The sequence below is a fragment of the Atractosteus spatula genome, chromosome 4 (genome assembly GCF_055471065.1).
Source record: "Atractosteus spatula isolate fAtrSpa1 chromosome 4, fAtrSpa1.hap1, whole genome shotgun sequence".
Lineage (NCBI taxonomy): Eukaryota > Metazoa > Chordata > Actinopteri > Semionotiformes > Lepisosteidae > Atractosteus > Atractosteus spatula.
The window spans coordinates 2,777,941-2,881,133 of NC_142709.1; the positions used below are offsets into that span (position 1 = coordinate 2,777,941).

General features: G+C 44.7%; 3 protein-coding genes across 9 annotated transcripts; 1 reads left to right on the forward strand and 2 right to left on the reverse strand.

The window, feature by feature from the left end:
- Positions 1-240: 240 nt before the first annotated feature.
- On the reverse strand, positions 241-30,260 carry zmym2 (zinc finger, MYM-type 2). The gene is made up of 25 exons (XM_088913029.1): positions 30,226-30,260; positions 28,047-28,216; positions 26,710-27,014; positions 21,015-21,837; positions 19,615-19,900; positions 18,363-18,525; positions 17,872-18,084; positions 16,820-16,970; positions 15,782-15,897; positions 15,170-15,289; positions 13,632-13,782; positions 12,919-13,091; positions 12,418-12,583; positions 11,109-11,143; positions 10,475-10,619; positions 10,261-10,376; positions 9,420-9,582; positions 9,005-9,112; positions 7,959-8,059; positions 7,357-7,522; positions 6,950-7,101; positions 4,593-4,707; positions 3,270-3,512; positions 2,308-2,449; positions 241-784 (listed from the first exon to the last, which is right to left on the reverse strand). The coding sequence occupies exons 1-25, from the start codon at positions 30,258-30,260 to the stop codon at positions 589-591; spliced, it is 4,554 nt and encodes a 1,517-aa protein (XP_088769155.1). The 3' UTR covers positions 241-588.
- On the forward strand, positions 30,230-81,991 carry pspc1 (paraspeckle component 1). Of its 5 annotated transcripts, none has more exons than XR_016090917.1 (9): positions 30,230-30,771; positions 37,149-37,450; positions 38,350-38,469; positions 40,018-40,214; positions 40,720-40,804; positions 44,242-44,347; positions 78,129-78,199; positions 78,447-78,686; positions 79,142-81,991. XR_016090917.1 is itself a non-coding variant. In XM_088912647.1 (9 exons), the coding sequence occupies exons 1-9, from the start codon at positions 30,439-30,441 to the stop codon at positions 59,234-59,236; spliced, it is 1,557 nt and encodes a 518-aa protein (XP_088768773.1). In that variant the 5' UTR covers positions 30,230-30,438; the 3' UTR covers positions 59,237-59,935. The 5 variants fall into 5 exon arrangements, 3 of the variants coding, with proteins under 3 accessions (XP_088768773.1, XP_088768774.1, XP_088768776.1); XR_016090918.1 differs by having other exon boundaries at positions 78,447-78,681; positions 79,142-81,458; XM_088912647.1 differs by lacking the exons at positions 78,129-78,199; positions 78,447-78,686; positions 79,142-81,991 and adding exons at positions 53,871-53,928; positions 56,614-56,783; positions 59,051-59,935.
- A 1,251-nt stretch (positions 81,992-83,242) lies between these two features.
- On the reverse strand, positions 83,243-100,763 carry mphosph8 (M-phase phosphoprotein 8). Of its 3 annotated transcripts, none has more exons than XM_088914488.1 (15): positions 100,465-100,717; positions 97,640-97,786; positions 96,501-96,641; positions 92,961-94,103; positions 92,068-92,176; positions 91,360-91,644; positions 91,023-91,145; positions 90,817-90,905; positions 90,356-90,496; positions 89,762-89,848; positions 88,678-88,832; positions 88,005-88,156; positions 87,255-87,385; positions 86,410-86,493; positions 83,243-86,295 (listed from the first exon to the last, which is right to left on the reverse strand). In XM_088914488.1, exons 1-15 carry the CDS (start codon positions 100,576-100,578, stop codon positions 86,254-86,256), a joined length of 2,943 nt encoding a protein of 980 aa, XP_088770614.1. In that variant the 5' UTR covers positions 100,579-100,717; the 3' UTR covers positions 83,243-86,253. The 3 variants fall into 3 exon arrangements, with proteins under 3 accessions (XP_088770614.1, XP_088770612.1, XP_088770613.1); XM_088914486.1 differs by lacking the exon at positions 96,501-96,641 and adding an exon at positions 97,012-97,038 and having other exon boundaries at positions 100,465-100,715; XM_088914487.1 differs by lacking the exon at positions 96,501-96,641 and having other exon boundaries at positions 100,465-100,763.
- Between the last annotated feature and the right edge of the window lie 2,430 nt (positions 100,764-103,193).

A 103,193-nucleotide genomic window follows, 5' to 3' on the forward strand; every position in this document is an offset into this window, starting at 1 on the left:
ACACAAACAACTGACCCCCACAGGTTCTGTATCTTGGTACACATTCACATTATGAAGCAGCTACAATCTCATGACAGTTTCCGATACTCACCAGAACTGCTTAACAAAGAACTCTTTTATCCCCCATAAGTCTTTAATACTGCTAGAGTAAAGACTATCACATTATCCCTCTAGCAGAAACTGTCCAGGGAAAAAAATGAGCCCCATTTTTCAGAGAGAAAGAGGGAGAGACTTTGACGCTGTAGTTGCAGCCATATTTAATGCTTTTAGTTGGGAGGGGAGTGGAGGCAGAAAGAAGCTACACAGGGCACATTCTCATCCAGTAAATGTAAAAAGTTACAAATAAACCTAATTAATAAATACAGTTTTTAAAAGGCTTCAGTAAGGAGAATTAAGTATGCTAAAATCATTACGGATAACACAAAGTTCTCCCTTGCTTAAAAAAATATTTACAGATCTTTACCCAATCTGGGCATAATGCTACATGTGAATGGAGCTGAGATATTGTATAGAATTTCCCTAAGAAAGTAAGCAGCACGTCTTTCTAATGCTGTCAATTCTGGCTGGAGTCACAAGAGTCCTGGGCTTTTAATCGCTGTCGTTGTCCGGTTCCGACGCGTCTTTCTCGTTGTAAATCTCCTTGATGAGCAGAATACGGGCAAGAATGTTCTCCAAGGTGCTTCTTTCCAAAGGTGTAGTGCTGTACCACAATGGGCTCTCCGGACAACTGGAACTTTCAGGTTTCATATAAAACGTGTCTGTTCTCTGTTTAAGACTTCCTGGACTGGAAAAAGAAAAAAAAAGCCGTGACATATATTAATTCATCTTAAAGTAAAATACCTTCACTATGCAGTTATGGCCCTACTTCCATAGCATTTGAAAAGTGTCATGGTGTGAAAAACACCAAACCAGTACCTCTTAAGAAACCTTTAAAACTTGATGTTATCTTTAGTATTATTTTGCATCGTTTGCAAACACACTGTATATGTTATCCTCTTAAAAATACAAAGTTAAGAGCATAAAAATCAAACAGTATCATTCTCTATGATATTCACAGTCCATGTAAGTTTCATTAGCTTTCAGTTCTCCAACTCTAAAAGACTCTTTTAACATTTCTTCCTTATTGTCCAATACAAAAAGGAAGAGACCACTTTCTTTCCGGTTTCTAAACGAAACATCAAGTAGCCACATAAAAGAAAAAAATATTTGGCTTCAAAACCACCATTATTCACAAGTCTAAACTTACAAGGCGGCCTGTACATTGTTGGGATCTAGACTTGGGTTTTTTCCCAGTTCTGTCGGAGCACCGAGCGGTTAAATGGATCCCAAGAGGCACCAGGAGTAAAGGCACAATATTAGACAGCTTGGGTTGGGTCACCTCACTACTGACGATGATGGCACGCGGCCCGAGTTGTCATTTGCTGGCCAGGTTTGTCCTGGAAAACCAGCAAAACCTGTGACTTTCCAGACAGCCGGGTACTTGTGGCACATGAGGCGCGGTGGAGCTTCCAAAGCGTGAATTCCCACAGGCCTCTGCAGCTGGGGCAGCACGTTTCCGCCTCCTGCCCTTCCCAGCAGCACTGCGGTGGCCGCCCGAACAGCCAACGTACGACTTCCGATTGCAAAATAAGATCTGAGCAGGTCTCGTCACTCGATGCTGCCAGAAACACCACACGTGCACCACAGTGGAACACACTCCCAGGACGCTAATGGACGAGTCAAAGCACGATCAAGATACAGCGATGTAAGCTCTGGATGACTCACTATGACGCATCTGTTCCTTTCTGCGGTCAGCAAAACCCAGCTGGCAATGAATATGGTTTCCAGTGTTTCTCGATGCTTGTTTATCCATTTGACAGCAGAAGCAGGAAGGAGAAGCCGGGACTGATCAGCAGCTGACTAGCTGAGAGTGCAGGCCAGCTGTTCCACTCCTGGCCATGGGGGGCTCCAGTGGCCTCTGACTTTTGTGCCAGCCCAGTTTGTGCTTGCAGACCAAACCCATTTCAATTTTCTCTTTATGGCCCATTAAAAAAAAAAAATCGCCTTCAGCTCTCAAAAAGACGGGACGGGATGCATAACTGGGCGTCAACCCTGTCCCGCCCGGCGAGTCTCGGCCCCGTCGTTCTCGTCGGCGACCAACACACTGGGAAGAAAAGACTGCTGGGGGACGGCAGCTGCTCACATAGGAAGAGCCTTCCAGACAGAAAGGTGAGGAGAAACTGCAGCATGGACTGTTTGTGGACACGCCCGGCTATAAGGGGTCCAGGACTGTTCCTCGGGACCAGGGGAAAGAGCGGAGCGACTCACCATTTCAAGAGGTAGAGCTCGTACAGCTGGCGCTCGTGCGTTCTGACCGGGCAGCGCGACCCGCAGCTCGAGCCCTCCCCCGGGTCGCAGCCCGGGTCCCCGTCCTCCTCCCTGCGCTTCCTCTTCCGAGACGCCCCCTTTTCTGCTCCCGCGGCGAGGGGAAAGGAGAAGACAGGTCAGGCTCCGGACCGGCGCTGGCTTTGCTCGCCGACGCGCGGCTCTCTCCTGCAATATCGGCGCCCGCACCGCCAACTGTCTGAGCTTCATACCGCAGCACTCGCTGTCTACGACTGCTGGCGCCGCCAAAGGACAGAGGCCCAGAGGTTGACCAGCGAGCAGTCTGCCATGAATCTGTACAGATTAAACAAGTCTGATGTCTGTGACGCGTTACTGCCACCATACTCTACTCATACTCTACTCCGATTGTCGGCTCCTCCCTACTCTTGAGGGCCGATGCCGAAGTCGCACCCAATCCGTCAGCTGAAGGGCCTAGGGAATGGGCTCGCAAGTCTTAATGAAAAGATGATCCTATCGTATCCCTTAATGTTTGATGGGGTGAGGATGAGGTCTGATCAACCCTTTGAAATGGTGAAAAATTAACTTTCTGGACTTTCTCCAGAAACATCACACAAAAACCCTGAAAATGCAATAAAAATACTCGCGACTGGCATTTCTCAGTGGAAATCTCACATTTGCAAACTTACATTTTCAGTCTAAGGAAATACATCGCCGGTGTTAAAGAGTAGATGGACTAAATGAATTCTTTCTGGCCTTGTACTGTGAGGGTTCCCTCGCCTAGTGTGCAAAAAACGTAAATGTCTAGGCTCAAGAGGTTTCAATATATCAAACCTTAGGTGCAGGTACACTTTTCTAGGATTGCTAAAACACGCCTGGAACGCTTTTGTGCGTTTTCAGTTCTAGTGCTGCAGGTTACGACCCGTCGGTCTTCTGTTCCGGATTACCTAGGTCATCTTCGAAGATGGAAGGTATGTGAACGCAGACAGCGGTTTCTTTCGAGTGAGGGCTTTTCTTCCACTGTCTGTAAACGTTCACAAAGGACAGCCTCAAGTGTTGCTCCACTGTTCTTAAGCCAAAATACTTAGTGTTAAAATAGACCAGAGTGCACAGCAAAACCATGGGCGAATGGTCTCCAAACTGTTTACTACTCCACAAGTACTGCTCCTCAATTCTGCAGAATAAGGAACCTGCAAGATAAGAAACAACTGCTTAGGACGTTCAGTATGGGACAGGTTTGGGGAAGGGGGGTCGGGGGGGGGGGGCACTCTAGCCAGCTTTATCAGGAATAATCTTACACTTCTCTTGACACAACTGCCCTCCACCACAAAGATCTCCAAGAAACTCATAGGTGCTGTCAGACCTGACTGATGTGACACGATCACTCAGAGGAACACAATACCATTGAATTGCTTGCATTTTTGTTAATGGGTAAATCATCAACGGTCTTGTTTTCAAATGTTACCTGGGTACAAAATCTGAAACTTTTGATATAAAAATGACTAAATCGTGCAGGAATAAAAATTACTTCTATACGCTATACAACCATCCCTTGACTTACAAATGGTTTGTGAAACAAAGGAAATCCCCATTACACATTAAAACCTTTTGATTTCCTCTGGAGGTTTAGAAACATGACCAAAAGTTACATTTTACCTTAACAGAGCACTGAATTGTCAAAGCAAGAACATGACCGCTAGTTTTTAATACAGTTAACAAGCTAAATTAGATGTAAAGATTCTAAGAATCGCAGGTGCACTGAGGAACCATTGTGATGCTATAGAAACATGGGGTCTTCCCTTCAGCTACAGTTGCAGTACAAAAATCTCCTTGTACTTGTGAAAAACAGGTATGAAAACACACGCTTCATTCAGAGAAAAATCCTAAACCAGGTGTTCACAAAATCGAGGGATGGGTGTACTGGTACAGGCCGTGGTTGAGTAACAGTAGAATAAAACTGCTTAGGCCAGCAAAACACACATGTAATACTGTCGGCTTTGTCATGAGCTGCTCAAGCTTAAACCAGCGTGAAGTAAAAGGTTTGTTTTTAATACAGAATGAAATCTGCAACTCCGACACAGTATGTAGAACATAAAACAAAATATGCTGACAAGCAAAGAACAGAATGTAGGTCAAAGAGACCTTGGTGACAGAGACCATGCTGAGACCTACACACGGTTATCACAGCACTGCCTTGTAAAAAAATAATGTGAAGACAACGCTGTCGACTCCCAGCACCGGGAGGAACAAAGACACACTAAATACTTTACCATCGGGTAGAACACTTGGCTGCCAGTCTTTAAGGAGTTTGTTTAGCTCCTGTCCAAATAACTGGTAGTAAGGATCAGTGAAGATGCTGTCTGTTCTTCCATTCTCTTGCAGATGCTTGAAGGGGGAGAAAAAAAAGTGATCAGGCTCTTGTATTTGTCTGGAATGGTCAGAGTCAGAAACTGCATCGCTGGAGAGGCAAAACCACGAAGACGGGCCTTTACACAGAAAGAATCCTGACGGCAATTTTACCCCCCGATTAAAATCCTACAACCAGCCCCATAAAGGCTGACACTGGTGACAGACTGCAATGGCAGGCACATGGACACCGACACACTCCATCTCCAATGACTCATACACCATAAGCAGATGGGCTGCCTGGTCAGTCAGTGCCTCACAGCACAGCCACCGAGCAGGTTGAACAATCCTGAAGCTCCTGCCTTATTTCTAGAGTGGTGCCCCTGGCAATAAGAATATACAGTAGGAATGGTTGCACAACAAGTGGAGGCAGGTTGGGGGCATCGAGCACCAGGCACGTATTTTTCCCGACCGGTCCAAGGATCTCGGCCAGCCATTCTGTGGACGAAGCCAGGGAACTGGCTTTAACACCGGGACTCCGACCGGCCCGTGTTTGAAGAAGTGCCTTTGTTCTCAGTTTGAAAAGCACTTCTCCTCAGTCTCCACTTGTGATCCCCTGGGCTGGGTTTCACTGTGCACTCTGAAGGCACTGGGATGGCTTTGTCAAAGCCCCTGAATAACCCGAAAGAAGCCTCCTCAGAGCCTTCTCTGCTCCAGGCTAAAAACTAAAAAAAAGCTTTAGTCTGTTTAGCCTGTCAGAGCAGAACATCCCTCTGAGCTCGGTAACGCGATTTGAGAAACAAAAACTAAATGAATTCAGAGGGTTTTGCTTTGAACAGTGAAAATTACAACGTAAGGGGGACTGTACATTAAAATGAGATTAATTAAATAGAGATGCACATTGAGTCCCAACAAATAATACTTCAGCAAATGTGTCCTCATATTATAAAACCGTAATCACTGCAACTCATGATGTGAACAGCATAAACTTTTAATCATTGGACACAACTCTGAAGCACAGCTTTCCACAGTGAGGAACAGATACTGGAATACAATGAAAAGCTCTTACTCACTATGATGGTACAAATGTAATCACAAACCTCTTGACTCTTCTATAACCAGCTAGAACACTTCTACTAACCCTTTACTAAGAATGTATTCAGAGATCACCGGTGCTTTCTGGTTTTCATCATCTTCAGAGATGCTTCTAAGAAATGGAGTATTGGCTTCCTAAAAATTCCACTTCAGCATTATCTTGGGGAAAACCAGGCTGCTGCCAGAGTGAATTTAATAAAGTGACAGAGCCAATAAAACAATTCACTGTGCTGGAAAACAATGTGGCTTTAGCACGTAGATAGCAGTGCCTCCTACTTGTAACAAAAGGTCTGAAGCAACAGACAAAACAAACATGATATTCAGGCGCACTTGGTGAGCCAGGAGTTCGTCACAACTGCTAATCTGTACCCGAGCACAAAGGCTTCATCAAGTGGGGAACATATTTTTCGCCCTCTAACATTTTGGATTTCAAACATGTTCTTAGGAAAATCTGATTTATGCAATAAACAGGTTTCTGAGAAATGTTACAGTCGTTTAATCTTACATGCTCTTTAAATAGCTTCATTTTAATCGTTACGAAGTCGATAAAAAAATTATACAAATATCGACTTCTGCAGCTAACAGTACCGGCACAAACAGGTTGTGTGGAGCGGTGGCTCTGAGGCTCAGGATCTGCGCCTGTGGCTGGAAGGTTGCCGGTTCAGATCCCGCGGCCGGCAGAGGAATCCTACTCCGTTGGGCCCCTGAGCCCCAGCTGCTCCAGGGGAGCTGTATAAATGGCTGACCCTGCGCTCTGACCCCAAGCTGTGTGTCTCATGGAGAGCAAGCTGGGGTATGCGAAAAGAAATTCCCAAAACAAGAAATTATATATGGCTAATAGTGATCTTATCTTATCAAAAAATACCTATATGAAGCCATTTCCAAATTAAACTTGAATATTCAAATCTTTCCGACCTCAAACAGTAGCCAGTAATTTTTTTTTCCAGAAAGTTCTGAAAGAACAAAACTACACATTTCAGTTTTTTATACCAGCTCTCAGCGCGGATATAAAAGATCAACATTCGTAAATATTGTGCTCAAAACCCGATTTGTTCCACTGAAGTCAACATCAAGCACGGAAGACATCAAGAAACGATACGGTCAAAAAGATTACGCAGCTGGCTAAGTAACAAATGCTCGAGTGCGCTCAAGTTGTTTAAGTACAGCTTCCTCTTAAGTTACTGACCTTCTGGATGCCAAGGCAAAGATAAAAAACACTATCGGGAGCATAACTGTCTCCATTTGGTCTCCGGACCTCACTGACGAAGCGAGAGAGCCCATAGTTCAGTTCGGACGCAGCATGGGACAGGAGATTTCTTTTTAACCTCACTGGCCTCACTGTGGGGGGGGGGGGGACAAAAAAACAACCTTCGTTATGACAGGAGATATAAATTGACAACGGAGACCGGGGAATCGATCTACGGAAACAAACACTGAGCTTTTGTCAAATTCTGCACCAGGCGCTTAAAAGTTCCAGGCAGGTCTTCTCCAGGAAGACCGTCTTTATCATCAGCGCACGCTAAAGACACGACACTCCCTCTGCTTCAGCTCTTTATCAGCGTCATCAGCGCACGCTCAAGACACGACACTCACTCTGCTTCAGCTCCTTTGCTTTTTCATCCTCGGCGCTCTCAGCCGTAGTTGATGCCCAGCGTTTCCAGGCGTTCACCCCGTATGTGGACTTTAAGGCTAATGAGTTGTCTGGGGTATCGGGCCTGACAATGTGGGAATTATCCAAAACTAATCTTCTCTTATGTCCCTGAGAAGGAAAAAAAGTTGAAGACATTAACATCCTACAGATAGTGGATTCTCTTGCACTTAGAAACTGACGATGTCAGTCATTACCTAATCGAATCATGTTCAAAGCACTAACTGGCAGATTTTATCGGTTTTAGTTCAGACATCCTCTCTTCCTGCACATATCCTGAAAACTCTGCAAATGTAACTTCACTCAAAATACAAAATCTGCTGTTGTCTAAAAAGTCTTTATTCAGCACAAGCCACGACCATGAAGTACGCAACAGGTCGGAAGAACTCCTCAAATTAGAATTACATTGCAGGAAACCCCCTCCGGCTTTTAAAGCTCTTCCAAAGGAGCCATCCCCACGCCTGTCTCTCTAATAAAACAGTCGCCCTGGCCCGGCTCCCTTCGGCGCCTCACTGCTTCCCAGTCTCCTTCAGAGCGACAGCCATACCTTCTTCTTAACCTGAGGTTGAGGCTTCTCTTCGCTTTCCTCCCCCAGCACGAGAGGCAACATAAAAGCGCTGTCCAGCTCTTCCACAACCGGGTCAGGAGCTGCACAGAGTGGAGGACAAGGCTTAGAAACCTGCCGCGGCAGAGCTGCCGATCTGACCTCCTGCTCGGGGTCCCGGGAGGAAAGAAGACGAGCTCAGGCGAGCCACAGGTACTGCTGCAGCATGAGTGAAGCCGGAGATGCTTCAGGTGCCTGCTGATAAAAGGAACAGCCCCTTGCCGGCAATGTCCCACATGTCTTGGAAAGCCATGTCTGCACGTTTGTCTTGGTCTTTCATTCGGCCTCGGGCCTTCATAACGAAATTGAACCAATCATTCGAGAGGATAAGAAGTCATAATACTGTAGGTCTTGGCCAGACGTTAACTGAAAGGCAGCCCTGAAACCTGAAGACCCCCGCGCCAAGGTTTAAACACACAAGCTTTTCACATCTCCAGCTCCCCATTTCAGCAACAGCCTTTGCCAAAACTGATCCTGAATGCAGTGGAAGTGTTGCAATACTGCAGTGTTCCGAAACAAGCCACTACAGCTCCATCTATCCACCCATTCTCTGGGCGATCGATCCAATTCAGGGTTGCAGGGGAGCCGAAGCCTATCCCAGCAAGCAATGGGCACAAGGCCAGGTACATCCTGCCCTGGACGGGCACACACTCACACCAGGGCCAGTTTTCCACCTGCCAGCGTGTCGCTGGACTGTGGGAGGAAACCCACACAAACACGGGGAGAACATACAGACTCCATGCAGACAGCAGCCCAAGAATCGAACCCAGGGCAACAGCATTGTGCCACCATACCATCCACTTTTACAGCTGTAACAACCAAATTAGACAAAACGGTAAATATTATTGAAAAATAAAACCTTAGGCACTCGTTAGGACATTCTCACCTACAAAGGGTGTAGCTTACGTAATGCTGCTTATGTCTTGCAGCTTTCGAGCACACACGTGGTTTAGGACTGTGCAAAGCAAAACCACTCCAGTACAACATACCTCTAGGAAAATCATTTTCCAGATCCAGGTCTGGTTCGTAAGAATCATCCGGCTCCTCCTTCTCATCAGAACTGCCCCCTTCACTCATCTCATTCTCACTTTTCACAGCTTGAAATAGATACACAGGAAGGAAGAAAATAACATTCATTCATTCGTTCAACTTTCGTTGTTTAATAAAGCTCAACTGCAAGGTACATTCTCAGCCTCGCATACTCAAACTGACTTAATGTGCTCTACAGCGTGAAAATGTTGAGTATGTTTTCACAAGTGACCCGATGGCGATATATCATTTCCAATGCACTGCAAAAATCCCATTGAACAAAAACTAAGCCCAGACCACATATTCCCAAGGCTCTGAATTTCTCAACCGGTGATATATTAAACTCTTTGATCTTAGTCCTGAGGGAAGAGATACCTGTACAGCCTGGTTTCTCATCTTCTTCGGCGATCATTTCGGCCATGGTTAAAATGTCGGCCTCTCTGGGATCGGGGGGAATTTTGGCCTTGAGCTCGTCGATTGTCTGTACAATCTTCTCTGCGCTGTCCAGGGTAGTAGGCAGGAAGATTGGCACTGGAATCTGGGAGCGAAAAACGCAGCGATCAAGGTCCTGCCCACCTTCTCTGAAAATCCCGAGCATCCCAAAATGTGCAGCAAATGGCAAATCAGCACGGAAAGAAAGGGAAAGAAAACGCGTTCAATCTGTTTCATACCCACGATCAGGAACACACATGGTACAGACAGAACCACATGTTGCACACGGTCTGTAAACCCAAGAAACTGCTGCAGTACAGCGTGGTGAGCGAATAAAGTCACAAAGGGCCAAAAAAGAAAAACAGTTCTGAGAAATTAAAAAAAAATTAATAGCAAGCCTGTATTGGGTTTGTGGCCCACTGAGACCTGTCCTGTCCTGTGAAAGAGGATGAAACAGTCTTTTGTCCAGATCGTTGGTAATTCGTTGTGTTTTTGTCAAAGTATATTTCTAGATATAACCTCCCATCTACACTGGCATAGTGTAAATAGTTCATCAGCTAAAGAACACAACTGAAAAAACGAAAGATGAAAGCAGTAAATTATACGACTTGGGATACGTCGGGATGTGTAAATCTTTTCTTCGTTCAATAATCCTCTTTTTTCCTTTTCTGAATAAAAAGAAAGGCACTGCGGCCTCAGTCAATTTCAGCCCAGCCCACAGCCCACGGGGGCGACGCGGAGCCCCCTGCAGGGCTCCAGTGAGACGAGAGGCCCCCGCGCTTACTGGAACAGGAAGGGTCACGGGGGCAGGCGTGGCCTGGCTGTACATGTTCATGGGCACTGGAATGTACACGGGCACGGGCACGGGCACTGGAACATATTCAGTCTTCACCACCTCCTCTGCAAGAGAGCAAAAGCACCTTGAAGTACGCCGCGCCCCTCGGCGCCCCTCCTCCTCCGGCGGCGGCGGCGGCGGGCCGAGCGGCGCGCTCGAGTACCTGTCTGACAGGACTTGGTCTGCATGTGCGGCTTACAGTAGGTGGCTTTCGTCATTGTCAGGGGTTTGCACAGCACCGCTTTGTTCTTCATCTCCTTCACCACAGAACTGGAGTAAGACGACACCGATGAAACCTGATTCGACACCTCAAGGAAAAATACATTTAGCAATTGAGAAGGGGATTCACTTTGCGACCAGAATGAGGAACACAAAGAGCAGCACTGGAAATCAGGGGCTCTGCGTTTACGAACTCTCTACTGTCAGGTCTACAGAGTGAACCAGCAGAACTGTTGACCTACTGTAAAAGGAAAGACCTGAGCGGATCAGCCCATTAACTGGCAGAAAACTGACAACATCAAGTGCAGAGCGAGACCTCGTAAACAAGGCTGCTCAGCCCCGGAGAGGACAGCGCAATGTCTGGAGGCAAGCTGCTCCTTCCTGGTCAAAGCCTTTCAGTGGCACCAAGTACAAGGGTCCCTTGAGTAAGGAACACTTGTCTACACTGTGCCTGTAGTTCGCCATTATTATGCCATTGCTACTGTTGGAAATGATGAACATGGGTTTGTCACCTATACAGGACAACACAAATTCTACACAAAACCTTTGTTAAAGCTTCAAAGCAAAGGGTCACTTACTGCAGTTTTGCTTGCTTGTGTCTGAGTGCCTTGGCCTGCCAAAAAAAAAAAAGCCTTTGAAAAAAAATTCTCCATTCATCTTTGTCTTCTATAAGAGATATTATTCATACATTTAAATGACACATGCAATTTTCACAAGCTATGGTGCTTTTCTGATTCTCTAACCACAATATAATTGCATCTACAAATGCAGAAGGCAGTTTTTATTCTCACATGAGTGAACAGATTTAAGAAAGCCCTGAAAACCAGGAGAGAAGTAAATGTCCCGGACTCCCATCTGGAGGGAGTATCTGCAGCAGAGCTGTGCCCTCCTTTACTCGTACAAATATATCAGGGTCCTTCCCAAAAATGTTTAAGGCCTTTTAACTCACAATGTGCTACATTAATCAAATTAAGCTGAATGCATAAGCAGAAACCGAGGTTACAAAAGAATAGGAGTGACCATCATTTTGTATGAGGTGGAAACAAAGTCTAAACTTGATGCCACTATAAAAAGCAACCGCAACAATGAAGAATATCAGAAGGTTGCCTTCTTCTCCAAATCAAAACGCTTTTCTCTGGGATAATACACTTCAGTGGCTTGTGGGGAAACACCCGGGTGTGTTTTGCAAAGACAGGTCCTCTCGCCTCTCTTTTGTGGAAACGCTATAAAAAATGATCAGGCCTCACAATAAAAGCAAACGCCACCAAAAACATCAAGACTGGGCCGTCCTTGTCTTATCTGGATGACAGGTTCCAGCTCCAAAAAACATCTTGAAGCAGAGAGCTCCCCTCCCAAGGTGCCTTAACCAGCTTCACCCGACTCTTGGTCCACTCTAACTGGCAGCAGGTGAAACTATGGGACATCATGACGGGTGGGATTCAACACTGTCCACAAATCCCTCCAAGAGCATTTGGGAGGCTTTGCAGGGCACTCTCCACCACCCCAATAGTGCCCCCTTCTGGTATGTGTGTGAACTGTCTCATCTATAGCCCACAGTTAAACTATGAGCTTGTCATATTTCGATATAGGACTGAACCCACTGTGCTGAGCTCTACATGCGAGCGTTTTTCTGTCATTTGTTTTCTTTCCTGTCCTTTTCTTCACTCTTGAGAGTTGCTTTTAAAGCGGCTTTGTTAGAACCTCGTTACACTGGCGCTTTTAGAACCTCAGACAAAACGATGGTGAAATTCGGGCATTCCTCCAAATCCATCTATTACATTTTTGCGTGGCGGACAAAGGATGAAAGAAGAAGTTCAAAAACCTTGCAGGAACCAACAAATTCTATCTTGATCCCTGTCAAGCTGCGGGAGCCTCAGGAGGGCGTACCGAAAGGCAGGTTTTCGGGCCCCTTCTGCGTGGACATGTTGGGCTCGTTCTGCTGGCAGTAGAAGCGCAGCAGGCACTGCTGGTCGCAGAAGTGCTTCATCTCGGCCCTCCACTGCACCGACTCCGTCAGGTTCCCCTGCACCTTGCAGCAGTCGCAGCGGGCAGCCTGCGGGGGGAGACAGCGGCCCGATGGGCAAAGAGCTCCTGCTTGAAATTCCTACACGCATGTAGCCCAAGCAGGTTCGTTTTCTATCCATTCCTACCCCTACGTGGAACAGAGGGTAAATTGTTCACACCCGAAGAAGGCTTTTCTACTCTGTTCAGCCTGGAATAACCTTTGCGTCCTATCCCTGTGCCGAGTGGAGCGTGTGCAATTCACGCGCTTCAAAGGCAAGAGCACTGCAAAACGTGGCGTGCATGCCCAGGAAGAGGAACACGCTCTGATAAATGGGGATATAGTGGCTCGGCGCCCAGCAGGGCAGCAGACATGGGTGTCCTGACCTTGTAATACCAGTCCGTAAATTTCTTGGAGCAGGCCTCACTGCAGAAGTCTCGCACCACTCCGTCGATCTCCTTAGTCGCGCCTCTTTTGCACATCTGGGAGCAGTAGTTGCAGGTTACGCATTTGAGGCCCAGACGCCTCGCGAATTCCTGTTTGAAAAGCAGCTTGCAGCCTGAAAATAAAAAAAAAACCCTGAGGTGGACATCTTTGATTGTGCAAGTGGAGATCAAGAACAGTAAAAAGGGAGAGAGCATTTTGGAAAGTAAACCAGGCACAGACAGGTGAAGGGGCGCCATCTAGTGGCGGAACAGCAGTACCAGCTGACCCCTTGCTTAAAGAACAGCAAGAACTTCCTGCTACTGGCATTGGCATTGGCCAGGCAGCCCTCCACAGCCAGTTAAAAACCCGGTTAGCTCTTTGTGAAATAAATTTATTTTGGTGGAATCATTTTCACTTGTCATTTGACATTTACTTTACAAACTGCCAGCAATAAATCGGGCACAGTTTTGAACATTTCCTTGTGAACAGCTGATGCATCCCGCTAAAAACATAAAAACACAAGATCATGCTTTCAGGATAAACCGTTCTTAAGTTTTATCATGAAATAAAGAACCTTGTTATTCACAAAGATGATCTTCAGGCCTCAAATGTTCCTGCAAAGTCGAGAGAAGGAACTGTGGATCAAATGTCTGTGAGCCCATCTCCAACTCACCTTCACTGCAGAAAGGTCTCTTCACTCCTGAGAATTTTACCGTTTCATGAAGAGTCTTCTCCTCTTGGCAGTATTCACAGTACGTAACAATACAGTGCAGCTTTTTGTAGTCATCACAGCAGGTTTTGCTGCAGAACTGATAGACTTTATTCTGGGAGAATAAGGAGAAGAAATTCAGATGAAAACTTCCCATCTTAATGAAGCTTTGCGCCGCTGAGAAGTTACTTCTTACTTCAGAGACCATGACTTTTTTTCGTTAAAGGTGTAAAACAATCACTCTCAGATTGAAGATCACTTTGCTCACACTCATGGATGATGGCCAACTATGATGCCTAACAGCTGTTCATCACCACAGATGGTCCTTGACCTAAACTGTTTCCAAGTAACTTAAAAGAACATTTAACAGCCAACAAATTGAACTGGTTTCATGAAATGAGTGTGGCTGTGTATTTCTTTTACAGCTTAGCTGTAGGTTAGTGGAAGACAGACTTGGAGTTTACCGTTGATAAGGCCTCATCATTAAAATTCTTAAAACGCTCGAATGGTGAATCAGACATTTCTATCCCAGTGAGTGTCGGTCATGTCTCCGATAGAGCTGGTTTTGGAAATGGAAAGGAGCAGCCATCTCTCGGAGCCGTCTGTGCTGGTTTGAGGTGCAAAGGCGTCGCTAAGGGCAAATCGCTCAGACCGAGGAATGCAGGAAAACTGATCTGTGCGCCGTTTTGGAAACGATCTATTTTTTCATTTTTGCTCGAACTCGCAGTCCCAGGGAATGTTTGAGTCCACAGAGTTATAAGGGCAGGCTGCGTGGGTCCGTCACGTTTGTTTCTTGAGAGAAACCGTCTGGGCAAACTCTCGCACAGCAGGGCGTGCTGCAGTTGTACAGAGGCCAGTCGGCCCGCCTATCCAAAACCCAGGCCAAACACGAGTGAACGCCAGGAAAATGTTCACGAGGAGCCATCCTGACAAACCGTTTGGCAGTAACACAGCAAAGCACGCAAGATCTTCTGCCAGCCAGCGGACAAGCGCAGCTGTTCCTACACTAAAGCGAAAACGTTCAGATTTCTCAAGCGTAGCTCACGGGCGATTTCTGGGCGGGGCCACGGCAGTCGAAAACACACCGCAACAGCACTGTCACTACAGAGAGCCCTCGACCGTACCCACGCAACTCTCGGGGCTCCCTGAACTGGGCCCTCTTTCTCGGCCGGTCTAGGTCAAACGCACGCAGTGAAATAATCAAATAGAACCCATACGGCAGTGAAATGATAAAAATAAAGAAATGCATGTCTGCTTTATTAATATTACAAAAGGTAAGCATAGACCCCACTTAACCACAGAGAGCGTCTCAAAGTGGTTCATGTTCCACTGCTGTCACCGATTAAGGACTTCCTGACAGTCTCGCCTGCAGTTACTAAGACAATGTGAGTGTTTCAGATTTGAGGCACAGTGGTTAAAATCATGCATATGGATTTATAAGGGTTATAAGGCAGTTTATAAAAATATAAACAGATTAAATTGGGGGAAAAAAAAAGGCTTACCTCCCATTCCAGTGTTTCTGGCTTTAAACTGAACGACCCCCTACAATAATTACATTTCAGCTGGATATTGTTCGAGGAGGGAGCTGGCTGTCCGTTTGTCGTGGTCTGAACACTCAGCGTCTGTGCAACAAAAAAGACATTTTTGAGAGCAATACCAAGCTCATTATGAACTGAAAATATTCAGCACCACGGTTCATTTTCTAACACCATGCAAACTGATTTGACTCGAATCCAAGACCAACGGAAAACGAGCACTCATCAGATTTATATACTGATGAAGACTTAAATTTTGATGATTAATTCTATCATGGTGATAAGCAAGTATTCAGCTAACTTTAAATCAGTTGAATACAAGGCATGTTTTTTACATCCACAAAGTCTAACACTCAGGAATGCAAACCTGCAGCTTTATATTAAGAAGGAAATTGCTTATGGTCTTCCACAGTCTTCGTCAAGAAAGAATGCCTGTATCGCACTTGACAGACTGCTTCGAGGTGTAGCAAAGACAACTGACATTTTGCAGCAGGACTTAGAAATGCCGTGGAACTGTAAAGGAGAACTTTGAATTGTATTTAAGACCGTAACGCTTCTGAACAAGAACACGGAAGTTACCTGAAACTTTGCCACACAGTTAGAACTACAGAAGTTGTACAGTTTCCCATCAGGCATTGTGGCTTGAAACTGAGGTAGCGCACTCCTCTTACAGAAATGACACGAAGGTGTGACACCTACAGAAAAGCAAGAACGGATTCCGAGAGTCAAACGGGACGCTTCTAAATCTGCCAACAAAGCAAAAGGGACTTTCACATCAAAAGTGGGGGGAAAAAAAAGAGTATACATTTTAGAGAGGCTGAATCAATATTTTTTAGCAAAAGAAGACAACGTTCCTCAAAATAACTTGCTGCCCTGCTTTCCCAAAAGAAGTTATGCATAGTAATGAGCAGCACGTCCTCTTACAAACTGAAGTTCCGAGCAGCCTAAATCAAGAACGGACTCCAGAGGGGCAACGATCCCAACCTCTACCGGCCACAAAGCTGCCCAAAACGACGGCCTCCAATTTCACCGTCACACACTGGTATCAGACAACCTCCAACTGAACCAGCAAAGAAGAAACTCATACTGGAGTTTCTACTGGGCACTGTCAGCCAGTTTCAACATTTCCAAATCTCCTGAAACCACAATGAAAGCAATACTTCAGAATTTAGTTTTTGTCATGGCTGCAAGAGATTCTTAAGCAGCAAGACGGTGCTTTCAATATAAGAATTCTTGCCTGAACACTCACGGCACCGATCAGCTGTTTCGGACAATGGAGCATGCTGGCAATAGGTTTCAAAGGCAGGCTGGTGACCCAGCAGGTACTTGCTCAATCTCTCTACTGAGAATTTACCCCTTTTGTAATTTTTGTGTGCACTGTAATCAAGTATTTGAAATTATTGCCATACAAGTGTAAAATGTGTCCCGCAGATAGTACAGAAAACGTAAATGAGCACACAGGTGAAACCCCACCCGAGTGCCTGATGAGTAGGCTCGTCTGCTCCCGACGGCCCCCACACACAGACAAAACCAAACAAGAAGAAAGCAAATGGCATCACCCAAGGGACAATGACAGTTTACCCGCTGTACCCCCAAGAGAGAGTGACTTACCCGTACCTGCAGGTCTGGGGTTCTTTGACTTGTGTGAGTTCATGCACGCTGTAGAGCAGTAGGGCTCCATGTTACCACTGGATCCTATGCAATGAGTAATGTCGAAAAATCTACATGGAGTTCTGCATCCTGTACAGCACGTTATTTTGCCATGTGTCTAAAATTGCACATAGGAAAATGTCAATTTTTTATCTGGAATAATGCAGAAAATGAGGTTGTTCACAACACACTCAGGTTAAAAGATTTCATACCGGCGATTTAATATGGCTGGATTTCTCACGTCCTGCCTACCCAGATCCAAGCTTTGCGTTATTTATCCTTTACATTACGGTATCATAATAATCCAGACAGAGCTTGTGTACTGAAGAGCCCACTGTACTTGTTCTTAAAGCGGTACCAAATTGAGCAGAACCAGATTGACATGATTTCATGCATCTATCACAGCTCTGTGTCAACAGTCCATGCAATTGTGCACACGTCTGAGTTTTTAATGCTGGCAACTAAATTTTTTATGAGGCACTGCCAGGAAATGTACAGCAGAGGGAGCCACCTGCATTGAGAATTCATATCGCCCTGCATTCACTTTTCTACACAGAGAAATGCAACCAAATGAAACAAAGCTTTTTTACACAATACAAGTACATATTTACTATGAGAAGAACACATAACTTATATCACAGTGTCAAAATCTATTTTACCATTCTGTGATCCAGCCAACTGGCTGAATAATCTCTTAACATGCTGGAAACAGGTGGAAAAAAAGAGTTACAAATGACCAAATCTGATTTCTCACAAAACTGATCTGACATTTGCTTCTGCTATTAAATGCTTAAAAATGGTCAAAACCAGGTCATCTGGCGGAGCAGTGAGACTTAAGACTGTAAGCTTCAATCAAGGCTGACTAATAAACCCAACTTTTCAAACTGTTCTGTGAGATGCAGGAGAACAACCATACAGAATACTGCAGGTTTTCATACTGTGGGATCAGATCACTCCTCCGCAACCGAATCATTTCACTTAAGACGTCTAAACGTCTAAACAACCAAAATAAAACTCACCTGCTTGTACTCCTTGACACAGTTCTGGCAGCAGAATCTTTTCTGCTGCCCATCAATTATGAGGAAATGGTTTGCCGAAGCCTTATTGGGTAGGTAATCTCCACACTGCTCACAACAGTTCATGATAAGACCGTTCGCCATCCTGTACCGGTTAAAGCAGTGGTCACTGCATATCTTGTGGGTGACATTTTTAAAGCTAACCTCATGGCGAATCTAAAGGAGGGGGGGAAAAAAAACGTTGGGAATTAAGAAGAGGCACAACGGCGATCCCTTAAAACGTGGAAAAACGTCCTCTTCGACCTTAGAGGTGCTGCAGAGCCCAGAAATAAATAACATTCGGTGTTTCTCTGATCGTGCGATTAACAGCACGTCATGCGTTAGAAAATAATCCTATCTTTTAGGAAAACGTTTTCTGGAAATGCGATATGGCAGTAACAAATACATACGGCTTCCAGAAGGTCACATGTCAGGTTTCTCCTCGGAGAGATTACCTCAGTCAGCTTTCCGCAGACAGTGCACCTGGTCTTGACGGTGCTTTTGGGAGGATTCTGCTTATTTTCATACGATGACAGACAGCCCGTGCTGCAGAACTCCTGGAAGGATTCGCTCGAGTCTACCTGCGCCACAATCGTCCCTTTCATGCTGGTGATGTCTCTAAAGCAAACAGGGCAACGTCAGGGAAGAGTGGACGCACAGAGGGGGCTCCCGATTCAGAAAGCCACTCGGCACCAAAAGGAGACTTTGAAGTGAGCGCACACTTTGGAGGAATAAAAAACCCCACAATCTACGATCTTGACGGCGTGCTCGATTTTTGATTAGGATGAACCAAAAACAGGACTGTCAAGTGATTAGATCTTGTCCCGATATCCAGTTTTCCCCACTTTAAACATTCTTATCGGATATAATCGGGTGAAATACTCTGCCCTGTCTTCTGAGAAAATTTGTATTTCACATGCAATTTCAACGTATGACTTCCGATAAGTCTAACGGGTGACGGGACATTAAGTTGAGGAAGCACGAGATTACTAGCTGATGAATAATTCTGCAGCTTTGTATTCTCTTTCGCAGAGGGAACAAAACAGGATTCGATCAAGAGAGAAACCGCAAGAACGGCAAAATGCACATACCAAACACAGCACTGGCTAGCCACCCGAGCCAGCCAGAACCCTACTACAGAACGAGCTCTGAGCATTCTGGGTCGGGGGAGCTTCAGAGAGGGGAGCTTCCGTACAGCGGATTAAAAAACGGGCTCAAAAGAGAAAGGAATGGAATTCACTAAGAAATCCCAGGGAAAGAAATGAGGTAATTAAAGAGAATTTACTACAACAGCTGTGGCCAGGAAGTCAAATTACTTTACCGGCTCCTGAGCCACCTGGAGGAGGAGAGGCTCTTTCGCGCTCGCAGGGCTGTCGCAGGCCATCAGGCACTACCAGAAGGGTCCTGCGGCCGGCCTCGGCTGCAGCCTCAGATGAGCCAGCGGGACTGTCCCAAATGACCCATTCACATGCATGTCCACTTCTACCCCTTCACAGAGCAAGGCACGAGACTGGCAAGATCTACGTGACGTGCCAAGCTCAAACACCACGGCAGCTCTCCTCAACCTCCCGGTGAGGAGTCCAGTTGCCCCGGCATCTCAAACGCCCGCACGCCTCTATAGCGCCCCGAGTCAAACCCCTTAAGACCCGGGGTCTCAATCCGCAAGACCAGCGGCCCCGAGAGGAGAGAGCGGGCTGGGAATCTTACTTCTTGCACATGGTGCAGTTCTTCTTGGGCGCCGGCTTGTGCGAGAAGGCGGACAGGCAGGTGGTGGAGCAGAAGAGGTGGGCCGAGCCCTTGCGCTGGTAGGCGGTCTGCCCCTTTCTCAGGGGCTTTTTACAGTTCGCGCAGGTGACTTTGACGGGCTTAGAGGACTGCTGCACGGCTGGAGGCGGAAAGACGGATTTCGGTAAGGAAGCTGCTGGAGACGGAGAATCGACACCTGGCTGCTTCTGATTTCGTGGGAAAGAAGCAGACTGGGATATCCACGAATCTGTTAAAATAAAAACCTCGGTTAAAAGAGAGGTTAACAACTCCCGACAGGAGGTGAGCTGTGATAACTCGGCTCAAGCTCACCATGGTATTCTAGCGCTAAGCTGCAAGTCCTGCTTAAGAACACGCATCCACACCTAGGATTACAACACTCGACTCCCAGCGTGCACATCTGATCGGCTCTCGTAAGAGAAAGATCTTCGCTGTGTCCAAAGCAAGTGACTGTCCGAGACATTTTTTTGCCGATACCGGCTGACTCATTTTCTTTATCTGCGAACACAGGGGGGTCTCCCCGCTTTTACGCCATTGAATATGATGGACGTGGACACAAAAATTCCCCAGCTTCAGATCAGAACGACAAAAACAGCACGCTAAAAACAAAGCCCAGAGAGTACAAATGGCAAATTTCTACTAAAACTGTGGAAAAATAGCTTTGTTTATATAAAAAAGTATAGATGTGCATTACTGCATTATGCTATAGCCCTTTGAAATGTTTATGTAGTTTTTTTTCTACCTTTTCTATGCTCCACCTTTGTCTTCTGAAAGCAAAACACCCAAACAAAGTTCAGAGAAACATCAAGAACTGCAAGAAGTTGCTAGATAAAGAATTTTCCTCTCTACGGTATTAGATGTCTCTATTTATCCTTTGTAGTGTATTTAATGTAATTATGGAGTATTATACTGTACATAATATTTTAATTTAATAGTTTTTTCCTGCGTCTTGCTTTCATCTTCATGTGTACTGTACGGTATGTGACACACTACTGGTTAACAGTATTACACCTTTACATTTTTGAGTTCAATGTTTAAATGACTATAATGTTTAAAAATGCTGTGCATCATTCACACATGCAGACAACACGTTCCCTCTCAGTTACTGTTAATTTTCAGATTCTAAGTGTTTCTAGAATGTTTCAGACGAGGTTAAATTGCATTCAAGTGCTCAGCTTCATGGGCCAGTACAGTAATCATTCTGCTTACACACACACACACGAAGCATGAACGCTCCGCTCATACGTGACACCACCTGCGAGTCGACCCCATTGCTCTCCTGGCCTCCCCAAACTACCAGAGCACCCTGCGGCAACCGGCGGCCGGCGTGAAGCAAGCATTACCAGGCCTGGGATGGGTCCCTGCCTCTCCGTTCTGAACGGCCTCTTTGGGGTTGCCGATCCTGCCTGGGTTGAACGTGCTGGAGCCGGAGCGGCCGCCCGGCTGGCCGGAGTCCGAGGGGGCGGCCTCCGGGCTCAGGCTGTAGGCGCTGCTGATCTGCAGGCCGTTGCCCACCTCCCCCTGCAGCGAGGTGACGCTGGTGATCCGCAGGGGCATGTCCGTGTCGGCGGGCGCCGGCGCCCCCACGTCGAGCGTGGTCACGCTGGCGATCTGGATCTCGGAGTCCGGCTCGGTGCTGCTGAGGGGCGCCGAGGCTGGCGTGCTCCCGGCCGGCGCCGCGGACTCTGCGCCCGCCTCGGGCTCCCGGGGGGCCCCGGTGCCGGGCAGCGAGCTCGGATCGGCGTCTTCCTCGTCGTCGATGACGATGGTCTCGCCGTGGGCGCTGGCGGTGGGGAGAGGGGGCGTAGCGCCCCGTGTGTGCTGGGCTGCGGCGGGGCCGTCTGTGGCTGGGGGCTCAGGGGTGTGCGGGGGGCTGCTGGAGTTGGGGGCGGGGGTGCTCTCCGGCACCACGGGTGCCGACTCCACCAGCACCACGTCATCGTCCTCCTCCTCCTCCTCCTCCTGCCCCTGCTTCTCCTCCGCGGGCCGGGGGGGGCCGGCCAGCTCATGGGGCCCCTGGCCGGGGTTCTGGCCCTCTGTGGCCCCCAAGCCCGGGGTGTCCGGGGCCGGGGCAGGCCCCTCCTCAGTCTCCATGGCCGCTCCTTCTACGGCGACACTGGGCTCCAGCCTCTCTGCAAAGCCTCCGTCCATTGCTCTGGCAACCACCTGGAACACAGAGGGCACACTGAGGGAGCGCGTTCCACCCCGGGGCAGTCACCTGCGGCCCCGTCTCCCCCCCCCCCCCCCGAAGAGAAGGTTCAAGAAGCCGACTCCACCCATACCACTTCACCTCTCCGTTTAGCCCCCCTTTCAGACAAGCACGTCACTCCAGCCTGGGGAACAGAACCGGCAGAAAGTTCCTCCAGAGTTCTTTTCCCACACAGGCCGATCCGCTCGATCTGCTTCACTCCAGAACACTTCCGGGGCTCATCGGCCTGCGGCACGCAAAGACCAGCGAAGGCTGGGGCTCGGGCTCCCTGCTGGCTTTACCCTGATCCTCACAGGAGCACAACAGCTCCCGCTGGACATCAGACGCGAACAAAAACCTTTTGGATTTATTCTCAGTACAAACACAAAGAACACGACATTAAGTAGCTGACAATGCACTAATAAAGTGATGACCCACCAAAGGTAAAGAAGTATAGCTTTTTTAAAACACAACAAAATAGCTGTGAGGCGTGTCCTGCTTGGTTAATATCAAAACGCAGAGTTTATTTAAATAGACTACACAAAAACCCACCAAACTTCCTTGTACCATAAAAATAAGAGATCCTTTAAACCATTTTAAGATGCACAGGAAATAAATGTTTTCCAATATTCAGCTTCCACGTGCTCTCGTCTCTCAACATGCTCTTCATTCCACAACACGGGGCTCACGGTGTGTAGTTAAACTCCCCCTTCGGACAGGCCTCATGCCCCATACAAACCACCCAAGAGCATTTCTAACGTGTATTAAACCAACTCAACTTGACAAGAAAACGGGATCTCCAGGATTAGTTAAGAACCGCCAAGCACATTTCACATTCACCAATAAATGTCTAGGAGCCATCCACCCTTTACCTAACTGTTTGGGATAGTCGCAGGGTCTATCCCAGCAAGCAACAGGCACGGGGCAGGCTACCACCTGGATGGGACACCAGTCCGACACGGGGCGCACACACAGACACAGACGCGCGCACACGCACTCACACCAGGGCCAATGTTCCTAGAAGCCAATATACCAGCATGTCTCTCGACTGTGGGAGGAAACCAGAGCGCCCGGAGGAAACAAACACGAACACACACAACGCTAACCACTGCGTCACCCTGCGGCACCTAGCTCCACCTTTTACTGCCACTGGGGCAACTTCTCTCTTCAGCTACTGGCCTGGCTACCGGACTGAGGCTACGATGATCTCTGGCAATTTCCAGCACCACAGCACACTACAATAAGGCAATGCAGGAGCAGACAGTGGACCAGGCACCGAGAGCGAAGGAGAAATAGATAAGTTAAAAAATAACTTTAATGAATAAATGCATAAATTCAGTTGGCAATAGTCAGAAGAGCATGATGCAGCAGCAGAAGCCACCAGTATGAAACAAGGACTGTAAAGAAGCAACACGGATGTCAGGTTTGGCTGAACAGATGTTAACCCCAACACAATAACACAGTCTCCAATACATCCGTACGTCTCATCAGGCCAACTTCAGCCCTGGAATCAAACAGCTGAAGGACGCCACAGACACTGAGCCCTTACAAAAGCAAACCGCAGAACCGCAACTGTAAAAAAACTGCTGCAGCACCAGCACTGCTGCCTCGCAGAGCTGGGCCCCCCGGGTTCAATTCCAGGGGTGCTGTCTGTGTGAAGTTTGTATGTTCTCCCCGTGTTCACGTGTTTTTCCTCACATACAGTTCAAACGCATAGCGGTAGGTTAATTGGCTTCTGGGAAAACTGGCCCTGGTCTGTGTGTGGCCTGTGATGGACTGGCGTCCCATCCAGGATGTACCCTGCCTTGTGCCCAGTGCATGCTGGGATAGGCTCTGGGCCACTGCAACTGAACTGGACAAGTGGCTGAAAGTCATGTGATGATGCTACAGCACTATCTAACAGATACTATTATTAGCCGGATAAAAAAAGAACAGCCATATAGGTTCGGGCAAGAACAACGTATCATAATAAATGCAATGGGTGATAAACACCGAGTTGGGATTTAACTGGGTAAACAGGTTGTGAACAGAAGCAGTTTCAACTGGAGTCCATGTTCCGATGCATCAGTTTGATAGTAAAATTTTTACCACAGCAGTTCATGCTGACCCTACGTGAAGCAAGCGGGGATACTGATGATATCTGGGAGGTTTTAAACTAGCTGGCTCTCTGGATGCGATGCAAACTTGGCTGACACAGGAAACCTGTTCAGCCACTTTGCAGACGCAGTCACCGGAACTGCACCTACCGAGCCAGGAGCTAGCTGGCGAGGCATCGACAGAACACACACATCTGACTTTCCACTCGCCTGCCTCAGGGAGGGTTTCTCAGACAGCCGAGCACAGTTTTCAGACCAGCGGCATGTATCCAGTCCCCAGTCTTTCCCATACAGCCCCCAGCACCACATGAAAGGGCCTTTCGTGCTCGACCTGCAGGGGAGCCGCGCGCTCACATCGCTTTTCAAGGTTTCTGCGTCACGGAGGACACTGAAGCACATCGACAGCTTTGGGTGAGCCGTTACAGGCAGGCAGGCAGCCTGCAGGTGGGGAGGGCAGGGTCTCCTGGAATCGCCCCAGCCTGAATCCCAAGGCCGTCCCCTCCAGCAGCTGAGAACTTACAGGCCCGTTTCCTTGAGCAAAACCGCAGAGCGTCAGCGGGCCGGCATTTAACCCTGCAGGGCTGGCGCAGGTGGATCGCACGAAGGGTGCCCGTTATCTGCACCCACGCCTGCTGCTCACAGCCCAGCCAAAGCGAAAGATCCCCTCTGCCGCCTGAAATTCCAAGGACACATCATCTCTCGTCTTGTGCTGCTCTTGCTCCCAACAGCGCCATCTGCGGGGGCGTCCCGGTACTGCAGCTGCCGTGCTGCCGTCTGATCGCAGGCACAGGCGAACAGGACGGGGAACAGTCAGAAACCACCGACACCACACTGTGCTCTGCTACACAGATCGGTACCCCCGGCCCCCGGGGCCCTCGGTGCGCTTCCCACTTACAGCCAATACAATGCGACCACATAACCAGACTCTACTCACGGACTCGACTCTGCCAAGAGCACGGCCACTCCATGCCTCCCCACCAAGCAGGGCAAACGGCACCATGCACGGCTCCCGGCGCAGCAGGGACTATGTGGAGACCTGCACACCTCTCTGATCACCGGGGGGGGGCACCCCTCCCTGTGGGTGAGCTCCGGACACGGGGCACGACTGCTGCCGAGCCTCCTCTGACAAGAGTGGCCCTACTTGTGGGTGGGGGGGGGGGATTCCGCACGATGTTGATTTTGAGGCCTAAAAGCCAAGGGGGGGAAGATACCCCGGCTGCACTTCTCGCGGTGACCGATCCGCAACAAACCCCCACCCCCGCCCTCCAAAGCGCACGGCCCGCCGCCCCCGCGGAGGAGGGAGAGGGGTCCCCCCACCTGCAGGCCGACTGCCCCGGGACAGCCGAGAAGGCAGCAGCGGTGTCACTTGCACGCGGGTTTTAGGAGAACACAAACACACACACACAAACAAACAAAAACCCCACCACATTCAGAAGCACCGACCTCACACACCTTCACAAGCGAAGTGCGGTTCACACGCTTGACCGCAGGCGCAGGCGGTCTGAGACCGTGCCCTCGACACGGGCAGGCAGCTGGGGGGGGGGGGCAGCGCGGCGCTGTCTTACCTAGAAACGGCGAGGGAGCACAAACCAAGGCAGGAGGGAAGCGTGGAGGAAAGCGAACGGGTTTTGCAACACCGCCCCACCACCACCCGTAGCAATTACTGAGCCACTCCAGGCATCGCTCTCAGGCCAGCAGCGCTCCCAGCACGACTAAGGTCATCGGCCAGGGCCGAGCTGCGGCCGCCCCTGGCGTGCAGGCGCCTGCCGAGCGCGCCGCTACTGGATGAGCAGGCAGGGAGACCAGGGGCCGGAGGTCTGCGCCATTGTTATTACAGAGGAATAATCGCAAGTTGTGCGCGACTATTCGCCGAGCCGACGACGCGACCGCGCACGCCAGCCTCCCCCCCCCCCCAACATCAACAGATAGTTTCCACGGGGCACGCCGGAGAGCGGCGACCAGCGGGCGAGGGCTCTGCGACTGCCTGCCTGCCCACGTCCAGCCGCCCCACGCACACGCACACGCACACACGCAGCCCTGTTTCAAGTGTCGGCGCCGCTGAACTTGCGCCCTAAAACAAGTCGGCGACGGAGGCACCTTCCAGCTGATATCGCAGTGAGTTTGTTTGTTTGTTTGTTTGTTTGTTTTTTTTTGAAGTCGCCAAATAACGCGCATGGCGTTCAGACTGCGACCTGCCTCACAGCGAATACCCCAGGCAATCAGAGGGGGGGAAAAAAATACATCTGTTACCCCCAAGGGGCGCTAACGCACGCCTCTCACATCAACTGCTCTGCTCCAGTTGTTTCGGTGCAGGTAGCGTGTGGGGGGGGGGGGGGGGTACTGTGATTAAAAGTACGCATCTGCCCCGTGCAGATGTTATTTACCCTCAGTCGTGGTGGCTGCCTTGCTTCGCCTCGCTTTCTGCCCCGCACCGGGGGGGGGGGGGGGGAGGGGGGTATTATTTGCCCCTTCCAGTCGGCGAGTAGCACTGCCTCACGTCCGCCATTAGAGAGCGAGCGAACAATACGTGAGAGCGCACAGGCAATAGCACCCTGCCACAGCGGAGAGGGGGAGGAAAGGAAAAATCTCAGGCGGGGTAAAATTGAACTGCAAGGTCTCCATTAAACTGCACCGCCGGGCCCCCCGGCCGGCCCTGGGGGGGCGCCCCCGGGCACCCGGGCGCCGCCGCCAGCACTTGGCCAAACTTTGACGGATTCGGCAAGAAAATGCAATAAATAGCGTCTGAATCCTTACCCGGAGTCGAGCTGGATACGATGTAGCGTCACTTTTGTCCCCCCTGCTCTGAGCGCCCCCCCGCGCATGCGCGCCGGGACGTGGGTACGCTCGGCCGCGCGTGGGAGGCGACAGGCAGGCAGCTTCCTCCCCGGGCCGCCAGCGCGCATGCGCGGGAGCAGGCCGGCCGGCCAGGCGGCTGGGGGGGGGTCGATCCGAAGCCTCTCGCCCCTGCACGCTGCGTGTTTTGGAGGAGGAGGAGGGGGGGTGGCAAAGACGAGTGAAGAGCACGGATCCACTGAGTGCGGGAAGTCTGCCTCGCCGCTCTGGTTGTGAGGCTCCTCATGATGAGGGGTTAGACTGACTCTGAGGAGGGGGTGAACCCTGCAGGCGCTGCGTTAGGGATTTAGAAGCGTTCTGCCTCCTTTTCCTCTTCCTCCAATTCGAAGACGAAAACAGAGGGAACGAAGTGCGATTTAAGGGGTGGGGGGGGGGGGTTGTTATGCGGTGGAAACGGCTCTTGGGGTTTTGGGGCACCATGATGGCGGTGCAAAGTTCAGGAGTGGATCCAAGTGCTGTGACTTGATTCTCCCACCCTGTTCAAGGGGGGGGGGGTCGCAGCTGCATTGCCTGTCCCGACCAGACGCGGAGCTAAAGGACGCAAACGGAGCTCCACAATCCTTAATTCGTGTTTTAATCCCACTTTCTCGATTTAAACACGAACAAGATGACTTATTATGTGTATTTTGTAATAATGAGAAGGAATCTTTGTTACTTTTGTTTGTTAACGCACATATACAAAACTGTTTTGGATAGATTCGCAAAATGTTACTGTTCAACATTTAATTAAAGGTAAAGGTTAAATTGAAAGATTTTGATATTTTATTAGATCTGATTTGGATAAAGGCCTTAATACTTTATGCACAAATGTAAATGGTCTAATACTGCTCCCTCTATTCATGCTTTTAAACTTGAATTCCCTTTTTATTTAAATTCTATGAGAAATTTAAAGAATCAAAAGGCAAGACCTACAATGGAAATATGCAGAAAGTATAATTTTTTACTTTTTGCAATTGTGAATTCCTCTGGCTGTGAAGTGTCTATTTCTGTATGTTTTAATATTCAGTCTCCTTTTTTTGTATTTCTGGTGTTTAAAAAAATAATCCCAGGTTTCGTCATCTGTCCGGGCACTGCTTCCGCACTTTCTTTTTCTGACATTAATGCGTTTTATTCGATATAGGTCTCCGCATCTCACTACGCTCATTTGTTCAAAAAGATGTTTTTCTTTTAAATTTCGAACAAGGGAGCAGCAGCAGCAGCAGCGAGGAAGTGCGGCCACGCCCCTCCGACTCAGTCACGTGTCTCCCTAGGCGGGGCGGCCGAGGGCACGCCCCTTCGACCCGGGCGCTGAGCGCTGATTGGAGAAGAGGCGCAGGCGCGCGGGAGGCCGCAGGGGTCGCTGTGTGCGCCCGCCACCTGGGAGCTCGGGCCCAAGGTCCCCGCCCAGCCCAGCCCACTGCGCATGCGCCTGGCGGAGCCGACTGGGCAACGTGACCCGGGGTCAGCGCCTTAACCCTCGCTCCCCCAGATATTCACATGTTCAAAAAACCTTTGAATAGCTAAACGTTTGCCGATGCTCTCAAAACAAGACAGCGGGGGAGAACAGTTTAGGTCCAGAAACAAACAAACAGTGACAGACGAAAGTATAAAAAGCGATAATGTAAGGGTATTATAATGTTACAGATGGGGGTTATATCTAGTAAAATTAAAGCGTTCATCTGGATCAAAACCAAAACCTGCCCGGCGCCTGTACAGCTTCTTCCCCACGGCCATTACCCTGCTTAACCGGAACACGGGATGCGGTGTGTGTAGCCGTGTACGTGTATTACTGATCGTTTCTACGTTTTTGCACCAAGACATCAGATCAAATTCCTTGTACATGTAACGTACCTGGCAAATAAAGCGATTCCGATTCTGTTTTTCTCACCGGGGCAGAGGAGACACCGTGCGCTACCGCTTCTTTCCAGTGGGGGCGGTGTACAGCTCCTTTCCAAGGCGTGAAGGAACAGTGCGTGTGTTCTGCCGACAAGAGTTACATCTCAAAACCCCGATAAAACGACATCACTGACTCGCTTTTCGGGGACGCCCGTTAAAATGTTTTCTTGCATGGTCAGTTTTCGAGCCGGATCGATTTTTTTAGAAATCTGTAAGACGACAGTCCTTCATTCACGGCAGAGAGAACGTCCCATGTCGTTGGACGGATGGAGGCTGCTTTTGCAATGAAGTAAACGATCAAAAAACGCGTTCGTCTTGAATAGGACAGACACGCATAGCTGGCAAGAGCGCAATAACAATGACAAAATAAATTAAAAAAAGTAAAAGAGGGCTGACTAACATAACATCGATGAAGATGTTTAAAGTGATTTTAATTCTGTCTTCGGTAAACACCCATTCAAAGCTTTGTCCTTCCAGACCAGTTTTAGATAACCCCCCCCGGGCTCTAACAGGCTGAGAACGGAACCTTCTTTCTAGTCCTGGATATAGACAGGGGTTCAAGTGTTCAAACTCCTCAAAAACATCGACAAAGTCCACACCGCGCCCTATACACAGGGAAATACGAACTAGGAGGCGTTAGTGGGAATGAGTGCATTTAAAACTGTTAACGAGAACCACGATTTCTATGGGCTTTAAGCCCGTTGGAAGCTGGAACACAAACTCCGGCTTCTTTCAGGAAACCACCGGAATTACTAACTAGGAGCCAGAGGAAGCTACATGGACAGAATGTCTCCCTCCACACTACGTGCTCTTCTTGTTTTGTTCCCGTTTTTACTAACTCGTCATAGGAAAGTTGCATACAACAAACATCACCAACTCTGCGATCACATTTATGGAGAAGGCACCTATGCCAGCGCAACAAAACCATACGCAGACACCCAGCTGAAGATCAAGAACACGCGTTGTATCTTACAAACCCCATCTGTTACACAGGTGCGCGTAAAATGACCAAGAGTCTAACCCCACCACCCAGAGTACTTACTAACAGACGCTCACGCACACGTTGAGAGTACAGGAAGACAACGTGCGTGAAGAACAGCCGCCGGAAAATGCGACAGGGAATTTATTTATATATGTTATCCCTTCATTAGATTATTATTTGCCACTACAGCGCAGTCTCCAGCGTTTGCCCCCAGGCGGCGCTGCTGGACGCTTGCAGTCCGATCCTTCACAAATGCGTCGTCGGCGAACACAAGTCATAGTACCCGTTTCCCTCCCCCCCTATATATACACACACATCTAGTGACGTGTAAAACACAAATACCCAGTTTTAAATGCATTTTCACTACGCTTGAGGTGGATGCAGCGGCCGATGTCACCAGGCCTGTTGGTAAATGCGGGGAGTGTCCCGCAGAAGCCAAGGCAAGAGCCCGTGCATGAATGACACTAATAACACTAATAATAATAATAGGGTAATAATCCGGAGCCCGGGCGGGCAGGCAGGAGGCGTTCTGTGCTAGCGCACGGGCGCGGTGACGTCACAGCTGCCGCAGCGAGAGGGGAGCCTGGGCCGCCATCTTGGAAACCCGCGGATCTTTCCAGAAGAGCCGAGCGCGTCGCTTCGCGTCCATTCATCGAGCCTTTGTGGGAACAGCGCTCTCCGCGCAGGAAGGATCGGCGACCGGGTTTTCGTTGTTGTTGTTGTTCCTCCTTTCACGACACGACACGACACGACGCGTCCGGGGGGGTGGGAAGATGGCCAACCGCAACCTGAAGCAGGTGAAGATCCAGAACAGCTCGGCGTCGCCCGGCGCCCGGGGCCCGAAGCGCGACGCCGAGCCGCCGGCGGAGCAGGGCGCGGCGGCGGCGGCGGCCGAGCTGGGCGCCGGGGACCCGCTGGAGATGACGCTCGACCTGCGCAACTTCAGGAAGCCCGGCGAGAAGACGTTCACGCAGCGCTGCCGGCTCTTCGTGGGCAACCTGCCCACCGACCTCACCGAGGAGGACTTTAAAAAGCTGTTCGCGAAATATGGCGACGCCAACGAGGTGTTCATCAACCGCGACCGGGGCTTCGGCTTCATCCGGCTGGTGAGTGATTCAGCGGCAGCACCGGGACTTTCTTTTGTGCAAACTCCCGAGTCCGCAGTGTGCGGGGTTGTCTTTGTGAGCCACGACCGGGGGAAATAAATTGAGTGCTGAATGGCGCCACAGCCCCCTTTTTATTCACTTAATTCCTCAGACTCTCCTGACGGCGGTTGTGTGGGGGGGGGGGGCATCCGAGATCAGTTTGGGTTCCTTTTTTTAATAAAATAAAATAAATGCATTGCATTTAATGTTGGGTGTGTCATATCTTGCTTGCTTGTGCGTTTTTGCTGTTTTCGGGCGTCCGTGGGGGTCAGGCTGTCATTCACCCGGTCACAGCTGATCTCAAAATAAACCCGGGCAGCGACGGGCCGCCCTCGGGTTTCACGGCCACGGAAAGCACACAGACGTGCTGAGGAGGGGAGGGGAGGTGGGGGGGTTATTTACCTGTAAAATCAGAAGTACCGGACTCTCCCCCCGCAGGAGCGATGCGCCAAGTCATCAAGTTAGATGTTGCGCAGGTTTGAACTTCAGGAAGAGCAGCAGGGCGCCATGGCGGGGGGGGGTCTGCGTGTCCGTGTCCGTGGGTTTGAGTTTTATGCCTTCGGTGTGTTTCCCGCACATGAAGTAGCAGAGAGCTTGTGTGGCTCCGATTCAGAGGCACAGGGCCGGTGTCCAGGGAGCGATGTGCCCTCTGGGTTGTGTAATGGCCCGTGTGCGCACAAAAATCCCAAGTTGTGCAAATGTTGTCCCCCCCCCGTGACAAAAAAAAGGTTGTGCGCACTAACTGGCGCGTATGTGAAATTGTACACCTGAAGTTATTATTTTTATGTTAACTATAGGCGTCCCCATAGGAGCATAGAGATGCAAAAGACCGGGACAGAGCGACTCAGACGAGCTCACGGTGGCCGAGCAGCGATAATCACGCACACGGCCGCTCTCATGAGGGCCATTTAGCATTTTTCAGTTGACGAGTTTGTTTTATTATCCTCCTCCTCCTCCTCATCATCATCATTTTTTTTTTGGGGGGGGGGGGGGTAATGTTTTTGTGCGCAGTTCAGTTTCCTTCCCGTGTGCGCCTGTAGAGGGAACTTTGCCAGTGAGCACGTCGAAAGGTCCGGGAGGAAAAATAAACCCCACAGCCATGATTTCTCACGTAAAACAAACAAAAAAAAACTTCGTGTGTGAAACTGCTCACGGCAGAGGCGTGTGCAGGCCTGTGGGCAAGTGCAGTTAGCGGTTATGTGCAAAGGGAAGGGGTTAGCGCAATTAAAAGGAAGTTAAGCCATGTGTTGGTAACCTCTGTGGATTCCTGTGGGGGCGGTGTGTTTGTGTGTGGGTTGATGTCTCCTGCGTGTTTTATGTTGAGTGTGATGTTTATACGCGCAGGGGCTGTTTTTTTTGTGTGCAAGTCTCTGTGTGCGTAAAACGTCGCTGCTTGGAGGCCAGACCCGTTTCTGAGAAACCGGACACGGTCGGGTGTTGCGCTGTCCTGACGACGTGCCAGTGTTTCGGTCACGGGGGCGCCCCCACGCGTGGACTGTGCCGGGTCCCGTTTTCTCCAGCGCTGTCTTGTGCTCGCCCGGGGTGACCTCCCGCCCCCAGCCGACGTGGGCGACAGCTGGCGGTTTTGTTTTTTCGGAAGTCCAGACGTGCCTCTGTGCTATAAAGGGAATGAAAAAAACGAGCCACCTCCTTTATCAGCGTGCATGCCAGTTAAATCCGAACTGCTGTCGTCCTTTTTGTGTGTTTCATATTAAACCAGTTTGCATGCTCTGGAGTCTCGTTGATTGAAAAATATCCCTTACTAGTGGAGAAGTAGGTGGTTTACAGACCTGAGTGAGGTCTTGCTGGGCTAAGAGTGTGAATGTTGTTGATATTGTAATTTAACATGTTGAAAATGGCAAAAGAGTAATGCCGGTTCACTAGTCTTTACTTTGCATAACTAGTGTTTCACTTAGCTTTAAATAGGCTAATCCAGAGTATGTAAATCAGTGGAAATAGTGCACTGGAGAAGAGTGGCTGTGTAATGTTTTGAAATGATCGATCTTGAATTAGTCCCTTCTGGCCACTTATGTGCTGGTCTAGTAACACTTTCAGTAGGATCTGCGAGTTCATTCACTGTCATGTTTTGCATACAGTGCCAAAGAAAAGTAAGCACGTGATGTGGGTTTTTAGACCATCTGTCATAGGAACGTCTCCACTGATCCGGCTTTTACCAGACTAAGAAAGTGCCTTATTTCAGCCGAAGGGGATGATTGTGTACACACTGCGTGAAAGTCTTAAGATCTTGTGTGTAGACGCAACGTGTTTTGTATTCACAAAACAAGATTAGTCTAAAATGAATGAGTAGGAGTTTGTACTTTGTGCGATTCAGGGTGCTTCTCTTTTGTTTTTGTCATCACAATGAATTGCGTTTATTCAGTGTTCTTCATCGTGGAGGATTCCTGAGTGCCTATATCAATCAATCAAGGTTTATTTATCAGTGCACGAACAGTACAGCATACAGCGGTACTTGATTCTCAAGGTGAACAAAGGGGGAGCCTTAGACAGGCCAGACTGTGAAAGCCTCAAGTAGGATTTAACTGAGACAATGCGGCTAAAACCCTTGTTCGAAACATTGAAGTCTGGCGCCTGTTCTGGCACAGTGTCCCCTGATCCCTGTATTGGGTCATTGGTGTTGGCAGGGAAATGGGTCAGGTGTCAGAGAGAAGAATGTCACTTACTGGTCCACTCGTCTTTGTAGTAACTGCTTGCTTCTGTGTGGAGGCTGATGAATCCAGTAATGTCCAGGTCCAGCCCTGCACAGCCTTTGGAATTTGCTGAGAACGGGCCAGAAGGGGGGTTGTTTTTTGTCCTCTTATATTGTTTGTCCATTTCTTTGCTGGCGTGATGAATGATATTAATCAAATTGCTTCTTGGATGGGGTGTTTGTTCAGATTGTGAAAAGGCAGTTTTCTAATGTACACGATCTGCATCACAGAAGGCTGTTTGGTACTTAATACTGCTTTATGGAAATGACGTGCACCTGATTTAAGACATCAGCTTCAGCAAAAGCATCAATAAAAGCGTAATGTGCTAAGAATTGTGACCTTGCTTTGCAGAAATGTTCAATTAAGATGTATAGTCAGCTCACCAGCACAGACAGAACCAGTGGATCACTCAAGGTGAAGAGTTAGTAATGTGTTGTTATATGTTTCAGACCTTCATTTACCAGGAAATTGACAGCTCTATTTGCAGTCTAGATAAGATCCACGTAGGAAAATGAGTAGTAAGGCTTTGCAGTGTGATGTTTGCAAGGAGTAAGCTTTCAGGTAAGGCTTTGCGCCACACTGCTAAAATGAAATTGAACATCTTCATTTGTGAGCTTATTTAGCCTTCATTGAACATACGGGTGGCTGACAAAAAATGTGAACACTGACGTCATTCAGTAGGCAGGACCACCGTGGTCCCTGTGGTCTAGAAGACCACTATGGTCTCTATGCACTGTAATATAGAGTCTTCCAGTGTCTGGAAGTCTGCAGGAGGGCTCCAGCACCATGTTGCCATGAGAAAGTCCGTCAGCCTAGGTCTGGTTGATGGAGTGTGAAAACGCTGTCACAGGCATCGTTCCATAATGTCCCATACATGCTTGACTGGGATCAGCTCCGGAGACTGAGGAGGCCATGACAGCAGTGTCCTGCTCACCCAACCACCGGGCGCCCGCACGCGCTCCGTGAAAGGAGACGCTGTCACTCCTGAAAACACCCTGCTGGCGGGAAGGACATGGAGCCAGATGGGGTGAAGGTGGTCACTCGGTACCCTTCTGTCACAGTCAGCAGAGCTTGCCTTCTGTAGGAATGGGTGCACCCAGACAATGCCAGGAACAGAGCCCCACAGCATCATGGAGCCACCAGACCCCTCGGCTTTTGGAAACATATTCAGGGGTGTCCGTTTTGTATGGTAAAGGAGAATTCATCTGGCCATCTCGCTTTTCTTCACGGCTCAGTAGTCCGTTGTCTGTGCTCGCTGTGCCACTGGGCTGGCTCACGTGCCTAGCCTAGCGTGTAGTTCATTCACCCCAGCTCAGGTATCGGGTATCCTTTTCTGGAGTTCTCGGCTCACCAGGCCTCTGACGCACCTGACTGCCCGTGCCCCAGGTTGGAGGTCGGAGTCGGTCGATCTGCGGTGGCCTGCCCGTTTTGTCCCGCACGTTGGACTCGCGCGCGGCTATTGCAGTCTGTGTATGTGCTTCCATCTGCTGCCCTTTGCCGGTCCGTCCGAGTTCCTTGCTGACCCGACCTTGTGTCCCGTCGCTGGTGGGACCATCAGCATTGAGCTGTCTGAGTCACCGACTCTCCTGGCAAACACGCCCCAGTCACAGGGGTCTCTTCTTACTGTGTTAGATCTTAAACACGCGCATGAGCTGTGGCACACTGTGGCTGTGTTGTCTGTGTAAAGCTGCTGTTGCACTGCAGTTTCCCTCACGGGATCAATAAAGTATCTATCTATGAGCAACACCTGTGAGGAAGCGCTTGCTTCTTTATCTGCTGTGCCTCCTTTAACCCTAGAGTGTCCTTTTTTTGCCCCCTTTGTTTATATGCAGGTGTAAAGCTAACGCCTTCTGTGGACTAAATTGGAACGTGTGGTGGTTTAGGCTTCTGTGTAATACTGATTGTGTATTGGAACATGCCAGCAGTTGGCTTCCTAGGAAGATTTTAGTTACGCATTGGACACATGTGTCCTTTTTGGACACATGTGTCCCATTAAGAACTTGTATATGGCTAATAAAGTGATCTCATCTTATGAGGGCACTAGGGTTGTGCTGCCCTCTTTCCCTGTCTTTCCATGGATTGCACAGTTACTGTGAAGGGGCGGGTAAATAGACAACCGTTGACCAACAGTTAGAGGTCTTTCCTTGAGGGCTCATGATATATTGGCTAATCACTGCAAAGCTATGGGTATCTTGTGATACAAATCACATGAGATAAGAGATCACTTTATTGGCCATATCCAAGTTCTTGCATTAGGAATTTGTACTCCAGCTTGTTCTCCATGAGACACACAGGCAGGGAGAGAGCCTGGGGTCAGAGCACAGGGTCAGCCATTAATACGGCACCCCTGGAGCAGCTGGGGTTAAGGGCCTTGCTCAGGGGCCCAACGGAGTAGGATTCCTCTGCCGGCCGTGGGATATGAACCGGCAACCTTCCAGCCTCAGGCGCAGATCCTGAGCCTCAGAGCCTCTGCTCCGTCGGAGTAGATGGGATGTTAAGATGATTCCTGATGCTTCTCTAAAGTTCTGGTACCTACTGATGTCTCTCTTGTAAAGGACCTGTGAAAACTGGAATTTGTTGGAAGAAACTGTAATGTGGGAATGCAGGGGTGGGCCTGGTACAGGGATTTCAGTTGGTGACTGACATTGTGCGGAGTGAAAAGTGATGTTTTGCCGACCCCGTGCTCCCTTCAGAGCTGTGGACGCGTGTTTTAATTTTCAGCTAGTGTTTAGAACACTCTTGTACTTGGCAAAAGAGGTCTTTTCGCTTATAGAGCTTAGGCAGCAGCCGGTGGTTGGTGTAGCATTCGTGCAGATCTTGACATTGGATTGACGTTTTTAAGGTACAGGGATGTCTGCCTATCGATCGAGATTCTGCTAGTAATGAAGGAGGTTGAAAGTGTCATTGTTTTTTTTAAAAGAGGTGAAATCCAACTATAGATCAATGTTTTAGAGGCAGGTATTTAAAATGTCAATAGGAACCCAGGTTCAGTTATTCGCTGTGATTTATTGTATATAGTTTTGAAGTTTTGAGTTTTTTTAAAAATGATACTTGATTTTTTTCACGTCCAAATGTTTAGTTTTTCTTTGACATCAGTATTTGGATCAGATACCAGGTGACGAGCTTTACTGCAGGATCAAGGGATAATCTGCGTTCAGTTCTTTTGTGTAGTGCCAGTGAGTGAGTGCCTTTTTGGATGTTAAGTGAAATAAGTATTTGATTTTGACTGTTTTCTTCATGCAGTGGTATTTGCCGTTAACTAGCTGCAGCTTTTTACATAAATGTGTCGGCTCTTCAAACCACAGTCTGCCTCTTCATTAGTCCACTCACAGCTCTCATCACAGGTAGTAGTGTTCTAAAAAGCTTTTCAAACAGTGCTGTGAAGTCAAAGAAAGTATTCTGGGGCTTAAGTCCTATGCCTGAAGACTGGAGACTTCTTAATGAATATTTTCTACTTTAGAGAGAATAATGGACCAAAGTAATCTTTTTAAGTTAATAGGGAACTGACCATACTGCTCTGTCAACTGCGTTAAAGGTGTTAAAATGTTTGGGAACGTTTGTCTTCTGGCTTGTAGAGGTGCGGGATAGTAATGGTGTTACTGGAAGTTTTTTTGTTTGTTGTGTTTTCAGGAAACCAGGACTCTGGCCGAGATTGCGAAAGCTGAGCTAGATGGAATGATCTTGAGGAACAGACCCCTACGCATTCGCTTCGCCACCCACGGCGCTGCTCTGACCGTCCGGAACCTCTCTCCCGTGGTGTCCAACGAGCTGCTGGAACAGGCCTTTGCGCAGTTTGGTCCCGTGGAGAGAGCCATTGTAGTCGTGGATGACCGCGGCCGACCCACTGGCAAGGGTTTCGTGGAGTTCGCTGCAAAACCTGCCGCGCGAAAAGCCTTGGACAGGTGTGCAGAGGGAGCGTTTTTACTGACCACGTAAGTGCGCCCCTGCCATTGGCTGTTAGACCCTCTGAAAGGTATTCAGACCCTTGACCAGTTCTCTCCTTTTACTGAATTACCAATCCTGCATTGAAACTTAGTTCTCTGTGATATTTATATTTCTAAGCACTGACAATTTAAATTATTTTAATGTGGCATTGTTTTGTTAGAAAATGTTCTTAAGAAAAATAACTTCTTAAGAAAGGATGGTGCAAAATATAGAGAAATACTGCAAGAGAACCTGTTTCAGTCTGGTAAAAAAAAAACTGAAGCTTGGGAGAAAGTTAATCTTTCAGTAGGACAATGATCCCAGACACAAGGCCAAGGTAACCCTGGAGTGGCTCAAGAACAAAAAGGTGAATATCCTACAGTGGCCCAGTCAAAGCCCTGATCTCAACCCATTTGAGAATCTGTGGCACTGTTTGAAAATTGCGGTGCACAAGCGTCACCCGACTAACCTGAACCACCTGGAGCACATCTGCCTAGAAGAATGGGCCAAAATCACTCCTGAACAGTGTGAAAAGCTGGTGCATACTTACCTCCAAAGACTTTAAGCTGTTATAGCTTCAAAAGGTGGCTCTACAAAATATTAAGATGTGGGGATTGAATACTTATGCAAACAGCATATTTCAGGTTTTTATTTTTCTCAATAATATTTTCTAACTTAAAACAATGTAACTTTAAATAATTAATTTTGGATTTCAGTGCTTTGAAATAAAAATATCACAGAGAACAAGCTTTCAGTGTAGAATTTGTAATTCAGTAAATTGAGAGAACCGGTCAAGGGGCTGAGTACTTCTGCAAAGCACTGTATATGATATGTAATACATAATGGAATATATTACAATGTTGAACGACAATCCTTCATCCTATTGATTTTTTCTATGAATCTTAAGGCAATGTGCCTACTCTGTCTCCAGGTCTCCACGTCCAGCCATTGTCGAACCAACAGAACAGTTCGATGATGAGGATGGTCTTCCAGAAAAGCTGTTGCAAAAAACAGCACAGTACCACAAGTATGTGTTTTATGAATGTTAAAATGTCTGTTTGTACTTTTATTCAATCGGTCCCAAATAAGATTGTGTTCCCCAGTTGATCCAGTGTTTTATGTGTGATCGAACCCTTCGTTTTTATTTTACTCTGTCAGCATGACAAGCCCAGCAGGGTGCCTTGATCTTGCAGCCATGTTGCGGTCTGTATCAGGGAGTTCTGTGTCTCTTCTCCAGGAGCAGTCAGTAGTAGAAGGCTAACAAAGCCGACATTGCAGTGGGGGCAGAAATGGTGGTGGCAGGTCAAGTTCTCTTTGCTGGAGCTGTTGGGAGTAATGTGATTTAGGGAATTTTTTAGACCCAGCTGAATGCAGAGTAAAAGTCCTAGGCAACAATTAGCGATGTAGGGCCCAGCTGGACGATAGCCGGCAGAATTAAGTCGTGCAGGAGCAGGATTGAGATGGAGAACCTCTACCTTAGTGCAGTGCATTGGATACTGCGCACAAGAACAAATATTGGGAATTAATTCCATATAGCATCAGGTTTGTATCGCTTAGCTGGCGATGCAGATTGAGATCTTTGGGTGCATTTGCATTGAATTCGGAAGGTTTTTTTCATAGGGCTTCTACGAATTTGAATGCAGCGGCACATGCGTAACAAAACAATTAAAAGGAGAGTAAGACCTTGGTCCTCACAAGGGTCAGGTTTGCTGAGGTTTTCAAGGACTCAGAAGGGTATGGTTCCACGACTCGCATAGCCATACATTTCCCTAGTGATTTTTTTTTATTACTGTTAGCTACGTCAAGAATACCATTAGTAATTGTTGATGTTTTTAATGAAAATGATTACCGGAAGCTTGAAGCTTCATTTTCTGACTGCAATTCAAGTTATTACATGTGCAAACAAATTGGATTGTTGCATTTTTTTAAAATCTCTGTAGAGCCCATTTTCTTTTTACATGGTTTTTGTTCTGATTTACAAATGTAGCACCGCTGTGCAGTAACATATTATTACAGCGCCGCAGTAATTGACAAAGTAAGTTTGCTCACTTACAAATTATGCCGAAATAGGCGAAATTGCAGATATTGAGGTTTCTCTCTTGTTAGCATGTGGAAACGGCAGTTTTTAAATAGATTTGGTGCTTTGTTAAGCATAGTGTGGTAAAAAGAAGACCAAATTGCGTAGCCTGTTCTTCGGTTCGGTGCAGTAGAGGAGGTACCTAGTCTGTGGCCAGGTTTAAATTTCCCCTTGCAGCGAGGGACAGCACTCTTCCAGGCTGGAAAAGATCCTTGATTCAGTCCGCTGTTAACTACCAATTGGGCGTGACGGCCTCCTGTTGTCTGTGAACTTCTTTCTAACCTAAAAGAGAGGATATTAACATTTGGTGAATATCAATAGTGTTGATGAATTGAAAAATTATTTTTTTCCTGAGTGAGGCAGTTCAGACATTTCAGTAGTTCGCCAGGCGCAGCGAAAGAGTTTTATTCACATGAAGAGCTACGCAAACAGGCCGAAAGCCTGCCGTCTGCTGACGGGTGTCCTTCCTGTAACGGGGCGTGATCTGTTTCCTGCCAGGGAAAGGGAGCAGCCGCCTCGGTTCGCCCAGCCCGGCACGTTTGAGTTCGAGTATTCCTCCCGCTGGAAGGCCCTGGACGAGATGGAGAAGCAGCAGCGCGAGCAGGTGGATCGGAACATCCGGGAGGCCAAGGAGAAGCTGGAGGCCGAGATGGAGGCGGCTCGCCACGAGCATCAGCTCATGCTCATGAGGCAGGGTAAGCCCCCGCGCTGCTCAGCAGGCCCCAGGGAAGATCCCCGCTTTCCCCCTGTTCCCAGGCCACCTGCCCGCGGCTCCTGCGGAGCCTGGAGTCCACCGGCGGCGCTGCCGGCGTGTCGGTCAGCTGTACCGACTCCGAACTGTCCCCTGAGCGCAGAACTGGGAGGGTATGAAACTGGCATCTCGGAATAAAAAAAAACAACTCAGTTTGGTCAAGACTGAAGCGGTTTCTAAGTGATGGCTTGTACACGGTCAGGGCAGTCATGATTGTTTTAGATCTTATTTTCCGTTTTCATTGTAAACGGCTCTTCTCAGATATGTCCGCGATATTAGAAAACTTGTTTAGAAATTTTAGAAAAAATGTCCAACTGCGGTGATATAGCTTTCACTTCTCAAGGTTTCTTACCCTAACACCCGCTGTTTTTCTGAAACCGCGGTAGTGATTTATGATTTTTGGAGGTCTGGTGATCTGGTGAGAGACGTGAATGTTTTCGTTTTGACAGATCTTATGAGGCGCCAGGAAGAGCTGAGACGATTGGAGGAGCTGAGAAATCAAGAACTCCAAAAACGCAAGCAGATTGAAATGAGGTATTGTTTTACGATGTAACAGAAAAACCCGGTCGGAATTGACTTAATCCTGGATTAAGTAAATAGACAAAGTGTTAGAACATTAAACATGCATCGTATTGATCTGGTTTTAAGGGCGATATGCGTTTCATGATAAAGCATATTGAAACTAAAATTAGACGTATTCAGATCTATTTATAAAGTACATAAGACTGTTCAGCAGAGAATACAAACGGGGAGAGTTTTTTTTTTACTTGATGTTAGTGATGTCAGTGATTATTGTTTTTGATCTAGTAAAGTTTGTGATAAATTTAATCCATTGTGGCAATGTCATTAAATATTCTAATTTTGTACATGATAAACAAGCACCACCTTCGTGTAAACATGAAGAATATTTCACTGTTGAAAATCACTGCTTGCATCACCTCACCATAACAATTCTCGGATGTCATCAGCATCACTCTCTGTGTTCTCCTCTTTACTGTTACATGTCTTTTTCTGCTGGAGTGCCTTCTTTTCACACAGTCACCCTTATTCCTGCCTGATGCTCCCAGCAGGATATGCAATTCCATGTCCTATCCCAATTCCAGAACCTATTCACTTGTGCAGGTCGCCAAGTGTTTCTTGATTTGTCTGAAAGACTTGGGATGGGATGACCACTGAGTAAACTGTGTATATGTTATTCGGGCCTGGGATTTCTTTGACCATGAGACCTTTGGGGCTACTATACAATAGTTCAGTTATCCTCAAGGCAACACTATAGGGAATATAATCTTGGCAATCCTTTGATTTTCAACATGGAAACTGTAATTCGACCAGTAGCACTTAATTATGATAAATCTTGTAAAATGGTGTTAAAGATTAGTACAATTAAAGTGTGTTTGTATACGTGAAAAGTAAATGAGTGCACCAGTATCCATCTGGTGAAGTGGATGTTTTGCAATTGCAACTACATAGTTGTAGATATTGCAGCGATACATGCATTTCTTTACAAGTAGGAAATGTTTGGGCAGTTTCTACAGCATTTCAGCACAGAAAGGAGGGTTTACTCAGATTGCTGATTTGCACAAAAATAACTGCTAAAAACATCTCGACAGTGTGGCAGTAGTTCCTGATGAATCTACAAATGCGAAAGATCATTGGGGTGATCAAGAGCCTATGACACTCTGTAAATTACCCCTGGGTGCCACAGGGCGTAGTTAACTGAACTCAGCTGAATACGCTGGTGTTAAAAAGGAGCTGAAAACATTGAAGGATGTGAAAGGTTCTCAACTTAACATCTCAATCTCCGGACCTATGTGCAGTGAGAGATTTGTGGTTTGGTGGCAGTTCACACATGGAAACCAAAGGGTGTGTAGGACTTGGAACAATCCTGTGTGGAAGAATGGTCAGAAATCTGTGTTTTGATAAGCCGGAGCCTCATGACACTACAGGAGGCATCTAGTCAGTGGAATCCGTGCCAGAGGAGGCTTTGCAAAATACTGGCTACATGGGTGTGAATGGCTGTGAACCTTTTGGATTGATTATGACCGATATGAGTATGCTTTGTGTAGAACTTTCAAGGTTAAAAGTTTTATAGGGGTGTAAGAAGTCACCTCACAGTTCAGTATAGTTTTGAAATAAAGGAAAACCTAACTTCCCAGTGTACGAGAATAGGGACAGTGTTCTGTGACATCTCTAAAACACAAGCCTTTTATAAACCTGGCACAGCCCTGGCCCTGATCAGCCTCTTATGTTACTGTAAAAATTGTGTTGAGGACAAGGACACAACACATTTTAAATAGAATCCAAAGGGGTATAAGTGGTATAGAAATTTTTAAACTAATAAAAGTGGTTATTCTGATGTTAAGCTTTTAGATTGACTGTCATTCAAATGTAAGAATGTTAAATCATATAAGAACTTATCACTGGCAGTCGCATAACGGTTGCGGTGCCTTCTTTCTTAACACGAATAAACTGAATTCCGTTGTATAACAGTTTTTTTTTTAGCAAGTAACATTATCCAGTCTGTAAATCTTTGTTTTATGTTTTTGTTCTGTTTTGTTGGGGATATGAAAGTCTACAGTTTTCCAGATTTGATGTTGGGGGCATAAACTGTCTCAGTTCTATTCACTTTAAACTTGTGTTGCATCCATATCTCGGTATCGGACAGACTTCTATATAGTACTGATAGCTTGGTAGTAGAATCACAGTTTGTTCTCCATTTAAATTTGAGTGTCTTCAGTATGGCAGTGATGGCAAATCTGACCGTGAGTCAATGTACACATACTAGTATGTAATAATTTCAGCTCGGGGTGCGCTTTACTTTTTCCTAAATGACTGACATTTACTTACTGTTAATTGGTTATTTTGCTTTTTTATTGTTTTTGATCCTCTGTTCTCTTAACTTCTGAATGTTTTAAAATGCTACACAGGCTTTATGATGTCATTTCTGGCAATTGTAAGACATTATTCCAAGTCACTATGGTCAGATAATCTCTATATAAGCACAAGTACTTATACCATGCTTAAAGGAAATATTACCAATTCCATTTAAAATAGGATTTAATATGATTAAAATAGAAATATATTATAATGCCAAAAATAGAAAGTTTTAATGTGATCAAAAATATTTTAGTACTGTTTTTGCAAAAACTTTAAGACATCAAAGACAACACGAAGTCACCCAGTTTAGCAGTTTCTGCAATGGAAGCTCACATATCCTGTTTGAAAATACCAATGATATAACCTTGCTGTGTAAACGCTGTGGCTGCACATTGCTTTCTAAATATCTTTTTACTTGCGAAAACAGTACTGCTACAGTTTCTATTTTAAATCTGTGTACAGAATACATCAAACTGGAGCCAAGAAGATATTGACAAATACACTGGATGTGGTACAATTAGGTGTTAGGTTTTACTTAACATCTATTAATTACTGTGCTTTGTGCAAAATATGAAAACATTGCTAATTAAAATTAACTTGTTTACGAATGAGTAATTGAAACGACATCAAAACATGGACCCCGTTAAAGGTCTTTGTAAAATAACAGTAATGCAGAAGTGCATGGCTTGTTGTGCCGCACGAAGTTAATAGCTGTTGCATATGCATAGGATATTTCTAACGACGTTGTACTCGGTGCCGTAGAGCAAATACAACTGGGGGGAAAAAAGACTTGTATTGAACATGTCTCTTGTAAACAGGAGATTGTATTTCTGACAGTTCTGTGAAATTAGCGAGCAACATCTGTCATTGGTGAAATGTGATCCGCCGTGCTGCTGTCATGCTGACTGTTGTATGGCACGTAGCAGTGCAGCGGCTACCGTTCTTTTCACGGTTTCCGGCGCAGAGGCTCGGCACTCGGTGGGAACCGTTTCGCTTTGCGCACCGGGGGAAGGGGGGGGTGGAGCCTGACTGCAGGCCCGTCTGGTGGCTCAGGGCTCCTGTCCTGACCGACGGCGTTCCCGCTGTGTCCGCAGGCACGAGGAGGAGCGGCGCCGGCGCGAGGAGGAGCTGATGCGCCAGCGCGAGCAGGACGAGCTGAGGCGGCAGCAGGACGGGTTCAAGCCCAACTACATGGATAACGTGAGTACAAGGCAGACCTTCTCCCGGGGCCCAACTGAACCTGAGGGGCGTTGGCTGCCAAGGAGAGCCCTGAGCTGATGTGCTTCCCCCCCCGTGTGCTTTGGTGAACATTTGTCTTTCGCATACTTGAGAAGGAGACCTGTCGTGTAATCGAGTGTCTGTTTTAGTGTTTCGAGCGCATCTTTCTGGAACACCACAGATCGGATGTAAAGAAAACAATGCCCACCTTCCTGTTTTTAGACAAGCCACTTAACAAGTGCCTATTCCCATAACTGAGTCAACAGGGGCTGAAATTCATGCCATTTTGTTTTGTAGCTGTCACACTGCGTATGTAGGTTAAGTGGCTGTTATGCTGCGGTTCCAGCATATATGTCAGCTTTCATGATAGAAATGGTGTCAGATGTGCTCATGTCGAAGTTTGTGCCAGTGTGCCTTACATGTAAAGTAACTCTTAGTCAGTTTTGAGTGAAGCTGCACAGCTACACATTTTTCTGCAGTACAGTACACCTTTTATTGTGGCCAAAGCTATTGAGAGGCTCAAACGAGTTGATCAAGTAGTTGCGATATTGATCAAGAAGTATTGTAAAGTTGCTTCCTGCCTGCACACTGAACGATAGACTGCTTATCCTGATGATGCCATTAAATGATGATATGATTATCATTAATATAGTTTCCTTAAAGAAGTTAGACTCATGGCTTACAGCAGTAGATGCTGTATTGTCAGCTGTGCCAGTGTGGCCTGCTAGAGGACCGCAAGCAGAAGCTGTGGTATCCCAAGGGTTTAGTTCTGTACTTGGTACTTCGAGAGCCTGGAATATAACCTGGGCTGCTATATGAACAGGATGGGCATTTTTCCAGTTGTAAATTACTCATTATGGGTAGCCGAAGTCTAAAATGTAGGACATCTTCATAGAAAAAGATTCTATTTGCCAATAATTAAATGACGTATAGATGTTTTTAAAATGGTCCGTTCCAAGTTGGATGTCCGATACAGTAATTCCTCGATTTGCAGAATTTAATGTTCTATGAAATCTTTTTTTGCAAGTGACAATTCTCTAAATGGAAGTTTCTTCGTTTCATGCCATTTTATACATACAGTCCTACAGAACAAAATCGGGATTCTCCTCTGTAACATACATTTACAGTGTAATCTTCTCCCTGTACTCTTTGTATACAGAATTAGCCAATGTCCTTATAGGACAAGATTTTCATCCTACCGCGCAACAGATGCACAATGTTGCACAAGGCTGTTTTCATTGTCCTTTATTTTCCCCGCTGTATATGACATGAGGCCTGTTTTGCACTAGCCTCAGACACTTAAACTGCTCTGATAGCAAATGCTTTACAGAACCTTTGCACTTATGCTGCCTCTCCCAGGATGCTTTACAGATACAGGGGTGAAGCGCTTAAAGGGTCTGATAAAAATGAAAACAATTTCACCCCCCCCACTGGTGTCTGTGTAACAACTTTCTGTTTAATTGCATATCTTCGCCTTTGTACAATCCAAAGCTAGCGCAACAAGTTCCATTCTCTTACATGTTTTCATTTTTAAGGGGATTCTTGAAACAATCTGTGAAAAATAATTTGAATAGTTTATGCACGTGCTGTACAATTTAGTCGCCGACATTAAAGGTGGCCGCTTGCGAATAAAACGCTGAATGTGTTGATTGACGGTCTGTTACGAATTGTTTGCATCGTGCATACAATGTAATGTGTTTAATTCCTTATCTTTTAATAGTGTTTCCCATCCCAAAGTGCTTTACATGTAACTTGTCAGTGTGACACCCAACTCAGTGTCGCACAGCAATCGCTGTGTGCCTCACTACCCAACAGATACAGGGAGAACTTAACCAGGACAAGTTTTGGGTAATCTATAATGATCAAGTAGTCAGAACCTCATTTTAGCCAAACGCTGATTTCTGGTCACCATACTGGGGTCCAGTGGAAAGAGTTTGTCCATCTCGTCATCATCCAGGTACAGCTTGATTTGGCTTTTGTGATCTGATGAAATTAGGCTTCAGCGTAGCAACACTGCTGCCTGAAATGGACTGAAGTTAAAGGTGGTTTCGGAAACAAATTATGGATTTTACTGTATGTAATTTGCAGTGTTTTGTTCTAAAATACCCAGTGTGCAGTTTTAGATGCAGGTTGAAACTACATTTTAATTAACGTTTTTCAACTTTTATTCCCATCTCAGAGTATTCCTTTGTACAAATTCCCCTTTCCATAAATTGGGGGATTACTGTATCTAAAATCTATCCCTGAAATACCAGGAATGGGTGTTTATCTGTAGCTGTTCTTTTCAGTAAATGTAAAAAAGCTTTATGGTATTTTTTTACTTAAGTGAAAAGTAAAATAAAGATTGAAAGTAAAGTGAAAAGTAAAGAGTAAGATTCTGATGTGTGCTTTTGTGAAAGTTTTGCATTCAATATGACAAAAACATGCACTAGTTAACTGCATGTTTGATATTATTTAGATTGTTGGTTGAAATTATCCCTCTATTTTATTGAAGGGTTTTTATCCTAAGAGAAATTATCTTGAGCTTGAAAAAACGGCTTACTGCCAAAAACAACATAATATTGTTTTTCTTGGAGATGTGTTGAGTTATTAAATATTCTGTTCTTAGACGCAAGACACATTGAGATTTTGAGACTATTTCTGTGGGTATATATTAGTACTGAAAAATACACAGATACAGATTGATTTACCCTGTGTCCTTCTCCACCATAATTTTTAAAAAACACCTTACTTCATAATGAGTATGTAGAACACCTGCATACTTCATTCCAAAAATGTTCATCAAAACTTTAACTAGACATTAGTCTTTTAATGCTTGTATGCAGTATTTTGTGTGTAATGTCATGATACTGATTTATACAACCATTCCTTTCTACCTGGTATTATTCAGCAGTCTCTTATTAACAGCTTCCCTTTATACATGGCAAAGCTGTTTTGACATTTGAATCACAGAAATGGTTTAGTGCTGTAGATTTCCATATTACTTTCTTACTGGGTTGGGAAAACATTTTTTTTTTAGAGATTTTCTTAACTAAAACAGTTTAGAATTTTAGCAAATTAAAGTTAAATTGTTTTTTTTTCCAGAAATGTATTAAAGTGGCGTTGGAGATTCTTTTGAAAGTGGGGTATCGATATATAGTGCCATATTGTCTTGTAATACTGTGCCTAACTTTGTGACTTTTTTCTTTCATTGTTACCTAAAGATCATAAAGGCTGACGGCGGAAAGTGGCTTATTAAACTGCTTTCACTCCACTGTGCTATACCTAGGATCAATAAGCTGGCTGTATAGAAATATATTGTCCTCAGAACCAGCATTAATAAGTAAATGTAAAGGACTGAAACTAGTAGAAATTCTGATCAGCAGATGTACAAGAGGGAGGCTTGTGCATAAACAAAGCTTTCAGACTGAACATCATAAATATGCTATGGAAGCTTACTGTAGAAGAGTTTGATGATCTGAGTGCATTCTATAATGAAATTTAGTATTTCAGAGTTATTTGTGCCATCTTAGCCAGTGTTACTTTTATGATGGTAAGTATGCTCTAATCAAGCTTTATTTTTTGTGTTGTGGATTCCACAGTGATTGTAGTCCAATGACTAACTCAATTTTGGGAGGATTGAATTAAAGCAGATATTTTAATATGAGACCTTTGCACCATTGTAATATAAAAAGTTTATATAAACATAAAAGTATTTTAAACATTTTTAAGCAGACATTTTAAAATCAAACAATTGTATGAGTCAGTTTTCTAGTTTCTTGAACTTAATTTCTGTATTTTTGGCACTTTACTGTCCCAGAAGCAAATTTCTATGAGACATGTCTGAGTACTTATTCTCTGACAGCAGTTGAAATTCATAGTGCAATACCACCTTAGAACTGAGGTTATTTTGTATCCCTTTGTAATAATATGAGAAGGGTTTAATAATATGCTGTTTATATAGTGATCTTCTATATTTACAAGGGGTTCCACATATTTCTAAAATTAATGGTGTTTACAAAAACTGTTCTAATACCTTCCTGAAGAATGTCACAATGTGTGCGAACCTTTATACACACAGACATAAGTATGGAATGAGAGTGAAAGTTACTTTAGTCAAGTCATTTAAGTAATGCTAGCACATCTGAATTTACTTTTACTAGTTTTTCTATTACTGTATGCCCAGTTGTGCTCCAAGAATTACATTTTAAACAATTCTGCAATCATTCCTGTCTATTCCATTCAAGGCGTTCAATACCACCATTTTCATACCTCACCATTCACCTGCATAGACTATAACATTTTCTTTCATCTTTCACTAGTATGTGCTTTTCAGTATGTGCATCCATGCAATTCTATGTCTTACATAGGATGTTGCATGGTTTAAGTCTTTTTGTCATCTCAGTGTTTTTTGCCTGTTTAGCTAGTTTAATCAGTATTAATCTAGTACATTACTTATCTTTTCTTCCAAAGGGTGCTGTCTATGCCCTACTATATTATAGCTTAAATAGTTCATCTGAAGATTCTATCTTTTGCGTTTAACATGTGTTTTACAACGTCCTTGCATATCTGTACCTACTCTACATGTCTGCTTTTATAACAAATTATTTACATCCTTAGTTTACATTCTACACTCCACCTGTCACTTTGTTCAGAGTATGTTAATTCAACTCCTGTCTTTTCATCACTTTTATATACTTCTATGGAGAACAGGGCTATTTTCTCCATTCACATCATTATCCAAGTTTATGGAGTTAAATTGCAATCCTCAAATCAAGATCTTTTTCGAATCAAAACTTATAGATGCTTCTATAAGTAGTTAAGCCTTGTAAAGCATGTAACTTTGAAATTCATCTTTTATGTTGATTGCATGGTCTGATGCATGTACTTTATCCTCACTTACTTCATTTTTTAAAATCTAACAGGCCTGCATTTTAAATGGATGGATCTGTAGTCTTCATTTGCATTGTGTTAATTTTACAATACTGCATTCTATTGTTATTCTAAGGTTTTGCTAATAGTCACTGAGCAAGGAACTCTAGGATATTCCAGTGAATTTATTTGTACTCCACATAATCTCCCATTTTCCATTTATATTATTTAGCTTTATATTAAGTTTTTTTTATATTTTAATCATTGTTGTTCCTAGTGTGGTTTTATCAGATGCATAATCCCCTGATATTCTCTGAAGTATTTCTTCTTGCCTGACTATGAATGAATCTTTTTTCATATTTTTGGACCCGCTTCACAAGTGTGGTGATTGTATTAACTTTTTGTCTTTGTTCTTTAGAACTGCTCTAAGTGCTTTCAGTGAGTCATTAGTTGATCTTTACTTTTGAGAGTTTATCCATGTTTCTTCAAAATGTACGATGTTAAATCTTGTGACCTCCCTAATTCAGTTACCCAAATCGGCTAATTTGCATTTTAGATGTGTCAGAACTCGTGTGAACAATCATTTTATCCAGTTTTTAAACTTGCATACCATGAAGTGCCGTTATGTCGCGAATGATCCTGGATAAAAGTTAACTTGGTGATATCAAGAGGATCTACATCTTCACATGACTCTCTGAGGGTTAAAAGTTAAGATCTCGAATGGTGCCCTTACTCCTTGCACCGAGTGCGTCATTACAGCTGATTTCTCTTGAGGTACAGCATGGTATTAGAGCAGTGCTTTCAAGTGTCATTGTCTATGCATTGCTTAAAAACACTGCGACTTCTGCTCGACTAGTAATGTGTTGGCTCCAGTGAGTAGTTTGCCAACTTTTAATTATAATTTCTGATAGCCTTATAGTTGAGACGTGGGCCAAGACGACGACCTTGGACTGAAGCCCCCTTTTTTCCCACCTTTGAGTGTAAACGCGAGTGAATTTCTAGCAGGGTAAATGTATTAGTAAAGCTTCCTGCTGTTTTCCACATTTAGACTTTGCGCCTGTTCTTAGGACGATTCATCTCAACCCCGTACAGAAAGCTAAAGTAAAAAAATATTAACGTCCAAACTTTGGTGGGGGGAGTTATGATTGCAAAGGATTTAAAATAAAAATTATACATATTTTCATTGTTAGTGGTCCATCTGCACAGTAAATTTAGAAAGCTTTATACATACCCTGACAAGCAAGCATAATGGACAAATATGAGAAAAATTAACTCCATATTAAATTCTTTATAATTGTTACTGGTACTTTATTTATATTCCTTAAAGGTTGTATGATTTTTTTACTTTTGTGGATTTATGAAAATATTTTGCATCTTGGGTTCAAGCCCTTTCCTTTGTTTGTAACCTGATATTCATGAGTTCTTTTCTTGGCTCTGAAAACTGCCATCAAATCTTTTGCATGTTTTTTGTCTTAAAAAAATCTGTTCATTTAGAAATGTCCATTTCCACAACCAGCCTTTTTTGTGTATGACCCTGCTATAATATTCTGGGTTATGTTTCTTGGGTTTTCAACTCGCAGTGATATTTTGGATGAAATTGGAAATTAGTTATGAAGAAATGTGCTAATTTTACAGAGTCAGAGTTAGCGACTCATTCATGTTTTATTTCAGGCACTACCTTGTTGGCGTGTATTAACAGACAGCCATACTGTATTTCAGATGTCCAGCCTAGGATGGAATCTGGCTCTATGGAAAACAAAGTTAAAGTAACTTCAGCACAGCCTTAGGGCAGTAAATATTTTAACTTCGAACTTGCATCAGTATCATTACCGCCATCTCGCCTTATCTCAAAAGATAAACTAGACTGACCCAGGTCAGTATTGTGATGAGACCCCCACCAAGGAAAACCATGTGGCTGGGGTTGGTGGACCAATTAGACAGTTCACTAAAAATGTCCAAGGACATTTTACTATCCTTTGGTTAACACGAAGTTCTGACTGGGGCCGTTACAAATTCTAGTGTACTGTTCTTAGAGCAGTTAACACTGGTGTCCAAGCTAAATGCTACTACTTGCACAGTCTGGCCTTCCTCAGTTGCCCCTTAATTCAGGTGGCAGAATGCCTCACTTTTCCACCTGGTCTGTTATGGTGGGGAGAGGCACTTGCTGGCCAATAGTGGCTGTTGCACATCACCCAAGTGAGTGTAGCGTGTTCCTTCATATATGTAAAGTGATTCGGCACCCTTTTAGATAAAAAGCACCATTTAAGGATTTGTTAGGTTATTTAAAAATATGTCAATTTCAAGTGGCAATAAAAATTCCCTGTATGGTAATTTTAGATCTCTTCATGAAAGAAATTTACTTATCTCTGCAGGTGGCTAAAGGCCACTGCTAATGCCTACTGCTTATAAGTTTTACAAATGAGCGCACATCCTTGTGTGTGCTGTCATTCAGCATGGAGTGGTTGTATCCACATTCTTCACAGGACTTCCCATCGGCAGTTAATTCTCACAGGGAGGAAGTAACAGCTGCACGTTTGTGTGGTGCCAACTCTCAAATGAGGCTGGTGATTGGGTAAGAGTTGGTGTTAAAGTGTTTAGAACAGGGCTTTTTATACCACTTTAAAAAAAAAATCCTGACTTAGTGTGCTGTTTATCTTACATTTTGAATTACAATTTCTGTATGGATGCTTGTTCGTCTTTTTTTTTTTGGCTCAGCATGTAGGAAGATTTATCATACAATGTTTAAAGAAATCTGCAGTGTGCTGAGTTTTAAAATTGAAGTTCCGAATAGTCTTACTTGCAATGTAAGTGCCTTCTTGGAAAAATACAGAAACTCTAAACATTAAAATGTGTTTTTTTCTCTTCTGAAGTGTTAAGCCAGACATCAAAGCTTGTTTATCTAAAACATGAACCCACTGAAGATGTTCGAGAGAGGATTGCATTGCATCAAGCACCATACTTTTCTTCTACTATGTGAAATAATGTATTTGTGCAGTAAAAAAATAGTATTGCAATTTGCAAATAGATATCTTGAAAGGGAATCTGTACTGCTTAGTTTTGACACTGCAATCCATTGTTTAAAGAATCCCATGTTCCTTTGCACTTGTGCATAAAAAGCACCTGAAATGATGCCACTCTCCTACAGCAACTATTCAGACACCCCTCTTCATCCAGCCGGTAGTCACCTCTGTTGCACCTGAGATTTTCCAGAGGTTGGCAATTAAAATCTGCTCTATAGACGGGACATGAGAATGGGTGACCAGTGAAAATAAGGGTTCGGTATCTGCAAAGAGGTGACTTTAAATTGGACATTTTATGCACAAAACTAACAATTAAGCACATCAGAGGGGAATGCTTGCAAATCTGTTATGCTTATGTGCTTGAAAACTACATAAGTATATTTAGAAATAGTAGAATTAACATCAGGTGTATGGCAGTGTATATATGGCAGTGTTACCCTGAATATTTTAAAGTAGGTGTTACATGTTAAACCTTTAACAGCATAATGTACAATGCCAGTTTTGCTAAAAGGGTTTTAAAAAGAACTGATACTTTTGGAGCAGTATTTTTAACTTGTTTTAACGTCATTTAAGCAGTTGTGAAATAATATCAAGAAATCCAGAAGAAATTTTGAATTGCTGTTCTCTTAAATGGAATGGCCTGATCTATTCTAAAAAAAAGTTTGTAAATCCATACCTCTGTTTTTAAAATGTTAATCTGATTCCACAGAATGAGTTTAAATGAGGAATAAAGATGATCCACTATTTAGTTTCCCAACATATAATGCAGTTTAAAGTGTTTAAAGATTTTTTAAATTCTTTTGAGAGAGCCTCCTATGACTGTGTTCTAATGACGTTATGCTAACAATGGATGGACAGTTTCCTTCAGGTAAATAAAAGTAGTGTTCCTTTAGTTGGTTAATAAAACTACAGTTCAGATCCAGGTATTTTTTTATTTCAATCTGGAATGAAATGCAAAAGTGTGGATCTAAAAAAAAACTGGGTGTTTCCCTTATTTTTGTGTGTGATATTAATATATACCTTCAACTGCCTCTGAGCACCTTACCTCCTTCAGAGTACAGCTCATAAAATAAAGGAATTGGGTGCCCTTTTCACACACTGAAACTCTTTTACGTTGAATGTTTTCAAGGTTTGTATCTGTTTTTAGATTCTTGAAATGGTAATAAGTTGTGTTGGATGCTAAGCAGATCTTTTTATCACCCTGGAAAATATTCAATCTGAAGCAGTTTTTGGTGAACAGACTCTCAAGGGGTCTCACGATAAACATAAATTAGCGAATGAAACATTTTCATCCTAAAACTGCTGTGTTTGAAGTTTTGTCTGGAAAAAGTAACGTTATTTCTATAGCGTAATTACAGCTGTGATTAATGATAAATGGTTTATTTAAAAAAAAGTGTTGTTCATTTTCCTATATATACATATTTATGTTTCTATGACTCAGGCAGCATTTTCTTATAGTTGGAGTTTTGTCATTTTTTTAAATTTATATTTTGCTTTTCAAAACGGAAAAATTGAATGCAAATTTCCTGTTATGTGGACTGAATAATTACCAGGGGTCCAGTTTAAAGTCTTATACACACTTACCTTTGTGTCAGTACTGTGTTAGGTTGACTCTGCAAACTTTCTACTTCCAGAGAGAACAGGAAATGAGAATGGGTGATATGGGTCCCCGTGGAGCGATTAATATGGGAGGTAGGGACCTGAAGTCACGACAAAAGGCGGCTGTGTTGGGCTTCTTTTATGTCTTGTGCAATGTTTGGGACTGTACATTATATGCAAATATGTGATCTTGGTATCTCTGAAATGGCTGTCCATACCTATAACCCAGTCCAGCTCAACTCTGGTTTTCTGTTCCCTGGTGCCTGATTCTCCACGTGCAGTGACAAAATTATCGGCATGATCATTGCCTCTCTGCTGCCTCTTCACTCAGAACCTCCTGTGCCATTTGTCAGCTAGTCACTAGTGCGGTGGGTTGAACTGGCAAAGTGGCTTGACTTGGTCGACGTGCTGCTGTTTTCTCCCAGGGCACCTTGACCCCCTCATACATGGGAACTCCTGGGGTTAGCTGAGGTTTGAGGTGCAGAGCATCTTATTAGTGAAGTACGGATTTCAGGTTGTTTTCTTATGAATCGCAATGCAAATTCGTTTTCATCCTCTATGTAAACCACAGGCAATGTACATATACATTTTTTTTTTATTCGATCAACTGTGACGTACTTGCCTTGATCTGTAGTCTCTACGTCCACAGGTGCAAGGTTTTCCGTATTCCTTAAATGCTGTAGTCGTGTATGCTTTTCGAAAATTACATAATGAGCACTGAATCTAAGGAAATTAATGCTGTTAATTCAGTATACATTTGCAGTGATTTATTTTTATTGCATTTCACCTGCAGTTCCTGTATGAGGTTAAGATCGGCTGCTGCCCATATGTGACGATTCCTACCTGGTCAGGTGTTCACCACTTTTCGGTTGGATGTAATGAATGCAGTGGGTTCTTCTACTAGGAGAAATTTATCAATTATAAATCAAGAACTTCGAGTACATTTTTTTTTTGCTGAAACTGTCAGTTAAGTTCCATGTGCTGCTTCATTCCACCATGTTCCCGCAGTGTCGCCTTTATTGACGTGTGCAGGTGTAATGCTTCCAAACACTTTTTTTTCTTCCAAAAACAGAAGAGAAGGCTGTTTCATTTCTTAAATAGGAAAAGCATTTGGTACCAGGTGGCTTGGCCATCACTCAACGTCCCAAACCCTGTTTCTCAAAGACACTCTGAAATGCCCCTGAAGCGCTCTCATGCGTCAACTCATTTCGGAGATTTCATTCTTCTTGTTGCCTGTTTTAAATCATTCTCGCATGACCTTCTGAAGCGTAAAACCTGCGGCTTCCATCTTTTCTGTTGAACTTCACTAATGTGTTTTGTCTGAAAAATCTTACCATGATTATATATTTTAAAGCCATTGATCTTATTTTTGTATTTTGTGCGTCTGCTCGGGACATCACTGTACTTCCCTTTGCATACGAGTAAACTAATATGGTTGAGAAAAATATGAGAAATAATATGGTGCTAATAAATAATACTAAGATGCAAACTGGAAATTTGAAGTTTAACCTCAAATTGTGTGCCTTCAGTTCTGTTGCTCATAAATAAATCAGACTTTCAGACATTTTATTGCATAGCATGCTGTAGATAAACAAGAATTACCAGTTTCAAATCTCATTATTTTTACTTTGCATTACCTATGTGATTCTTGAATGAAATATATGAAATCCTTGTAAAAACTGGAAGAACTTTTAGGCATTGAAACAGTTCTTCCCAAATTGTGCCGTTAATGTTTTAATGTAAATGGCTTCAAAAGGCTTTGAGGTAGTTTCATTCTGCGTATTATTCTAAGGAAACTCGAATACAGCACCAATCACATTGTATTTAGTACTGAGCTTCACCTATGTTTGAAATGTGCTCCATAATGTGTCTTTGGTATGGTTACTTTTCCACAACTATAATGTGAGGCTCCGGTTTTGTAAGGTGCTGTTCATGCTGGAAAATCACAGTAACTGTTAAACGTTTTCAGTTTGGACACTTTACTCTCCTGGAGAAATTTGTCTAAACCCATAGTTGTGCATTATTCACAAGTGTAACCTTAATTCCACAAGTGGAACCTTAATTCTCAAATAAGTTCATGTGAAACAAAGGGTATGTTTCTTGAGGACATAAACTTCATCACATCCTTCTTAATTCTAAATGCGAATTTTGAAATTATTTAGGTTTGAAGCCTTTTCTTGTCTGTCTTCTATACTTTTTTGTATAATTGTGTTATCGGTAGCATATTGAAGGACTTCAGACTGTCATACAGAATTTAAAACACTGCTGTGGTATAACACGTACTTGGGCTGTCTTGTAAGTGGTACTAAATGTGTGTGCGCTTGCCAGTGCATCACAACATTAAGTTATATTCTGTAACTTGCAACTAGACTTATCACTTCTTTCAAAAAAGTTTTAGGATGTGTTTTAAAACCAATTTGTCCGGTGCAAGGTGAGATGCCTTTGTATTATTCCTGATGTTATGCTACCAAGAAGGCCTTTTAAAGATTTCATCTTTATATGTCCATTTTTCTTAGTTTCACATGGCAAAAAAAAAAACATTCCTCAGTTTGATGGAGTCTGTTGCGTATGCTTAAAAGCGCTGCTTCAGGAAACGTTTGCTCTTACTACAGGGCAGTTTAATGTGCAGTCCCAAATATTTTAACCCTCGTCTTTAGATTTGAGATAAAATAAAAGGAGCCTCACACAGTTTGTCCTCCACTTTTTACTTTTAATTCTTTTATACTGCTTTAGCCTGTCGCCTATCGCTTTGAGTAAAAGAACGATTGTTTTGCATAGATACTTATAGCCCAGCAGCTGCTGGTAACCAAGGCCCCCCTCAAATGATGGGTATGAATATGAACAACAGAGGAGCAATCTCTGGCACTGCATTGGGACCTGGTCCTGCCATGGGGCCAGAGGGAGCACCAAACATGGGAACGCCAATGATACCCGATAACGGAGCCATGGTAACGTATTCATGGAATCATTTGCTTACTGTGATCGTTTTTTTTCCTTCCTCCACCCAACCTCCCCCCCCCCCCCCCCCCTCCATCGCGGGCATTTGTACATTAAAGTGTGTGTCCTGGTAGAAGAAGTGTCCACATGGGAGCTTGTTCCTCCTAAAGATCAGGGACCGGTTATGAGTGCTCTTAGTGCCTTCATGCAGAACTGAAATGGTATTTCACTTCGGAGGACTGGCGCGGCCCTGGAGATAATGGATGCCATCACAGCTGATCTTTGGCATTTTAAAGCCTTTAAGCTTGAATACAGCATTTCTGTATATTCTTCAGTAATTCTGTATCCTGGTGTGCTCAGCATACCTCCTATCATCCAAACTTGTAGCATTAAAACAATTTTTAGCGTTATTGTTATTTTATTGTTCATTTTTGACATTGATTTTTAAAGTCACCATCTTATTGCATTTACTCAGCTGATCCCTTCTTAAGTTTGCCATGTATTTCAGAAGTGGATTAGGCTTATATGCATCAATCTATAACAGTCTATTTAACGTTTTACTCGCCAGGCTTTTATTTGCCTGTTGTTAGTTTTACCAATAGCACCCCTCTCCCATAAGAGGCAAATGAGGACCATCTGTGCATTTCACCAGCAAGCCAACCTGTCAAGAGTCCATCATATGATAATGTGTTGCTATTGCGAGATCCCCAGTGTTTTACTGTGTGAGAAGAAATTTATATACAGAAATAACACAAAATTACATTTGTGAAGGGTGTCATTTTAAAAATCGGAAATCACCTGTAACTTGTAGTTGCCCTGATTTCTTGTTCATATACTTTAGGGAACTTCAAAATATTTATACACATTTGGAGTCTTCAAAAAATAACTACTTTTATGTACTGTATCTTCATAATAGAGTTGCTTTAACAGCTGCGAAATAGACACCACTAGGCTTTAGGCAGTACAGAAGAACCGTAGGTTTCAGCTGCACATGGTTGGCACAAGTTCTCAAGCAGGAATATGATTTTACTTGCATAGACTCACCATGTACATCTTCAAAATTAATAATTTATTGCCAGTTACTTAGATGTAAAACATTTCTTGAAGACTATAATCCAGTTCTATAGGTTTTTAATTTGAGTTTTTTCTTTGGAAGAATGGCATATTTCTTTTATCTTTTTTATTGTTAGATTCTTTTTACTAAAGCTTGTAAGAACATGTTTGCCATTCTGTTGCCTTATTTCGTTGGAATGCGTTCTCTTAACCTTATGTCTTCATAAGACATTTATACAGCCAAAGCTAGTGTCCGATCTAGCGATGATTTAAACTCAAATAAAGGGCAAGTAAAAATGCTCAGTGATCCTGTGGCTTTAAGCCAGGTTTACCCATTTTTAGCCCTTGTTTTTTTGCACAAGCAGCACATAAATATGCTTCATATGTGCGGTGTTCTGTATTCTTAATTACTTAAGAGTTCAGTAAAGCTGTATCCAGCAAAATATTCATTCACACTTAAACATTTATGGTCTTGGAAGTTCGGCCTTTCTCAGTTTTAATCTCTTCAGGCATTTTTTTTTATCTTGCATTTAGTCTGTACTGCTGTATAGTCTTGTAACAATTTTAATGTATAATATTCTTATCAAGTATTACTGGGGTATTATTTCATATGGCCTATAAAATCTAAATAGTGATTAGAAATGTTCATCATAGACTGGTGGTAAAAGGCATCAGAGAGGCTGATATAATAATGCTCAAGGTGGCTTTAATGGTTAAAAGTACGTTTCTTCCATAGGCTGAACTGTCACTTCTGTAGTGGTTATTGATATGAAAATATGAAGCTGCAGTCTGAAAGTTCAGACACTTTTATCTTGTGCTTTAATGCATTATGCTAAAGATTTAGAGTATATGGATATCATAATGTCCGAAATGAGCCTGGAGACTCTGCCCTTCTAACGCCTTTTCTCCACCTTTATTTTTTTTAATAATCTATAGTTGGCTGTAGCAGTTTAGATTTTGAGTGCACAGGACTTGTCAGGGTAAAGCTTTTTAACAGTGAAGTTTACAAGCTCTCATTGATCAGCGATTTAAAAATCTAAATAACTAATGAAATGACTCCTCTCTTCCTTCTCATTGTTTGTTCCTGGTACTGCTCGGACTGTCTGCTGACCTTCCTGACGGCAACACTTGGAATATTGGAATGTTTTTAATCCCATTATTTTCCTGGCTGTCGTGGCATCCATCGACGGACTGCATGTTCGTACTCTAACCGAACGCGCTGTAGCGCAATGATAGGTTCCCGCAAGGCGGCCCCCCGCCCATGGGCTCCCCGATGGTCAGCAGGCCTGGTGTTGAAGCTCAGCAGGCACCGATGGTTGGTGCTGGGGCTGTGGGGGGCGGGCCTGGGGGCTTTGGTCGGGGGAACCAAGGGGGCAACTTTGATGGACCTAACAAGCGTCGTAGATACTGAGCTTTCCGAGCTCTTAACGTGCATTCCAACTTTTCTACGGAGAGTAGATACTCCTTCGACGTCCGCTCAATGTTACTCTTTTTATTTTGCAGATAGTTTTAGCATTTGTTGTCAGTGTAATTTGCTGCCTAATTTGTAGGTATCATGACTCCTGCGGTGTAGCAGCACAAATATTTCTATTGGCAAGTGATGAATGTGGACATGATTTTGCTGTATCTTGTGCAGTTTTACCGGAAATGGAGGAAACAAACAAAAAAAACTTGGCAAGACTTTTAGACTTCCATTATATTGAAATCTAATCATTTGCTGAAGATCCACAGCTGCCTTTGGCTGAGGTGAAGATCTTTTAGAGTTACTGAAGTCCTAAAAATTGTGAGGAAAGTGACAGTTATTTTCACAAATGAAATCCTTTATTTTAACTTAAAGCCATGGATATAGCTCTGGACTGCTTTCATCATTTTCAGCCCCATGTGACCGGGATGTTTCTTTACTTTGTGATATGTATTTTTTTATTTTGATTTAGTTTTGATCCTAATCAAAAGCTGCATTGGTACTTTTCTGTAGTTAGTGTTTTCAATGTAAAATGCATGCATTTATTTCTTCTAGGGCATCAGTACTTTATCTGTGGACAGTTTTGTTTTTCTTTTCGGTCAACGTTTTGTTCTAGCAATACTTTAACAATAAAATAATTTGAAACACTAGTTGTCTGCAGTTGTACTTGAAAATGTTAATGAAACTCAGTATCGTTATCTCATATAGATTGCAGTTTGGTATCATCCATACTACTGGGAAGTATTTGATACATAAAGCCTTCTACGTGCTTGTAACTAAAAATTATTTTTGGCACTTTGGTGTGTTTTTCCTTTGAAAATGGCTTTGCTTGTACACTGGGAAGAGGATTGGAAAAAATATACAACTGTCCTTCCTCCTGGCATTTTGTAATTCTATTCATTCAAAGCTGAATGATTTTAATTTTTTCATCTTTTATCTTAAGATGATCTTTCTAGTAGTGTTGATGGATCCCTGGTGTAACCTAAACTAAATACCTGTGAAGCACTGACACAAGGTGAGCATCTAAATCAGTTATCCTCTCAAACCATGGTCATTTTCAAACCTTTTTCAATAATAATGGCACCAAGGAAAATCTCTTGGTAATCAAGGAAATAAATGTTTTCTACATAATTGTGCATCCTGTGTACTTTTTAAGTATCTGCGGCAAGTGGAACTCACTGTGGTTACTTGACAGTGGGAAGAAAAAAACATACTTTTAATTCTGTATTATGGATTTTATGTAAAACTGAGGGTTGGCTACAATTGTTTTTGTTAATTGTAACGTGTGTATTCCTTCAGTAAAGATAAGTAGGTCCTATATAACAGTGTGGGTGTCTCCTGTAACAAAGTTAGGGTTACAGTACTATTTTCAAATATCCTTGAATATCCATGTTTATTACAATATCCCAGCATGACGGAGTCAACAATTAAGTACCTCATTAGTGAATATCTCAATTCAATAGAGTAATTTTTAAATGAATTATTTTTTTAACTAAGTGATTATATTCCCCACACTAAATAAAAGCTTAGAATGTAATGCCATTTCAACAGAATATTCATCTCATTTGATCTCAAAACCTTTATTTTCCTTTATCTAAGTATTTTTTCCTGTTGAAATTGTATTGGTATGGTTTTGAAACTTGCTTTCAAAGAATCTTTTTCTCCAAAATATTAAGATTTGTTATAGGGTATCGGCTTATACATGAATTAGGAGCAGCAGAATGTCAAAAAATATACTTCCAATCAGATAATGCATTTTTGCAAATGTTATAATATGTAAAACCTGTTAACTGGAAAATAAGACCCTGTCTCTGTGCCATATGTTACTTGCTTATCCTTATTACGATGAAAAATAAGTATCATAAATGGTTACACTAGGCCTAAATTAATGGGTGAAGTACAGTGGCATTCAAAATACACACAAGATGCTCTTTAATGTGTGTGGTTGAGAATTAGGAAAGATATTACTAACTGAAATTAATATTGTGTGTGCACTTTCCATTTTCATAATTGTAGTTGTCTTAATCTCCATTTTGTAGTCATCTGTGAGGATATAAAGATCAGTCCTGAAGCAAAGGTTTTGATTATTTCAAATAACCCTTTTCTGCTTTTTGTATTCAATTTCATTGTTTTGTTCATTTACATTTTAAATGTGTCCATTATACTTAAGTTATCTGTAACTTATCTGTAATCAGTTTCATGAAAATCAGAGGTCTGCTTAGAGATTTTAATGGTCTTGTAAGGCCATTTTCAATGAGTTAAGTATGTACAGTACATGAGTTAATGGATACAGTATATTGAGAGACCACAGCAAGACCTTTCACCCAGGAAAACAGAAGATAGTAGGCACTTCCCTTGTGGACATTGTAAAAGCATGTCTAGTATGTATTGATGCGGCTTAGTCACAGCTACTTAGGCTGCAAACAACAGTATGCCTGTGTCCAAAATCAATCAGTTCATGATGTTTTTAAAAGGTGATTTTTATGCTTTTGTGAAGCTTTTAGTTGAGGATAAAACACCTTTGCTGCAGATGACAAAAGCTTTTAGTCATCATACTAAACTGTTTGAGGTATTCTTTAGAAATGACTATCTGCAATGCCCGATGTTTAATTGTAGCTATCAGATTATTTTTTGAAAGTGAGGTGGTGAAAGTGAAAACCAGTTTTTACTAATGAAGTTATGAATTTAAACAAGCACAATACCTCGATTGCGAACCATAGGCTTCACAGACCCACAATATAATATTAAGGTTTAAAACTTTTTTTAAAAAAAAATCGTATTTATATCCCATGTGTCTTAGTGTCATTTGAACTGGAATGGAAATGGGGTCGAGAATAAAATAAGTAATGCAAGCCTCAGTGCAAAATAAATAACCAAATGTGTTATAACCAAATGCTTATTTTAAAGGCTTGAAAGTTAAAAAAAAACATTTATAATGTCCACATCTAATAAGGACATTGCAAACGGTCAGTTTGCATAGTATGAAAGTTTTTTTTCCTCTAAACACAAAATCATAGAAAACTCAATTACATTGCTCGTCATGCAATTATATTTTAATGTAAAGACCTTGATTCGTTCTGAAAGGTGCTGATTCCCAGTGTTTAGTCTTGGGTTTCATGTGTGACTTGGGTTGACTGTAGTATGTATTGGAACTGAGGCGTTAGATGGCCTTTCCTCCAGTACCCCCAGATTTGTGTGGTTTGGGGTGCTTGTATATAAAGTACGTACCATATGAAAACTTACTCCATGCACACGCATTTGAAGTTTCTTGAAGCACAGATTTGTTCAAATCACAGATCACTTCAGCATTAGCATTTGCTGAACTAGGTCATAATTTTTTACTGTGATAATTTTAGCAGTCCTACCTTCTCCCTTTTAATACTGATGAACTACTGTCATAATTTAGTATGCTGTACGTTCGTCTGTGTTACTCAGCTTCATTTTTGTTCTGCGTTAATTAAATGAACTCCGCTTGGGATTTTAAATGCTTTGTGCTAATATTAAATTGAACAATGCCAGTATTTGTTGAAATACGATTGGGCAATAATACTAGTTTGCACCAGTTCCTGGGTTTTTATCTACATTAAACCCCAGATTTGGAATTTTTTTAGTTGCCAGGCCCTTAAAAGCTGCTTGAAGTATGTCGTGGTGGAATTATCATACTGGCAGTTTTGAAGTTTTTCTATGGAGTAAATTTCAAAGTGAGTTGCTTTGTAAGAAACTGCATGCAGGATTGCACAATCACTTCAGTAATGTTTTTCTTTTCACAAAAGCCGTCTACCCCCTTGTTGTTGCTTAGTTTTTGAATTTTAATTAGGTGCTTTTTATGCTTCCTTCAAATTTTCTGATCAGTCTTCCAAAGCACAAATTAGCATTACCTAACATTTAGAGTTCATGTGCGTTAAAAAATGCGAAACTGTCAAAATGAATGCTCTAATGAGTCACAATAGCACTCAATAGCTGTATTTTTAAAGGCTTTTGATTCAGCCTAAACTGTTGCGATAGCACTGCTGTTAGGGAGAGCCCATGGTGCAGATCTTTAGTCCTGAAGACGTCACAACCAACATCTCACTGACCTGTAGTCTCTTTGAATTTTTCACTTAGCTGGTTTCTGTGATGGCAGATGTAGTCTCTTATACTATGAAAGGGTTTTTTAGGGCTAATGTTACGGAAAGAAAACGTTCATATCAATGACCCTGCTAATTGCAAGGGCCTAAAGGAATATGCAGCTGCAGCTTTGGACAAAACAGAATTTGCTAAACCTCACAGAAGTCAACAAAGCATCTATTTTGTTCCATACTTTCATTTATTTTTGACCTAAAATGTATTTAGATCTTCATTAAAGTCTTAGAAAAATAATATAACCTGATTAAACAACACATTGACGTAAGATATATTTAGATTTAACAGAATGGTCCAAAAATAAATATCCTCATTAGGACTTGCATGCATATTCATTGAATTCCAAGGTTTGTGGCACCTTCTTGAGCAGCAGTGACTCCAACTCCAAAGAGACTGATAATTACAGGAAACATGGTTTCTATTACTCTTGGCACAGCTGACCCAAACAGCGATACTCCCGCCACCATGCTTGACGCTCATGAGGTTCCTCAGTTGCAAGGCAGTTTGGCCAGAAAGGTCAACGTTTGTCTCGTCTGTCCAGAGAACATTCTTCCAGTCGCCTTGGAAACTTGTCCAGTGCTCTTTTGGTGAATTTGAGATGGGCAGATTTAATATCCTCCCACGATCATCATTCCCATTCTGTCTCTACATCAGTTTCTAATGTCTGAGGCACGATCACGAACATTAGCCTCCGCAAGAGAGGCACGCAGATCCTTAGACCTAGGCTTACTCTGGGGCTCCTAGTGATTTCTGAAATGCTTGTCTGCTGTGCGTCTGGAGAGATCCTGGCAGGATGGAAGGACCCTGGGCAGAGTCGGTGTGGTCTTGAATATTTCCTGTTTGCAGACTCTTGACAGCGGACGGATGGTACCTCAAAGATTGAGAAATGGTGTTGTAATCCTCTCTAGACTGCAGCACATCAGCTCCTTTTCTGATGTCCTCTGAAATCTTTTATCATGGCATGTTTCTGCTAATTGTATGATGACCAGACTCACAAAGTGACCAATATATGGGACAGGGCTGCTCAAACTCAGTCCTTGTTTATATATCGCCCAATTGCTAATCACCTGGCTCTAATTCTTATTTTTGCTGCATAAACTGGGGGTTCATTTATTTTTTAAACATAACCCGTTTTTTCCCTACTTTGCCATTACGTCTCAAAAAGCAATGAATTGGTAACCCTTAAACTTTTTCGTTTACGAAAAGAGCAATTTTGATTAAACAAGGATGTGTTGAAAACTAAAACTAATTTCCATGAATGGATTAGGTTGTTACAAACCTCGCAGACAGCACTGTTCTTGGACCTACTCACACCATGTGCATTACACGTTTTAATGATTTTCCCCTCTAAAATACAAATCCATATTTAATTAATAATGTTAAGGTTGTAGCAATTAATATTAATTATGCATTTTGAAGTGTATTAGACGTTTTTTCACTTGACCATTGTGTCCTACAAAATGTGGTTTTTGTGTTGCATCATATCCACTGCTTCCAATTTCCTGAGGGCCAACACAGTGAGTGGATGTGATATTGGAGCTTTCTTTACTAGTACATATAGTTTTATAAAAAGAGAAAATACCAATTAAGACAACCTCTGTGATTATTTTATGTGTTTATGCGTTTCGAAATCACCGGATTGACATTTGGAAGCAGATGGTGTTGAAGCAAACAAAACCTTAGACGTTATCCCAAAACAGCCACCGGAATAAGTTACAAGTTATTTTTATTATTCCTCGTTCCCATTGTATCCTACAAAAGCAGGTTTTATTAGCTAGATGACTGTACTGCTAAGGTTAGGAGCCTAAGATACAAAGGGAACATGAAGACTTAAATCCGGTATCCAGTTTCAGATTAAAGATGACTAAACTAGAATGTTGTAAGACCACAGTATTTTAGGTCAGTTGTTTGAGTTGCTTTAGTAATTAAACACACAAGGACTGATTTTTATGCAGCTATTTTTGTTCATCTTTTGTATTCTGCAAGATAACTTCTAATGAAGTGCAGAGAAACTTAATATCAGTGTAATTTGTTCAAAACAACTTACAAAAGTTACAAACCACAGTTTATTTGTTTCAGTTTATAATGCTTATTGTTCATCATTGTACAGTAACAAGTCAGGTTTTTATTTGAAAACCTTTTCGTGCTATATTAAAATTATTTTTCATAATTTAGGTAAAATGTTTTGAACATTTTGGAAAAATTACCAGCGGATTCCCTTAGATCTAATTCTTCTCCACCCTCTTGCTTTGACTGTTCTGTCAGGTTCTTGTAAGTATTATGCAAGAGTGTAGCAGAGGTGAGGAGAACAAGCCCATGTCAAAGTTTGATCCCACATGCTCCACATATTCACTCCCACTGAAATGGAAGACGAAAATGCTACGTAAGTTCATGTTTCAGTGTTCCGATTTGCCTGAAAGTAACCACAGGTTATAACATCAAGTATATTGTGATGCACATGTTCTTGAACAGCATTGCTGAAAGCCTGCTCTCTTGGGACCTCAATAAAGAGCAGCGGTGCTATACCCGTTATCAGTCTGGAGATGTGATTTCACCAGAAGTGTTTATTTCTTAAATGAGTTCTGCACATGACGTTCTCAGTGACAATTGACAACAGCAGATTCCTAGTACACATGATGAAAGTAAGCCTTTATGTGCCAAGTGTGTACTTGAGAAAAAAAACCATGCTGTGCATTCAGTGTTTCTCATCATAATTTTAATGGCACTATTTTATTCATCACCGATAAAATAGCGTACCAGTTTACTCAAAACAAAGTTTTGTTTTATTACAACGTTTTGCCTTTTTTCTTAAATGATAAATTACCAGTGCTGTTGCAATTACTGACCTATTTTTGTTTGCTTTATAAAGGCAAACACTAGTTTTTACTACACCAGTCTATCAAAATACCCCCCCGGGCCCTTATTACTTGGGCTTTAATTTTTAAAAAAAATGCATTTAGAACGTGACAAGGACAGTGGGTAGCCAAATGGTTGTTGGATTCTTAGTCCTTTTCAAGTCCACAGTTTAATACTGTGCCAGGTGAGGTGCAGAAGTTCTTTGTCCCAAAAGGGGAGTGGACACATCAAAAGGTAAGAATGTATTCGGTCTGAAACCTTCATGCTTAGACCAGAGACTGCTGCCACTCCAGAGCTTCATTGGTTTTCAGTGGTCTAGTTGTAGAGGTACAGGCTCAGAGGTAATGGAGAGAGACATGTAAAAATGCACTGAATGCATGACAAGCATGTAGTGAGAAATGTGTTTCCTCAACAGATGGAGTAGACTTTCTTTTGTGAACAAAACTGTCCCCTTCATACTGAACTTGGAACCATATGGAATGCCTTGGGGGGGAAAGGGATTCGACAGTTGTTAATTTACAGGGGCTTTTTATAGCACATTGAACAATTTTTAGGTATGAATCGGTTTTCCTTCTCCATGTAGTTTTGTGATTTACCGATAACTTGCTTTTGCAATTAAGCAAGATGTTTGTGTTTTTTCTTTCATCTATTGCCTCTTGTTTCCGAACATACATTTGAAAGCAGCTTGCTGTCCTGTAGTCTTGAGCTTGCACGTGCAGCGAGTGGGCAGATACTTACGGAACACATGTTGAGGACTTGGTGGCGATGCTGAGGTGTGGCGGATGCCTCCCCAGTCTCCCTTGGAAACTGAAAAAGACACCCAAGGGAGGAGAAACGAAAAAAGTTACAAATGTTTGATGGGGACCATGCATGCCCGATATGAAAAAAGCAAGCCTTTCCCCTACTGAACTAAATTGGGGAAAAAAGAAAAGCCCCATCCACTATCCCCAGAAATTTAAAAACACTAGAGAAACGCCCCATAAAGGAAAACAGAGGTTCCGCAAATCTGTCATTGGCATTATTTTGTCAAGCCTAATGCTGCACCCCGTTAGATGGGTGAATGCTGGTATCGGCACTGTAAAGACTGCATGAAATACTTTGTTGCATGGTTCTGCCTAACCCTGTGACAGTGAAGTGTATCTGGTGTCTATTGTTTTGCTTGCATGGATTAAATATCTCTTTTCAGGTATGGGACATACCCAGTGAGAGGGTAAAGGATGAAGATCCTGTGAGACATTGTCCGCTTGATTAGTATGTTAGGAAATTTATTGACGGTGTTGATTTTCCTCAGCATTTTAGCTTTTATTTTAATCATTAGCTACTCTCTTTGTGACGTTTAAACCTAGCACCATTGCTTATATTTCTGTGAATAAATGGGTATTTGTTAGGAACAACAGTTGAAATATTTGACTGTTACTCACTTTTGGTAGTTACTTTATACAGTACAGCCTGGCATGCTGTCTTACTGACAGCACCCCACTTCACCCATTCCCAGTTCTTGGGTTTGTCATTGATGTGCAGGCACTGATCCAAGTCTGCACGGTCTCTTATTCAAGAGCCAGTGTTTGTACACAATTCAGAATTTAACATTTTACACAAACATTCTTTCATTTTGCATTTGCGCCACTGAATTGTGACACACTAATTCTCATTTTCCATTCATGTACTTTCATCTTGCCCAGGTGTTGAAGGTTGCATGTTTTCTGATCTTTATAAAGATTAAAAGTTCAGATATTACTAAAAAGTTGAAAATGCTTTTAGCATTGAATATATAAGTGTTCGCATTTCATGATCTCCCATATACTAGTTTCCACTATTCACTAATGTATATCTGTCCGTTAATTTGTTGTCCAAGTACAGCCAACACAGGTGTAATGCTATTAGACTGCTAAATTTACGTTTCTAGAATAATAAAGATGATTCAATATTATTAAGGGTTCTTGAAGTTAATGAGTCCTATCTGAAAAAGGTCTGCTGCTTACTTGAACGTTATTGATCAGATGTTTTCTCTGAACCTTCTTCCAGCCTTTTAAGACTGACTTTTTTTGTTGCTAGGCTTTCATTATTGTTTAAGAGGGGATCTACCCATGTATGAGACGATTCATCTTTTTCCTGCAGGCTGCTTAGAAGCTTCAAATATGACTATCTCATTATATCAGAGACAAGGTTTTAAATAGCTTTGACAAATGGCTCTTTCATAGTGGGCTTAAATGCATTTTAATTAATGTAGTTAAAAGAAAGGGATGTTTTCAACTTCAACTTGAAGCATTTTCTGAGAATAAAGTGCTGGTATGTAGTAAGCCATATTAGACACCCATGTATCTATTCCCTCTTATTCCATGCTGAAACTTTGCTTAGCCACAAACCCTTACTTTATTCTGAACTATTAATTCCAGTGCCCGACTATTGTTAATTGTGTGTAACTGTAGTTTTATTATTTTTTAAAGTATTCTTGGATTTACTTATAGCAGTAACTAAGAACTGAGAAACGTTTAGAACTCAGGATGTCAGATAGGAGCTTTAGTAGAAGTAGGGTATTTGCATCAGATTTTGAAGAAATCACCAGAGAAAGAAGAAGATGACGGTTATTCTGATTCTGAAAAATGTTCTCATCGTGAATTCATATTACTGTTTGCATTTACCTTAATAGCTGGAACGATAACAGTTTAATCATGTCACAGAGTCAGATGTTTTTTAAGAGTCATGTCATTAGGAACATTCTTGCTAAAATATAGAGGTATATTTTAAAAACAAAAGGATCTGGAGATGATCAAATAGTTTTACACTTAGAAAAATATTCTTAGACTCTATGTAGATGTGCTTTCAAATTGAAGAAAACCTGCAGTGCCAATCAGCAGTTCATCCAGAGGAATTTCCTTCTTCCAGGTGAGTGGATAACCAAGGTGTTGGCTAACATTGTTTTCAGACTTGTGTTGAAACATTTGATTAAGCAGGCTCTTAATGTTTTTGTTCTAATTAAAAAGGAAACAAAATGTCTTTGAAGTGATCATTTTAAAATGCCAAAAATGTGCAGCACTTGCATATTCTTTTATTTTTAAGAATCATATGTTTCATATACTAGTCTATTTGCCTTAGAAATTCAGCATTGTAGCTTGAATTCTGATGAGTAGTTGCTTGGCAAGACTGTGACTACGTTATTACAGTGAAGAGAAAATTGAAATTGTTTTCTACATTAATGGCCATGAACAAATTAAGCATATGAAACATAATGCAATCAACAAAAAATTACCAGCCATGGTGAGTAAGGGAAGCATAGGGCTGGTGTGGTGGCTCTGTGGCTAAGGATCTGTGCCTGTAGCTGGAAGGTTGCCAGTTCAAATCCTGCGACCGGCAGAGGAATCCTACTCCGTTGGGCCCCTGAGCCCCAGCTGCCCAGGGGCGCTGAACAATGGCTGACCCTGTGCTCTGACCCCAAGCTTCTCTCTCCGTCTGTGTCTCATGGAGAGCAAGTTGGGTATGCGAAAAGACAAGTTCCCAATACAAGAAATTGTATATGGCCAATAAAGTGATCGTATCTTATCATAGACCCATTTTTTGGCTGGTCAATATTCGTATTTTCAGAAGTATGTCAATAACTCTTATACCAAATGGAATGTCAGTTTTCCATGCTGCGATGTAGCGGATGGTGTGTTAATATGAGGTTTGTGCCTAAACACTAAGATAATCCATCAGACATGTTTCACTGTGTATCCCAACGCACTACATGTTATGCGATCTAACTGGAGCAATGGGTAGACATCTCATTGACATGAAAATCAAAATGATGAAAAGATACTGAGGAAACTAAAGTAGAAATGTTATATATGCATATAACATGTCCTTGGCTTTTTTGTTAATTTCAATAGGTGATTTTCAGTTAAAAAAGTCTGCACAGTTTGTAAATATTAATAAAGCAGTGTGGTTTTTGTTACTATCATGCTCTGATCTGATTGAGTGATGGTAAATAAAACATGAGAAGTCGAATACACTTATCTTATTACAAAGCAATCATGTCAAAATAATTATAAAATGAGTCTTGTTATCCAAGTGTTATAGTGTTGCTCTCATTAAAAAAAGAACATAACCGGCATTTTAGTATCATAATGTGAAACCGAAAGTTTTTATGCACTGAAAAGTGAGTTGCTGAAAAAAATGTTCAAAAATGATTATCTTTTCACTTACTGGGGGAACACGTTTATGATTACTTGGATCAAGAAATATCCAGAAATCTGACTGAATTTATCCGTGGCGTGCACAGTGACAAATGGAATAATACGCACTTAATAGACGGAATTGTTGTGGTTTGAAGCACGAGGTATGAGTGGATATCTCTGCACATGAGCTCTCATTTAAAATGCACCATTTTGAATATCTGAATGACGTTGTACGGTATATTCCATCAGAGGTAACTGCATCTGCAGTGAGAGAAGTGCACCGTCACTGAAGAGATATGGAGTATGGTATGAGCAAGTGGTGTTGGCAAGGGTTGGATTAACGCTTCAGTGGGGTGTTTTTAGGAGCAGTAATTTGTAGGCGTTCAGAACAAGATGTTCTTCTGTTCATGTGCAGCCACAGGTGACCACAGCCGCGTTGTAGGGGGCTGTCACAGTACCATTTGGAAACCAGTGTTTCATCACAAACCAGCAGTAAATTGTGTTCCTATACAGCCAGAGCATGGAAACGGACTGCAAGACAAATGCAGGTGCAGCTTGTGGTCTGCAGCCACTGGACAGGCCCTTACCTGAAGAAATGTCACGACCCTTCTTGTCAGTGTGCATCTGACTGCTCCAGCCTTCAGTGCAAGTTTTGATTGAGTGGGTGCTATGGCATGTTCTTGTGTGTCTTATGACGGGTTGGTTGATATTGCTGATGACAAAACTAGAAGTGGGTTAGAGAGCAAGTCAACCTGCTCCGAGTATCTGTAGGAAGTTCTCCAAACTTCAGACTAATTCCTCCAAAGTTCAGAAGTGATTTCACAGCTGGCCCCCGTACTAAGATATGATGGGAGGAGAATTATTAAACCTGGCCAGCCATCCTGGTGGTCGTCACTGTCTTGGGCTGCTGCTTGAGATGCTGTGCCGAAGACTTTGTATGAGGTGGACAGGCTTAATTTTAACTTCCCAGCGAGAATTGCAATGTTTCATCAAATCAACATTTCGTATGCTTTTACAATTTAAAGAGTGCATATTTCATGCTTAACAAAGGGACCTTTCTGTAACCTGACCATTAATAAGATGGCTAGTAGTAAACCATGGTGTTTAAACGTGAAGTCCCGCAGCACCAAGGTGCTGAAGAGGAAAATTAACTTGGGTAGTAAGTCAGGTGTAAAGTGATGTTAGCATTTCTAGCTTTTACTGTGTGTTTGGAAGCAAAGTGAAACATGGCACACATGATTCAGATTCTAGGAGAACCGAATGTGACTGAGTTGCAGACTGTTTTGCCGTTGAATATGTAGCTAGCAGCAAAGTCAGTCTTTAATGTGCTGCAGCTGTCACACGTTGAAAGAAGAGGATTAGTTTAACAAATTGAGGGGCTTTAGGCTTGTTAAGTTGCCTTGGATATGATGGCTAAGGAAAATTCAGCATTTGTTGTATTACTTTATATCTAATGATCTTGGCCTTAGCTTCATAGACACTGTCTTAGACAATCAGGTACAGAGAGCTGAGTTAAGTTAAAAGCAGGTTGCAATTTCCATTTCCAAAGAACCACTTGAGAGAACCCAGCAAAAATACAATACTGTAATTAGGGCTGAATGTAATACATTGTATAAAGCTTATTGATGAGGGTCTCCAGAGCACGAATCCTGCCAGTTTTTAAAATAACTGAAGCTGTTGAACTGTGATATGTTAAACACGTAATCTACTGTGATACGTTTAACAGGTAGAAAGAAGTCATTTAGAGCTTATTTGGATGAAAAGTGGAAAAAACTTTCAACCATCCGGTAACAGAGATATCTCACCTCAGTTGATTACTTGCCTAAAAGTTCCCCGGTGTTCTCAATCTTTAACGAAATGAAATGTAAGCTTAGGGCTTACAGTATGGCTAATCCAGTAATCACTGAGTTTGTAAGATGGTGACCACAATATGATGTGCTACAGCACGTCTTGTTTCAAAACAAGATATGTGCAGTAAAGACTGGAGAATAAATCCATTTAAGAGAAGAACGGCAGTTCTTCCTTCTTGATATTTTAAATCTGTGCTAAAGAGTGTGTTTTTACCTTCATAGGTTTGGGTAAGGTTTCCGAATGAAGCTTCGCATATTCTGTAGTAGTGTGCATCATTAGCTGGTGTCTGTTTTTACTCAATGTGTCGGGGGGGGGAATATATAAATTGACCATGTTCCTCCAGTGTTGTCGGTGAGAGAAGCCCCACTGCTGCAGCTGGTGCAAACTCTTCTGTAAGGGCGCATCGTGGAGGTACAGCGTGTGGCAACGGTGAAGGGTGTTGAAGAAGGGCGTCTGCAGTGCCAGTTCTCCCCTTGTAGAAGTGGTAGACATAAGCGGTCCTGCAGAAAATAATTGGAAATGTCTAGTTGTGTGGGGATGTCATAAAAAGCACCTTGTGTAATTACACATACAGTGCTCTGCGAAAGTATTCACTCTTCTTGGGGTATCCCATTTTGTAAAGTTATTAAAATCATGCTTACACTTTTGTTAGCTTAATATTTTATTCAAAACCTGAGTGTCATAGGGTTTTAAGGGTAAGATAAGTTAAAGGTTACCAAAAATTAAGAAATGGTTTGTTATGTTTATTGCATAAGTACTGAGAGCCAAGACTTTAATATGTGGATGATATTGAGATGGAAGCTCTTTTGCCAGCAGTTATAGCAGCAGAGTTTTTTAGACACGTTTCTACCAACCTTGTACACCTTGGAGCACGTTTTGCCCTTTTTTCTTGGATGTGCTCGAGTTCTCTCGGAGTGCTTGGGGGGCATATATGGATGGTCGCCTTCAGGGCTTTTCGCAGCCTCTCCAGTATGATTTAAGTCAGGACTTAGGAGTGGCTTAGGAAAAGAAAGTCCGTCCTTCAGTGTCTAGTGTAGCTTTGTGCTTTAAGTCATTATCCTGCTCAAAGGTGGATTTTTCTCCTAGTTATAGGTTTGCAACTATTAGCTGTTTAAGCCAAAGGCTAACTGTTAGCCTTTAAGACTTACCAATACCTTGCTCCATCTGTCTGTGTTCCCTTTAGTCTTGTCAAGTCTAATGAGAAGCTGCTGATGAGAAGAATAATCACAGTATACTGCTGCCACCACCATGCTTGACCATAGGGATGGTGTTGATAGAGTGATGCCCTATGATGGGTTGTGCATCAGCTCTAACTCTTTGCATTCAAACCAAAAGGTTCCACTTCTGTTTTCTGACCACAAAACCTTTTGCAAGGTGTTTTCCCATTAACTTTTTCTGCCATTGCAAACACACAACTTTGTAACTTTCGAAGTCACTGTTGGCCACACAGTGGTACAACTTTCCTCAAGTCCTAACTGTTCAGTTCATAGGAATGGTCTGATCTAGGCAGTGTGTGGGTGGTATGAAGCACGTTCATACATTTCAGTATTTATGTACCCTTATTTTGATCTGTGCTTTTCAGTTACTTTCTCCCTGACTTGCTTTGAAAGGTGCTTAGACCTTTCTGAGGCTCTCAAAATTGAGTCTTTGCTTGAAATTCACTGCGTAACCAAGACCTCTCATGTGAAATCATGAGAACCACTATTACTACACACTGACATAGGCCACTAATTGTGTGGCTCATGAAGATAATTTTGCACACCTGAACTGGCTTTCTATAGCAAAGTGTTTTAATACATAGGCAATCCTGACCTTTCCATTTTCTGTCTGAGAAGCTACATTTCTCTCATCTTTCTCTCAATCAATCAATCAGTCAAAGTTTATTTATCAAATGCACAACAATACAGCATACAGCAGTAGTTGCTGGCAATGAAATGTCTTTTCTATGAGCTCACTGGGGGGTAAAAATCACAAAATTAACGTTACATAATAGAAATAGAATAAAATAAACTCAGATAAAACTCAATATAAATAGAACTGCTATGTGTCCAGGGTGTGTGCAATATATTATGTCCAACTAGTGCAGTATGCACAATACAGTGAAAACTGTGTGTCCATGTAGCCATTACGGGTGATTTGCTGAAGGAGCTGCAGGTTGGCTATTTAGCAGTGTTATTTCCTGGAGGTAGAATTCTTTATGTTCGTCTGTGTTTTGCTTTGAATTTGTGGAGTCAACGGTATCATTGCTGACAACTTTACAGCAACAATGTGAAAACTGCAAAGGTCTGAATACTTCTGCAAAGCACTGAAGTTTATGGTTTAAATAACTAGAAATTTGTTTCATGGTGTTTTGAAACTGAAGTCCCAAAGTAGTTTAGAAAGGTATATCACCAGTGCGTTAAACCGTTCATTTTGCTCACGTCATTGTGCAAATGACATTTCTACACACAACTGCTACTGCTGGCCAGCATACCGAAGCACTGGAGTATAAACAATGCAACAGTGATACCGCAAGATAAGTTTTATGACCAAATAAATTTAGTGGGCTAGGCAACGATGAAATGAGCTGCGATAGAAATATTTAACAGCTAATTCAGAAATGCTGAACATTTTTGAACATTTAGAATCTTGGCACTGAGCCATGATGGACACGGCTGCCTCTTGGCTCCTGCTCCTTGGGCGTGCTCTTGGAATGAGGCACCTCCTTTTGGATTTGGTTTACCCCACCTCCCAAAGACATACTGGTGTGTTTAATTGGTTTCCCTAAGCTGAGCCCTGCCATGGACTGGTTTGTTGTCCTGCCTTGCGGCCTCTACATCTGAAAGGCGCTCCGGGTAGCAGCATACCCGACCAGAAAAAGGTAGCTGTATGACCATGGATTAATCTGTGCAAATCACAGTGAGCAGGTTTACCCTGGGTACGATTCTGCAGCCACTGAACCACAGTCCCATCTGTTAGTGTTCGCAGTGCCTCATCTCTCTAGTTACTTCAAAACAGTGCCGTGCTCTTGTATGTGAAGACAAGTCTTGGTAGTTCAGTCCGGCAACCCGGGCAAGCTTGAAGTGCATGACAGCACTGCAGGTGACATAACTCACAGCGGAGCTTCCCTTTGCTCTGAGATGGCAGTTACTGGACTGGCTCTCGATCAGGAGGCCAGGGGCATAGTATTTCCTGCATGTGGTTCCCTAACCCTTTATTTTAAGAAGTTGATCATTTCAAGCCTTTTCCAGCTTTTGTGGTTATAATATACAGGCAGTGAAAAGTTTATGAACAGGGGTCAAACTTTATTTGCTCCTTTTACAGATTTTGCACAGTTGTGCTGAGGCTTCAGGTTCATAAGCTAGTCAAACACTGTGTGAATTGAACAGAAACGATCAGTTTTTAATCAGAGGTTGGTTCTACACACATGGTTTCTTTCATGTGGAGTTCCACTGTGTATTGTGCCATTCTCCATCTTATGTTTATCTGTGTAAATAAAAAAGTAGATGATGAAACTGTCTGCAGCTGTATTTTTTGTGTTGTAGAAGCTCCTAAAGTAGTGGACAAAGAAAAATAGAAACTCCCTTGTCAACGAGGGATGCCAAGTGCATTGAAAGCAAGGGCGTCCACACAGGTGTGGCCCATGGACTAAGCAGATAACATCCCAGCATGCTTAGGGTCACGTATGAAGTTGCTGGACAGGTCTGATTCCCTGTAATTAGGAGGAGACCTCTGTGACCTTGACAGAGAGCTGAAGGCGGGGGTACATTTGGCAGAAGAGTCGGTGACCAAGGCAGCTTGACTTGCCGATGTTTCCCAAGCAGCAGTATCTCGGGTGATGTGAGCGAGGAGCTCCAAGGGCACCTGTGGGCAGAAGCACGCGGCCCAGGGTCACGACACCCAGGTGAAGCCACAACTAACAGGCGAGCAACTGCAGAGCAAGTGGCGACGGATTCCAGCCTGGGGCTGGAGCAGCCAGTTTCATCTACAACGGGGCGGGGGTACCATTGTCGGGCTGCAGTGCACAAATCGCTCATCCCACCTGGCACTGGGCATTTGCCCGTCCACCAGTCCCAAAGAAGGCACAGGCAGTGGGCGGCCGTGCAGTAGGGAAATGTGATCTGGTCGGATGAGTCATCTTTGGCCTTCAACCTAAAGCCCACACCCGTGTACTTGTATTCAAAAGCCGAGGGGTCTGGTGGCTCCATGATGCTGTGGGGCTCTTTTCCTGGTATTGTCTGGGTGCACCCATTCCTACAGAAGGCAAGCTCTGCCGACTGTGACAGAAGGGTACTGAGTGACCATCTTCACTCCATGTGGCTCCTCATATCCTTCCCGCCAGCAGGGGTGTCTTCAGGAGTGACAGCGTCTCCTTTCAGGGAACGTGTGCGGGCTCCCAGTGGTTGGGTGAGCAGGACACTGGTGGTATTGAGAATTCGTGGGATAGTCTAGAACAGTAGAAAAGACCCCAGTGTTTTCCACTGCCATCAACCAGGCAATAGTTCTCTTGGAAGAATAAAGCCGCACCCCATAATTTCAGACACTGCTGAACTTGACACCAAGACTCCTAACAAGCCATGCTTTTCAAATGTGGTGGCCTCGCACCCTATTAAGTGACTCTACATCCGTGTTTCCATTTTTGTTCACTACCTGCGTGTGCTTTTGCGTGGGCCCTAAACGGTTGCTGCGATCGTAGAAGGTTGTCCAGAATCCAGACGTTATGCTCCCTGATATTTATGCGAATGTAAGTAACTTCCTTTACTTGAAAATAAAACACTGGAGAATTAGGCCTTTATCCTCCTATACATAATTGTTAAAGACCACCCCTTTAATTTCTTCACTGAGATGAGCTTTAAGTCACTCTAAGTCAAGCCAGTCACAGCCCAAGCTGTGCTGAAATTGAGAGGAGTTTCCAGTGTTGCTGTTGTGCATTTTAATTTAAACGAACACTATGGTTTGTATGTCTGTGCCAGTGGAAAACAAACCATGGTACTGTTTCCTCCAGAAACAGTCAATCGTATTGTGCTCAAAGTCACAGAAAAAGAGGACCAGGAAGTAGCTGTCCTTTACCAGTTGAATAAAGCTGTGTTCTGCTTCTCTGTAGTCTTAAAACGAGCTTATAATTCAGTACAGTGCAGTCCTGGAGAGGAAGAGGTTTTATCATTTTCCACATACTAGAACCAGTAGTCTTCATGGGGCTATAGGGCCACATAATTTAAAAAGGAGCCATATACAGGATGAGCTATTCAGGAACCTGCAGATTGCTTTTTGTATGAAAAAAATATGGCAAATATAGAATGTAAAAATATGCGTATATAGACAGCAGGCTCTTTAGGTTTGTGCTGATTTGCACAGAACTGAAAAGATTGTCTATAAACAGAGATCCCTTAAAGACACGGTTGTGGTACAGGACCTTGAAGCCCGCTTAAGATGATTCAGGTCAGACTGCTGAATCTTTTTTACAGCTAATGTGGATATTCTGTATTTGTATGATAATAAAGCAAATCCTGTAGCTGCTGGTTGCACATTTCTTTTTTTAATAAAACAGATATGAAAGGGTCGACCCTATAGGACAGCTTTCACGGCTCACAGTTTTATTTGAAGAGTGCTTAAAATGAGAAGCCCTCTGAATACTGTAGGTGTTGTACTGTGCTGTATCCTGAGAGGTGTGGGGAGTGTGCACACACTCACTGGGCCACTCTGGGCTTCTTACCTCCCCAAAAAAACAAACACAAACAAACATACCAGTAACAGCACTTGAAAGGGCCCTGCTTTCACCTGTTTATAGCAAGAGCCATGAGAAAACTGCACACGTACTGATGAACACCAGGGTGCTGGTCTTGATCTAGGTCTCAATGTGCATTATTTTCTGTTTTCAGAGAACTCGTGTGCTGAGGGCGGTAATGAACGGTGAGGACTCAGGCCGCAGGTGCACTGGGAGGTATTGCAGGTAAAGGCCTCACACTTCCTCTTGCAAATAGATGCATAAACCCCTGTCTCTTCAGGCCAATATTAATCTATAACAAGTTTTACCATAATGTGCCACTTACACTTTTTATATAGCATTCAATAATTGCTTTTTTTTGCATTAATAATGTCTGGTTTAGCTTAGATCCTGTACATGGAGATGAATATACCAGCATAGTTCCATCCGCCTCATTTATTACAATTAGTGAAACTCCTTTTGTCTGCTGCAGGCGCTCGCTGTGAAAGTGTGTTGCGATCCAGCTGGTGGGCACTCAGCTGGCCTGCGTCAGTACCCAGCTGTGACGAGGGCTCCAGGGGCGGCGCGGGCAGCGGGGCTGGGATCAGCTCTGCGCGACGCTGACCCCTGCTCCTGTGAGGGGCACAGCACACTGCGTACGTGCTTTCTCCCCACGGGGGCCCACGCTGCTGTGGACAGAGGTGGACAGACCCAGCCAGCATGCCCAGGTCGGGTGGGTACAATCCTGTTGTCAAATTAAACATTCGAAATGTTTTACACACCCGGACTTGAGCGGGCTCAGTTTCCTGCTCCAGTGACGGCGTTGTTTTCCATTGTTGAAACGTGACTGCACAGTAATGGAGTGACTGAATGGACAACAGTCTGAGGTGCAGGAGAACATAATGCTTCTATAACACAATTGGACAGCGTCTTGAGCCACAGGTTTGCAACGAGGGAACTTGGGACTCACGGGTGTCCTCGAAAGTTTTCCACACTGCGCAGCTGTAGGTGTAGACGCATCTCTACAGAGAGGATATTTTTCAAGTGAAAGAGTGAATCGTGGCTGAGAATATCACTCCCTAGCTGTAGGCTTTTCCACAGCCACACCCCTGATTAATAGAAATACGGAAATAGTATGCATTTTTTTCCATGTTTTAATTTGTCATCTTTATATTTTCTCGTTTGTAGGCTCAAGTATTCTGGTGAAAATCTTCATATTTTGTAAGTAAATGGATACATCGTGAAAGTTAGACACCGAGTGTAAGACTTTTAATATGTAAGTTTAAAACTGAAATTTGAGAATTTATCAGCCTTTTGTTTTGTGTATCAGGTTCCAGGACTCTGAAGGTAAGCTGTTACCCTTGCGCTAATAATTTAAATTGCAACAGGATGGTGCCCGAGGTGGAATAAGAAATATGTTGGGCACCAAAAATAGATACCACGTCTCATTGAAAATTTCCCAATGCTGAAAGAATTTTTCTGGAATCACTGTTCTTTGTCTTTCATACTGTGCCTTACAAAAGTAGATAGAGCCTTGCATAATTTTCACATTTTCTTTAAAGCTTTAAAACTTTCAGTCATGACTTTTTGAAGTAGAAATATTTGATAAACATAACATCCTCCAAGTATTCAAAGCAAAGGAGAGAAAGAAGTTAAATGGATGATTAATATGAAAGAAAAATGAGAAAGTCCTGATATGTATTGAAACAAAGTGGCATCTGTCTGTGGTCCTCATGATTTCAGAATAAATACACCTCTATCTATGAGGGGTCTGGTCAGGTGGTGAAGAGTCAACCATGATGACTAGGGAGCTTTTAAAGCAAGGCAGGGAGAAACTTATTGAAAAGCACAGATCAGTATAAGAGTACAAACAATTCTGAAGTCTCTGAAAATCCCTGTGAGCACAGTCTACTCCAGTATCCAGAAATGGAACACGCTTCATACTGCTCAGACACTGCCTAGGTCAGGCCGTCCACGCTAAGTCACCAGGCCAGGACTAAACTGTGAGGGCCCAGGGATAGTGTCAGTAGTGTCAATAGTGTCAGTGGGTCAGCTACACCCTGGGCTCTCCACAAAGGGGGTTAAATGGTTCTGAATAACCCATATTGCATATCCTGCACTGGGTGTGCAACAAGTTCAGTTATGCTGCAAACTTGTGACATTTTTCTTTTGTGGTCAAACAAGACTAAATTGGGACTTTTTCCAGAGTTACATCTGATACAAATCCACTATCGTGCAACACGCAGTCAGTACCACTCCTACTGCCCAGCAGGGTTGTGGCAAAGTATGTTCGAGTTCTGACACTCATCGGCAGGGACTGGGAAGCTTGTCAGGACTGAAGGGAACATGGAGCAAAGTCCTGACAGATCTTAGGGGATAATCTGCTTGAGACGTATGACTGGAACAAATTCACTTCTCAGCAGAAGTATGATCCAAAGCTACACCGGAGAGGCTTAAGAATAACAAAGTGGATGTCTGAGTTAGTCTGGACTTTAATCCTGTTGGGATTCTGTTGAAAGACTTACAGAAGTGTAAGGAATTTTAGTGCTTTTCTGGACACTCCCCTCAAAGCACTTTACACGTAATGGGGATCCCCTCCACCCCCACCAGTGTGCAGCCCCACCTGGATGATGCTCCAGTACGCTCCCCACACACCAGCTCTCAGTGGGGAGGAGAGCAGAGTGATGAAGCCAGTTCAGAGATGGGGGTTATTAGGAGGCCATTGGTAAAGGCCAATGGGAAATTTGGCCAGGAATGAAATATATAAAGTTATTTTATTTCACAAAATGCGACACCATAGGGAAGTGTTTGAATAGTTTTGTAAGGCACTGTACAAAAACCTGTGTTGCTGGTATTGTAATTGAACAACATTCTGAACACTCAGGGTTGTGTAGTCAATATGAATCATTTGCATTTGTGCTTTCTGCAGCGGTGTACTAGTTTAGCCTGACATTTTGTTATATAATCACTCATTCTTCTGGAACGAGCACTAATGGCACAAGCATCCATACATCTGTTTACAACTTCTTTATTCGGTGCAGGGTCGTGGGGGAGCTGGAGCCCATCCCAGCAAGCCACAGCCACAAGGTAGGATACACCCTGGACGGGACACCACTCTCTCACAGGGCACACACTCGCACCAGGGCCAGAGGGAACATGCAGACTCCACACAGATACCAGCACCCCAGGTCTGGATTTGTGCCACCGTGCTGTTAGGCTGCAAAGTCAGCCACTGCACCACCCTGTTACCTCTTTTTTGCACATGTATATGCCAAAATCAGCCACTTGTGTCCTCACATTTTCCTCTTTCTTGCCATGCTTCCAGTGTGTTTTCTCAGTTTCTTGTATGATGCGGATGTTAAGTCTCTCCCTTCCCTGCCAAGCATGTGGAGCTGAAATGACTGCACTTGTATTTTTTTTTGTGTTGCAGAAATTGATAAAGATTTAAAAACCAGTTAAATATGAATGGCTTGCCACATTTAATAAAGTTAAAATGCTGAACCACCTGCTGTCTTTTTTTAAGTTTACCATCTGCCAGTTGTTTTTAAGAGCTTTTATTCCCCGTTTTTGTGTAGTTGTTGCCTTCATCATAAATGATGTAGCAGCTAAAGTCCACTTCTGTCATGTTTTTGAACAGTACTAGGAGCATAAGATGCATTTTATTATTAATTCCTTTGGATGTGGCTTTTATGCAAAGCAATGTCCTTGTTTCCACTTCTTCAACAAAAGTGGTCCTACCTGGATCTGAACCCACACCACTCCCGTAATGAGTCTGGTAGCCCAGCCACTACTGCTGCCCTGTTAGTCCTGATGTACTTTGTGATCAACTCAGTTCTGTAGTGCTCATTCACTGTTGGGACACTTGGCTGTGTGCATATTCATACCCTTTTGATACATCAGGTGGATGATGTCTGCTCCCATTGAGCTAACCATGTGAATAATGAGGTGGGGTTGTTTACTGTAGCCACCATTACTCCTTGCAGCTTTTTTCAGCATGTAAAATAAATGCTAAATAAATATATGGTCAAGTTGATTGAAGTCTGGAACTTGTCTTCACTTTTTTGGTCCTGATGGTTGCATTGACTATTTTTTAGGTAACTGTTCCTGGATGCCAGCTGTTTCTCTTGCATGTTTTGGTACCTGTTTATATAGCTGGGTTTGCTAGAGCCATCTAGGTAATATGCTCTCTCCCTAACCTGGCATCTGAATCTGTACCCTTTCCCACAGGAGTCCAGATCCCTACTTCTGTCCTCTGATTGCATGCATTCATAAGGGGTTCAAAACCGTTTTTAATGAAAATCCTTCAACAGCCACACTTGGAAGCATCTTGAAGCCACACATATAACTTTTATGAGATGGAATAGCTGAATCCAGGGAGGCCTCTGTGGTAGAAAGCCCTGCTGTACAAAGCTGTATCCAGAACCCAGGATCAACTAATGCCCCAGAGTATTTGGAAGCCTAAACCCTAGTTGGTGGCATAGTTGGGCATCATCTACCAGTTACAGATGGAGTACAAAACAGTGCTGTGACTATTGTGAGCAACATCCACAGGCCAGGCAGCAGCAGTTCCACCCGAGTATTTTTTTAACTCCTGCCTCAGCCCTCCTTGGGTCCCAACTTTTTAATGCAGGGGGAGGATATGTGATTGCTGGCTCTACTTGCCTATAAATTCTCATCATCCTTAATCTGAGTTGTCTAGGTGTTATGAGAATCTGTGAATAAGGTGCACTTGTCCATTGGAAAGGTCTTCTCCTTGCACACACTAAAGGAGATTAACATGCATACAACTAAAGAATATTCTCATTTTATTGCACATTATCTGCATTGGGGTACTCTCTCTTATGAATAGACTGTCTCTTAAGGTATACACAATAGGAAATGAGGCCCATATTTAATCATGTTTAAACATCCAATTGCAGATTCCAGTAGCCTGAAAACCACTTCTAGAGTGGCAGACCAAACATTCTGAAGAATAAAAGCCAATTTTAGAATTTATAACAGATTTGCTTAAAACGTGTTAAAAACAATTCAGCATGCTGTCCATTTTTTACATGCATTTGGGGGAGTCAAGTCAGTGCTTGGTCTGTTGTCATTGGCAAACAAACACTCTCGGGAAGATGGTTTTTGCCATAAAAATGGATAAATGCCAAGTGTAAATGGCTGGAGAAGGCCACCTGTCCTTTATCATAATTGTACTGAAGCAAATAACAGAACAGAAAAGGGACATAGGGCTTCAGCTCATCTTAATACTGCAGATGTCTCAGCTGTTCAAAAACACAACAGGCCATATTTTTATAAAGATGCATTATTTTTAATGCAAAAACATAAACCAGCATTTTGTAAGGTTGGTAATAGCTTAAATACATTTTTATATATGCAAAAATGAAGTGGACAGCCATTGCAACTTAGAAGGAAACATGAGCCACTTCAAACATTTACAATTCCAAAAGAAAAAGATTGACTGTACCCAGGTCACAGTGAAAAGGCAGAAGTACAAACTGGTTTGTAACAAAAAAAAAAACAGCCTGAAGGGATGAAGATGTTTCAACAAGCACCAGAGGTGGAAATCACTCATATAAAGCAGTGACAATTCAAGGACAGCAGCAGGTCTCTTGAATTCTTCGAAAGAAGATTGTTAAATATTGGATCTTTGAAAGATTTATTGAAATGTATTCATACGGGTAAACATTTACACTACTTAAAATGTGTAGTGCGATTTGAGAAGTTCCCCCCCCCAAAGTTTGGTTTGATTTTACATGTTTGGGATGACCTGCAGTTTTCTGCTGCCAAAGCTCATAACCCCAGAATCATTAGTCTCTGCTGCACAGTGCTTACAGCTAAATTCATTAGACGGATATTACCATGCTGTCCTTTCTTCACTCCCCTGATCAAGAAGGCACTTGGCTTACTGTGGCTTACACAACCAGTGTCCATGTGGACACACAGCATCGCCTCACAAAGGAGATGTACAGGAACAGTGGGGGGGAAAAAGTAATCAAACTTTAAATTTAATGAAACTCGTGTATATTCTTTAAATTTTAGGAGTCAAAACAAAGCAGTAACCTGAAAATGTGCTTAGAGTTCACTAAATTAAAGTCAATAACAGCCCTAACAGGTAATGGTAGTTACTGAAATAAAACATTCCTACTGAAGCCATAATTTGCAGTAGATGAAATTAAGCTTCGTGGAGCATAACTATAACCCATGATACGCAGATAGAAATAAGAAGTCAAATACTCCTGACAATATAAAGCCCAGGAAAAGTACTTATAAATCATTAGTTTAATGATCATGTTCCGTTTTCCAGGACGGATGCTCTACCTAAACATTCTGTATTCGAACTGGACCATGCAGAAATGCTTGCTTTCCTATCGAGTACGAACTGGGCCACAATGACGTCTGTAAGTCAGACCCAGAAGCTTTAAAATAGCTGCAAAAGGGGGGTTTGCAATGCAGACATTTTACAACATAGTATTCAGGGACAAAAGACTTACTGAACATCTAGGAATAAATGTTAAAACAGAACGGCTTCCAAGTCTGGGGAAAATGCCACCTTTAGATCTAAAAAGAACACGATTTTTTTAAGATGTTGTACAATTGTCCAGAGGGCATTCAACAGACAAACATGCAAGTTTAAAATGGTCTAGTGCTGCTTTAATTTAAATCCGATTCAGACAGATGCAAAAAGTTAGTGCTGATTTTATCAAAGTTAGGCAAGACCAGACTTAACCGTTCAAATAAAAATGCACATAATTACCTCTTACTAGAACACGTATAGCCCAGTTGGGCACAAAGCACAAAAACAAAGATCCTGCTTTGCAAGTACCTTGATCTCTTCAGAGAGAGAAACGCGAATCCCCCACTGCTCTCAACTGTCACACAAATGGTCACGGAGCCGGGAACAAGCCCCCAGCATGCCCTGCTCTTGCAGCCGTCTGACGAGAAGGCAGGGTTAGAGCTTTGGATCAATCGCCCGCCAGACGGGCTGAATCGCACGTTTACAAGTTTTTGTTCTGCAAACAAAGTATTACAGATAAATGTGCAACAGATCTTTAGACCTGGGTACTGCATAAAAATGACACTGAAGTTTGTAGGACACAGCTTCTGCAGAGATTTTAATGGTAATTTGGTGATAAATGATCAATCCTGCTCACAGTGTAATTTAAACAAAAAAGCTCTCGGGGAAGCATACTTCCCCCACATTTAGATGACAACCTCAAATGTAAAATTAGGAAAACACTTCCATCCATAGAAACATGGGGAATAAATATTATAGCAATTTACTGAAAGATTTCAACTAATCCCCCAGGAAGCTACAACTTGGACTCTTAAGGTCTAAGGTTTTGTGAATAACAGCCATAAAGATAGGCTGCAGCTGTAACAACACCTGTTCAATTAAACTGTAATCGTAACAGAAGACGCCAGCTTCATATTGCATTTTAACCAACAGGTCAATCGCTCACTGCTGCCTCACTGCTGCCTGGAGAATCGTTACTCTTTAACCCAACGAGCTCCTGAACAAACTGGGACCTTCAGGTCACCTTACACAGACCCCCGGACACAGGATTAAATCTTGCTTGGTCATGCTGCTCTTGTAAAACATTTCGCGCCAAAGAAATGGTCATATGAAGGACGTGCCTCCTCGCCAATCCCCCTGTCTTGAGAGCGAGCTTTGGCCCTTGAGGCAGCTCTCCACAGACCTGAGGGGGCCCGCCCACCCCCCCCGCCTCTATCAATGCACTTGCTGAATGAGGAACAAAAAAAAAAAACATCCATAAAAGGCAAAACTCTCAGAAGGTCTCTCTGCAGAGAAAATATTTGTTGTAAAATGGCGTGGGGCAGATTAACAGCTTGGTCCAGAAACGAATGATCCAGGGATCGGAAGCCCCTCGCGGGCTGTCGGTGCAGAACACCCCCCCGCCCTCACCCTCACCCACGCCGGCGCACGAGCCCCCGCTGCTGACCCACTCCCAACAAGCTCCCAGAGCCACTCGAGACACTCCAGACCCCTTAGACCAAACCTATGTACAGAGCTGGCATCAGCGCTGGACCCACATCACCAGATTACAGCCCGTCTCCTGAAAGCTGCTAACATTCGGGAAGAACGCTCTACTGGCCTCTGAAATTAAATTAACCCTCCCCATGCATTTCCTGTTACTTTATCTCGTCTTCGGAGAAGCAAACCGCTGGCTCTGAGCCTTCAGACACCCGGGGTGTGGAAATGTCCCCCCCTCTCTTAGCAGTCAGCAGCCGGTGGAGGTCCGGTTCTTCCATAGAGCAAACATGGAGCTTTCTCTTCCTTACTGCAGCTGCACTCTATATGCGCTAATTAAAAGCTTAACCTGAAATAGAAAAAAATAATGCCGTCCTCAATCAGGAGACTAAATTCCTATATGCAGCACTTAAATCACTGCAACATGAAACATTCCCATCTTAAAACAAAGCCTAACTCTTACTTTTGCTGTTGGAGCTTCACACAGCCTTATAAAGAGTTTATTCATTCCTTGCACAGGGCTGAAGGAGTAAATGAAATGGCTGTCCTAGAAGACAGATGGAGGAAAAAAAAAGCGTTATCATTCTTTCACCTAGATTTGCATTTTAGCTGATCAGTCATTCCGGGTTTAAGATTTCACTGAAAACACCCCCCCCCCCCCCCCCCAAAAGAATCTCCAGAATACTAAAGTCAGGGGTAGGTCTCCATCGCAATACTGCACATTTTTAAGCAAACCATCCATTCCAATAAGACTTTCCAAATGTGATGAGAGCAAGGTTGCAGAGGTCCCAGTGCTCTTTTGTCTGGAAAGGACATTCTCGTCCAATTTCACCCGCTCCTGAAAATAAATTCAGCTCCTCCGTTTCAGAAGCTGCATGGACAAAGCGATCCTAATCAATTATATCCAAGAAGGTCCATTCGTCACAAACCTTAGCAGGATATACAGAAAATGAATGTGAACTGCAAAAGAATGGACCTTCTAGCCTGGGATCTTAACTCCTTTACCACATTAGTCCTTCCACATTTCAGAACAAATGAAGGATTTTTTTTTTATAATCAATTGCACAACCGCAGAAAAGTGTGCACCATAAGCCAGTTGCTCACTATGGGAGGTAAGACAGCAATTAAATTACAAACGTTATGCACAAGTGACATATGTCAAGACTCATTTTACACAAGAAAACTGGAAGCACTACAACCTTGACAGCAAGGCCACACCTGACCTGTTGAGGATTGCATTACAAGAGCTTGCAACCACTTCAATTTTCTATCATGGTCCTGTGTAAATGAGGAGAAAGCTATGCTTACCAGAAATACAGGCAGCTGGAACTTATCATTGAGAACCACTGCTTGTACACTACAGGGCCCACACAGCCTCGCTGTGATCTCATTGCCACCAAAGAAATTTGCGTGGAATATGAACAGGAGAATCCCAGACCCTGAAAAGGAAAAAAGAAGGCAACACTTCAGGCTTGAGCGCTTCCCCAGACAATTCTATGGTCTCGGACTTTTCCGAGATCTTCGACCTCTCGGAGTCCATCACCAGAAGGCTGCTTATTCCCAGTAAAGGTCGCAGCATCCCGAAGACTATTCCAAAAGGATAAAGCGGAAGTGTGCCCTGGCTGGGACACACACAGTCACACACACAGAGACACACACATACACAAGATGCCAAGCTGCCCAGCCGGCATGCCTCTGGAAGGTGGGTGGACACTGGAGGAGTAAAAAATTCCACACAAACTCCATGCAAGAGGTCCAGAATCAAGAGCCAAGGGCGATGATGCCGCAGCACTACCCACAACACCACCACCGCGCCACGGGTCCCCGAGTCACGCCAAGGTGAGAACCTGCAGAGACGCAAGCGGAGGACAGCCCCTGCCGCCAGGCATGGAGCAGCGCTTCAAGACACCGAGACAAAACTGCACGTCTAGCAGGAAACAAGTTTTTTTTTTTTAAATCCCCAATATAAGTCTTATATTTCATCACCTAGTTATTTAGATGCGATTAATTTCACCAAAACAGCATTACGCACATATATTGAAAGCTTTTTCTCCGTACCTTCAGTTGGACTGTGGGATTTGTAGTTGAACTCCAGGGAAAAGTCCGGCCCCTCACAGAGTCTGTGGCAGGCTAATGGGAACACGGGTTCCAGCAGAGCCAGGCGGGTCTCGAAGTAATCCCGGATCGTGTCCTCCGCCACACTCGACAGCCTAGGCACACACAGCACAGCTCTCTTACCCCAAGCATGCTAGATGTGCTTGCCTTTTGTGTACACGATTGTTAGAAGGCCTGAGCGTTCGACACGAGTAGCGCACTCAATAAGTACTTTGTGACATTTTCTGCCGGACATTGCAACACGAGCTAACGGCCAGAAGAGCTGCATTAGCTGGGCAGTTTTTCCAAGGAGAGGCAACAGGTTTTCTAAGCTTACCAACAAAATAGAAACTTAAGACATCTTAAAATGTCCATGTTCTCATGTATTTTAATTCATTTGCCATTGTAAACTACTTCTAATGCCACATGATTATCTTAAATTTGAGAATCCACCATAAACAACTGTTTTTCTCCACTACCATCATCCCCTCCCCCCCCCCCCCCAACATCCTTTTCTAGGACCAAGTTCTGCCTTGCTATGCCATAGGCTTGATACAGAGTGCACCCCAAGTTCCACCGAGGCGATGACAAAAGCACCACACGCGCCGGTGAGAGAGACAGGACAGGAAGCACTCACGTGTCCATGTGTGACTTGATCAAGTCGTACACCAGGACGTTATTGCTGAGCTTGGCAAAATGCAGCGCGCTGTTCTGGTGTTTGGACAGGATGTTGCAGTCGGCCCCATACTCCAGAAGGAGCCGCACAATCTCAGCATTCCCTTTCCTGCATGCCTGAAAAAAAAATGATTCCGGGATATAACGTTGCGATTAAGCTGGAGTCTAGCCGCACACAGAAATATCCAGTAGTGTACAGCAGTTCCAGTTTACCAGGAAAATTAAGTACCTTTCACAAGCTTTAGAAAGTTTACCAGCTAAAGTTTTGCTGGCTAATACCAGTACCTTATGATTACATATTCACATTCATTTAAACTTTCAGGAACCTATGAAAATCAATTCCTGCTGTTTTTATACTACAACAGATTCCTATTTATGAATTCATGTTCATTTTGTAGATCTCAATGCAATCTGAAAAGCTGAAGGGCTATACTTAAAAGTAAAGACAGGCTTCAAAAATTAAAATTAATTGTACCCAGGGCTGCTCTATAGAAAACAACAGTAATTACAATAACGAGGTGTGATGCGTTCGCCAATTTACAAAAATACCCACATCAGGTTAAACCAGGAAACCACTAACAAAATCTCATCTCTCTCTACATAATCAAAAAGAATTAAAAAAACCATGGTGTAGTAGGATATTTAAACAAATGCTGGTATACATTACACCTAACGGATTCCCTACGAGCTGCCAAGTGCGCAATTTTACAATATCAATAGCCATTCTGATAATGCTACCAATTGGTGGTGCACCTTTATTTACCAACAAGTTCACAACAAACCAGCTATGGGAGAAGGCTCCACAGCCGAAACGTTGTTTTCTTTCTTCTCTTTTCAGCGGGGAACAAACCTTAGCTTGTTCCTTTACAAACAAGCTGTTACACATGTGCGTTCTTCAGGAAGGGCAGTCCCTAATGACTGCATTCGGGATTAGAATTTCATTGCAGGTTTAGTACATCACACAACTGGCAAGTCAAATAACATGTAGAACACTTGTTTTGCAAGAACTGACTTCTAAAAGAAGCGAGACAACCCCTGCAGTTCACCTTCATGAGAGCGGTCTCCCCGTTGGACTGCTGTGCATTGACGTAGGCCCCAGCCTCCAGAAGAATCGCCACCGTCGGCAAAAAATTCTGATTTAAAAAAATCAAGAGGAAATGAAAAGTACAGAATGGATTATCACATCCAGGTACAATATACCTTCCCGAGCATATCTAAGTCATTCATTTCAGAAAAATGTATTCTTACATGTTAAAAATAGTTTAATACTGGGGAAAAAAAGCAAATACTATTTAGAATAGCTTTGTATACACGCCTACAGACATGCTACGCGTGTAACTCAATGTTCAGTAAAACATTAGCAAGACCGATCAAATGACTGAATCACAGCTGCACGGGATAGAAGTTCAGATGTTTTACAGTGCATGAAATTGGAAGGTCATGCACATGTCACAAGACTCACGGAAGAGCCACATGAATATCGTTATCTCAGCATCCTACACGGCGACCCCCCAGCTCTCAAGGCACGAGTGGGCAGTCGTCTCACAGTGCCCACCAGATGCCTGAGCTGGTGCCAGAGAAGCCGTCTCCTCTCCCCGTGTGCGAGGAACCTGGACGGGGTCGGAAGTAAGACGGCATACCTTCTCGGCCGCGTGCATGAGCGCAGTGGTGCCGGCCTTCTGCCGGGCGTTCAGCTTCACGCCCTTCGTGATGAGCAGCCGCAGGATGTCGTCCTGTCCCCCCGCAGCAGCCAGCATCGCCAGGGACATGCCGCTGGAGTCCTGGGGAGCACAGCGCCGCGCCGCGCGGCACACCGTGAGCTCGGCAGGGTTTCACATTGAAGCAAGGCTAGGAGCGCACGCCAACAACCAGAGTGCTCATGTATCAAAGTCTTGATGTCCGCAGACTTCTGAAGTGCCTGGACTTTGCTACTGTTAACAACGTGGGAGAGTTAACTTGCAATAAAATCAAGCTCCCCTCCCCCCCCCACTCCCATTTTAAACTTTAGACAACAAGACGACTCATTTCAGTGAACTCAACCACACAAACTTGTGTATGCACATCATTGCTAACTCCCCCCCCCTTTAAATTAGACAAGTACCTCCTGATCCAAATTATAATCCTCTTTAGAATTCAGGGCAAGTTTCACGGTCAAGTAATCTCCACTTTTCACGGATTCCCGAAGTTCGCCTTAAAGAGCGGAAGAGAAAATAAATCAGTATCCATCTATAAAAAGTTAACAGCAAAGCAGATGCTTTTTCTTCCAAGCAGGACATGCGATATCCTTAAACCGTCACCGTCACTCACTGGATGATATAGTCGCAGCTGAGAGAATGTCATCTTGCCCATTCAGATGTTTCTGGAAGTCTTCCACAGTCATCCAGTCAAGTTTAAGGTCCATACCCAGATTTAGAACAGGCTGACCTCTGTCTGTAACAAAATCGGAAAATTTTGCAAACCCCGTGTCAATCGGTGTCCCCTGGTGTGATCATCACATGACTGCACCATGTAAAAAGACAGATCTTCCAGAGTCACTCGAGGAGCCTGACAACACTGGGCCACAGAAATACCCCAGACGGGCACTCGCGACGCTTTGCAGCTCAGTGTGGTCAGCGGTCAGTGGGCAGGGCGTCGGCAGCGCTACCTGGGCCCTTGTCCGCGTGACCGAGGGGGTCCGGCGCGTCGTGGCTCTCGTCGCAGGCGATGTAGAGCCGAGGCTCGCTGTCCTCCCGTCTCCTCCTGCGCTCCCTCTGGACGCCGGAGCTCCACCTGCCCACTGCCTCGTCCCCCGGCTCCGGGGACGCCACCTCCGGCCTCCTCTCCCAGCGGTCCCGCGGCTCCGGAGGCTCGTCCGCCCGCTCAGGCCGCTCCTCCGCCTCGTCCGAGGGGCTCTGATCCACGTCGAAGCTGTCCCGCACCGCCGGAGCGCCTGGGAAGATGTTGCCAAGCAAGCGGACCGTTGGCTAGGCCTCACACTGGTCACCAGCAGTGGTGTGCACTGGGACCACTCATTGCAAGAGTCCCCTTTGAACCTGGATTTCCGCAGCGCGCCCTGTCCGGCGGTACAACTTACTACAGCGAATAGTGAATCATGCTGTTTTATTACTGTGCTTAAGGACTTCAAATGTTCAGCAGGGACAACAATTACACCTCTTTCATGACATGCTGATCATAAGCATTAGCCCTGCGCTTTAACTGACGAGTCATGTCCAGCTAATCCAAATTAAGGGGGGAATTCAGGACAAAGAAAATGGGAAAACAAAAATGCTCAAACGAAAAGACTACAATGGGCAAATCCCAGCATGCCCAAATTATCACCCGTGCTTTAATATTTTAAATAACCTTTGCTTACACTCTACAGTCTTGGACTCTTTCCTGGTCTTCTCCACCTTCTCCGGCTCTGGTCTCTGAACAGGGACTTCTTTCACGGACTTCATCTTCTTCTCTGGCTTACCTGGGGGCTACATGGAAAAAAAACAATCGCTTACAGGTAAAAGACTGTTCCGTGTTTTGCTTTTATCTACAGAAACTAAATATTACACTATCGTGTATTCTAGCTCATTACTTAGATGTACCTCAGCAGAAGATTATAACGTTTACACCCCATCTTGGAACATTTAATAAAGTAAACACACGATTGTATACATATTCTCCCTTTGGGAAAGATGTTTTACGTACTTGCTAGCAATACATGAGGGGCCACCAGATGACTTACTGGGCCTCTGCAAGCATCTGGTTTAGCTGTCCCACAGGTTCTAAAGGACTGACTGGAGCCCAGTCCCACGGTGCTCTCCCAAGAATCGCATTCACGGTGTGTGGAAGGGACCTACACTTTCGCCTCCTCAGGTTTACAGTACATGCGTTATTCTGGCAAGGAAGGGTGACCGAGCACCTCCAACCAAAAACTCCTTCCCTCCCCACCAAGAGCAGTCATCACTTGACCAGTCAGTTTCTTCATTATAAGAACCACAACATGAATTAACTTCACTTCCGACCCCAACTCGAGCAGAGCAACGCAACACAAACCACGTGTGGAACAAGCGCTTTGTTCTCATTGCAGGAACGTAGTGAAATGTAAATTTACGCAGAAAATGAGTCAGAAAAAGTTAAAATCGGTCATTTCTTTAAAAATATGAACTTTGTTTCTTTGGTAGCTTAAGAAAACCTTGGTTTACTAAACGCGAGGTACGAACATCTGAACAGAACTAGCCGGTGACGCGCAAAGGCATGATAAGATCAGCACACCTTGGGGGAAATCTTCGTTTGGTCCGCTTTATCTTCCACAGCGGAGCTGGGCGTGTGGCTACTCGGCCTCCTGGGCATCCTGTCCTTCGCCTCGCACGTCAACAGAAACTTCTCGAACAGGTTGGGGGACTCCATCGGCTCCTCGGGCCTCGCGGGCTTGCCGGCGTCTCTCCCCTTCCCTGCAGCCCCCGCGCCCGAGGGAGGATCCAGCTTGGCCTCGTCCAGCTTGGCCCTGCTGGGGGCCCTGGGCGAGGCGTCTCGGGCTTTGCCTTTGCCTTTCTTTTTCACGGAGCTGCCCCCCTCGTTGGAGTCCGAGGAGAGGAACCCCGGCTCATCCTCCGTCGCGCTCTTCGGGGCTTTGTGAACCTTGGCCGTCGAGTCCGGTGGCCTGTTGGCCAGAAGCAGATTCTTGAGCTTGGCGTGGGTACTCTCCTTCCTCTGTAGCTGGCCCTCCGGCCTCCCACTCCTCTTCTCCTGAGCGGGCTCCTTCACTAGCAGGGCTTTCACTTTAGTCTCCCCCAGCTGCGGCGCCTTGGTTTTCTTGCAGGCGGCTTTCTGCTCTGGGGGTCCCTGCTCGGAGCAGGGGTCCGGGCCCCCTTGCGTCGGGAGAGAAGTCTTCTCCGAGGAGCTGGGTGCAAGGCTTTCTGCGCCACTTCCCTCAGTCGGTACGCTCATCGGCTCAGCCTGGGGCTCGGCAGCGTCTTCCCGAGGGGAGTCCTCCGCAGAGTCCAGCTGCTTCTCCGCGTCACTTCTGTGCTCCTTGGAGCCCTTATGCTTCTTCTTGCTCTTGCCAGGATCCTTCCTGTGTTTTGCAAGACCTTTGGATTCTTCTTTCTTCTGCCTCTTATTGGCCTTCAGCTCCTCCGCCGGCTCCACAGCTCTCTTCTTGGCCTTTGACGGCTTTCCAGCATCGGCCACGGAGGCTGCCGATTCGCTGTCTCCCTCCTCAGAGTCCTTACTCTCGGGCCCGGCCGCTTGATCGGACCTGTTCTTCTTCTCCTTCTTGTCTTTCCTCTGACCGTCTGCGGCACTGTATCCTTCCTTCACCTTCTTTTTCTTCTTTACCTTCCTTGAGGGGGATTCTTTCCTGTCTCCCTCGCTCTCCGAGTCCGCATCAAACAGGTCGCTCTTCATGGGTAGCTTCTAAATAAAGGAAAAGACGATAAAGGCGTCATGAATCTGTTGTAGTTCCTCCAGCTCTTTCCCCACCCATGTTTAGCATGAATCTCCCAAAGGCCAACCCTGCAGAATGAGTAATGTCTTATTCACCGTGTTCCAGAAACTACAGCGAAAATACTGTTTATGAACACAAGCGTCTTTGAACACTCATGCAGGCCTGGGATTTTTTTTTCTTTCCCATTTGGGAAGGAAGGCCTTTCACTGAAAACTTATCAAGTGCAAAACCTTAGATCCAGTGTCAACTGCTAATTTCATACTAAACACTGAGGACAATCAATAATAGCAGTAAATGGTTAAATAAAACTCATTCCTTCAAATAAAATGTTCTTTTCATTTAATTTTCAAATGAATGAAGCAACTAAATATTTAAACAAAATATAAAGCCATTTAGTGGGAAATCACTCCTCTGTCTTAGGTATGTCAGCCATGATGCATAAATGGGACAAAGTGAATATACAGATACTAATGAACAGACAAAAAAAACTGATACTAACTGCAGGAAACCAGTGGAAAGGGATAGAAGAGTTCATTCTGGTTAGCAGTAAGGTCAGGACACTTTTAAAAAAGAAACTGTAATAAACCAACAGGAACAGGAAAAGACTAAACTATCAAGAGGGGACCTGCAGATAAAGTGTTTAATAACCTACTTCATAAATGACAGCAGAAATACTTGCTATCGTACCAGGCAGGCAATATAGTAAATCATCAGCAATGTCCATAAAGTCCTTTGGGCACGTATATGTTTTAATATTAATAATTTAGTACATGATATACCAGTGTTTTTTAGACCCTGTTTAAGACATTGGATGCAGTTGTCAACAAACTATCCAGGATAAATCATAAGCGTCTCTAAATGTTTAGGAGAAACAGCTGTTTGCAAAAGTCTAACTAAAATCGAATCTGGCTGCAGAACTAACAGTGACAGGTCTAACACTTCATCACGAATTCTATGAGAAAATCTATGGATTGAATGGCCCTTATTTGTAGGTCAGCAAAGGCAATCAGCAGGAAGCAAGAGGTGGCTAGCTGAAAAACCTGCAATTTAGGAAGACAAATACAATGCCAGGCATCAGCATTCTTTGCCATTTTCTCTGAAATGTTTTCCTTTGATGAACAAAAAACTAGCTTGGACAAACTTCTGCCTTGCATTTGCATCAGAAAGTGGGACCACAGTTAAGCTTGGAGCCCTAACAGACACAGTAGAAAAAAAAACAATTACAAACAGACTCCACTTGGAGGCACACATCTACCATTCTATTCCAACTACAGTCAGCAACAATGTGAACAGAAATCTGTCCACTGTGCAGCCAGGGTCCAATCTGAGAAGCACCTGGAGCTGTAGAAGTCACCAAGGACTGTACCAGTAATAATTGAATGCAACCAAGTTCATCACTTCATGTACTTTGCCATATTTATAATATATCAGTGCCCATTTGTACTCGAAAGCACTACCATTCAATTCCTGCACCATTTTGACCTTCTCATCTGTTGTGACAGCTCGAATTTGTCATTTCGCTTTCGGTGTAACGTTCTAATCTCATTTCTTTAGGAGTACATTATGTCATTTTAACAGGTACTGAAGGTACTTTTTGTAGCAAGCAGTTAGCCATTTCCATTAGGGACAGCAACAAGATAAAAAACAAATCCACTGCAGAGGGCTCCCAGGTGACTGAGCTGGCAGAGGCACGTGGTTGGCGCCTGGGTCACGTCTCTGAGCGCTGACAGGGGGGGGCCAGTCTCCAGGGCCCTCGGGGCTCTGGCAGGCACGTGGTGCCGCGCTCCAGCTGGAGCCGAGCTGTGGCAAGGGGCTGTGCTTCCTGCGACGGGGCTAAGGGGCAAGCGGTCCGAGAGTCTGCCTACGCTCTCATCCTCACCCGCGGCCCATCACAGGGGTCGGGGCCTAACAGGGAAACGGTACACCGTAGGCTACCTTAAATCCAGGTGTAAAAAACAAAAAAACAAAACAAAACAAAAACAAAAAAAATGGCGATTCTCAAAATTACAGAAAAAAAAACGAACAGGATCGGCCCAGACCGGAGCTGGTCTGAAACTCATGCAGAGTACCAGGAGAAGAATGCTAAACCCGGCAAGGGACAAAAGGCACTGGGTAGGATTCCAGCCACACATGGTGCGTCTTACACCCCCTCCCAGGCATTTCATTCTGTCCACGGGTACGAGTGTCCAGGAAAAAGGTATGCAGAGAAAGGTTAGACTTTCTACACATCTGCCCTTTTTCCATTTCAACGCCTCTGAGGTCCTGAGGGCACTACGGCCGGGGACCACACGCCCACATTAGCGCACCTCCTTCTACCCCTCTAGAACAAGTACCGGCTCCTCCTGTGCTCCCGGGGCTTCCCTTACCTCCTGCGACGTGTCCGTCTGAGCCCCACTGGCTGCCACTGCCACCTGCTCCTCATCAGCTCCAATACTGACCTCGGGTGCCCATTCCTGCACTGTACTACAGCTTACTGCCTGCGTTCTCTCCACCTGTGCACCCTCCACCTGCATTTTCCAAGATGTGAGAAGGATTAGAACGGTGCCGCTTCTCGATTGGCGCTTCAGCTTTCAGTGAGACAGAACCCAGGCTTCCAGAGCAGGAGCTGGCAGCAGAGAACCTCACTATCTCTGCAAGATAACAGCATGTAAGCTTTGGGGCGCGGCTGACCTACCACCCCTCCCGAGCTGCTCAGGTTACAGTGTTCTGCTTTAGACCAGCAGTCCACAGTCACTGGTGCCTTTCCACTATGCACAGGCTCATGGGCCCTGATGCACAAGACCCCCTGATCTTTCTGGGTTAACATGACAAGTGCCTCCATGCTGCTCTCCGCTGCGGAGTTTAAATAACCAGATCTGCAGCACAAACCACACCAACCTGCGCTCCATCCCTGGATTCTAATTCCTACAGAAGGGGGAGAAAATTCACCGAAGTGCGACATGAAAAAAAGAGAGAAAACGTTAGTCACAGGCACAGTAACTTGCTTGACTTAACTTTTGTTTCTGAGATTTAAACCGTGAGCTGTCAGAATGAGCATGGCTGACATCATACCCAACAGGATCAAAAAGGCTAAGACGGTGCCCATTGTGATTTTCCACCCAAAGCCAAACGTTGGTTTGAGGTCTGAATAAGTAACGTTGACTTCATTATTGCAGAGCATAACTCACCTTCTGAAGCACTTCTTAGGCCTGTGAGCAATCTGGGAATTAGCTTGAAATTGCTCCACACACTCTCTTGTATGGCTATACAGAGGTCAGGTGCAGCTGCCATTAAGCTTGCAGCCAAAAATGAATAAGATCACCAGTGTATAACTGGCTATAGCCTTCTTGTAAATATTGCCATTTAAATCCCATCATTTGTCCCAATCTGAGACAGCTGCACAAAAAGGAGGTGTGATTTTGTTGTTTACCAATTGGGAAAACGTCAAGTAGCCTTGATAATTATGTCACTTTCATAAAGACCCTACGTGCATTGAGGAGAAAAAAAAAAAGAAACTCTTCCTTACCATACTGTCCTTCTTTGCTTTATTTTCACCCAGCTTCCTCTTGAAGGTCTGCAGCACCTCGTCGCAGTCCTCCAGGTGAGACTCGGGCTCCCAGGTGTCATCGCCGGAGGAGTAGCCCTTCCAGCGCACTCGGTACAGGACCTCCCCCTGCCACACGGGAACAGAGGCGGGTCAGCCGAATGAAGCCCTCGCCCCGCACCCCACCCTGGGGACCCGGGCCGCTCAACACCGGCTTCCTTCCACATGACACTCGCCAACACCACATAAGGGCCCCGGAGAACCTTCATGACAACAGATCAAACCAAGGTTATATCGCACGAATGCGACCACATCAGCAAGAGAGTACGCACGCGGAAACACTGCGGAAGGACGTGTGTGGAGAAGCAAGGAGACATCTTTACGAAACGGAAGTGTGGGATGCCGAATAAGATTGCTTCAGCAACACAGCTGGCTGATACCCTGGCTTCTTTCAAGAAAGGTATGGACAGGACCTTCTGATTAATTGGCTTTTGACCGCAAAATGGGCTGAAGGGCCTCCCTCTTGTTGGGAGGTTTTCTTCTGTGCTCATCCTTCCTATTTATATTCACATCGAAGGAAAACAACGCAGATGGAGGAGTGCGGTCAGTCGCCGCCCTCTGAAAGAGAGCACGAGAGCAGATCAGAACTGCTGGGGCCCTCCAGTACTCTGATCTCACTACTACACGGGCTCTCTAAAGATCTGAGCAGCCCTCGGGAAGGTTTCTTTAAAAACATGAAGCGTAACTGTAGGGTTCACTTTTTTTTTTTTTTTTTTACACACAGAGTGCTTGCCACACACAGCCCCGTTCTCTCACTGCAGCCTCAGATCAGTACCCCCCCCGCCCCACCCCACCCCGCCCCAGCGGATTATAAGGGCTTCTGGGACTCGGCAGACAGGACCTCAGAGGTGCAAGCGCCGGGGGCAGGCGAGCTCGGAAAGGCTGGGCGAGGCAAGGACTGGCTGGCTGCCAGACTCCCCGGCTGTAGCTCAGGCCCAGCGCCGCCACAGGCCTCGCTAACCCCTCGGCTCCACGAGCGCCTGCGGTCCTGGGGGTCTCTTCTCACCACCCTGGCTTCAAAACAACCCCCCCCGACTCCCCAAGGCCTGCGCAGCCATCTGCCGTACGCCGAGTGCGTCGGCGCAGCCTGCCTTGGCAACAGAAACCCCTCCAGATCAATGGCTGCTGCACTCGGAGGCACACCCCGACACTTCTTCCCAGGGGCCCGAGCCCAGACACAAAGAGAAGGGCCCCCTGGGCTCCCTGGCACAGAGCACAGCAGGTGTGGCCACGGCCCTCTCCGTCCACGCCGACGATAACAACTCGTTCGCCCACAAGTCACGTCAGTCTCCCAGCACACTCAATGATCTAGGTGTGACCAGGGCTCAGCGGAGCCGTAAACTCCAGTTGCCCCGGTAGTAAAGGACACCACACTGTAGAAATAAAAACAAGGAAATACCGTGCACGGAGGAGAGCGTGGGAAAACACATGCCAGGCTACAATGTGAGGGACGAAAACAGCCTCCCACACTGTGCCAGCTGAAAGGGTACTGGGCTGGAGACTCAGAACAGGGCAGACCTGTCACCGGCTGCAGAGCCTCGAGACGCAACACCTGGCGGGCGAAGATTTGTTGTGAGCGAACTTGCGCCAAAGGAAATCTCACTCCCCGCGGGTTCTCCTGGGTTTGCAATACTATTTACGCATTGAAACCGACTTTGGTGGATTCCATGGGAAAGCTGTAGCCCCAGCAGCAGCAGCAGCAGCAGCAGCAGCGGCACTGTAAGACACTCGGTCATCTTGAGAGGGACGGTAAAGGCGTCGCTGAAGCAGCAGGTCGTGGGGAGGCTGACGCAGGCGGCCAGGAATGGGCACAACCCTTCAGCACCCACTCTGAAGAGTGAGGAGACTCCAGCTCTCCGGTCTTCCTGTCGGGGGGGGGGTTCAAAAATAAACTCGCCATCTTTCACTCTTCGGGGTTCAGGGACTTTTAAAACCCGATGAATGTCCCTCTTCTGTCCGGGTGTCAAGTTTAACAGGAAGCCGCCCTATAAGTATTAGTGGTCTTACCGAGCCGAAGACATTAAAACGAATTTGAACCCCCCCCCCAAGTGACAAACACATACTGTACAAAACACGTCGCGTAGAGCAACAGGACCGTTTACTACAGCCCGGCTGGACTGTGTGTTTGGGAAAATGAGCGGCGGTGCTGCGGAACCAGCCCGTGTGTGTCTGTGGGCGCCCGCTCCGCACTGAGAGGCCGGGCCGGGCCGAGCACTGGACACCGGTCAAGACACGGGAGGGACCGACAGACCGACGAAGCACAAATCCAAATGTGACGGCAATCCAAACCGCGGGGCAAAAATACCCCCCCACCCCCCCAGCGGTTCGCCCTCACAGCCGCACGGCTGACCGAGGAGTCATCTCTGTCGCCTGCCCTGACCCGGGCCGCCGCAGGAACAGCGTGTGACATCCCGGTTAACGCGCACACACACACACACACCAGGTCAAGCCTGCAGGGGCGTCGGGAGCGAGGTGTGCGTCCCCCCAGCCGCTCCGAGCTCTCCTCCGCCCCGCGTTAAACACCGGGGACGGCTGCAGGCACAGCGGGAAAACCACAACAACCACAACGACAACAGGAGGGAATAAAAAAAAAAGAACTATAAACAGAGAGGCGAAGGCTCTCTCTCTCTCGGGGCAGGACGGAGCCCGAGAAGTGACCACTGCGGTACGGGCCTCGGAGCCCCAGCTCCGCCTGGCTGCGGGCTCCCAGGCTGGGCTCCGGGCTCCGGGCTGGGCTCCGGGCTCACCTTGGAGGTCCTCATGTCGATGATCTGCTCCACCTCGAACACGTCCCCCTCCTCCTCCTCCTGCCCGCCGTCGCCGGGCTCCGGCCGCTCGGCCCCCGCCGAGTGCTCAGCCATCTCTCCCGCCGCCTTCTTCGTCTCCCCGTTTCTTTTCCTCTCGTCCTCCTTGCTCTCGCTCTTCCCTTCTTTTTCAATGAACTTGCGCGACCGCCGCACGTCTGCGACACAGCCGAGCGCCAGGCCTGCCCCCAGCCCCGACCAACTCGAGCCTCTGGCCCTCAGGGGGCGGGAAGGCTGCGCTGAAGGGGGGCGGGGGATTATGGGCATCAGCTAACCAATGGTAGCGCGCATGGCGATGAATGACGCCGCTGGGTGGCCTATCAGACAGGGGATGAGAAAGTAGGCGGGAATCGGCGGCGGCCGGGCGTCTCGACCAATCGCAGGGCAGCTCGCGGACCCCGCTGTCGCAGTGTAGCGCGAGCTGCGCCCGTGGGGCTGGGTGGGGGTGGCGCGTGGGGTGCTCTCGTGAAACCCCGAGTAAAGCACAGATCGCTGGAAGTTATCGCTGAAGTTTCCAAACCCTCCCGGCTGGCATCGGGCAGGTTTTGCTGAATTTGTTTTCGCAGAGGATTCGCAAAGCTCGTTCTGAGAGAGACTGGGGATTCCGGAAGAAACCAGCCTTTGGTTTGCGTTCCGGCGCAAAACGCGCACACACACACGCGTGTATATATATATAATTAGTGCAATCCATTGTGAAGCGAATAAACACCCAGAATATTGGGTCAGTAGGGAATGAGACATTTTAAACGACACGAGTGGAACGGGATGCTTTACAAATGAAGTGTGCGGGGACGGGAGGCATCAGCATTCTCCGCAGGGAGAGGGCTGGCCTGAGACCTGTGCAGTCTGGGTGTGTGAGACACGCGTGGGGAGGTGACAGACTGTACACACGGAGAACAACAGGATCACGTGTCGAACAGCGGCGTGTGCAGCAACCAGGCGCGGGAGCGAGCTGTGGGAGCATGCACACCGAACAGGCATGAGAGTCAGCGCGTATTAAAACTGCACAATCACGGTGCACAGAATGCACTCAACAGAAATTTGAGGGGCGTTGATTTATAGGTATTTTAGGTCTCGGTTTTTATTATTTTGTTTCCGGAATCTGCGACGACACTTTTACGTGTTTTGAATGTCTTCGCGGAGTGTCAACCACGACCCCCCTGTTCGATCGAGCACTCTGGGGTTTGATCTGACCCCCTGCCCGGCAGGCGCGGTTCTGGTCCCGGTGTCGAGTCCGGTTCGGTTGTCCTGGAAGTCCGTAACCCGCCAGATCCGCGCTCCCCAAAGCTCTCCGGGATCTGAATCATACCGGCGGCTCCAGCGTGTGTTCATATCGGGTTCTGGGTGTCTTCCACGCCTTTGCTAGGGATCAGAGTCGTGTGACAGGTGACTGCAGGCCCCGGGCGAGTGACAGCTCAGGTCTGTGCACAAGGCAGAGGCAGACCGGGAAGGCGGGGCGCGTCTCTTATCCTCATGTGTTGCTTAGCAATCATGCTGTATGTGCGGGGTGAGAAGAGTCCTGCGAGATGTCCAGGGGACACTGAACTGGGAACCACACCGGCTCGCCGGACACTGGTCGCCCCGAGGACCTGGGTGTGTACGGACTTGGAATAAGGTGCGCTTCTCCCAGCGCCGTCACGATCTGGCTCAGTCAGGCCAGCAAGGACCAGCTGCGGGCTCCTTTAAAAAAAAAAGGCATCAAAAATAGTCTATATAGTAAAAAAAACATTCCAGCTAAAAGAAGCTTTCTGTCATACAACCGGTTCTGAAACGACGAAATTGAGAAATCCCCGTTGTACAAGTAAAAGCGCATGAGCCCAAGGGTGTTTTTTATTTTGTGCCCCCTTGAGTTTTGTTTTTACAAAAGCTTGTAGTACAAACATGTCCAAGCTTGGTTACCTAAACGCAACATGCATCTCCCGCGGCAGTGGGCGAACACGACCACCCACGCGTCTGTCAAGGCGGGACCTTTCAAACGTGTTGAATCGCGGGTCTCCGGGACTGGAGTTGGAAGCTGCTGCCAACGGCGTGTCAGTGTTGTGGGGGGCATGCGAAGCTTGTGTGGGGATTATCGGAGCGATTTATACAAGATGCTACAGCAGGCCAGTATAATAACGGATTAGGCAATTCAAGAGTGTTTATGAACACGTGAGCTGATTATGTCTGTATTTACAATACAATATTAACCCCTACATACAAGCATTGGGATGTGGGTGCTGTAGGATGGTTTAGGTTCAGTGCTGCAGGTTCGCTGGACGTGGTCTGGTTACATCTAAAAGCTGGAAGAGTATTGCAAAAACAACAATGCGGAGGTGCTCTCCATTGTTCCTGGAAGTGGTGTTGTTGAACCCGTATTTTGAATTGTTGCAGAAGACATCCTAAAGAAGAAGCAGAAATATCCTAAAACCAGCAGCTCATTTATCTAGCAGGTGCCGTCCATCAGGTGAGACGCTGAAGTGACGCTGAACTCGAGTTACTGTCCCCATTGTCCTGCCGAATTTAACCTTCGGTCTGCACAATCTGCTAATGAATAAATAAAATACCAGGACAGAAGGATTTGTTTAGGGGAGTCTGTTTATGGTAATTAATAACAGAAATAGACCCAAGGAGAATATTGCAAATCATCGTTCAAAGCCGATGTTTTTTGAAAACTTTCTCGATCCCATCTGTTT

Bases quoted from the DNA above. Each gene is read 5' to 3' on its own strand.
- zmym2 (XM_088913029.1), bottom strand. From the start codon at position 30,260: ATGGCGGCCCAGGCTCCCCTCTCGCTGCGGCAGCT. The intron at 16,971-17,871 runs GTGAGTTTTATT...GTGCAATTTTAG, and splicing joins GTGTCAAGGAGTACAAGCAG to ACACATGGCAAAATAACGTG. The intron at 15,290-15,781 runs GTAACTTCCGTG...TTTGTTGCACAG, and splicing joins ACTGTGTGGCAAAGTTTCAG to ACGCTGAGTGTTCAGACCAC.
- pspc1 (XM_088912647.1), top strand. From the start codon at position 30,439: ATGGCCAACCGCAACCTGAAGCAGGTGAAGATCCAGAACAGCTCGGCG. The intron at 40,805-44,241 runs GTATTGTTTTAC...CTGTGTCCGCAG, and splicing joins CGCAAGCAGATTGAAATGAG to GCACGAGGAGGAGCGGCGCC. The intron at 56,784-59,050 runs GTAACGTATTCA...AACGCGCTGTAG, and splicing joins TACCCGATAACGGAGCCATG to CGCAATGATAGGTTCCCGCA.
- mphosph8 (XM_088914488.1), bottom strand. From the start codon at position 100,578: ATGGCTGAGCACTCGGCGGGGGCCGAGCGGCCGGAGCCCGGCGACGGC. The intron at 91,146-91,359 runs GTAGCGCTGCCG...ATTTTGTTACAG, and splicing joins TCACGCGGACAAGGGCCCAG to ACAGAGGTCAGCCTGTTCTA. The intron at 87,386-88,004 runs GTACGGAGAAAA...TTTCCTTTTCAG, and splicing joins ATCCCACAGTCCAACTGAAG to GGTCTGGGATTCTCCTGTTC.